The sequence below is a fragment of the Cervus elaphus genome, chromosome 20 (assembly GCF_910594005.1).
Source record: "Cervus elaphus chromosome 20, mCerEla1.1, whole genome shotgun sequence".
Taxonomy (NCBI): Eukaryota; Metazoa; Chordata; class Mammalia; order Artiodactyla; family Cervidae; genus Cervus; species Cervus elaphus.
The window spans coordinates 71,121,617-71,263,418 of NC_057834.1; the positions used below are offsets into that span (position 1 = coordinate 71,121,617).

Sequence of the window (141,802 nt, forward strand, 5' to 3'; positions counted from 1 at the left end):
GCACAAATTAGTCCAGCCAAAAGAATGCAATTATTCAGACTCTTCAATCTTATGGCCTTACTAGATGACCCCTGGGTTGGCAGCGTGAGCCTTCCTGGGCTACCTTCTACCAGAAGCGCAATCCTACCAATGTTAACCTGATTTCAGGGGCAACAAAGAGAAGCTTATTTGAGGGGAAGGCCAGGAAGGAATTGATGGTATTCAGAATGTTCTGGTGTTAAGCTTATATCCTCCAATCCAAGCTGACAGTGACCACGAGAGTGGTAGCCAGCAGCCCACTGGATGTTTACTGTGGTCTATTATAAAGAAGTTCTTACTTACCCTTAATTCCCCCTTGTGAACATCAAACATTCCTATTTCAACCACTGAATTGTTTTATTCTCCAATGAACCTTTCAGCAACAAAATGTCCTAAGTTGTTACACTGAATTCTTTTATAATTCAATTACTTACTGATGCCAGAACACTGAATTAAATTAATTAGGAGGCATGGCTTGAAGTCATGCTCAATTTAACAGCAGATAAAGGGTCCACAGTGTTCTTTGTATCAAAAAATTGCTCCCTTTCTTTCTCTGCTTACTTTTTTTGGTCTTCTCTGAACCCTCAGCAGTGTCATATGCTCAACCATGTACTGAGGACAGAGACCACCATCAATTCATCCTCTTTCAGGTGTAATGGTAAATCATAAGTTCATTTTCCCAGGATATTCCCAGTTGAGCCATAATAAAGGAATTAAAGAAAACTAATGATATCCTCAAATGGCCTGCCTCAAGTAGAAGTAATGAAGTAATTATCAATAAAGAGAGTAGTAAAGACACCAAGATGATAAAGAAATAACAAATGCTATCCAATCAGAAGATAGGTGGCAAAAAAAAAAAAAAACTAAAAGTGAGTAAATCTTCTCATGAGGATTTTAAACGTTGTTTCAGAAAGCTGCAAGACAGGCTAGGCATTGAAAAGCAAGCAGCTTCACCACATAAATAAATTGGTTCACAGTACCCAGAACACGTCAGTGCTAAATGAACGTGTACAGACTGGTGATCAAGAGAAAAAAAGGAAAAGGAGGCCATCCCTGCTCCGCAGGTGAATAACACATCACATGGACACGAGGAATAGACCCTAACCCTTGATAGCTTTCTCCCAACACCCAGACATTTTAGACTACCTTCTTAAAGGTCAATCTATGGTCAGAAAGACAATTTTAATAACAGCTGAAACATGACAGAAGTTTAAATCTCCTGCCAAAAAATTTACATAATGTATTTGAAAGCTAAGTGAAAATTGAAAATCATCTGCATCACTGCACTTTTTTCATAAACTGAAGTTTTGTTTTTTACTTAACAGAAGCTACAGACAGGTACAGAGAGTAAGTTTTCGCTGTCATGAAAATAAAGCCAGAATAACCGTTCTAGACTGTAAGTTCCGGGGGACAGTGTCTTTGAAACCTTGCGTTTTCAGGGACTCAAATGTGAGCGCAACAATTAATGCGCCCCAAGAGCCTGTAATTGATAACCACCTTTAAGCGAACTAGAAAAAGCTGAAGAAAAACAATCTAACTGAGAGAGTTCTGACTGAGCGCTGGTTGAATTCAAAAATTCATTCAACAATAATTTACTATGAATACCTACCATGTGCCTGGCACTGACCTAGGTGCCTGCAGTTTTGTGGTTACAAGACAGACAGGGTCCTGCCTTCTTGCAACTTGAGACAACCAAATACCCATTTAGTTTAACTTCAGCGGGTGCCCTGATGGGGAAGTTGGGTTTAAACTAGGGGTGTCGGGAGAGACCTCTTTTTAAGATGAGATCTGAAGAATAAGTTCAGGACACCCAGGGAAAGCCTGGGGGGACGCTGTCCAGGAAGGCGCAGCTGATAGCCCTCAGCGAGTTGAGGAGTGATCAGGCTAGGGGGTGCAACGGGGCGGGGAGTATGTTTGAGGGGGTGTAGAGGCGAGTGGGGGAGGGACGGGAGAATGGAGGGAAATCAAGGAATTGGGGGCAGGGGCGAATGGAGGTGGGAACGGGCGAGTGGGGGTGAGACGCGAGAGTAGAAGGTGAGACGGCCCAGTGGATGAAGGGGCGCGGGAAGCAGGGACCGGCCGACGGGCTGCACGAGCCTGCGCGTTATGTTCTCGGCTGACTGCAGAGCAGCGGAAGGGGCGCTACGCTATTCACGTTTTAAGGGTCGCCGCACTCTCCCGCCTGCTCCCACACACGCCCAGTCCCGGCGCCTGTCATTCCATCATTCAACTACCCCGGCCCCCAAGTGTGGGCTCGAGGAGGTGAGCCCAGTCGGGGTGGGTGGGGAGCCCGGGTCCCTCTGGCGCGGAAGTAGTCACCTGAGAGACTCAGCACTTCCCACTCGTCCGGCCCGCAGAAAATCGCTGCCAGGGCCGAGAGCTCCTCCCGCACCGGCTCCGCCATGGCCGCGCCGCCCCGCACGCTCAGCACCGCCCCTTCCGCCGCCGCTGCCGCCCCGGTCGTCCCGGAACAGTGCGGCCGGGCGGCCACCAGGGGGCGCTCCGCGTCTCCGCTGCGCTCCGCGGGCTGGAGGCCACTAGACGCCCCGCCCACAAGCTCCGGCTCTGTAACTGCAGCGGGAAGACTCACGCCGTTTGGGGGGCTTTTCTCCGAGGGTGAAGGCCCTGTGGTCCAGGGCAGGGTGTCTGCCAGAGGCCACCCTGCAGCTCACCCGCTGCTTTTCTAACAGAGGGAAGCCGCCTAGCAAAGCCGGAAATTCTCTAACTTTATCCCGGGCTTTGTACACTAGCCATTCCCTCCCAGACTTGTCCTTGAAGGGAACTTGGAGGTTAGGGGGGGGGGAAAAAAAAGGCAGGGAAGTGACCAGAAGAAGTTAGCCCCTGTCTGGCTCAGAATTGAACTAGGTGTTAGAAACACTGCAGTTAACAGATCAGAGGAGATTCTCCGCCCTCATGGAGGTACTAGAGACCCAGGCAATATGGGACACCCGGAAAACCTCCCGGGCAGTAACAACCTCCAGATGCTGAGAGGTAACTGGAGCTCAGACTCTAGACCAAGACCGGATTCCTCTTTCTCTTTCTCCTAACGATGGTTCAGAAGGGGAGAGTTGGACCTGCCACCTCTGGCATTCTAAGGATGTTACTGGGGTGGCCTGGACCCTTGCTGGGGACCTGTGTACCCAGGTGCTGGGAGCAATGTCATAACGTTCCTATTTGTCTCTGCCTTCACAGGGTTCCCTGGTGGCTCAGTGGTAAAGAACCCCCGCTGCCAACGCAGGAGACCCAGGTTCAGTCCCTGGGTGGGTAAGATCCCCTGGAGAAGGAAAGGGCCACCCACCCCATATTCTTGCCTGGGAAATCCCATGGACAAAGGATGCCTAGCCGCTACAGTCCATGGGGTCTCAAAAGAGTTAGACACGACTTAGCATATAAACAATAACAAACAAACAAATCACAGGGGACAGCCCTGCTGAAATTGGCAAGTGGAACTCCTGGGCCTTGGAGGGTACAGTCAGGTATGTAAATATGGCAAATGCTAGCTTTTCAACATTACTCATTTTGTGATCTTCAGTTGATACAAAGCAATGTGATTCTTGAAGCTTAATAATGAAATGATCATCCTTGAACTCCACTCAATTCTAAGAATGTTCACGTACCAGTAAGGTAACAGAATTATCAATCCATTCTGTTCCAACGTTGGTTTTGTGAACAAGATTACAATGATTCTGTGTGATAGTTTTTTCAGTATGTTTGACTTGTCCTTTTGTTTGTCAAGTAGCAGTTTAAAATTTTGCAGACCCAAAAAGTAGCTGGTCTAGTTAACCGAGGTCCCATGATTTTTGTTTGTATCAGAAATAACATTTTGTGAGATAAATCAGGGAATTTAGATGACTACACAGTGACTCCTGTCATTGACCATGGATGTCAGGGAAACAGGGTTGATTTAAAGACTGAGTTCATATTACCATCATTAACATCCTTCCCACTCCAACTAAGAAGGGGTCTTAAAAAGGAAAAGATACTGACTTCTGAGAACAGAAAGGAAGTTTAACAAGATAAACTGCAGGGGAAATGCCTTTCAGAGGATGCAGTGGGGTTTTAGTGACCCCAAGTAATTAAGAGCACTGCTGTGTACATAACTGGAAAGACAAAGGTTTATTTAAATGCATAATTATCTCTGATGTGGCCAATTTGTTTAATAATAACTCCTTCGAGTTATTTCCAAAGTAGCAGCAGGTCAGTAGGTTCAGTAGCTGCTAAAGAGTTTGGTGAGCAAAAGAATAAATTTTTAATTTAAAACATCATTAAATTATTTTTAATTTTAGCTTGAAATCCAATGTTAGTATTAAAAGTGGTAGGAAAATATTAATTTATTTAACTTACTTATTAAAGATGATCAACCAAAAATCAAGTAGTTCATATCTTATTTTTAATATGAGTCAAATAATATTAACAGCAAGACTACAGCTGTCAGAAATGTTAGGAGGCATCCCTGAAGCCTGTTGTCACAAGGTGTCCGTGAAATTGATGTAAGAGTGCATCAATCTATGTAAAATTTTCTTGTCAATAGGTTTCTTCTTTGCTTTTCCTTTCTTCCTTGATTTCTTAACCTGCTTCTCATACTCCATTTAGCATGTTTAAATAAAACAGAAGTCGATGTGCATGTCTTTTAAATTGACAGTATCCTCAGGCCCTGAAGTCCTATGAATAAGTTTCTACTCTCTGACATTTGGAAGTTATCATCACAGAGAAAGCATAATGTCAGCTTGATATTTCTCACACTATGAAAATACCAGCTACATGTCAAATATCTGAAGCCTACCTTAATGCAGTAAATTTTCTTGGATTCATATGCTACTGAAAATTCTAAATATTTAAATGTGCAATGATATCTAGACATGTGGATAAATGTCTAGTTAGAGCATGATCTCTTTCTCTCCTTCACTACTCCTCTGCCCCCAACAATGTTTGTTTTCCTAGAACAATATTGTTTATATATGCGACTTTCCTAAATAGTTGCTTTCCCAAGACCAAAGGAGAAGCTGTAAATCTCTCACCTCCAGTTAAAACCACTAGCCCAAGAGAAAGAGTTCTTTAACTTTTCTGGGAAAACCTTTCTATTCACTTTATCATGTGTAGTATGTGGACTGGAATATTCAACTCTGTGTCTGTAATTTTAAGTCAAATTAAGGTAGGAGACAGATGGGCCCCTGGGCTGCACAGCTGGTGTTTGTCAATTGGAGTAAAATTGAAGCTTTGTTCTCATCCAGATTCTCGGGGGACAACGCTAGTGGCAAAAGCTATGAAGTAAGAGATAAGGTACCTACTCCTAAGGTCAAGGAAGACTTCCCTGTCTGCACATGCGCAAGAAGGCTTCTGGGGGGTCAAAAAGGGAGGGAGTCCAACCACATATTAAGTGTGAACATGCACCCACAGGCCTCTATGGTGGGGAATCCATCTTAACAAAAAGTTGCACATGCATACCGGGGAGGGTCCTAGGACCTCAGGTGTAAAGAAAGAAACAAGATAATTGGCCAAAGGTAAACAAAAACCTGGAAGGACTGTCCTACTTAAATGACTTAAGTCACTTCCTTACTGCTCTCCTCCTCATTCAGTACACCCGCCCGCATTCGTCCCCAGGTGTGTATTTCTGTCTTGCTTCTAACTTACTGTGCTCCTCCTCATTAGGGAGGCCACCCATACTGTTTCTGTCTGTCTGTGTCTTTCTGCCCTGCTTCCATCTTAAACCTTTTCTCTGTGTGCTGTCCCACATGTTGTGCTGTGTCTCTGATAATAAACTCTGTACCTGTTTTTACAGTTTTTGCCTCCTTGAAACATTCTTGCTTTCAAATGGGGGAAAGAGCCAGAACCACTGTGCTTCTAGCCTCTGGCCCCTGGTGGTCTAGTAGCTAGGATTCCTGGTTTTCATCCAGGCTACCCAGGTTCAATCCCTGGATAGGGAGCTAAGATTTCTCTTCAGAACCGCTGATTGCTCTCCCTCCAAGATCAAAATCTTATAGAATTGAGCATAGAAATGAGAATACATAACAAAGAATATTAAGAGAGGTTAAGTATTAGTATCATGTCAAAAAAACTGAGACTCCTAAATCTGAAGTGAATGGGAGTATGATAAGGAAAATGATCATATTAAGACTATGAGGCAAGTAAAAATGCTTTCAAGAACCACTAAAAGTAAAGAACAAAAGAAGCATTAAATGCCAGCTTGCTAAGTGAACCTGAACTCCAGTAAGTTGTGCTACTGGTTTTGCCTAAAGGCTTTCTGTGTTTACTTACTTCATAAGTACTCATAAGTTACTTCATGGTTCTTGGGCACCACTGGTCTGACTCGACAAGCTGAGTATTCAAACACAGAGATGAAGGCAGCAAGCCTTTGCTCTCTTCAGTTTTGAGTCTAGACAGGTAAACCCTGTGTACAACAATTACACGTTCTTTCATCATATCATGCTGAGGTAGCAAGAATTGCCACATTCCCTGCTTCGTGTGAGGTTTGCTGTCATGGTTTGGTGACCGTGAAGGCCTGCTGTGGAGCACGTACCTCCTACAATTTCCCAGAGGACAGATATGTCTGTAATGCTCAGGAACATAGTAGGTTTCCAAAAGTACATCAAGTCAGTGGTGTTGATTGGCCATAGTTCTTTTTGTTCTGTTACCATGTATGAGTCACAAACTTATTTTTCACCCAGAAAACAAAAGCAAATAGAATGTGTAAGAATTTGATATTGACACTGTAATCATACCCTTCTGTGGAAAGATCTGCCTCCACCTTGTCCAAATAATCGGTCCTCCCTCCAAAAAATTGGTTACATTCTGCCTGTAAGAAATCGCTTGATTCTCACACAGGAGCAATATCAAACGTTTCAGCTTGCCTTGTAAGAAAACATCCCTATGACCCAGGTCCATTGACATAAAAGTTCAATGCCTTATCAATGTTTTAAAAAGAAGTCTTCAGTTTCATTAGTGTTTTAGACTTTATCTAACACCCAAGAGTTAATTTTGGTTACTACTGTAAGTGGACTTTTTTATTCATTATATATTTTGTCAGTGTGTGTTACTAGTCTAATCAGTTTTTATTATCTGGATTGGAGTGGGGGGGGGGGCGGTGCTTGAGAATATGTGAATTTTTTAAAACTCCTTTTCTCCAAACTTGTAAAGGAATTATAAATGAGTCAATGCTGCCATCTTGCAAAATAGATTCTCGGTGGTTGCAAGTTGAAAGAAAGAGTATATCAAAGAATCAAAACTGTGACTGGGAAACTTACATCTGAATTTCCTTATAAGAAAAAATGTGGGGGCTCCACAGGCAGAAAATGTATTAGGCACAGAGAGAGGCGAAAGGGAGGAAAAAAGGAAGGGGGAGGGGCAAAGAGGCACCCTAGGAAGATCAACACTTCAGAACGCTATGTGAAAGGATGATTTTCATGAAGTGAAGGAAGTCATAGGTTAGAAGTTTGGCTTTATTTCTAGATTTATTTACCAGCTTTTTATGCACAGAGAGTCCTGAAACTTTATTTATTAATAATATGAGGTCTAGGTTTGCTTCAAAATAATGTAGGAAGGGGGAAGAAGCTGGGGTATGGATGGGGCTGACATGACCATAGGTTAATAATTGATGAGATGGAGTTGTGGGTACAGAAGGATTTGGCACTGTTCTATTTTCATGTATTTTATATTCTTTATAACAAAAGTTCATTTTTATATTATTGGTAGATAATCTATCAAGATACTTGAAATTTGCATAATAAGAAAGAAAGAAAAGGGAAAATAGGAGGGAAGAGAAAAGAAGAAAAAAAAAAAAACAGGGCCAAGTAGAAAGACCTGAGTTGGTGAAGGCCATTAAGAAAGAAAAGAACAGGTTCTCTAGTGATAGGCTCAACAAATGCATGACGTACGATTTGTTCAGGTGAGAAAAGCACAGAACCTAACATTTCAGTGTCCCTCACAAGATGCAGGAGGTTTACTCTTAGACACTCAGGCAGAGGGAGACAGGCAGAGCGGTGGGCTCCTCAGCGTAAGCCTCCAAACTCCTTCTGTTCTGTGGCTGGGATCCCATCGGTCGTTCCATGGTCCAGGGTGGCCACCAGGGCCCCGGCCACCAAGTCCACACATAGTCAGGAGAGTGGGGCTCAGGCCACTGGCTGGAATGTAGTCCCATGACTGCTCCCAGCTAAAAGGCGGGGACCAGGAAATGTCATTTCTGGGAGGCCATGTACCCAACCAAAGGTAGAGGAAGACATGAAGTATTACTGTTATCATTTCTTTCTTATTATGGACAAAGGGAATCAGCCCTGGGAGACAGCTGGCAGTCCCCACATGAAGTTGAGTTCTGGCCCAAAGGTTAGGTGCTCACATACCATAACTCTGTGGAGCTCACCCTTCCCCACCCCTCAGCCCCCACTACACTTCACTGTTTGTCACACTGTCCCATTTTATTTTTCCCATGTCATTTACCATTACCTGAAATCTCATTTATTTGCTGACCTGCAACTTGTGATTGCCCCACAGAGAGCAGAGTCTGCCTCCCCCTGAGTACCACCAGGTGGGTTCATATGTCCAGAGTGTTGAGGACACGCAGGCCCCAAGAGGGTCTGATGGGGTTTGTGGCTCACCAGCTGAGACTTTCTGGGAGGAGCAAGGCAATTCAAAACGACCTGAATGAAGGCAGGGGCGAGCGGCTCTGCGGTTCCTATGGTTAAGGGGTGGGGCCGACTTGGAGTTCTCTGCACCATGCGGGTTTCTGGAGTCTCAACAAGGGAGGGAATGTCCACACTTTCCCAGAGGTGGAACAGAGGGAGTGGGGTGGGGGTGGGGGCAGGCCTTGAAAGCTGTAGGCAGTCACACATCAAAAACAGAGTCAGACGCATTTCCTGTCTGTCTCCACTAGAATTCTATAACTCCCAAAGACGCCAGGGCCCTATCAGTCTTGTTCACCTCAGTATCCTCCATGTCTAAGACAGTACCTGGCAAATTAGGAATTCAATAACATTTGCTAATAAAAATAAACTCACTGCAAAGTTTATAAACTCTTCATAACCATTGCTTAGTCAACAGAATTATAGAGCACCTACTATATGCTAGTGACTTGGTGAGGTCTCCGGCAATCCATGGCTAAGTAAGACATCACTACACTCCAGGAGCTCCAACTCCAGTCTGGGAGAGGCATCTGCTTTTCCTGGGATGGGGCAATGAGTGTCCTGCCAGGTGAAAAGAGGGTTATTAGAGGCAGGCCAGGAAAATGATGGTTTGGCCATGGTATCAGAGTTCTCCCATCACAGGGCAAGGGGAAGAGGAGGAAAACTGCAGGCAGAGATGGCTGGAGGTAGATCTCCGCTTTCATTCCTAACAAGCATTTATTGAACACCTTACTATGTGCCATGTATGACAACGGAGCCCAGGGAATCTGTGGTTGCAGTGAAATGAGGAAGACAGGTCTCGAAAGGTCACACTTTTGATAATGGGCAGTCTGTTGAAATCAAGGAAGTAGATACGACTGCCTGCCTACATTTCAAGAATTTCACAACGAAGGTGATGTACATCCCAGCAATTGAAACAGAGAAGCACTGGTTGGCCAGTGTCTAACACAATCTGCATCAGAACAAAAGTCACTTTGTGGTAGAGTCTCTGTATTTCCCTTTTGTTTTCACTTATTTGTTTTACTCTGTGTTTAGTGAGGAGAAAAATCAAGCTGAGAAAACTGAAAAAAAAAATTTGTGGCATTGTTACCACTTGGAAGGGTCTCTTTGTCTCTATCTCTCTTCTTAGGAATGTAAAAACTATCTGAGAATAAAAGACTAGGCTAGGATATGTTCTCTATGGTTGTTTCAGATAAAATCCTGCTATATTTATGTGATTCTTATTGCCCTTTGAAACAGGTTGGTCAGAAATTTCTTCACTATAACTTCATCAAAAGCTTTTAGAGGGAACATTATACTTCTAGTAGAAGCATAGCTAGGGTTCCTACTATTGGGATCATATTACCAAATACTTTGTTCTTAGTTCCTTGTCCTTTTTTAGAAAATACTTTCCCGCCTCTTTGCCTGATGAATTCTTATTCATTCTTCAGCTCTGAATCCCACCCATGCCTCCTCCTGAGGCTGAATTGAGGACTCCCTTCTATTTCTCCACCATCTACAATATTCACACACCTGTCAGGCTGTATTATGTCAATAGTTGCTCATGAGTCTGTGATCCTGGGAGAGTATGACTTTCTTTAGAGGAGGGGGTGTTTTATTCCATCTTTGAAAGTATCTCTGACTCTTAGCACAGTGACTGGAATACCAAAAGCACTCATATTTGTAGAATAAATCAGAAATGAATGAATATGGAACTTTCCTGTTGGCCCAGTGGTTAAAAATCTGCCTGCAGCCAAAAATACAAATAAATAAAGATTTTTTTTTAATGAATGAATGCATGGTTATGGTATCAAAGTAAATAGACTGTGCTTTTTTTTACTTGTTACCTCTACCCCAATTCCTACCAGTTTTTTTTCACCCTTGAGTATATTTGTATATATCAAAATCAAACAAGGAGATTACTACCCATGTCTTTACCTGTGAATCACAGTCAGAGGAATGAAGAAAGCACAAAAGGACAAAGGAAGCAGTGGATTACTCCTAATGAGGCCCCACAGTTTCATACAGACAGTAACTTTTAAAGTGAAATAGTAGTCCACAGTTATCATTTTACTATATACTATATCATGAACAAAGAAAAATGAATTTTAAAGTAATTATTATAGCTAATACTAAGTCAGTCATGTGGTAAGTAAATCTACATAGTGAAAAAGTCCCAAACTGAAATGAGACACCACGTGGTATCTGATCCAGTCTGGCTAGAAAGTGATCATATTTCCACTTGAATTTGTGACTACTGTATATATTTTATTTATCCTTCAGGTTAATATTAATCATTTTAAAAATAAAAAGGTCACTTGAAGATAGGGTATTATATAAAACAATGTAGCCGTAGCAATTAATTTGAAGTTTTGACACAAATTTTTGACTGTGTAACTCATTATCACTTATGAAGATTCTCTTCTTTTTTCTTTTTCTAACATTCCAAAATGTTATTAACCCATGATTTAAGTTAAAAGATAGGTTATGTTGAAAGGGACAGGAGGATTGATTGGAGAGAGGCCCAGAGAACTTTTTGTCAAGATAGAAATATTTGTTTTCTTGATTGGGGTGGTATTTACATGAGTTTATGCCATTTAACTATACCTTTAAGAACTGTGCATTTTATTTTATGTATAGTATGTCAATTTTTAAAAAAGAGTATTTGGAGGAAAGAAAGTAAGTTTATTAAATTTTATAAGATTTTTTTTTCTGAATTTGAGCTATGCTCTCAACTTGAAAATTGAAGGGAATTATTCTTTTAAAAAACCTTGAAACTTTGCTGTTGCTTGATTTTTAGGTATAACAAGAAATCTTGGCAAGAAAAAAGTTGCAGTTTTCAAATGTCTTCAAATGGCACTGACTTGTCTCTCTGTGAGTAGGTTGTTAATAAAAATGAAGAAAACCATCCCTTAATCCATGGCAACTTGTTTTTAGCCTAAAAGCTCAGCCTACCATTGTCTGTTGATGTAAAAAAAAAAAATGTGATTGGTACAAGTACACCTCATTTTATACAGTCTAAAGACTGGTTATTCAAAGATTTTAATGTACTCAATGAATTTATACAAATAATTTTAGGATGAGTTTTTTTGCTAAGTGAGGAACTTGTAATGATGTAGACCATCTACCATTTGTACAACTGTTCTGTGATGCCCTTATTTTTTACATTTTAATCATCTCTGAAATCAAAAAGCTTTATAGCATGGACAGCACCTTCTGTTGACCATTGGCCAGGCAGCAGATGAGACTACTGTGGCTTGCACATGCATAAATTTGGTTATTTTACTTGGTGACTTGATTTCTGGTGGAGCTATGAATGTAGCAGTATCAAAATTTGCAGAATGTCAGAAAAGGTATTAGCAACTTAGAAACTTCAAGTAATAAAAAAGTGAGCCATAGTAGATTGGCAGCATATTTCCTTTTGTAGCAGTACATAAAATAATGACTCATAATTAATGGCATCTTAGAATCTATTAAAGCTGATCTTTGCACTTTTTGCACGCTGGCTTTCAGCTAAGGGGATGATTGAAGAGCAGGCAAGAAAGACTTTCATCAGATAACATCTTAAATTTATAATAATAACGACACTATGTACTGAGTAGCTACTATAGGCCAGCTTCTATGCTAAGTGCCTTATATAACTCATTACACGTAACTCTCCCCCAAAAAGCCTGAGAGTTACTATTGAGCAGATCTTTATCCCTTCTGAGCTGTTAGATAACCTAAGTTAAGTTTGCAAAACTGAATCTGAACCTCGTTTTGACTGATCCCTCCTAAAAGTTCTTGATTTTTGTGTAACAGATTCTTCTTCTGCCTATCCTCCTACCCCCACCCCCACCCCCATCCCCACAAGTTCAAAGTGAAAGCTTATAGAAGGGGAAGAGAGAAAGGCAAGAATCCTAGCAGCATTCAATTTCTGTTCAGGTTGTTCTTAAAGACAGCTTCATCCTTGATCTGGTGATGCACTTCTTCATTCAGTCACATGCAATACCCCAGAATTCTAACATCATCCTCCTTTTGCCTTGGTTCTATTTGGGATTTTATCACTTGCAACAAAAAGCATACTACTATAATCATTCATAACTTTAATACATTTAAACATATTACTTGTAATAATAAAATATTACTTCTAACACAGCCAGCCAGTTTAAGTTCTGCTGGCTCATTTCATTAAACTGAACAAGGACTGAAGCTGGCTGTTTCAGTTACAACCAGCAGCCCTGGAGGCACTGGATTCTCTCTGGGATTAAACAGTATCCTGATCAGCACAGGTAGGAAGCTGTGGATACAGCACAGAGAACCTGGGACATTGAACCGGCTTGGTTTTCCTGGGAGCAGCTCTGTGGTTAAGCACAAGTTGCTTAACTCTGATGGAATTCCATTTCCTTGATTGTAATAAGATGCAAATTACAAGATGATTTTTTTAAACTTTTATTGAAATATAGTGGATTTACAATGTTGTGTTAGTTTCATGTGTATAAAAAAATGATTCAATTATACATATATAGATAAATTCTTTTTTAGATTCTTTTCTATTATAGGTACAAGATGATTTCTAAGAATGTTTCTGGTTTTAAAATTTTTGGCTCCTGCACAGATTAAAGACATCCAGATAATGCATTTGTTTGTAGTAGTGTAGTATTAGTCACTCAGTTATATTCAACTCTTTTCAATCTTATGTACTGTAGCCCATCAAGATGCTCTGTTCATGGAATTCTCTAGGCAATAATGTTGGAGTGGGTAGCCATCCCCTTCTCCAGGGGATCTTCCTGACCCAGGGATCAAACCCAGGTCTCCTGCATTGCAAGCAGATTCTTTACTGCCTGAGTCAGCATGGAAGCACCATTCAGTGGATTTCATGGCTAGCTTCAACTCCAGGTTTTTTTTCTTAATAAAATTAAAATTTGATATTATCAAGGGATACGCTTAAGAATTTTAAATGACACTTAAAGTTAAAAAAACTTAGTTATAATATAAACACATAAGTTGATAGTCCAAACATTATCCAGTAGCAACTTCAGAATAGTTTTAATACTATAAGACTTGTAATTCATGGGAGGAAAATCATCAGGTTCTGGAACGGTGAAATGAGTTTTTTATTCTTACCCCAAAATAGCAGCATCCATCCTTGAAAGGAAAGTCAAATTTTTAACATTAAGCAATAAGAAGGACATGGAAATGTTCTTGTTTTTCCTTTTGGACTATTGATTTCAAATTTTAATACCAAAATACAATATATAATGACTTTTTCCCCAAAGTGATAACCTTAAAAATAAACACATTAAGGAAATTCCCTGGCAATCCGCTGGTTAGGACTTGGTGCTTTCACTGCCAGAACCCACATTACATCTCTGGTCAGAGAACTAAGATTCTATGAGACACAAAGCGTGACAAAAAAATAATGACAACAACAACAACAAACCCACATGGATAAGTGATTTGCGATTGTTAAAAAATATTTGTGTGTTCAACCTCAGACAATTGATACAATTTTACAAATCAGAAACTAAACTCTTTTGCCAAAATGCTGACTTGGAAAAACAAAACATGAAATGTGATTGAAAATTATATTATTAAATATTTCTTCCAAAAACACTTAAGCAATTTTTTCCCAGCAAAAATGGAATTGATTCAATTAAGTGACTTCAAGTTATATGTAACATGTTTTAGGAGATACTCTTCAATGTTATTCTTATTTACCAGTGTCATGTAATTTCCTGGAGCAGCTATTTCCTAACTCAGGATTTTTATGTTCTGGTTTCTTTGGGCGAGAGGCATGTGGGATCTTAGCTTCCCAACCAGGGATCAAACCCACACCCCTGCACTGGAAGGTAAAGTCTTAACCACTGGACCACCAGGGAAGTCCCCTGGCTTGGAATTTTTGTTTGCTTTCTATGATATCTAACTTGCTTATACTTAAGAAATTATTCAGGGGCATAATTTCCCTCATGTGTACAGTACTTTGGGTAACATTTTAACAAAAGGAAACCAAGGAAATGAACAAAACTACCTTTGCCAAACACTAAATCTGCCCACTGCCTTAAATGTTCATACCAACAGATGGGGATCCACAGAGCCACAGCCAGAGAAGGGCTATACTGACTTGGCTTGCCGACTCAGCCATTTCAAATACATGTTCTGCAAGAGGAAAGATTACCTTTCAAAATCCCCACCCCCAGATCTCCAAGCAACACGACATCTTAATTATTCAAAGGCAGCGAGGTCCAGATACTGTGGTTGTCCCAACAGTACATAAGTAAATGACTGTGAGGGCCAGAAGGAAGCAGGATCTCTGTGCAGCTCACAAGCAGCTAGCAGCAGTGAGAGTCAAAATAATAAACACTACTGCAGCTTGTGGAGAAGGAAATGGCAACCCCCTCCAGTATTCTTGCCTAGAGAATCCCATGGACAGAGGAGCCTGGTGTGCTACTGTCCATAGGGTCGCACAGAGTCGGACACCACTGAAGCGACTTAGCATGCATGCATGCATTGGAGAAGGAAACGGCAGCCCACTCCAGTGTTCTTGCTGGAGAATCCCGGGGACAGAGGAGCCTGGTGGGCTGTCGTCCATGGAGTCTCACAGAGTCGGTCGGACATGACTGAAGCGACTTAGCAGCAGCAGTAGTGCAGCTTGGGTTCTGACCAAGCTAATAAACATTAGGTGTAAAAGTCTATACTGGCTGTAGCGGTGCACCATGGCTGGGTGTTAGCCCCCGGAATTAGTGGCCTGAGCAAACTAGTGCAGTTTTATAGGTCACAAATATATTTTGAAATATGTTATGTAACTTAAACCTCAAAAATTATGTAGGCATTACTATTTTTCTAATTTGTAGTTTAGAAAATTGAGGCTCACAGAGGTTAATCAATTTGCCATAGCTTACACAACTAGTAAGTGATAGAACCAGATAAACTACTACTGCTACTTAATACAACCAGTTTGTTTTATTCTGTGGTTTCTCTTTCATTCTCAGGGCTAATTATAAGGACTTGACACTAACCTTGATTTTTCAAACTGTTCTATTTAGACATTAGAAAATAAAAAGCACCAAAGATGTTGATTCAGTCCTTCAACTTCATGTTATTCAAATCACTGTTATCAGCAGTTCCTATTAAATGACTTTTTTCTTGGCCTATGGAAATGTTAATGATTAGTACAAGAAATATGTGCATAAGACACTTGCAATGTTATTTTTGTGAGGCTCTTCATTGCTCTCATCTTCTGCTGCTGTTAGCATGTTAATCTGTATTGAAAATTATGAACCAAATAGTTAACTTCCTGAATGAAATCTATCACACAGGTTTAATCTTAGAAAGCAAGGCATGAAATAATTGAGTCTTTTACAGGAAAATTAAAAATTCACTTACCCTGGAAAGAAAAGTCTGTGGTTCAGAAGATTTCTTCATAATCTGTGTAGATACTCTACTCACACAGAGATGGAGCCTGTTTCCTCATTCCTTGAGTGCAAGCTGTGCATAGTGATTTCCATCCAAATAGGTCTGTGTGAGGAGTGGGGTATACAGGCAGTAATGTTTAAAGGGGAGAAACCTGACAAATGATACTTCATTCAGGTGATCAAGGTCAATATCAACAGTAATAAGTCACTTTAATGGTACGTACCTTTGACATGATGTGATTAAAATGACATTCTGGGGTCTTCTCCAAAACTCACAACCCTAGTCTAATCATGAAAAGCATTGGATAAATCCAAGTTGATCTAGGCATTTTACAAAACATACCTGGCCAGTACTGCTCAAAACTGTTAAGTTCATCAAAATCTAGGGACATCCAAGACATTGTCAAAGCCAAGAAAAGGCTGAGAGACATGATGAAAGAAAGTTGTGTTTCTTGGATGGGAGCTTACAACACAAATTATTCTAAAAATTAAAGTTTATTTTATTTTAAAGAAATAACTCATTTTATCATTTTGACATTTCAATAGTTGATGACATAACACCAGGCCTTCGGTTAACTCAAAAGTATTACATAAAGTGAGGGTGGAATTCCTTGGATCCACCCTCACCGGCTCTCAGGAAATCTACCTCCTATATCACCACTACCCCTACTTTATCCTCTTTCACTTTGGTTTCACAACCAAGGTTCTTACTAAAAAAAAAGGTGTAACCAGTCAGGATGGCTGCTATCCAAAAGTCTGCAAGCAATAAATGCTGGAGAGGGTGTGGAGAAAAGGGAACCCTCTTACACTGTTGGTGGGAATGCAAACTAGTACAGCCACTATGGAAAACAGTGTGGAGATTCCTTAAAAAACTGGAAATAGAACTGCCATATGACCCAGCAATACCACTTCTGGGCATACACACTGAGGAAACCAGATCTGAAGGAGACATGTGCACCCCAATGTTCATCGCAGCACTGTTTATAATAGCCAGGACATGGAAGCAACCTAGATGCCCATCAGCAGATGAATGGATAAGGAAGCTGTGGTACATATACACCATGGAATATTACTCAGCCGTTAAAAAGAATTCATTTGAACCAGTCCTAATGAGATGGATGAAACTGGAGCCCCTTATACAGAGTGAAGTAAGCCAGAAAGATAAAGAACATTACAGCATACTAACACATATATATGGAATTTAGAAAGATGGTAACGATAACCCTATATGCAAAACAGAAAAAGAGACACAGAAATACAGAACAGACTTTTGAACTCTGTGGGAGAAGGTGAGGGTGGGATGTTTCAAAAGAACAGCATGTATACTATCTATGGTGAAACAGATCACCAGCCCAGGTGGGATGCATGAGACAAGTGCTCGGGCCTGGTACACTGGGAAGACCCAGAGGAATCGGGTGGAGAGGGAGGTGGGAGGGGGGATCGGGATGGGGAATAAGTGTAAATCTATGGCTGATTCATATCAATGTATGACAAAACCCAAAAAAAAAAAATTTAAAAAAAGGTGTAGACTTACTGTCTCTACTTTCATTCACTCTTCAAACCACTGCAGTCATGTGTCTACCCAACAATGATTCCAAGTCCAAATCCAATGGATTCTTCTCGGTCTTCACTTATTTAATCTGGCAAAGCTTGAAAATATTGATTATTCTCTTCCTTCAAACTCCCAATTTCCTTGCCACAGTCTGTCCTAGTCTCTTAACTTCTCTTCTCCACTGTTAATAAAGCAGGATATCTACCCTCCAGTGTTTTTTTTTAATTTTTACCTTTATACAATTTGATAGAATCTGGGTTTCTTGGTCTGGAAAAGGGTCACTTAGTTATGCAAATATAGGGCGAGTACATAAGCATCATTCTAGAACAAATACTTACTTTTTTGTCTTAGCAAAAACTGTCTCTCCCATTGATGTGCAGAGCTGGACACTGGGGAAGAAGTGACTCAGTCCCTTCTAGGAACTCAAGGCCTTCTTGAGGAAAAGACATCAGAGCACCAAAGTCCAATTTCCAAGACAGAAAAATCTGTAAGGATCCATCAAAGGGTTCTGATTAAAGACTGCTAGAGGAGTAGTGACCAAGGATTCTAAGAGTTGAATGTACCAGGAAAATAAGATACACTCATGCAAAGACTCCAGAATATATGGGCATAGAAGGTGGGTACACTGTCTTTAGCACAGGGTGGAAGAATTTTCTCTCCAGCCATCCTGCCACTGCTGTTGCACATTGGGGAAAATTAGTGAGTGTAAGTGGTAATTAAAAATAGCTAGGACCCTGATGGGGCTTCCCTTGTGACTCATTGATAAAGAATTTGCCTGCTAATGCAGGAGACTCAGGTTCCAACCTCGTGTCAGGAAGTTCCCCTGGAGAAGGAAATGGCAGCCCACTCCAGTATTCTTGCCTGGGAAATCCCATGGACAGAGGAGCCTGGAGAGCTAAGTCTATTGGGTTGCAAAAGAGTTGGATACAACTGAGCGACTAAACAACAACAAATGACCCTAATATACAACACAGTGGTTTTGTATAGTCATCTGACAGGTCAGCAAGGGCATCCTAACATCACCGATCAAACTTCAGGATTAGTCTTCAGTGGTAATACCCTGGGACTGAAGAAACAAAGGCAAAGAGCTTATCAGACTCCAATGCACTCTCCACTTGATGCTTAGAAGCAGACCAACCAACAAACCTCCTGATCCTTGGCTAAATCAGGACCTGACATTAATAGACATTTTTGAGGATGAAAATGATGGATTTTTTTCCTTGCTAATATGGACTCAGTCAATTTGTTAAGCAAAAGATGTGATCATATTTGTACCCTAAATTTTTGATGGTCACACCAGCTATACAAGTTTAACTCACTCTACCTAACCCTTTATATTGCTGTCATTTCATCCTGCCTGTAACTTTCTTATTACCTTTATCCAATGGCTCCCATACCTTTATTTAAAACAAAGCATTCTGAGCTATTACCTCCAGAGGCCTCCTTAACTTCGTCTAGGTGTTTCATAGGACTGTAAACACAGCCTGTGCAAAAATGATTGTATTCCCCCAAAGTATACCAACACACCCACAAAAAACTTATTCCCCAACCTTACCAGTGGCATTATCCCAAGCAGAAATATGGGAGTCTTCTCAGTTGCCCTATTTCCATCACCTCCCACATTTCATCTCTCCTTTTCTCAGCACCTTCTCTTGTTTACCATCTTCTTTGCACTAATCCAGACCCTCATCACTTCTTGCCTGGTTTGCAATTGTCTCCTAATGTCTTCAGTTCAGTTCAGTCGCTCAGTCTTGTCTGACTCTTTGCGACCCCATGAATCGCAGCACGCCAGGCCTCCCTGTCCATCACCAACTCCCAGAGTTTACTCAAACTCATGCCCATCGAGTCGGTGATGCCATCCAGCCATCTCATCGTCTGTCGTCCCCTTCTCCTCCTGCCCCCAACCCCTCCTAATGTCTTACACCTGCCCAAATAAGCTCCTTCCTCTTTTTGAAATATGCTTCCCATTTTCCCTCTCCTCACATCTGTCTTTTCCAACTCATAATTGGCTACTCCAGGAGGCGTCCTTCACTCCCAAATCTGGATTAGCAGCCTCTCCTGTGAGCTGCCCTATCACAGGGCTCTTCACGCTGTACCCCATTCTTGTTTCTCATCCTTGTGAAACTGAGGGCTCTTGAGGGAGGGACTATCTGATTCACCATGACAGTCCCAAAATCCAGCACAGTGCCTGGCACTCAGTAGGTATTTAACAATAATTTGATGAAGAAACGAGCTGCCCTGGTGGCTCAGACAGTAAATAATCTGCCTACAATGCAGGAAACCTGGGTCCAATCCCTGGGTCGGGAAGATCCCCTAGAAGGAAATGGCAACCCACTCCAGTACTCTTGCCTGGAGAATCCCCACGGACAGAGGAGCCTGGCGGGCTACAGTCCATGGGGTCACAAATAGTCGGATACAACTGAGTGACTAACGCTGATGAAGAAATAAATGAATATAAATGAACTTTTTCTCCTTCCTTTTAGTCTTCCTCCTCCAATCCATCCTTGGCAGTCCGTCCTCCACACATGATTCTAAAATAAGTCATGTTACTTTCTACAGTTTAAAACTCATCATTTATTTTCCTATTGTTCTCAGTAATATATCTCAAACAGTGTTCTGTGTTACACTTCTCTGAGGAAAAAAAAGCAAGGTTAATGATATTTTTCTTCTAAAATTCATAGAGAAAAGGAGAACCAGCCCTTAACCCCTAGGTGCTGGCCTGCTTCTATCAACTGTGCCTTGGGGCTCTACCATTGAGCACAGTTTCATAAAACATCAGCAAGAGACAAGGCTGTTCTTTGACTGTGCTGAGTCAGGATAAAAACAAGGCCACTGGATAACCATGTCTGCACAGAGACATAACATGAACAGTGTTCAAACCACATAAATGGCCTAACAACCTCCTACCCTGACTGATATGAGTGAATGCTGCTGCTTTACCCATTGCAGACTAGCCTCCAACTAGTCTTCTTTCCTTTGAGTTAAGATTTATTAATCCTACCCAATGATAGAATTACCTGTTTCCTGACAACATTCAATCTCAAGAAAGTCCCACTTCTTCAAACGCTCCTGAAATCAACCCAAACCCCAGTCCTACAATAAGCCCTTTCTAATACCATCTTACTGAGATGCACAGTTTCCCATTGTGAGCATCCTTCTTTTCTGTCATGAGTGATAAACCCAACCTGTTCAACCGCAAGTATGTTCCCAGTCTGATCAGATTCAGCTCAAATATCGGCTCCCTCCCTAACTTAGGAAGAATGAACTAACAGGTGGCCCTAAGAGCACGTAGAGCAGGATGAACACAGCACTTTGGGTAATAAAAGGGTCCAGACCTGGGACTAACCTGAAGAAATAGGAGCTCACATTTCCTTTCAGAGTGTTTGCACTAGTAATAGTTCAACTCCTCCTTTGTCTTCTCCTGTCTCTATAAACAGACAATGCCTGCAGAATGCTGTCTATAAGCTATGACATCTTTGTGGAAATTATAAAAGGAACAAGTTTCACCTCCAGGCTCATTCCATAAACTGTGGGAAAGTCTCTGGGTTTTCAGAGGTTATAGAACTGGGAATGTGTTTTGATCTAATTTTATCTAAAGCCTGAGAGGAGGAAGAAGCTCCTTGATGCCATCTGGGCTGTATATATAATATGAAAAATAGGCTGAAACGTTTTGAACTACAGTGGAGGACAGAAGTGGCTGTAAGTAGACTATGAATCCTTTAAGGATGGACTGGTCTTTCTGAATTTTACTACTCTAAGTGTGGTCCAAGGTGACCAGCATTGGCATCACTTAGAAGCTTATTAGAAGCACATATTCTAACCAACTCCAGGACCAACACTGAATCAACCCCAAACCTACTGAGAATCTGTATTTGAATAAAATCCATGATGTTTTGTATCCATATTGAGAAGAACCTGAGTCCAGTACTACACCTCACTCACTGTTGAAGGAGAGAAAAAATAGACAGAAGGAAGGCAATCTTATTTTGAAAGCTCTTAAACTGGAATATCTGAGTATTTTAGAACTTTAACAGTGAGGAGATGATAAGGAGAATATTTTTAAAATTAAAATGTATCAATTTTATGCAGTCCATGATGTTCTCCTCTGTTTCCTTTGTTCTCTCATATTGCATATCTTTGTCACAAAATTTCTCCTAATTTTTTAAGATAAGTACTAGTATGAATAAAGTAGTGCATGAAATAATTTTTTTTATTACTTAACTAATTTGACATAAAGTGCTGCCAGCTTTGACCTAAAATTGAGGGCATCATTGTTTTCTCTTTCTTAGCTATCAGTTAGCACTGTGTTTTTTAAATATTTGTTTAATGTTTTTAAGGTAATGTAGTTGTTGTTGTTCCTCTTGTTATTAATACTCTCTATCAGAGTTCAGCATAAACTTTCATTCTTTTTTTCCCTTTTGGTAGGAAGTAAGTTACCAAAAATAAACTGTGTTAAGTCAATATACAACTTTATGATTTCGGCTCCCTTAAAACTGTGACTTAAAATTACAAGCACCCTCCAAATTTCCTTTCAGGCCTAGGTAAAATTACAGAAATGCTGGAGGTCACAGTGGCATTAGATAATGAACCTAATTGTGCAGAAATAATCTTGTTGATATAAGTACTTTGAAAATTCTAAACACGATGCTGGCTCTCCTCCTCCTTAACAAAGATAAGATGACGTTGGAATACTCACACTGCAGTGACCTCAAGAACAGAATAAACAAGGAACAGTAGCCTGAAGGGGTAAAGAAGTATTTAAATTTAATTGCTGTTCTCCTCTGTGTTTGCTACAGAGCAAGAAGTTCCCCAAAGATATTTAACTATTCATATGACTTTTTGGTTTCTTACCAGGAAATCAAAAATTATGTCAGGATCCCACATCTTAGAAATCATATTTGTTACAGGAAATTAGCTTTTTCCATGGAACCTATAAGATATCTATTACTTAAATGTTTGTTATTTAAACCATTTAATCTACAGATGGTTTAGTATTTAAGTTGTTCACTATTCTATAAAGGAACTAAACAGCCTTGTAAGAATTCTCTTTCCAGAATATTTAGTGTGTAGGGTCTTGTTAGTCAGATCTCTAGTCTTAGCGTTCTACCTGTAGCCCTCTCAGAATAAGGGGTGCCCCAAGTAGACACAATTGCAAGCACATCAGAAGGCTTTGTTCTTCCATAGAAAGAATCATAATTAGGCAATTCTTAATTATCATTAATTTATTAAAGACTCTCCTTCCAGCCTAGATTACCTACCAATAATTGAACAATATTTTTAAACCCTAGCTTGGAAATAATGTATTCTAGGGGAAGTGGAGGAGAGAGGTTAATAAGTATAGCACAAAGCAAGTGTTTCAGATGCATTAGGGCCAATTATTAAATGAAATATTCTAAAGCCAGGGTGGGTTGTAGGCTTTGCTTTGGGGTAATGGATCCAAGAAGAGACCAACGAGGTGGGTGGGGGGATGCTCATTATTTTCCTGCTAAAAGCTCTTAGTATTTAAATCAAACTGTGGTTAAAAACAACCCTTGGGACCATACATTCATACAGTTTTATTTTAAGTAAGCTTTTCACTGACGTACAGCATACAGAAGTTTGTCCAAACCACATGAGTTTCACAATGCAAACTCACCCATTTGACCAGCACTGAAATCAAGAAACAGAGCAAGGCCAGCTCCACAGAAGCCTCCATCCTGCCCTTCCTAGGTGTTACTCTCAGTCCTCTGCAAGGCAACTTTTAACATCATAGATTAGTTTTACCTGTTTTTGAACTTCAGGTAAATAGAATCAGGTAGTATTGACTTTTTTGTATTGGACTTTCTTTTGCTCAAAAATAAGTTCATGGCATTAATCCATATTTACTTATAATTGTGATTCAAACATTCTCATTGCTATGTAGTATTCCATTGTGGGATTATATTGCAGTTCTCCATTCTATCATTAATTACATTTGGGTTATTTTCAGTTTGAGGCTATTATGAATCCTGCTTCTGCATTATAGCTTCTAATCAAAAGTTCCAATAATCAGTTTGAATAAGGAAAAGCTTGGCAATACTTTTTTTCATCAGTATTTTCCTTTTAAAAAAATGAGGTTATTGGATTAGATAAAGCAGAAATAAACCTTAGAGTCTAGCAGTCTATAATCATACAATCTTAACAACCTTTCTGCTTATAAATAATCTTTTTAAAATAAAAAATAGTCTCTACATAGCCAATTTAGCAACTTTATTAGTTTCTATTGCTGCTGTAACAAACTACCTTAAATTCATTGGCTTAAAGCAACACAATTTGTTCTCTTATAGTCCTGAGGTCAGTCCAGAACGTGTCTTAAAGAGCTAAAATGAAAGCACTGGCATGCCCACCTTCCTTCTGGAGGCTCCCAGGGGATCTGTGTCCTGCCTTTTCCAGGCTCTAGAGGTTGCCTACATTCCTTATCTCCTGGCCTCCAGTCTGTGATCCCATCACTGACAGCTATATCTCTTGTCCTTTCTCCTCTGATTCTCATGCCTCCCTCTCCCTCCATTATAAGGACTTCTCTGATTACCCTGGGTCCAGCTGAATAATCACATCTGCAAAGTCCCTTTTGCTATGTAAGGCAACACATTCACAGATTCTGGCAATTAGGATGTGGACATCTTTAGGGGACCATTATTCGGCCTACCACACCAACCCTCTGAAATTATGTTCGGCTTCCATTCCCCACTACACCTTGCCCTCATCACTTCACTGAAGTAAAGGAGATACTCAATGTCCTTTTACCCTATGATCTCAATTGGAAGACATTTACAGCATCAGCTCATGGAGGGTAGAGTTTGAGCAACTCTCTTGCCTCTTCCCCATCTCCTGAATAATCTCTGGCACTCAGCAGGCTCTCAGTGACTTAGATGAATGAATGCATGAAGCATTCCCTACATCCTCATGTCTTCTCCCTACTAGGTAAGGAGCAGCCACGTGACACTGGAGGCCCTGCAGCTATTGTTTTACTTGATACTCTTGGTTGCTTAGTCGCTAAGTTGTGTCTGACTCTTTGGCACCTCAGAGACTGTAGCCCACCAGGCTCCTCTGTCTATTAGATTTCCCAAGCAGGAATACTGGAGTGGGTTGCCATTTCCTCCTCCAGGGGATCTTCCAAACCTAAGGATTAAACCCACTTCTCCTGCTTACCAGGTAGATTCTTTACCACTAAGCCACCTGGGAAGCCTGCCATCCAGGATACCACATATTTACTTGTCATGTCTCCTTAGCCTATGACAGATTTATGGTTTTAGAAAAGGCAGAGGAACCAGAGATCCAGCTGCCAACATCGGCTGGATCATTCTAAAAGCAAGAGAGTTCCAGAAAAGTATCTATTTCTGCTTTATTGACTGTGCCAAAGCCTTTGATTGTGTGGATCACAATAAACTGTGGAAAATTCTTCAAGAGATGGGAATACCAGACCACCTGACCTGCCTCTTGAGAAACCTGTATGCAGGTCAGGAAGCAACAGTTAGAACTGGACATGGAACAACAGACTGGTTCCAAATAGGAAAAGGAGTACATCAAGGCTGATTATTGTCACCCTGCTTATTTAACTTATATGCAGAGTACATCATGAGAAACTCTGGGCTGGATGAAGCATAAGCTGGAATCAAGATTACTGGGAGAAATATCAATAATCTCAGATATGCAGATGACACCTTCCTTATGGCAGAAAGTGAAGAGGAACTAAAGAGCCTCTTGATGAAAGTGAAAGAGGAGAGTGAAAAAGTTGGCTTAAAACTCAACATTCAGAAAACTAAGATCATGGCAACCAGTCCCATCACTTCATGGCAAATAGATGGAGAAACAGTGAAAACAGTGGGCTGACTTTATTTTTTGGGACTCCAAAATCACTACAGATGTTGACTGCAGCCATGAAATTAAAAGATGCTTACTCCTTGGAAGGAAAGCTGTGACCAACCTAGACAGCATATTAAAAAGCAGAGACATTACTTTGCCAACAAGGGTCTGTTAGTCAAAGCTACAGTTTTTTTCAGTAATCACGTATGGATGTGAGAGTTGGACTATCAAGAAAGCTGAGCGCCGAAGAATTGATGCTTTTGAACTGTGGTGTCGGAGAAGACTCTTGAGAGTCCCTTGGACAGCAAGGAGATCCAACCAGTCCATCCTAAAGGAGATCAGTCCTGGGTGTTCATTGGAAGGACTGATGTTGAAGGTGAAACTCCAATACTTTGGCCACCTGATGTGAAGAACTGACTCATTTGAAAAGACCCTGATGCTGGGAAAGATTGAGGGCAGGAGGAGAAGGGGATGACAGAGGATGAGATGGTTGGATGGCATCACCAACTCAATGGACATGAGTTTGGGTAAACTCTGGGAACTGGTGATGGATAGGGAGGCCTGGCGTGCTGCAGCTCATGGGGTCACAAAGAGTTGGACATGACTGAGCAACTGAACTGAACTGAAAATAAAAATTCAGTCTTTTTATTGTCTGAGATAAATTGGTTAAGAATTTCTGTCTCTTGTAACTCACAAGATTCCTAGCTGACACAGCTTTCTAGTATAGATTATTTTATAATGAGAAAAATGAGACCCATAGTGTCCAAATGATTACCCAGTGTCACACAACTAGTACTAAAAGCTAGGATTCTAGCCCAGTGGTTTTATTCTTTTAATTTTATGCTTTATGGTAATATGCCAATTGTTGCTGGGATACACTGCAATCAAATTACCCCAGAAAGTTACCTTCATTATATCCTTAATTTTGGAGCTCTTATAAATAGCTACACTAAGATATAGATCACTGACAAGGTCTTGATGAACTCTGAAGGTCTTCTGAGGAAATAATAAAAACAAATCTTGGTAGTGAAACTTCTGTATCTACAAATTAAAGAGAGAGAATTTTCACTCACTGACTTGTACGTCAGCAGCTTCTCTAACAAGGTACCGAATATAGGACTTCAGAATAAAGATCTACTCATCCATCCAGTAATGTGTCCATCCACCTCTGAAAGTGTAGTGTGGGCTTTGCTGCTGGGTCAGATGGTAAGAAATCCGCCTGCAAAGTAGGAGACCTGGGTTCAATCCCTGGGTTGGGAAGATGCCCTGGAGAAAGGAATGGCTAGCCACTTCAGTATTCTGCCTGGAGAATTCCTTGGGGCCCATGGGGTTACATCCAATAATGAAACCATACACCTACTGAAACAAACAAACAAAAACAAACAAAAGGGACTTCCTTGGAAGTTCAGTGGTGAAGACTCTGAGCCTTCACTGCAGGTGCATGGTTTTGATCCCTTATTGGGGAACTAAGACCCCACATGCCACCAGGCCAAAATTGACCAAACAAAAAAACCTACTCATACATACATACATGTAAGTATTTATTCAACAAACATTTATTGACTAACTGCTATTGCTCAGACAATACTACTGGCAGTGCAAAGCAGCTCTTGTCAATCTCTTTTATCTCCTATAGTGGGACAGTCATGCATCTCCAGCAATTTTTGGATTCAAACCAAATGGTATCAAGGTATTAAGTTCATGAATCCTTTTTTCTTTCTTGTGGGTTCAAAGTTAGCAAAAACACATAGTGCCTCTCTGTGTCTCCAATTCATTATCTAATAAAGGAGGTGGCTGGCACAGGTAATATCCAGAGTATCTGGCCAGCGTTTATGTTTGTTTTAAATAGAAACAATGCTTGACAGTGTGAAAGTGTTAGTAGCGCAGTTGTGTCTGACTCTTTGTGACCCCGTGGACTGTAGCCCGCCAGGCTCCTCTGTCCATGGGATCCTCCAAGAAAAAGTGAATAAAGTGAAAAGGTCAGAATTCAACATTTTATCAATGGTATGATTCAAGTTGACTGTAAAATTATGCACCATACTGTTAGGTAGTTAGAACAGGGAAAAGGAGTCCAGAATGACGGTGGCTAAAAGACAAGGAAGAGAAAAGCCCGTGAAAATAGAACAAAGGAAGGTCCGAGGACCAGAGTGAGGACCTCAGGCAGAACAAGCAGCGCTCCTGGCAGGGAAGGGAGAAAAAACTTATAAAAAGAGGGGCCAAAGGGCCGGGTCTCTCTCTCTCTCTTTCTCTTCAAGTCTTTTGGGTCAGTATGCCCTCATGCCTCGAGGATGTATTTTCCTTTATTTTCTAAATATAACAGCTGTAACACAGAGCTGTAACACTGATCTGTCCGAGAGCTGTGACATGCTGAGGGCTTTAACTTCCGTTGCTTCAAATTTTTGTTGTGACAAGACAGAACCGAGGAAATTGCAGACTCCCCCAACAATACTAATATAAAAGTTAATACTGGAAGAAACAGTTTGGGGTATACTGGGACTCTGTACTATCTTTAGACTTTTAAAGTAGATTTTAAACTGCTTTAAACTAAAAAGGATTTTTTCTTTCAAGTTGCTTGGCAATGAGATAGATTATAAACTTCTTGAGGGCAGAGACCATGCTCTCCCTCATATTTGTTTACATAAAGCCTAGGACAATGCTTCAGAGTGATTAATGTGTTGAGTGTAAAAGAAAATATTTTTCTGGATTTCAGATTAACACAGGGTATCTAACAGTCTTATCAGAAGTGTGAAATAAGCTTTGTTGTATGAAAGCCCAGCTGGACTTGATGAAATCACTTGTCATAGAGGAATGAAGTCTTGGAGGAGGCTGAGAAATGTGTGGCTTTTTAAGGATGAAAAATGGTGTTTCAGTGGTAAAGAATCTGCCTGCTAATGCAGGAGATCTGGGTTTGATCCCTGGGCAGGGAAAATCCCCTGGAGAAGGAAATGGCTAACCACTCCAGTATTCTTGCTTGGAGAACCTCAAGGACAGAGGGGCCTGGCAAGTTATAGTCCATGGGATTGCAAAAGAGTTACATATGACTTAGCAACTAAACAACATCAGATGGGAAGTGAAGGAGGCCAGAAAGAGCACACGTAATTCAGACAAGCATATTTAATTACTTTATAATTGAAAATTCTTAAAGTCTGTGTATCTAGAATTCTCAGTGGGGACAAAGATGGATGTTGTAGAGTGTGTGAAGTACAGTTGACCCACCATACCCACGGGTGCCATATCTGTGGATTCAACCAACTGCAGCCTGAAAATATTTAAGAAAAAAAAATTCCAGAAAGTCCCCAAAATCGAAACGAATTTGCCTGTGGGCCAGCAACTATTTGCATAGAATTTACATTGTATTAGGTATTAGGAGTAACAGACAATTTTAAGTATATGGGAGGGTGTCTGTAGGTTATATGAAAATACTATGCCATTTTAAAGAAGGGACTTGAGCATCCTCAAATTTTGGTATACAAAGGAGATCCTGGAATTTATCCTCTGCAGATACCGAAGGATGAATGTAGATGTGCAAATATCAGCCCATATCCAAAGCTGGTTATAAATTATGATGTGATCATACACATGGGTTTTTAAAGTTTGAACAACATTGGACTGAATAATTGGGTTTCTCATTAAAATTATTTTATTACAAAAGTGAAACTACTTGTTAAGCATTAATGATCATAAACTTCTCAGCCTCTAAAACCACTGATTATCTCTAAACTGCTTATGTAATTTCAACTCTAAACAACTATCTTCATAAAAGTTTAGACAATGGCCAAAAAATATGCATGGAAAAATTACATTAAAGAAACATTAAAAAATTAACCATTGTCATTTGAGGGCAGGATGAGCCCATGGACCACATTTCTTTTCTTTTTGGTTTAGTAAGCAGGTTTTATTTCTATGGTAAAAATAAAATTATTTTTTAAGTGTTTTTAATTTGAAGAGTTTACATAAAAACACTGTTTTAGTGTCAGCTTTTAATTTGAGCAGGGCTTCCCATGTGGCTCAGGGGTGAAGTATCCGCCTGCCAATGCAGGAGACATGGGAGATGGGTTTGATCCCTGGATGGGGAAGATCCCCTGGAAAAAGAAATAGCAACCCACTCCAGTATTCTTTCCTGGAAGATGCCATGACAGAGGAGCCTGGCAGGCTATAGTCCGTGGGGTAGCAAAGGTTGTACATGACTGAGTAACTGAGCATACACACACTAGGTTTTGAGCAATTAATATTACAAATCCCTATGCATATGAACATCTATGATCAAAGATTTCTGAAGTATTTAAAAGAAGATTGCTCAATTTCCCCTCCACCTCTCAAAAACAACCTTCTATTTTCTTCCCCATCTTATGATGTAGGACCAACATGTGCCCATTTGTTCAAACCAAAATTGTAGAAAGTTATCATTCGCTAGGCTTTTCTCCTTACTTTCCTTCAAGTCCATCAACAATCACGGTCAATTCTTCCAAAATACACCCTGAATCTGTTCATTCTTCTCCATCTCTTATGTCAGCACTTTAGTTTGAACCAACATTTTTTCAACTGTGAATTGCACTCTTTGGTGAGTTAAGAAATCACTTTAGTCAGTGACAATCAGTATTTCTTCTTTTACAATGAAATCGAATAAAAAATCTCAGGGTGCATCCCTCATGGTAAGAGTATTGTCTCAGGAAATTTTTGTTTATGAGTATGTGTTAACGCCCTGAGTCACCATGAAAAAAATGTGTTTCTTCTTGTGGACTTAAGCCCCCATCATTTCTCACCTGGACTGCTTAAAACTGGAATGTTTATTCTAAGCATGATGAGAAGCCAAACACTTCACAATGGCCTAAAGGCCCAATGTTGTCTGGCACCTACTTACCTCTCAACAAGTCTTATCTCTCTTCTCCTCCTCACTAACATGTGCTGCCAAACCCCACCCCCTATCACATTGGCTGCCTTTTGACTGTACACACCAAAGCATCCTCATCTCAGAAAATTTATACCTGCTATTTTCCCCTGCCTAGAACACTCTTCACAATCTTTGCAGATTCTGCTTGCCCTTAGTGTAAGGATTACCTCCAGAGTGGACTTTCTAAAACACATCCACCCAGTATCCCCTGTCTTTTATTTCGTTCTTAGCACTTATGGCAGCATCTGATCACATCACATCAGGACAAATGAAAGGGGAAACAATGGAAACAGTGATAGACTATTTTCTTGGGCTCCAAAATCACTGTGGATAGTGACTGCAGCCATAAAAATAAAAGATGCTTACTCCTTGGAAGACAAGCTGTGACAAACCTAGACACATGTTAGAAAGCAGAGACATTCCTTTGCCAACAAAATTGTGTATAGTCAAAGCTATGGTTTTTCCAATAGTTCTATATGGATGTGAGAATTGGGCCAAAGAGAAAGCTGAGGACCAAAGAATTTATGCTTTCAAACTGTGGTGCTGAAGAAGAATCTTGAGAGTCCTTTGGATAGCAAGGAGATCAAACCAGTCAATCCTAAAGGAAATCAATGATGAATATTCATTGGGAATGATGCTGAAACTGAAGCTTCAATACTTTGGCCAGCTGATGCAAAGAACTGACTCATTGGAAAAGACCTTGAAGCTGGGAAAAACTGAATCAGTTCAGTCAGTTCAGTCGCTCAGTCGTGTCCGACTCTTTGCAACCCCATGAACTGCAGCATGCCAGGCTCCCTGTCCATCAGCAACTCCCGGAGCTTTTTCAAACTTATGTTCATTGAGTTGGTGATGCCATCCAACCATCTCATCCTCTGTCGTCCCCTTCTCCTCCTGCCCTTAATCTTTCCCAGCATCAGGGTCTTTTCAAATGAATCAATTCTTCATATCAGGTGGCCAAAGTATTGGAGTTTCAGCTTCAGCATCAATCCTTACAATAAATATTCAGGACTGATTTCTATTAGGATGGACTGGTTGGATCTTCTTGCAGTCCAAGGGATTCTCAAGAGTCTTCTCCAACACCGTAGTTCAAAAGTATCAATTCTTTAGCGCTCAGCTTTCTTTATAGTCAGACTCTCACATCCATACATGACTACTGAAAAAACTGTAGTTTGACTAGACCGAGACCCTTGTTGGCAAAGTAATGTCTCTGCTTTTCAATATGCTGTCTAGGTTGGTCACAGCTTTCCTTCCAAGGAGCATCTTTTAATTTAATGGCTGCAGTAAGCATCTGCAGTGATTTTGGAGTCCCAAAAAATAAAGTCTGTCACTGTTTTCATTGTTTTCCCATCTATTTGCCTGATGGGACCAGATGCCATGATCTTAGTTTTCTGAATGTTGAGTTTTAAGCCAACTTTTTCACTTTCTTCTTTCACTTTCATCAAGAGGCTCTTTAGTTCTTCACTTTCTGCCGTAAGGGTGGTGTCATTGGCATATCTGAGGTTATTGATATTTCTCCTGGCAATCTTGATTCCAGCTTATGCTTCATCTACCCTGGTATTTCACATGATGTACTCTGCATATAAGTTAAATAAGCAGGGTGACAATAATGAGCCTTGATGTACTCGTTTTCCTATTTGGAACCAGTCTGTTGTTCCATGTCCAGTTCTAACTGTTGCTTCCTGACCTGCATATAGATTTCTCAAGAGGCAGGTCAGGTGGTCTGGTATTCCCATCTCTTGAAGAATTTTTCAGTTTGTTGTTATCCACACAGTCAAAGGCTTTGGTGTAGACAATAAGGCAGAAATAGATGTTTTTCTGGAACTCTTTTGCTTTTTTGATGATCCAATGGATGTTGGCAACTGGATCTCTGGTTCCTCTGTCTTTTCTAAATCCAGCTTGAACATCTGGAAGTCACAGTTCATGTACTGTTGAAGCATGGCTTGGAGAATTTGGGGCATTACTTTGCTAGCATGTGATATGAGTGCAATTGTGCGGTAGTTTGAACATTCTTTGGCATTGTGTTTCTTTGGGAATTAAATGAAAAGTGGCCTTTTCCAGTCCTGTGGCCACTGCTGAGTTTTTGCAGTTACTGGCATATTGAGTGCAGCACTTTCACAGCATCATCTTTTAGGATTTGAAATAACTCAACTGGAATCCCATCACCTCCACTAGCTTTGTTTGTAGTCATGCTTCCTAAGACCCACTTGACTTCGCATTCCAGGATGTCTGGCTCTAGGTGAGTGATCACACCATCATGGTTATCTGGGCATGAAGATATTTTTATATAGTTATTCTGTGTATTCTTGCCACCTCTGCTTAATATCTTCTGCTTCTATTGGGTCCATACCACTTCTGTCCTTTATTGAGCCCATCTTTGCATGAAATGTTCCCTTGGTAACTCTAATTTCCTTGAAGAGATCTCTAGTCTTTCCCATCCTATTGTCTTCCTCTATTTCTTTGCATTGATCACTGAGGAAGGCTTTCTTATCTCTCCTTGCTATTCTTTGGAACTCTGCATTCAAATATATCTTTGAATATATCAAGTATATCAAATATATCAAATATATCAAGTATATCTTTCCTTTTCTCCTTTGCCTATGGCGTCTTTTCTTTTCTCAGCTATTTGTAAGGCCTCCTCAGACAACCATTTTGCCTTTATGCATTTCTTTTTCTTGGGGATGGTCTTGATCACTGCCTCCTATAAAATATCACAAACTTCTGTCAATAGTTCTTCAGGCACTCTATCAGATCTAATCCCCTGAATCTGTTTGTCACTTCCAGTATATAATAATAAGGGATTTGACTTACATCATACCTTAATGGTCTAGTGGTTTTCCCTACTTTCTTCAATTTAAGTCTGAATTTGGCAATAAGGAGTTCAATAAGCCATAGTCAGCTCTTGTTTTTGGTGACTGTAAAGAGCTTCTCAATCATTGGCTGCAAAGAATATAATCAATCTGACTTCAGTATTGACCATCTGGTGATGTCCATGTGTAGAGTCTTCTCTTGTGTTGCTGGAAGAAGGTGTTTGCTATGACCAGCGTGTTCTCTTGGCAGAACTCTATTAGCCTTTGCCCTGCTTCATTCTGTACTCCAAGGCCAAATTTGCCTATTACTGCAAGTATTTCTTGACTTCCTACTTTTGCATGTTCACTCTTGTCATCTTCTGTTTGACCACTTCCAATTTGTCTTGATTTATGGACATAACATTCCAGGTTCCTATGCAATATTGCTCTTTACAGCATATTGGACTTCCATCACTAGTCATATCCACCACTGGTTGTTGTTTTTGCTTTGGCTCTGTCTCTTCATTCTTTCTGGAGTTATTTCTCCACTGATCTCCAGAAGCATGTTGGGCACCTACCAGCCTGGGGAGTTCATCTTTCAGTGTCCTATTTATTTGCCTTTTCATACTGTTCATGGAGTACAGGAAAAGGAGTATGTCAAGGCTGTATATTGTCACCCTGCTTATTTAACTTATATGCAAAGTACATCATGAGAAACGCTGGGCTGGAGGAAGTACAAGGTGGAATCAAGATTGCTGGGAGAAATATAAATAACTTCAGATATGCAGACAACACCACCCTTATAGCAGAAAGTGAAGAGGAACTAAAGAGCCTCTTGATGAAAGTGAAAGAGGAGAGTAAAAATGTTGCCTTAAAGTTCAACATTCAGAAAACTAAGATCATGGTATCTGGTCCCATCACTTCATGGCAAATAGATGGGGAAACAGTGGAAACAGTGACAGATTTTATTTTGGGGGGCTCCAAAATCACCATAGATGGTGATTGCAGCCATGAAATTAAAAGACACTTACTTCTTGGAAGGAAAGTTATGACTAACCTAGACAGCATATTAAAAAGCAGAGAGACATTACTTTGCTGACAAAGGTCCATCTAGTCAAGGCTATGGTTTTTCCAGTAGTCATGTGTGGATGTGAGAGTTGGACTATAAAGAAAGCTGAGCACAGAAGAATTGATGCTTTTGAACTATGGTGTTGGAGAAGACTCTTGAGAGTCCCTTGGATTGCAAGGAGATCCAACCAGTCCATCCTAAAGGAGATCAGTCCTGGGTGTTCATTGGAAGGACTGATGAAGGTGAAACTCCAATACATTGGCCACCTGATGTGAAGAGCTTACTCATTTGAAAAGACCCTGATGCTGGGAAAGATTGAGGGCAGGAGGAGAAGGGGACGACAGAGGATGAGATGGTTGGATGTTATCACCAACTCAATGGACATGAGTCCGGGTGTGCTCCGGGAGTTGGTGTTGGACAGGGAAGCCTGGCGTGCTGCAGCTCATGAGGTTGCAAAGAGTCGGACATGACTGAGCGACTGAACCACTGTTCATGGGGTTCTCAAGAACACTGAAATTGTATGCCATTGCTTTCTCCAGTGGACCATGTTTCATCAGAACTTCCACCATGACCCATCTGTCCTGGGTGGTCCCACATGGCATGGCTTATAGTTTCATTTAGTTAGATATGTCTGTGGTCCATGTGATCACTTTGGTTAGTTTTCTGTGATTGAGGAAGTTTGGGAAAGATTGAGTGGAGTAGGAGAAGAGGATGAGATGGTTGGATCGACTCAAGGGACATGAGTTTGAGTGAACTGCAGGAGATAGTGAAGGACAGGGAAGTCTGGTGTGCTGCAGTTCATGAGGTCACAAATAGTCAGATATGACTGAGTGACTGAACAACAAGCATTTATGACTAGCTGAAATTACCTTGTATATTTATTTCTTTTCTTCAGACTTATTTTCTAACTGCCATTTTCTAATTGCTAGAATGTATGATGGGGTGCTCGGATGGTAAAGAATCTGCCAGGAATGTGGGAGACCTAGGTTTGATGCCTGGGTCAGGGAAGAAACCCTGGAGAAGGGAATGGCTACCCACTCCAGTATTCTTGCCTGGAGAATTCCATCGACAGCGGAGCCTGGCGGGCTACAGTCCATGGGGTCACAGAGTCAGAGACAACTTGAGTGACTAACACTTTCACTTTCAAGGGAGCAGAGGCTTTCAGGTCTGCCTTTTTCACCAAAGTATCTCCAGAGCCTAAAATAAATCCTGGTACACAGTGAGTGCTGATGAAATGTTTTTTGATTGAGTGAGTCAGTGTGTATGAAACACTCTGCTAGATCTGGGATCAAACAGAAGAGGCATGCTTGAGTCGCTAGACATACCATATACTTTCCTGTTCCTTACCTTTCTATTACCATTCCGTTCCCTGGGGGCAAGGCTCCCAACAGTGTTGTTCACCTTCTGCCTTGCATGGTGCCTGGTACCTAGAGAATAAGTTTTTATAAGTGAATGACCAAGATCCTGAATTTGTAGTGGCTCCAATTACATGGGGTTAAATGATTTTCCAGGTCTCTGTTACCCTGGTTAAGCACAGAAAATGTGTGTATTTGGTTAGATCCAGGACAAAGGTACTTAAAGAGTTGAAACTAACAACTGGAGAGTCATGAGAGGGATAGACAATGGAGTGTAGACACCTTCATTCTGGTTTCACATTTTTCGTTAAAAGCTTAGATTCCTGTCTAAAAAAGAATGGTTCCAAGTTATAAAAGCTTTCCTTTCAGTCATTTTTAAAGGAAAAAACTAACATATTGTCACATCCATTTTCTTTTCAGTTCTTTAGAATATAAATCCTAATTAGTGTTTATTTTTGCTCATTACAATGCTAAGGAATCATTCAGACTTTCCCCTAAAGCAATACCAATTGTGGAAATTTGGAGTGAATTTTTACTATAGATAATTCTATCACCATTCAGGTAAGTCCAATCAAGTTGCGGGAAACAAGTATACCACACAACCAAGTCACAGGCAGGAAGTACTGTCAGCATAATTGCCTTACCCCATTTCATCCTGGCCTGTGCACAAAGCCCACCAAACCACCCCAGCAGTCCATATTTAGGGTCACTAAGAAAACAGAAATCTTGTGGAAAGTCTGATTATTCAATACTTAGTGAAGCAAGGTAAATGATCCATTAATGGTAAATGGCTTCTCAAAATAATTGAAGGATTCAGATTCTCAGATGTTTTTGTTTTGGAGAAAGAGGAATAAATAACTGCTATTTATATTTTCATTAGTCACCTATTGTCCTTTCTGATGATATTTTATTGTGGGAAACAATTAAAAAATGGATTCCGTATTTGGATACCGTGATCAAGATACTTACATCTTCCAAAGGTTAACATTAGGAAGAGCATTAAAAAATCAAATTGGCTTCAAATCTAGTAGAAAAGAATATCATTAAAACTTTATCTCTTTCCCCTAAATATGTTGAAGCACTCAGCAAATATTTTTACTCGGCTTTTTTGGCTAGGTTCATCGATTGCAAGTGATACCATCTCTGCAAGTGAGGAAGATGGAGTCATAAACAAGGGGCCTCACTCAAGGGCATGCAATCACAATTAAAATTGGAATTTAAGCCACCTCCCAAAACATACACAACTTAAACCAATATACTAGAATTGTAATCTGCTAGTCTGCTGCACCCAGGGCTAAACCCTAACCCTGATTCTAATTACCATTATCACAGAATGATGAAATCTGAATTTTAAATTTGAAAAGGGGCCTTCAATTCACCCAGTTAAACTCCTCACTTGATGAAAAAACAAACACCAGCAAGGTGAATGCACTTGTCTGAGATGGTTTGGTTTGGTGGCCCTTATACATGCACAGAGTAAGTGATGACGGCAGGTTTGCAATTTTTGCCCCTGTGAGTAACTGATCATCTGACAGATGTTCCTGGATGCTCCCCCCAAATTAGAGTTTTTGTCTCCAGCCTGTGCACCCCCTTCTGCCTGAGGAGCCCATGGCTGCTTCTGGCACAGTGTTCCTAGGTACTCCTCATCCCAGCCAAAGAGTCCCTTCCTCTTTTCATCTATCTCCAGCCAAATTTTACTGCCACATCTCATCTTATCATTTTACCACATATTCGGTTATACCACTCCCGAAATTACCTTTGCAGAATTTTCAAAGAAGGGGACTTGTAGGGAGAAAGGAAAAGTCATAGGAATGATGGGCTGCATTTCTACTGAGGATAAAAGTTCGAGGACAGATGAAAATGCGAAAAGAATGACACAGACAAGGAAGGAGAAAGGATTTCAGAGAATAAAAAGAAAAAAGAAAATGCTATGTATGTGTCCATTGTATAGGGTGACACGAATATTATCAAGAAAAATTAATATAGTGAAGTTCCTATACATGGTGTAAGAATTTTTACATCTTTTCTGTATTTAAAAGTAATGTAAACATTATTCATTTTAGATGCCTGTGTGTGTGTATACGTAGGGATACTGTGTGTGTGTGTGTGTGCATTTATGTATACATACATGAGAACATATCTTAGCAGTGTTTCACCCACTGCCAACAATCAGATGCCTCACTGTGGAGCCAGGAATGAGGGGGTGGCCTTTGTGGAGCAGTGGCCCTCGTAGGCTGCCTGAGCCTGCAAGAGACCCCATGTCCTGACCTGTCATTACCAAAAGCCATCATCATTCCTATGACTCCACACTCTCCCTGCTCATCCATTGCATCTGCTATGGACCAACTGTCAGATGATCAGTTACTCAGAGGGGCAAAAGTTGCAAACCTGCCATCATCACTTAGTCTGTGCATGTGTAACGGCCACCAAAAGGAAGGGAAAGTAGTAAAGAGGCTTTGATGAAGACCAGAAAATAGGAGAGTAAAGGGTGACTCATCTCTGAGATGGCCTGAGGAATGGGAGAGCAAGTCCATTTACATTCGTTTAGAGAACATCTGAATCCTTGGAATTTTACCTGTGGCCTGCCTCCACTGACAGCTGAGCCTGCTATTTTAATTTTGAAATTCAGCTGTTCCTTTGCCAGTCTTGACACAACATTTTAGGCATGTTCTGAAGCATGACTCATGCTACTCTCCAAAGGCCAAGCCACTTCAGTATTCTATTCAATTAGTGCTCTGCTTCCTGATCTACTGGATATTCTTGGAGTAAGATGCAAGATTAAGACCACGGGCAATTTGAGAAGGTAGGAATTCCAGCCAAGACATTTGGCAAAAAAAAAAAAAAAAAAAAAAACCACTAAAGACCACATGAGAGGCCTCAGGGACAAAGAAAAGGAGATGAAAAAAATAACTGCCAAAGTTTTACTTAATCTAAAAAAGCCTGTTGATTAGATAGCACCATCCTTTTCCATTAGCAAGCAGGACTGAAATGTTTGCTGCATCTTCTCATGTACTGGGACTATGGGGAGAGATGGGAAGGAACAAGATCTACAAGCATCTTAGAGAAGACGGCATGTGAAAAAAGTCATTTTATCATCCATTAATTATTGTTCAAGTGTACACCTTGCAGAGTCAAACTTTTCCACTAAATAACTGTGATTTTATTTTTTTCACAAAATACAAAGCTTTGCACCACATTATATTAGTGTTCTACCACAAGAAAATCCCAATTTTTTTTATTGGGGGAGAGGAGTGATTTATATATAAATATTGATAAGGATATTGATTTTATACAGTCTTAAAATAATAAAATTGCCATGACAAAGAAATGCCAACCCTATATAACATGCAGATTATTGCTTAGAACTTGCATATATTAACTTTAAACTGGCACACTTACTAAGTATACAAATATTTCAAATTTTTAAGGGAAATACACAAAGACATCCAGAAACCCCTCTAAAGCACAACCAGAAACAAAAAAAGAACACTAAATCGCTATTTTAATTGCTGATAAATCTGAGTAACATTGATTTGTAAATTACCAAATCTTACATTCTGTAAATAAAAGTTCTTCGACCTTATGGAAATACATTAGAAGGTGTGTTCTCAAAATGTTAACAAATGTATTTTGAAAGACTTCTAAAATCTTTGACAATTAAATATTAATGTGATATATTCTCAGAGAAAAATTGTATATCACAATAGCTGTCACATCTACTGAAGTTTTCAAGTAACTTCTTCAAATTAAATCCATGTCTAAAAGTTATTATTACAAAATCAAATAATTATCAAAATATTCTCATAACTCACCCCAGTTACAAGTTAGTAAGAGAGTATTATCTGTGCAAAAAGTCCTGAAGTAAAAAGTAGACATAATCATACTAGAAGCAAACCAAGCAAGAAACAGAAAAATATACAGCACATTTTATTTAGTTATATTTTTTATGCTTCATTAACCAACAAGTAGCAAATACCTTAATGCATACTTAATTACAGCAAGAATTACATAAATATATAAAAGAAAAAACATGCAAATGACAATTAACGAGTTTTCAGCCAGAGGTATTTATATCTTTAAGATTTTTAAAACTGTCTACTCCTTGGAGGGAATCAGTGTAAACACCTTCTATGCAAACAAAGCAATCTTTAGTTTCACTGCCAAAATATCTTCCAAGAAAGGTATGACCATACAAAGCTAACAGCGGTAGTTTGAGGTCTGGGATAAAAAGAGACAGGGCTCAAATCCTTGGGTGTTGTACTTCGGAAAACACCCTGAGTAATTCACTCGCAGTGAACTCACTTTTGAAAGAAACAGGACTGTGACTACATTTGCTTGATTAAAGAGCAAGACTCAATAATGCTGCGACTTATCAGCACACCCTCCTCATAACATCCTCATAACACAGAACCACCTCAGTTCCTCCCTCGCCTATCAGAGGGTCTAAGGAAGAACATTTAGATAATTTACATGCCTGCAATGAATCCCTAGCTGAAACAAGCTATAAAGCTCTTATTGCTAAACCAGTTTAAGGAAAAGACACCTAAAGATGTTTCTCAATAAAACCATAACATTATAAGCTTTGCTTGGTGTTATAAATAAGTATTATTAAACGTTAAATGGCTTCCTGTAGCCTCTTAATAAATTATGGTTTGTCTGTTCATTACTGAAACTTACAGCAATGCTTTTTCTTCCCCTCAATGAAAGAACATACTAATGAACTTCTAAATTTCCCACAAGGGGCTGGGAAGCTTACACATTTGCACACATGCTAATTCACTTCAGTAATGTCTGACTCTTTGAGACCCTATGCACTGTAACCCTCCAGGCTTCTCCGTCCATGGGATTCTCCAGGCAAGAATACTGGAGTGGACTGCCATGCCCTTCTCCAGGGGATCTTCCCCACCAAGCTAAGGAACCCTTGTCTCCTGCATCTCCTGCGTTGGCAGGCAGGTTCTTCACTTCTGGTGCCACCTGGTGAGGCCTCAAAAGTTGACATAGAAAGATGGCATAAAGGAGGGAGGTGCTGATGAGATGGAAGGGCTCAAAAGATCTGGAGAGAAAACTTCTGGATTGGGGGAGGAACATCATGGTTTTTAAGGGCAAAGCAGTCATACTATCTCCTCCAACCTTAGATCCTGCTGGCTTTTCCTTGTCCTCACTCATATCACACATTTTATGTCAGAATTTGCTTTCAGTACCTCTAGTGTGTCTGTCATTAACCAGCTGTAGTTAAGGCTAGGAAGGTGTGTGTGCGCCCAGGGCCTCTCATCACAGGAGGATCTCTGGGCTATGCTGGTTTGCACCTTTTGAGATACACTCTGTCACACTTGTGATAAAATTATACCAGTTTGCTTCTTGTAGAATCCAAAACATATAAATACATAATTTTCTATGAAGTATAATTGATGATGTCAACAATGACATGGACTTTCAAATTTCATTCGACAGATTAAACCATTTAAAGCCAATTGAAATGTATATTTACATATTTGGAGTGAAGAGAAACCTAGAAACTGAAATTTATTCAAACACTTATTTTAATAGTGTCTTTTGGAACATGTTTATTTTCCTTAAAAATGAAGCAGAACAAACATGAATATTACAACATGCTTTCCCTCTATATATCTCCATGAGAAGAATATTTCTAAACACATGATTACAATGTTGGTATACCCAACAATAAAGGGAAGAACCACTCCTTAAATGCCTAGTGCACCTCAGAGAAAATATATAATTTAAAAACTGATACTTTCAGCAAAATTTTGAATTCAGTCTAATAGGTCATTAAAATTTAGAAAAGAATTTGATTCAAATACCTATAAACTAGGCAGTTTTTAAAACTAGATCTTTACAACAGTACTGGGTCATCCACAGTATATGAGCCACCCTTAGGAATGATAAAAACATCATTATTTCTCTGAACAAAGACTAATCCATAAAATAACAAAACTGAACAGTTAGAATAAATATTGCATTTCAACTTACTATAATATATCAAGACACAGTTTAAGCAGGAGTTCATTTCTCTGCACTCAGATTCATACTGAGATTTAAATAAATGCAAATGATACTCATTCAAAAGATTTTAGACACAATAATATAGACTCTATAAACTCAAGCTCATAGTTTCTAAATTCTCCCAAATAAAATATCTAATGCAGAGTCTATGATCTTGCATGATATTTAGTTGATTTTCATTCATTTTCAAAATTTTGTATGAATTTTTTATTCTCTAGAATACTACATGTTCAGAGAACATTTATATAGTTACAGGTTGTCACTAACCTTTTTCTACAAAAATAGAGTTGCTTAAAAATTTATACCAATTTGCTTTCATTTTCTATAAATATTTTAACAGTTGTTTAATATCAGAATGCATAATATCAATAGAATCATTTAAATTAATCCATGTAGTCAAAATATTTAATATGTAAAATGTCTAGCAAAAGTTTGTCATTTAACAAATGAAAAATTCATTATTTAATAAATGAAATGTTCTGTCTTTAACTACTTGTATCTCAGGCAGGTGGATAAAATCACAGAACAGCAAAGTATAGCTCCTGTAAAGATCTGACTTAAAGTAGCATGGCAGCTTATAGTGTCTTTTCCATTTCATATCTATTGTATGAGGAAGTACGTAGAATCCATTTTGGATACTTAATCTGGATGTTAAATTATCTGTCATGCAGCCAGCATAAAATAAGAATTGCTGACTAAGGGAATAACAAACTTTAGTTTCGACACATTGATATTTTAATTATACTTACTTAGTGGGGGCTATACTACTGAAAGGTGTTGTTAGTGAAAGTAAAAATAAAGTTTTAAGCATGAAATAACAACTATAAAAACTGAAACTGCTATATGGAAACTCACTCATATTATATAGAATTATATTTTCTTCATATTGATGGTGGGTTTTTAAAATCTGTGTTCAGAAACTATAGAAATATCTGAATAGTCCAAATTATTTATTTCACATTTTGCTTCTTTCTAAAGGAATGAATTTCCAAAATAGTTTTCTAATGTAAGTGTTTTCCTTTTTGAAAGCCATTTTTCTTGCAAAAGAGCAAGAAAGGAATAAGATTAAACCACATGCTTTCATACTCCCTCTAAACAACCAATACATGTCTAAGTGCCTATGTGTAAAAGGGACTAAATTTAGCAACAAATTATCAATGTAATATTAGTAAATCTGAAAACAAATACTTACATTTTACATTACTTAAAGCCTTTCAAAAATAAGTGTACTGGTATAAGCCAATCAATTTCAATTTATCATTCAGTTACTGACTGAGATTTCAATTACCTTCTTTAAATGTTCTATAACTTATCAGACCCTATCTGCATCAGACAGCTGAGGTCAAATCAAATTACATTAAATCAAAAGTCCTGAAATATCCAGCTAGCCTTCCTTCATCACTGTAACATGGACAGTGAGAGTGAGTCGCACATTCTCATTCAAACTGAGAAACTGAATGGATTAGATCTTTTGGTTTGGGTTCAATTAAATTCAAGTATTTTCCACTGATTAATTTTTTTCCATAGGTAAGAATGATCATTAAAGTAAAGTACTTGAGAAAAATAAAGACAATAATAGCTAACTATGTTATTTTATATTTGGGTTGTAAGGACCAAAACAAAAGCAAACATATACCCACATACACAAACAGAAAAAAAGTCACCATTCACATCTTCACATAAAATAATATTGATAATCAGAATGCTTAGATTAAATTATCTATCTTTTGCCTGTCTTTTAAGAAAGACAGAAATTCAAAGCACTCAAAATGCTAGCAAGCATGGGTATAAATTGTGAGTAAAAGATGAATACTGACTTATTTAGTTTTTGCAGTTTTGGTCTCATCAAGAAGAAGCCTACTTTAGGAACATGATAAATATATATTGCACAAGACTGTGGTGCTAAAAAATGTTGGGTTCAGAACTCATGGGAGGTTTTGCAAATAGAAATAATATAGTTTTCAAAGAAAAAATGCAAAGGAAGCAGATAGAGACAGCAGTGTTAAAGCCTTTTTCTTAATGAATCCTCATATTAGTCTAACTAGTCATCTAGAACATGCATGTTTAGAAGGAAGAATTCATCTCTTAAGGAGCTCTATTAGATTGGTCTTAAGCTTTACTACTGAAGAAAAAAGCAATAATTTGATAAAATGTTAAAAACAGATATAATGAAGTGATGTCAGAAAAGTCTAAAATTGTAGGAAGTATTTCCCATGAAAACTAATTAAAGGTTTCCAAAGCAAGCAAAATACTTCATTATTAGTAGATGATAGCAAATTGAAATGAAAAAGACATCACTTCTAATAGTCTAAGAAAAAGAACATTTCAATAATTTGGAAATCAAACTCTACTCCAGGAATTGACAGCCATAGTAAGAAACAAGCACGGTGCATCAGAATGTGGAGAGCCATTTACAGATTTAAAAGCAGTTCCCATTCTTTCAGCAAAATCAGTGACATAAAACCAAGTGTACCAAATTAGCATAGTCATCTTTTCACAGAGAAAAGTACCAATGCCAGTGAACAGATTTCCAAAAAGATTCATGACCATATTTATACATTTTTATTTAAATCTTTAAGATTTTATCCATGCTTATAATGCAAAAGAAAATTAGAAATTAAATCCTGAGGGGAAAAAAAAAGTGTTTTAGTTTCTCTTTTCTAATGGTTAAGAAAAAAAGACACTGAAAGTATGAATACCAAGTATAATTAATAAAGAAGCACAAGAACATGCCAAGAGTTTATCCTATCGGAAGATACAATGTAGGTAGCAATGAAGTATGCTTATCAATAGCCCACTTTTAGTCAAGTTTTCCATTCTGAAGACTCTTTCTGGCTTTCTCTTGTCTTAAGAGAGAGATGACTTTGATGCACCCCTTTGAAATTTTGATCATCCACATGACATTCATCACATCCAAAACCACACAAGTGGCAACCCAGGAAAACTGAATTAAAAATCCAAGCCTCACGTAGGCTTCCGTTCCAAACACAGAGTACATGTAGCCGTAGAAAGGAGGTATCGAGGCAATCCTCACTATGAAGAACACCACCGTCATAAGTATTCCATTGATGACATTAGCCTTGGAAAACTTAGGATACTTCAGAGCCTCAAAGAACCACCTGGGAAAAAAATTAAAGAAACATCTCATTTATTCTGCATCTTTGAGGATTAATGGTTTCTGGTTTACAGTTTTTAAAATTCAGAACACCCCCCTCCCCAGCAAGATTTATTGGGTTGGCCAAAAAGTTTGTTCAGGCTTTTCCTAAGCTGGTATAGAAAAACTCAAATAAACTTTTTGCCCAACCCAATCTATGGCAAGACGAAGGGCCTAGAATAGTCAACATAATACTGAAAAAGAACAAAGTTGACAGATTCACTTTCAAGAACTACAATAAAGCTGTGATAATTAAGACAGCATGGCATTGATAAAAGAACAAATAGAACAGTGGAATAGAACAGAGAGTACATCGATAAACCCGCACAAATATACTGAACTTGCTTTTGACAATGGTGTAAAGGTAATTCAATGGAGAAAAAGCAGTCTTTTAAACAAACAGTACTGGAACAATTGGATAGCCACGTGCAGAAAAATAAACCTAGGCAGAGACCTCACAACTTACACAAAAATTAACTTGAAACAGACCACAGACTTGAAAGTAAAATGCAAAATTATAAAACTTCTAGGAAAAAAACAGGAAAAAATCTGCATGGTTTGGGTTGGGTTTGATGATAGTATTTTAGATGTAATACCAAAAGCACAATCCATAAAAAAAACATCAATAAGCTAGACTTTGCTAAAATTAGAAATGGGCTCTGTGAAAGGCACTATTAAAAGAAAATGAAGAGACATCCAAACACTGGGAGATTGTTTACTAAATACATATATGATAAAATACTTGTATCTAAAATATGTATATAACTCTTAAAGCTCAGAAATAAGGAAACAACTCAATTAAAATATGGGCAAAAGATCTTAAATACATCATCAGAGAAGATAAACAAAAGGAAAAAAAGTATATAAAAAAGATGTTAAACATCATTTGTCCTTAGAAAAATGTAAATTAAAACAATGACATACTACTACACATGTATTAGAATGACTAAAATCCAAAAATCTGACAATATGCATTGTCAGCAAGAATATGGAACAATAGGAATACTCATTCATTGTTGGTAGGAATGCAAAATGGAAGCCACTTTGGAAGACAGCATTGCAGTTAAAATGTTAATCATATTCATAGTGCACAATCTAACTATCACACTTCTAGGTACTTTTTTCAATTGATTTCAAAATATATATCCACACAAAAACCTGCATACAAGTGTTTACACCAATTATATTCATAATTGCCAAAAACTGGAAGTAATCAAATGTCACAGGTTGGTTCACAATGTTATTCACAACATAGTATGTGAATGAATAAGCAAACTGCGGTACATACATACAATAAAATACTATTTAGCGATACAAAGGAACAAACTATCAATTCATGTAACACAATAGGTGAATCTTAAATGCATATTGCTAAATCAAAAAAGTCAGAATGGAAATTGTATGATTCCATTTATATGACATTCTGGAAAAAGCAAAACTGTAAAGACAAAACAGAACAGTGATTGCCAGAGGTTCAGAGAGAGAAGGAGAGTGTAGAACAGGTGAAGCATGGGCAATATTTTAGAGCAGTGAAATAATTCTGTATGATACTGTAGTAGTGGATATGACAATATGCATCTGTCAAAACTCACAGAACAGCATGAAGAATGTATGCAAGTTTAAAAAAAAAATTAATAAATAAAATCTCCCAGGGGACCCCAGGTAACTCTGAAAATAAGACTGTAAGACTAAAAAAACTATACAAAGGCACTGTACTCTAGCCAGTAAAAGTATTATCTCCAGGGGGAACAGGTTAATAATTCTGAAACCATTATGCATGTATATTAGGATTTAACAAATAAATTTGTCTGATGGTGCATGCAGTAGGGACCAGATTTCTCATTGTTGGAGTGAAAATTACAGACAATTGAGTGTAAAAGGCTAGATTGATCCATATGATCCTGGATTAGAGCTGCAAACTTCAGTATAAACTCACACTTAGTTTAACACAGATATAGATGGATATATAGAGAGAACTAGTTATAGATATGTGCGTATATACAGGTTAGTATATTTCCGAGTTGCCAGCTGGGAGGACATAGGAACAATGATGACCCAGGAGCAGTGAGCACACCCAGGGCCCACATTTTGGTTTCTAATACCAGTCTCCAGTAAAAGAAAACAAGGCTCCTTAAGAAAAGGCAGATTCTAGGGTTGGGACACAATATACAATAAAAATCCAGAATGCTGTTTTTAGTATCAGAAACTAAATAAGTGCTCAAAGAACAAAATGATGAATTTATGTCAAAGGGACTAAGAAACCAACTGAAAGAGCTCCCAATGGCAAGTTATAACAATTTGAACAAAATAAATATAGGTAGCATTGGTTTTAAACTCCAAGTAAAAAGTAAATATCCATGAAGTCATGGTAACACAAATGAATGACTGAGTGAATGAAAAGGGAAGAAAAGATAAATACTCTGTACAGAATGATTGCAAACAAAATATGTAGATGCATCCTCAAAAAGTTCATGAAGCCTAACTCCACTGTTCAAGAGGGGACTATGTGTAACGACTTTGTTCCAGGGAGTTCAGTGTAGAAGGCAAGTGGGGTAGAAATAGTAACTTTAAAAACTGAGAAATCCTACAAACTACCTCAGCCAGGTAAACAGGTAAACATCAACACTGATAAACCATGTTTGTGCATGTAGTCCTGACATAATGGGATGAGAATGGCACATTACTTCTGTGGTCTTCCTCCAAAAACCCCATTGTTGTTGTTTAGTTGCAAAGTCGTGGCCAACTCTTATGACACCATGGACTATAGCCTGCCAGGCTCCTCTGTCCATGGGATTTCCCAGGCAAGAATACTGGAGTGGGTTGCCATTTCCTTCTCCAGGGGATCTTTCCGACCCAGGGATGGAACCCGCGTCTCCTGCACTGGCAGAAGAGTTCTTTACCAATGAGCCACCAGGGAAGCCTCCAGAAAACCCCATAACCTGAATCTAATCACCCAAGAGAAACATCAGACTAATCCAAATTGAGAAATATTCTACAAAACACCTGACCAGGACTTCTCAAAACTGACAAGGTCATCAAAAACAATGGAAGGCTGAGAAACTGTCACAACCAGGAGTCTAAAGAGAAGTGACAACTAAATGTAATGTAGTATCTCAGACAGAATCCTGGGACAGAAAAATGACATTCGGTAAAAACTAAGGAACTCTGAACTACTACAGCCATTAGTTAATAATAATGCACCAATATTTCACTAATTATGGCAAATGTACCATATGAATGTAAATATTAACACTAGGAGAATTTGAGTGTGGGGTATATAGGAACCTTTTGAACCATCCTTGAAACTTTTCTGAAAGTCTAAAATTATTCTCAAGTAAAAAGCATATTTTTGAAAAATTCAGTTATTTGCTCTATTCTACTTTTTCCTCCTTAAAGAAATGACATTGCCTAATGTTGCTTCATTACATTTTAGAGGTTGAATTATAAAATGGAGTGAAATATATCCATGTATCTTAATATTAAATTTGACTGCATTAGTCATGACTAAACTAGAAACTGCTCAACCTCAGAAACTAAAAATTAAGCTGTTGAAAAAGACCTTAAAATATTTTACTATGAAATTAAATTATGAAACGGAAATGATTTGTAGGATAAGAGAGATATTACAATTTATAACTATGTTGGGTGAAAAAAGAAGGAAGTTAAGGTAGCAATTTAGGTAGCAATGCTCAAATTAATAAAATAGCATCACAAATAGGAAAAATGTCACTGTAGCAGTGAAGTCAAGATTTTTTGCTCTATCCAGATCTCCTGTCTTCCAGCCTTCCCTACCCCCCAAATTTTCCCTATCTGATCTTCAGGTATTCATTTTTGTGACTATATAGCCTTGATTTTAATGAAAAATGGTATACCTTAAATAACCCACCCCCTTCTTTTTTAAAACATTAAAAAAAAATATTTATTTATGTGACTGTACCAGGTCTTAGTTGCAACAGGTGGGACCTTTGATCTTCATTGAGGTATGCAGGCTCTTAGCAGCAGCATGCGGGATCTAGTTTTCTGACCAGGGATTGAACCCAGGCCCTGTGCATTGGGAATACAGAGTCTTAACCACTGGATCACCAGGGAAGTCCCAAGCCATTCCCTTCTAAGCATATTCGTAATACCTGATATTTCATTTTATCCAATTCCATCTAAATCTCTTCATTGACTTCCACTCCCAAACTTGTCACTATTAGCCTCTGATTCACTTCTTTTCCTACCTACCTCAGTTACCTTCAGGACACACATCGGTACCCTCAGCACTCTTGCCACTTCATCCATCATACTCCACCTGCCTATCGCCAACTTCTCATCAAGCCAGCTTTCCTTGGGCAGAAAACAGAGGGAAGGCAGGTACTATACTCTGCAGTCAGAAAGGCTGGGCTCAAATCTCCTTCCTCTGTGGCTGCTGTGTGGTCTGACCTCTCTCAGTTTGATCTACAAAGATCATGGTGGATAATGATAGCAACCCCCCCCCCCTTATACAATGAAGTTGTTATGATACGTAGTAAGAACTCCCTCGAACTACAGAGCTCAATCAATAGCTATCATTACTCACCAATATTGACATTAGATAAATAGCACAAATATAGAGAGATCTGAACTGCCCAGTGTATCCTCAGATTTGCTTCATGTTCCTTTCATTTAACTCGACATTCTCCATAGAATTGCCTCCAAACCTCTGTATCACCAATGAAGTCACTTTCCTTCCTCATTTAACTTTACCTCTCAATCCCAGAGGAACTGGCTTCCTCTACTATTAAGATATTAGTCCACCAACCATGGATTCCTCAAATTCTGACCTCAAGACCTCAAATCTTTTCAGGTACATCTTCCTCTACATTCAATAGAAGTGGTTTCTCTTGCCCTCTCCAAGGCCAACTGCTCTGCACCTATGCTCTGCAACCTTAGGCCATCAATTATCCCCTTTCTCTTGCTCCATCCAGCTCTCCATCTATAGGTTGATTCCTTCTTTTTTACCAACATGTCCAATTCTTCCTAATCCAAAAATCTCTCCTCCTCTGCTCGTCTTCCCTATTAAACTTTTAAAAAGAGACATCAACAGTGTATTCACAGACATTCTTGCTATAACTTCACAAACCAGTACATATGATTTCATTCCCCTACAAAAGAATGCAGTGGTCACCAGTGGCATCTCTATAACAAGACAGTGGATTCATCTCAGTCTTCATCCCAGATGACCTTTCTGTAGCATATGACACTGTCGATCATCACATTTCCTTTCTCCTCTCCTGGTTTCCATGATACTATTTCCTCTTGATTCCGGAGCTACAGTTTTTCAGTTTCTATTTCCTCTGCCTTTCCCTTAAATTTCTGTGCTTCCCAAGTACACTTCTTCCATATGCTGTGCCAAGGCCATTTAATCTATTCCCAGGAGCCTAAAGGGGTTCAGAACAAGTTTCCCAAAATGTGCCACCGCTATGGCACGCACAATATTTTGTGTGCGCATGTGTGTTAAGTTGCTTCAGTCGTGTCTGGCTCTCTGCAACCCTACGGACTGCAGCCCACCAGGCTTCTGTGTCCATGGAATTTTCCTGGCAAAAACAGAGCTGAAAGAAATTAAGACCCAGCAGATTCAAGAAAAACTCCTACCTCTCCCTTAACTACCTGAGAGAATTCAGACAGGTAACCCAGCCACACAGAGAGCTATTACCAAGAGATAACTTTTTATCTGAATGACCTATCTGTATGGCAGGACAAACATCTAATTACCAAATATCTGCTCTTCTTATCATCCTGTGAATATCCTCCTCCACAGATCCCTACACCATTCGTTAGTTCAAGACGGCTTTATAAGTCTTTATTGCCCAGTTCGAACTTGGATCTCATTGTCCTGTGGGACTCCCACATATATGTAATTAAATCTGTTTTTTCTCCTGTTAATCTGCCTTATGTCAATTTGATTATTAGATCCACCAAAGAACCAAAACTAGTAGAGGAAAACATTTTCCTCCTCAAAGGCTCAAACACCCTGACACAAATCTCTGGTTTCAAGTTCTCTCTTATATTCTACTTGTAGTTCCATAATTCTAAGTTATTGCTGAGCATCCTTACCTGACAAATCACACATTCTCAAATATGCCTCAAACCCAACACGCCTAAAACCAATACCCTACTCTTTACCTAATCTCCCTTTCTTCCATGACCACCACCACAGAAATCTCCCAATATTAATCAATGGGATCATCATCAACTTAGCCAAGTCAGAAACCTGAAGTCACCCTAGACAGTTCCTAGTCTGGAACCAAGCTCTATTCATCTTGTCTCCTAAGATTCTTCCTAATCCTTTCCCAACTTATCCCATTACACCTGTTGCCATTATAATTTTTGGTCATTGGTATCTCTTAGACACCTAGATGAATGCAATAACCCAACTGGTCTCCTGTAACTGTATATTTCTAGCCTTTTCTCTTCAATCTCATAACTCCTAGATTGTATTTAGCCTAGACTGTTTCCTGTTCTCCAGCACTTTACACATTTTCCAAATTTTTGGTTGTCTGGAAAGGTGATTATCTACAAATCTGGACTTTAAGAACTTGAGCTTTGGCTTTACTGTACAATCATCACATTTATCTTCGGCCAGTTTCTCCATGTGACTGGTGCCTGACCTTTAAGCAAGTCTCCTTCAAAGGAAAGAACGCATGTACTAATTTTTAGGATAAAATAATATTTACATAATTGTTTTTCTCTTCCTCACGTCAGAAGAACCCCTTATGTTTTTGGAATGTACCTCTTTTTACCTAATTAGAACACTCCTTCATTCCAACAAATACAGGCTAACAGTTTTTGAATATATGTACTGATGCTAAGAGGGAGAGGAACAGGAGCAAGCAAGAAAACATGCTTGTGGGAAGGAAGGAGAGTGGGAACACACTCTCTTTCCCCACCATCCACAGTTATTACTCAGATGGGTATAGGAGAAAAGATGGTAGATTGTATGTGTTTGCAACCCTCCCCAACCCCATATAGAAAAATCTATCTTTGGTCATTTAGCACTTCCTCCTCCCTCTGTTCTTCTAAATGCATGTGGACTTTTCAATCAAGTGTCCTAGGAATGAACTGTGCACTGTGTGGTATTAAACACACTCAGTGTAAACACAAGGCATCAGCGGGTGTAATTCACATTTGGGAAGATGCGCCAGATAGAGAAAGACAGGAAAAAAGAGGATGGGAACCAAGAATCTATCCACCAACAAGGTACTGGTTTGGTGAATTTTAGGAGTTGAGAGTCACAAGTGTGAGCTTTGGGAAACCTACAGGGTCCAGGAGATACTGTGAGTTCAGGAGGAATGAAGAGAACAAAAATATCACAAACCAAAGAAAACAAACTATGGAAAATTTCATTATAACCTCCTTGCTGCTCCATTATACCATTTCTTGCTCATATTCCAATCCCATTTCTCAATTCTTAATTTCTTCAAGACTCAAAGATTTTAAATAAAGGTAGAGCATAGCTTTTTACTATAAAATTACAGAATAAGTTAAATTATCTCTAATATTATGATTTCTCAAAAAGAGTTTCAAACAAAAACACATTAAAGTTCCTGTAAGTGTCAAAGATAAGTTCCTCCTGCTTTAAAATCTCAAATCTGAATCACCTTCAAGATACAGACACTGCTAAAGCTAAACTGATCACCTCTTGGGAACCACTAATTCAAAAAACAATTAAATGGCTACTAAGTACCAGACAACAGGTGGACACTGGACGATGCAAAATTCAACAAAGTTTGGCTGCTGACCTAACAAAACACAGAGATAAGTAAAGAACAGGAAAAAAAGAAAAGCTTACTTTACAATAATTTATTAATCATAATGCTGTAACTGTGTGTTGCTATTGCGCGACACAGGTGAGGGACCCAGAACCCAGCCTGGAAGACATGGGGTTGCTTGTTGTGCTCAGGACAACAACTCTTGGGCTGACTTGTGAAGAATGAGCAAGGATCCAGGAGACCTTTCCAGCACAGGGACAGTGGGGAGAGAGGACGGTTTGAGGGGAATATGGCACAAAGAGAGAAAACAGCTCTACTTACAGAGCTTTCTATGTCACATTACAGAGCCCGTAGTTTATCCTGGAAGCAGATGGAATCACTCAGAGGATCTAACCAGGGGGGTGTGTGCTCATTTTTTGTGTGGAGATCACTGTGGAAGGTAACAATACAGCAGAGGAGGAAAGGGGAACAGGACTGGAGACAGGCAGACTGCCTAGAGCAGAAATCAGTAAACTTCTTCCCTAAAAAGCCAGGGAGTGAACAGAAAGCAAGGGGCTCTGGAAGCCATACCACATCTGTCACGACTAACCAACTTGGCCACGGTCATGTGAAAGCAGCCACAGTAAACAGCACACAGGGCTGGGCCCCAGTGAAGCTTTATCTGCAGAAACAGGCAGCAGGTTTGGCCTTCAAGTCTTAGTTTGCCGACTCCAGTCTAAAATAATCCCACTTCTGGGCACACACACTGAGGAAACCAGATCTGAAAGAGACACGTGCACCCGTGTTCATCGCAGAACTGTTTATAATAGCCAGGACATGGAGGCAACCTAGATGCCCATCAGCAGATGGATGGATAAGGAAGCTGTGGTACATATACACCATGGAATATTACTCAGCCATTAAAAAGAATTCATTTGAATCAGTTAATGAGATGGATGAAACTGGAGCCCATTATACAGAGTGAAGTAAGCCAGAAAGATAAAGACCAATACAGTATACTAACGCATATATATGGAATTTAGAAAGATGGTAACGATAACCCTATAAGCAAAATAGAAAAAGAGACACAGATGTACAGAACAGACTTTTGGACTCTGTGGGAGAAGGCGAGGGTGGGATGTTTTGAGAGAACAGCATCGAAACATGTATATTATCAAGTGTGAAACAGATCACCAGCCCAGGTGGGATGCATGAGACAAGTGCTCGGGGCTGGTGCACTGGGAAGACCCAGAGGGATGGGGTGGGGAGGGAGGTGGGAGGAGGGATTGGGATGGGGAACACATGTAAATCCATAGCTGATTCATGTCAATGTATTGCAAAAACCACTACAATATTGTAAAGTAATCAGCCTCCAACTAATAAAAATAAATGGAAAAGAAATAACATATGGCAATAGAGAAAAAAAAAAGATTCAATAAAGACTCGTTGTGACAATAAAAAAAAATAGCACTGTTCAAAAGAGCTTTCTGCAGTCATGAAATGGTCCACAGATGTTCTACCCAGTTCTGTAGACTCACAGGCCTATGAAGCACTGGAAATGTTACAAGTCACGCTGAAGAACTGAATTTTTAATTTCATTTCAATTAAATATAAATAGTCACATGTGTGGCTTGTGGCTACTCTACTGGACAGTACAGGTATAACAGCTAGTTCAGGAGCCCAGGCAAGAGATGATGAGCTAGGGCACAGACAGCAGAGATGGAGAGGAGGCGGCCAAGGCAAGAGCAGTTTAGGAGGCGATGTGGCAGGACCTGGGATGTACCAAATACAGGTGAGGGGGAAACAGTCAAAGATGAGTCCCAAGTGCTGAGCAGAGATAACGGAGAGAAAGGCCAGGTCACAAGCTGAACAGGAGCGTGTATGAGAACACAGAGGGAAACGTGCTGCGTTCTATTTCAGACACGTGGATTCTGACGTGCCACCTGGGAGAAGAAAACACTTGACTACAATGCAGAGAAGTAAGTAATATTAAATATGCTTTTCTATAGATAAAGCCACTGCAGTACAGGAATGTTACATAACTTAGCCAAGGTCAGAGCAAGTAAGTGGCAAGGTTAAATTGCAACTGAAGTTGCTATGATTCTAAAATTCTGGCATAGTTCATTACACCACATTGAGAAAATGGGTAATAGCTGAAACCTTGAAAGCACAATTCACTCAGGGGAAAGCACAGAGAAGGTCAGAGGGTCCAGAGGAGAGCCCTGGGGAACACCAGCATTTAAGGAACTGTCTATTACTTGAAAGACTGAGACAGGATGGTCAGAGCACTCCGAGAACCAGTGCAGTGTCCTGAAGGAGAAGGGGCGCTGTGGCATTACAAGCAGATGGCCAACAGCATCAAGTCCACAGGGAGATGCAATGAGACAGGCACCAAAGAGTGTTCACTGGATTTTACACATGCAAGTCACTGGTACCACTAATGAAATCATTCTAACAAAATGACAGAAGAGGAAGCCTAGTTTTAATGCATTAAAGAACAAAAAAAGATACAACCAAGTAGAGAAGGCAAACACAAACTATGCACTTCTAGTGTTGACTAGATTTTAGCATATTGAATATACACTACATTTAGCACTTTTTGCATATGTAGTGAATGAAAAGCACTAGGTCAGGTACTTGACACACGTAAGTAAATGTACAACCAAACATATAACGACATAGAATCTTCACAATAAGCTGTGAGGCCTGTCAGTCAGTTCAGTTCACTTGCTCAGTCGTGTCCGACTCTGCGACCCCATGAATCGCAGCACGCCAGGCCTCCCTGTCCATCACAAACTCCCGGAGTTTACTCAAACTCATGTCCATCGAGTCAGTGATGCCATCCAACCATCTCATCCTCTGTCATCCCCTTCTCCTCCTGCCCCCAATCCCTCCCAGCATCACAGTCTTTTCCAATGAGTCAACTCTTCGCATGAGGTGGCCAAAGTATTGGAGTTTCAGCTCAGCATCAGTCCTTCCAATGAACACCCAGGACTGATCTCCTTTAGGATGGACTGGTTGGATCTCCTTGCAGTCCAAGGGACTCTCAAGAGTCGCCTCCAACACCATAGTTCAAAAGCATCAATTCTTCGCCGCTCAGCTTTCTTCACAATCCAACTCTCACATCTATACATGACCACTGGAAAAACCATAGCCTTGACTAGACGGACTTTGTTGGCAAAGTAATGTCTCTACTTTTTAATATGCTATCTAGGTTGGTCATAGCTTTCCTTCCAAGGAGTAAGTGTCTTTTAATTTCTTGGCTGCAATCACCATCTGCAGTGATTTTGGAGCCCAAAAAAATAAAGTCTGACACTGTTTCCACTGTTTCCCCATCTATTTCCCATTAAGTGATGGGACCAGATGCCATGTTTTCTGAATGTTGAGCTTTAAGCCAACTTTTTCACTCTCCTCTTTCATTTTCATCAAGAGGCTCTTTAGTTCCTCTTCACTTTCTGCCATAAGGGTGGTGTCATCTGCATATCTGAGGTTATTGATATTTCTCCCAGCAATCTTGATTCCAGCTTGTGCTTCTTCCAGCCCAGCGTTTCTCATGATGTACTCTGCATATGAGTTAAATAAGCAGGGTGACAATATACAGACTTGACATACTCCTTTTCCTATTTGGAACCAGTCTGTTGTTCCATGTCCAGTTCTCACTGTTGCTTCCTGAGCTGCATATAGATTTCTCAAGAAGCAGGTCAGGTGGTCTGGTATGCCCATCTCTTTAAGAATTTTCCACAGTTTATTGTGATCCACATAGTCAAAGGCTTTGGCACAGTCAATAAAGTAGAAATAGACGTTTTTTTGGAACTCTCTTCCTTTTTCGATGATCCAGCAGATGTTGGCAATTTGATCTCTGGTTCCTCTCCCGTTTCTAAAACCAGTTTGAACATCTGGAAGTTCTCGGTTCACGTATTGCTGAAGCCTGGCTTGGAGAATTTTGAGCATTACTTTACCAGCGTGTGAGATGAGTGCAATTGTGCGGTAGTTTGAGCCTTCTTTGGGATTGCCTTTCTTTGGGATAGGAATGAAAACTGACCTTTTCCAGTCCTGTGGCCACTGCTGAGTGAGGCCTATAGGGATCATTATCCCTGGTTAAAAAGAAAAAAAAAAAAAAAACACAGGCCCAGAAAGATGAGATAATCTTCCACTCACATACAGTGGGAAGCGGGGCAGCTTGGATTTGAATCCAGGTCTCCTGCCTTCAAAGAACATGTTGTTTGCTCTCTACACTTTCACATCATCAGAGTCTTTAAAAATTGCAGAAAAACTCTTATTTTTAAAATTTCAAATGGCCAAGGCTAAAGAACTTAGTGTCTTCTCGAAGAAATAAAGATTAAAACATATGAAACGCTGGCAAACAAAATAAGATAGTACATAAGTACCTGGGAAAGAAAGTTTAAGCAGCAGATATGTAATCTAATTTCTCCTGTTTGGGTTGGAAGGACCATGGTTCCCACCTTTGGTAAGAAAAACAAGTGATGAGGCTAATTGCTTGGTAAGCATAACGATGCATTTGCAGCAGAAGAGTCTTCATCTTTGGAATGCTTTTAGGATACATGTAGGCTAGGGTTGCTTATAATAAATGAATCTAGAGTGTACAGATGTATGGGGTCTGACCTCCTTGGGGAACGTTAAGTAATCTATGTAACTATCTGAATATTAAATGGAGATATTTCATAACCAAGACAGCTACTTTATGTCAGCAATATGAACTATACATATCACTTAGAGACCTCATAGGTAACCTCATTCCAGAACGTGCCCAATGCAAAAAAAACTTCAGGAGCCTTGCTGATGGTCCTGAATATCACCATGCTTTGCCAGTGTCTCATGATTACTTGTATCCTTGGGATTATTAGTAAGGTTTTGATACAGGGTAAGCTCCCTAATGCACATGAGTCTGATTAGACTCCCAATTCTCTGAGCTATCTCTGTAATAAGATACAAAAAGCTACATGTAATTGTGGGAGCTTTCCCTGGGTTTGGGACTTTGACCTAAAACTTGAAAGACAGGCAAATTTTTCAAAGATGGAGGGAAAATGGAGGATACGAATAAAGGAGGAAAAGTGAGAAAAATCCACAGGTGCATGAGATAGTTTAAAGGTATAAAACTAACTCTAATGAGTGGTAAGAAATTAGGCTGGAGACATGGAGCACATCACAGAAAGCTTCAAAAGTTCAGAGAGGACTCTAAAGAAGGCACAGCATTACTCTAAAGTAAGGCACTGAAAGTGGGACAAAAGAAAGATGACTTGGAGGCACTATGAGGAAAGGACTGAAGAGTGGGTGAATGGAGAATCAGGAAGTCAGTTAGAAAGCTATCAGTCACCCATGAGATCCTAAAGGCCCTAAACTAGGACCATGGGTACGGAATGAAAGGAGCAGCTAAACATTACACAGAAAAAATTACAGCAGACCCTGTTAAATGACAAGATAATGGTAATAAATTATAATAATAAAGCCATTATCAAAATGAGCAACTACCTCTCTCCAGGAGGTGGAGCTTAATTTCTCCCCAGAATGGGTTACATACTTCATGCCTTGCTTTCAAAGAAGAGAATAAGGAAAAGGAAAAACTTCACAGCAGAGAAACTTGTCAAACACCACCTCAACCACACAGTGGATGTTCACACCCCCTGTGATGTCACATGGACATCATACAGCTCCTGATATGTGACAAGGGCAGTTCAGTTCAGTCACTCAGTCATGTCTGACTCTGCGACCCCATGGACTGCAGCACACCAGGCTTCCCTGTCCATCACCAACTCTCGGAGCTTGCTCAAACTCGTGTCCATCAAGTCAGTGATGCCATCCAACCATCTCATCCCCTATCATCCCCTTCTCCTTCTGCCCTCAATCTTTCCCAGCATCAGGGTCTTTTCCAGTGAGTCAGTTCTTCGCATCAGGTGGCTAAAGTATTGGAGTTTCAGCTTCAGCATCAGTCCTTCCAATGAATATTCAGGACTGATTTCCCTTAGGATGGACTGGTTGGATCTCCCTGTAGTCCAACGGACTCTCAAGAGTCTTCTCCAACTCCACAGTTCAAAAGCATCAATTCTTCAGCACACAGCTTTCTTTATAGTCTCTCACATCCACACGTGACTACTGGAAAAACCATAACTTTGACTAGATGGACCCTGGTTGGCAAAGTAATATGCTTTCTAATATGCTGTCAAGGTTTGCCATAACTTTCCTTCCAAGGAGTAAGTGTCTTTTAATTTCATGGCTGCAGTCACCATCTGCAGTGATTTTGGAGTCCCAAAAAATAAAGTCTGTCACTGTTTCCATTGTTTCCCCATCTATTTGCTATGAAGTGATGGGACCGGATGCCATGATCTTCATTTTTTAAATGCTGAGTTTTAAGCCAGCTTTTTCAAATGTTGAGTTTTAAGCCAGCTTTTAAGTGACAAGAAGGGCACTTCACCTCTATAGGGTTTGGTCCAAAAACCTATAACCTTTGCCTAGTCATGAGAAAAACCGGTAAATCTAGACTGCATGATTCTACAAAATAACTGGAGAGTATCCTTTAACAATGTTAAGGTCATGAAAAACAAGGAAAGGCTAAAGACTAAGAATCTGTTACAGACCAGGGTGGATCGGGGAGGAAGACTGACAACTAAATGTAACGTGGCAGCCTGGATTGAATCATAGAAAAGACACTAATAGAAAAACTCGGGGAATCCAACACAGTCTGGAGTTTACTTAGTAATAATGAGTCAGTGCTGGCTTAGTTTTGACAAATGTTCCGTGATAATGTAAGATATTAACAAAAGGGGAAACTAGGTGAAGGGTATGTGGGAGTTTTTGTGTAATTTTTGTGCCTTTTCTGTAAATCTAAAATTAAAAGATTCTTTTAAAAGAGGGACAACATAATGTTGATATCAAAATTTGGGAACAGGAGGAAGTTGGTGTCAGGGATATTAACTGGACCCAAGATAAATCCAGTACAACAAAGTATTGTCATACCACAAAGGAAGCTGGGTTCAAGAGCCAGGGTCACCACCAATCTTGGCTAAGTTTCCTTCACCTTTCCAAGGCTCAATTTCCTCATTTGTACAATGGTGATAGTTCATATCACATATTCTCATTTTTATAGCTAGGATCTTGAGGAAAATATTTCCCCAAACTAAACAACCCAAGTATAAAATAATTAATGATATCAGTAACCTACCGCTGATTCACAAAAGGGCTGGAAAGTTCTGCAAGCAGGCGGAAATTCCCAATGTACACCAGCACACCATCCTTCTGGGTGATAAATATAAAACATCATGTCAGGGTTAACATTCTTATCAAAATCTCCAATCACATTCAATAGCTTCTTGGCATAAAACAATGATCAATATAAACACAAAACAAGTCTGCTAAAGTGATCTTCTTTATGAAAACTTAGAAATGTCATTAGAATTCTACAGTATTTTTTAAAGACAACATATTGCATACTTATGTTCATTTACGTACATAATGTTCACTCAGAAAGACAGATTTCAAGCAGCAGTCTCATGCTGAACTAATGAATTCTGCAAATAGCGATGAGTAACAGCATTCTCAAATTACCATAGAAATAGTGATCATGGTAGTGTGAATTTCAAAAGTTGAGTAATTTTATGGCAATTAAATACCTAATAGGAATGTAGTTTTATATCCATTAGACACACCTTAAAAATCTCCAGAGTGTGCTTCACTTCCTAAATAACAATATAAGCCTATAAGCAGACACACACTTGCCAAATATAACGATACATATTAAACCTTATCTATCATATTTGATCTGAAAAATATATTTGTCAATCAAAAGATCCTATAGCTAAAACACATACTTTGGGGACCTTTCTGAATTTAGAAACATAATGCTTAGTACATTCCACTAATTTAATAACAAGAAAAGTATAATAGTGTTAATAAGCATTAGAACTGAAACCAAAAGTATACATTCCAAAAATGTTATGTAATTTTAAAAATGTTACTAGGTAAATGGAATCATTCTAGCACTTCCAATTAAATCAGAATTATGATTATACACCAAAAGAAATAGTCCCATCTGCCCTCAAAACATTCCCAGATGGCGCTAGTGGTAAAGAACCTGCCTGTCAATGCAGGAGACATAAGGGACATGGGTTTATTCCAAAGTTGGGAAGATTCCCTAGAGGAGGGCATGGCAACCCACTCCATTATTCTTGCCTGGAGAATACCATGGACAGAGAAACCTGGCAGGCTGGAGTCCATAGGTTTGCAAAAGAGTCAGACACGACTGAAGTGATTTAGCATGCACACCCTCAAAACATTAGATACACAACTTCAGAAACATTTTTCCCACTGTTTATAGCACATTGCCTTCCAAATGGGAACAATATAAAGCAACATTTTAGAAAATGATAATGAATGGACTTTTTATTTGAAGAGTCTCAATTCTTTTCTATGTAAGTTATTTTAGGGGTTAAAAACTGAGAGCTGGATTGCAAGAATTAGTTTTTCCAAGATAAATCTAAAACTAAAACTTTTCATCATCTCAAACTCGCTGTCCTTAGCAAAACTGAAATGGGTTATGAGGAAGAGGAGAGGACAGCAGAGAGATGAAGACAATAGCCAAGATGAGCTCTGTGCATGTGGGGGGTGATGGGGAAGAAGGGGAAGATGATCAACATTTTAGAGGCAACTGGACAGTTCAAAAACACATGACAGTACATGGGAAATAACTATGCACATGTGTTGTTACTTTAACACAGAAATATGTGTGAATTCGAAATTCTATATTATTCTATACTATTTGCTTTTCTGTTACAGTAAATGCTTTTATTTAAATAATAGAACTAGTTAATATCAGTAACTAGTAATTAATAGTGGGACTAATCAAACAAATCAAATTGTGGAAAAATATAATATTTTAATATTATATCTTCTGATCTTTTATTTCTCTTTGATGTTGAAATTTGGTAGGTTATACTATGTTTTCAGAAGCATAAATGTAAGACTTTTTAAAAGAAGAATGCAAATACAATAGGACTAAACAGTTATTACCCATATTTAATAAAAAAATTATGATATCTTTTTACCCATGACATAGTAGGGCATTTTCACTCCTTATTTCCTTTTCCAATAGTACCTTTCTGAAATGTCTGCAGCCCTTAGGATATCCTTATTTTTTGCAGCATTAAAACAACTACAGTTAAATATAAAATTTACTTTGACTTGTAACTGTGCTCTTAGAGGTCCACATTACTGGCATCAGTCAAATATGATGATCTCAAGCTAAATATTTTCTCAGTAAAGTTGTTTAAGCATAAAATACGTAAAATTTTACTTACTAGCAATAGCAGGCTTTTTTTTTTCATTTATTTTATTAGTTGGAGGCTAATTACTTTACAATATTGTAGTGGTTTTTGCATAGCAGGCTTTTAGAGTTATAAGAATTAAGTTTCTAGCTCTCTAACAATATCCATTCACTTTGTAGCTACAGGCTTCTTCTGGTAGACCAGCAGTCTGCATGATCATTTGTATGTATAAATTCATTATATATGCTATCTATTTCTAAAATGTCTAAAATACATATTATTTTAAGATACCCTAGAGCATACTGAATGACTTCCAGTAAGTTATAGTTTTAGTATAAAAAAAGTTCTATTTAATGTAGCTACTCTTCTCTGGTAACATTCTTGAGTTCTGAGGCAGTCTTATTTCCAAATACCTGAGCCAGTATTTCACTGTATGAGTTTTCTCATTTCATTGTATGCAATTTCACAATCTGCACATAACATCAAGTGATGCAGGCACTGATAGTTCACTGTTTTCTAGCTCCTTATGGCCTCTTCAACTATCCTCAGTTTTGCAGAACCAGTACATAAATATCTGTTTCACTGCAACATTTTTCTGCATTCTCATCCTCAATCTATTTCCAAACTAAAGGACATTCCTCTTGCCTCACACTCTGAACATATGCTTGCAGAGCAGGCCAACATTTGCTGGCAGCAGTCATAGCTACTTGCAGGCTCTTGTCCACAAAGGTTATCTCCTTCCATCTCCATAAAGTCAAATATCTCATTAAGTGTTTCTTCAGGTTTTGAGTAAATGGAAGGTGAGCAAGAACTTTCATTATGAAAGCTTCAATGTCACAGGTAAGCAAATCACATTCCTTTTTAAGATGTAGAAGACATCTAGCAGGTAATATCTTTTCACTTTCCTTGGTAAGAAGTTTACAGACTGAATGAAATTTGCCAAAGTTGACAGTAGTACTGTCTGCTATAAAATGCAGACAGATGAGCAAAATCTAACTTGTTTTTGTATAGTAAATCAACAATTTTTATGTTTTATGTGGTTTCTTTATAATTGTCACAGAAATCAAAAGTTCAGTTTGAAACTCCATTTTTCAAATCAAAATACCAAAGATGGAGGGGGACATCTTTTTGTTGCTGCAATTCAATAAATCACTTGACATACTGCAGATAGAATGATCGTTGGTAAGGTCTGACAGAATCAACTCTATATAAGAAGCCATCACATCTGTTACCAAAATTTCCCCCTTCTCTCACCTACAGAATATTTTAGTTGCACCTTCTGAATCAGGAAATCCAGCTTTACTCAGTTTCACAGAGCAATCAAGGGGATAAAATGTGTACATTCATGTGGAATATCCAAGTTAAGTCAATGCCTGCTATTTTCATTTGAGCATTGGTGTCTTCTTGCAAGATGAGAAAAGCCCAGATTGAGATGTATCTGCCTGTATTGTTCCAGATCTGTGAGATTTGGTCTCTTCAGGTGCTTTTACACCCTCTTCTCCATCAGGCCTGTGTTGGAGGCTAGAGCCACTATAACAAAGTACTGCAAACTGAATGCCTTAAACAACAAAAATGTATTATTTAACAGTTAGAGGCTAGAAGTCCAAGACCAAGGATCAACAGGGCCATGCTCCTTCTGAATGTTTTAGGGAAGAAGTTATTTTAGACCTTTCTCCTAGATTCTAACCATTCCTTAGTTTCTGGCAGCTCAGCTCTAATCTTCATATGACGTTTTCCTTGTGTGCATGTCAGTGCCCAAATCCCCTTTTCATGAGAACACCAATCATATTGGATTAAGGACCAATACTACTCAAGTATGACCTGATTTTCACTTAACTAATTATCTCTATAATGACCCTATTTCCAAATTAGGCCATATTCTGAAGTACTGGGGCTTAGGACTTCAACATATACATTTGAGGTTAGGGTGGGGCAGGGGACACAATTCAATCCAAAATTCTTTTATGCACATTGTGCAGTATGTTCTGCTTTGATTATCCAACTTCCTAATTGTCTTTCTATCCATCTATGATAACATATCACTATACACAATAATATATACTATGTATATATATCCATATATAACTACTACTATAACCTTCTTTCTTGGTCATACTTGTGGCAGTCTGGTGGTATCATAACTGTTGTCATTTTCATTATCTGCTCTTAGAAAAAATGGTCACAATATGTACAGTACTAATAAATTAAGCTAACACTGTTTCAATAAAAATACAACATTAATCCAACGGGCAAAGTCAAGGATGACAACACACTTAAGTTGCATCATTCAGAGTGATGTGACAACAGATGACCCATTATTGAGAATTGCAAATCATGGTTGCCATGATTTTTTTGCATCACAGGGAGGGGTTTCATGGGATGTAGGTTTTTTGATGGTAAAATGGTAAAACCAGGATAGACAAAGGCAGCCCACTCCTAACTTTACTTTATTATGAATTTTATTATAATGAATTCCAAATGGCAGGTGAATGTTTTCATTTTAATATGTAATAGGAATCACATTCCCAGCTAGGAGATGTGGGAATGAATAAAGAACAAGCATCTTGTCTCTCTTAAGCCACCCAGCAGGAAAAAAAGCACTTTAAAGAGAAAATGAGAAAAAATGTTACTCATATCCCAGGTTCCTGGATAGTTTGTGGGCTTATTTTTAGTTTGAGTGATTTGTTTCAAGGTTAGGTGAGTTTTTCCAAAAGAAGTGGTCAGAACAGTTAAATTAAGAAAAGGCCAGAAGAACAAGAAATTGTAACCAATGACAAACCATTCAAAGAAAATTCTGAAGTTGAAATGCTCTTCTTTTCTCTCCTTCCATAGTTGAATTCTGTAGTGAATAGGTTAAGGGAGAAAAGCCTTGCAAACAGGATAAAACTACAAACAATATGACTGGGGCCACAGAGGACAGAAAATGAAAGGAAAAAAGTTATTTTAGTAAGATTGTTACTTGAACCAGAGGTAAAAATCTTGGATATATTTTTACTAGTATAATCTTTCATTATAACAGATTCAGATACATAATAAACATTTCCTATTTTTTCTTAAAGATAAATTCTCTCATTCATAACATTGCCTTTCCCCCCTCAGTTAAAGGCAGCTCCTCATTCGATCCATTATCAATCATTATTCTTAATGATTTTCTTCTTCTTTTGATTAGTTTTTTTAAGTCTATGCTATTCTAGAAAACTGTATCCAATGTTTAGAGAATATGATAGTCCACACTGCTGTACTGTGAGTTAATGTGTTCCTATGGTCAGTCAAAATCCTTGCTTAATTAGTGTCTTTCAAATAAACAGTTTTTCCAAAGATGAGATCCGACTCTAAAATTTATTTTTGTTTAATTTGCATTTTATGCAACTTCAAAAATATTTAAAAGACACCTCAAAGTCATGTAAAATACTGAAATGATATAGTAGCAATAGCCTTAGTCTTAAACTTTAAAAGAGAATTCTATGAATTATTCTCTAGTTAACTTTAAAAACAAAAAAATATGTTCATGAAATATACTATGTCTAAGACTTTTTTGAGAGTTTAAAAGATTTACTTCTTCCAACTCCTTTCGAATTAGAACAGAATTAAAAATACCTATTAATCAAATTAATATCAGATTAAACCTGACTTTATGATATTCTTTAAGTATTAAAAGTTACTAGTAAAAATAGTATATTTGGTACATTGTTTTTTTCTAAACATGGCCAAAATACAAATTTTTCACATTTTGAGAAAATTTCCTCTAGATTTTCTTTAAAAATAATGGGCATAACATCCTGACCTTTCTCTTAACTTCTCTTACCCCTTTCTAAAGAGAATCAGTTAGTTGTAAGCCAATGATTCTCAAAATGTGGTCCCCAGACTAGCAGCATTAGCATTTCCAGGGAACTTGCTAAATTTGCATAATTTATTTTTGGACCCCATCCCAGACCTACTGAATCAGTAGCCCTGGGGGTAACACCCGTAATCTAGTTTTAACAGGTCCTCTAAGTGATTCCCATATACACTAGTGTTAAAGAGCTACTGTGCTAACCTAGAGATCGAAGTCCTAAAGAAACTAGCTCCCTACTTCTCTGAAATCATAATTAGGGAAGATTTACAAAAGCCCTCATTAAAACCCACAAGTATTATCTAGGTGGACCTGATACATTCCACTAGAAAAGTTTCTTCTGACCCCTTCCTGTCTGTTATTGTACTTAAGTTAAGCCGCTCTGTTATTGTACTTAAGTTAAGCCGTAAAGTGTCCGACTCTTTACGACCCCGTGGACTGTAGCCCACCAGGCTCCTCTGTCCATGGGATTCTCCAGGCAAGAATACTGGAGTGGGATGCCATTTCCTTCTCCAGGGGATCTTCCCGACCTAGGGATCAAACCCAGGTCTCCCGCATTGCAGGCAGACGCTTTAACCTGTGAGCCACCAGGGAAGTCCCTGGTTATTGTACTTAGCCCCCTGCAAATACCTACACCCGCTGTGTCTCACTTACTGTTCTATCCATAAAGCTTAGTGCACGCCTGGCCCAGGTTTCCTGAGTTGAGCCTCGCCTGCTAACCAGTGTAAAGAATCACCTCCAAAATAAAAATCCTAAAAGAATCCTTCAGGCCTGTTTCTGGGCGGGTCGGTGCACCCTGATGAGAATGTTAGTATTCCGCCCAAAAATGAAAAGAGAAAAATATCTCAATTTCAATTTTTTTAAAGAGATCAGTAGAGTAGCATTAGAGGTGATCATAAACTTGCTACGAGAAAAAAAAAAATAGATGGCTGATCTCCAAACCTTGATACATTCAGGTTAGGGAAGGCAAGACAGGAAAAGTGGGCAGGCAACTAAAAGAGGTAGGGGAATTTGAGACCTATGTAATAGCTACCAATCAGAAGGAAAACAGCTAGAAGCAGGTTTTCAATGAGCACACAAGCAGAGTCCCTCGTCATCCCATGACCTCTTGTCTACTGATGAACTTCCCTAACCTCATTTCCAGATCTCTTTAAAATATGAGGAATACTTTGTACCAGAGCTGTTCTTAGGGGGGTATGGCTGTCACTGCCACCACCATGATCTTCATCAGATAAAACAGAATGAGAGATACAGTTAACTGATAGATGAGAGGTCTCTGGATGCCCTGACCTCTTTATCCCAATACTCATGATAGAATTTCCATGAAGACTTACAGGCTAACTGACTGCTTAGAAAGTCTGTAAAACATTATCCTCTTTGGGCAATTAATGATGATTATTAAGCAGTTAAGTTTAAGGAGGCAAGGATAGTTAATGAATGATTATGGGCCTGCAGTCTGAAAACCAGGATTTGAACCGTAGCTCTCCTGGGTGACCTTGGGCAAAGATGACCAAAACCTCAGTTTTTCCATGTGCAAAACAAGCAGAATACCATCCTTATGACAGAACTGATGTGAGAAGAAGACACAGTACATACTAACGGCAAACAGGAAAAATACTAAAACAGAAAAGCACTGCAAAAAAACACTTTTTTTTTTTAAGTTAAAAGTGAAATAGAACCAGGTATTTTTTCTTACCACACAAGTCCTGAAAGGATGTATTCTTTCCTGCCTAGGTACAAGCCTTCAACTCTAGTCATTGATCCCTGGATGACTACACAAGATTAAGGGCCATGCCTGAGGTGATGACAATGAACAGATGATAGGAAAGACAGATCATCATCACAATTAGGACTAAAATGTAGGTTCACTACTGCTATTTTACTATATATTAATAATCACTCCTCAAAAAGTAGTTGATGTTACTTTCTAATTGCTGCAGAAAAAATATCCACACTGGAAAGGAAAATAAATACTTCTAAGGGAAGACTCACCTGTTTTATTTGCCCAGTAGGTTGTATCAACTTTATACCTCACTTTACACAACTAAACTGCATCCAAGCTAAACTTACTTCTTCATGACAAGTTTATGCTTACGACCATCAAAATGTGGTGAGATTGAGATGGCTCTGAAGACTGCCTATTTCAATTACCCACAGATTTCTTAAATCCCTTCTACAAAAGTTCTTCCAGTTTGCCCCCCAGCATGGAAAACTCTGTGTTAAGAGGAGTAGCATCTTCTAAAGCAGCTTTCCAAAAGTTCCAGAACTATTCTGTTCCCTCTTTGACATCCATCTACTTGTCCTATTCCAGATTCTCGCTATCCAAAATCACTTTTTCATATGAAAGTGAAAGTGTGAGTCAGTTGTGTTCAAACTGGATTTGTTTGCAAACCCACTGACTATAGCTCGCCAGGCTCCTCTGTCCACAGAATTCTCCAGGCAAGAATACTGGAATGGGTTGCCATTCCATTCTCCAGGGGATCTTCTCAACCCAGGGATTGAACATGGGTCTCCTACAATGCAGGCAGATTCTTTACCATCTGAGCCACTAGGGAAGCCCCTCTTTTCATATCATAACCCTTCAAATATTGAATGATTGTCCAAGTGCCTGTCTATCTTCTTTATAGGTATCATTTCCACTCTGCACAGAAAATTTTGGCCTATCCTTCTCAGAGTTCCTTAGCCCTATGAACTGCCAGTATTCACAAGACAAAGACAAACAGATGCAACAACAAAACCAACCAATCTCTTGATGAAAAGAACCGTTTACACATAACACTCCCTACATGTTAGCCAATTCAATCACTTACGCACATACATCTTTGGAGGACACTGGGTAACCTTTCGAAAGAGAATTTTAGTAGAACATGTCACTAATCTTAAAAATGTAAATAGCATTTGCCCAGGAACCCCACAAAACTAACCTTTGAAATAACTACGTATAGGCACAAATATGAAGACATAAGAATGTTTATGCAAGTTATATACAATAGTGAAACTTAGAACAAACACATAAGGATAGAGAACAAACACATAAGGATAGGATAATGATGCAACTAGATGGCCTGAAAATAAAAACATTTTCAGAACTTGCTGAAGATTTCGAGAGTGTACCTCCTTTACCCTCTTTCTTGGAAAATATCTGAGGATATACTATAGCATGAGTGAATAAACCAAGACAGATACGGAGTAAGGGAAGCAGTGGCCTCAAACCAGAAGAGTCATGGCAGGAAGCCAGGACATTCAGAAGCACACCTAGAGGGCAGGAGAATGGAGAGCTCCGGGGCAGGTATCTGGGGAATTTGACTGAAGAGACGGGACAACGCAAGTATATGATAAAGGCATAAGTTACAAGGAAAAAAAAAAAAGAAGGCAAATAGTCTAAGCAAAAATTAGATAGGAAAAATAATCCTAGTTGTTCAGTGAACTATTTTAATACAATCATAAGAAACACTTCATTTTCTCTGTGTAGGATCAACTGAAAAGCAATATGATTATAGAATAAAAGGCAAATGTTGTTAAATCTTAGTGATACAAAAGTACACATACAAATGACAGAAACTGGGAAGCAGAGTGGGAGACGTGAACAGAAGGACAGAAGCATAAACATCTTCACCTCAAAGGATCAAGAGGTGCTACAAACCCAAAATAAAAATGTTTCAAGTTTTCAGAGAAACTGAGAGAGGAACTCAAATTACTTTATCTACATGGGAAGATAGAAGGGAAAGGAGATAGAGGTGAGAGAATTAAACTCTCACCCACCACAGCAAGAAGATAATACATGGTATCTAACACTGGCCAATTAAGACGTGACTGACAGTCACCTAATCACCATCCATTCTGTCCCTTCCTGCATGTGCACGGTGTTCCTCAGATCATGTGCTTGGGTCTCACTTTCCTCCCCTTGAATCTGGGCTGCCTCAGTGACTCATTTGACCACCAGAATATAGAGGAAATGAAGTTCTGGTCTTCTGCAGCTAGGTCACAAGGAGCCATGCAGCTTCCTCCTCGGTCTGTTAGAATATTTGCTCTTAAAATGCTCCCTCTTGGAACACAATAGCCAGGCTGTGAGACGCTCAAGACACATGGAGGGGCCACATACAGGAGCTCCAGGCAAAGAGCCTGCTGATGTTCCGGCAGGGAACCAGCATGAACTACCAGCTACTTGAATGAGCCCCTTTCAATCCAGTCAAGCCTTTAGATTATCCAGTCTCAACTGCTACCTAACAGCACCCACATGAGACCTCACGCAAGGACCACCCAGCTTTCTTTCTTCCTTCTTTTTTTAAAAATATAATTAAAAACTTGTGAATCAATGGGTTTCACTGGCCTAAGTCAGTATTCTAACTGATGATCAAATTGTCACATTTTTAACCAATAGGATAGCCATTGTGTTGGTTCCAGCATCCTTTTGAGAAAACCCTATTAGTCTTTGAGAAAACCCTATTAGGTTCCTTGCTTTCTGACAGATTACCTTATTTTGTTGTATGCAATGCTTCAATATGTAAAACAAATTTAAAATTTTGGGGTTTGATCCTATTTTTGTAATATATATTCATATACAGAAGAGTATCTTTTAATTATGCATATACACAGGACATATTCCTAAATGTAAATGGTGATTAAGTAAATATAAATAGTTATCTCTGGGCTGTGAGACTGAGCATTACCTTTTCTTTTTGCTTGTCAATATTTCCTAATCCTCAAATAAAAATGAGAGACCAAATTAACTTTTTCAAGTAGCTCTGCACTGACATTTCTTATCATAGCTTTTTAAATTACAGTGTTGCCTTAACCACTGTTTACCAAATGTATTCTTTTGTGGTTCTCTTTCTGCACTTCTGAAGTTCTCCTCTGCCTCTTTTAGAGGACTGACTTTCTTTGGGTCCCTGACTGATCACCCTGCACCAACAGGACACTTCTTATTTCTAATGGCATATGGGCCCTTTTCCCCTGGAATAACCATGTATCACCACAAACCTGAAATTTACAAGCACATTCCTGCCCAAATTGGTTCTCCCATTTCCTTTAGGGTCTCCATTCCTCTAGTGCCCTGGGTCACTTTGCCCTCTTGTTTCCCTTCCTTCTCTGAAATCTAAATTAGTCACCATGATCTACTGACTACAGTGTTGCTTTTAGATTAGTTTCTTCCTCATTATTTCTTCCTGCTTATTTAGTATTATGGATATTTCTTCCTGCTTATTAACTTACATGCAGAGTACATCACGTGAAATGCTGGGCTGGATGAAGCACAAGCTGGAATCAAGATTGCCAGGAGAAATATCAATAACCTCAGATATGTAAATGATACCACCCTTATGGAAGAAAGCAGAAAACTAAACAGCCTCTTGATGAAAGTGAAAGAGGAGAGTGAAAAGGTTGACTTAAAACTCAACATTCAGAAAACTAAGATCACGGCATCTGATCCCATCTCTTCATGGCAAACAGATGGGGAAAGAAAGGAAACAGTGAGAGATTTTATTTTTGGGGGCTCCAAAACAGGTGGTGACTGCAGCCATGAAATTAAAAGACACTTGCTCTTTGAAAGAAAAGCTATGACAAACCTAGACAGCACATTAAAAAGCAGAGACATTACTTTGTCAACAAAGGTCCATCTAGTCAAAGCTATGATTTTTCCAGTGGTCATGTATGGATGTGACAGCTGGACTGTAAAGAAAGCTGAGTGCTGAAGAATTGATGCTTTTGAACTGTGGTGTTGGAGAAGACTCTTGAGAGTCCCTTGGACTGCAAGGAGATCAAAAGAGTCAATCCTAAAGGAAATCAGTCCTGAATACTCATTGGAAGGACTGATGCTGAAGCTGAAACTCCAATACTTTAGCCACCTGATGCGAAGGACTGACTCATTTGAAAAGACCCTGATGCTGGGAACGATTGAAGGCAGGAGGAGAAGGGGATGACAGAGGATGAGATGGTTGGATGGCATCACTGAGTGATGGACATGAGTTTGAGCAAGCTCCAGGAGTTGGTGATGGACAGGGAAGCCTGGTGTGCTGCAGTCCATGGGGTCGCAAAGAGTCAGACACAACTGAGCGACTGAACTGAACTGAACTTCCTCATTAATAAAATCACCAAAGTTAAGTTCTTCACAATTTATCATCTACATTGCTCCAATAACCTCCTCAATGAGATCCTTCCACACAAAACTTTTCTCCCCTTACATATCACCTTCAGCTTTATTTTTCTAACATGTAAATTGCATCAAGCTATATTTTTGGCTAAAGGTCCTACAACAATTCTGTGAAAAGTAAAATACAAGGCTGATGAGGTCCAGGGAAGTCCCTTGAATTTTAAAAAATAGCTTCCTATATTTAAATCTTGTGACTTGTGATATTTAATTAGGTAGCTATCTTATTCTTATTCCTTACCCCCCAACTCCTTATTTCAAAACCACAGTGAGCCAGTGAGCTATGCTTCAGTAGCCTGGCTTCCATATTTTCTGATCCTGTACATCAGTAACTCTTAATCTGTTTAATACAATCCACCCGTGGGAGTGAGCATCACGTATGGCAGAGGCTTCCACAGGCATAGGTAGCCATTAGATAAGTTTCATGTTACGTACAATTCGTTGTTACCTTATCCCTACCCCATCAACAAAACTTTCTAAAATATAAGTCAGATAGATGCTATTAAGAGGACAGATTTAATTCAGATCAGATAAACTATATATTTTGATACTTTCCTGTAATAAATTACAGCAAACTCACAACTGAGTAAACTCTCTTTGCTATATAGGTCAATATGGTGTTTCCACTTCTGGCATCTACCTTTAAGGCGCTTTGTCTGTATTAGAATTCATACTGGCCATGACTCTGTGAGAGAAAACAAAGTAAGATTTGTCTGATCCCTCCCAGAGCTTAAAGAAAATTCTTTCAGCCAGTGATTACAAAAATCTGGATTTTCTTATCACGAGAAATTTAATTTTCCAATAGCCAAGAACTGCTAGGGTCGGGAATTCAGGAGGTGAGGGAGGAAGATAAATAAAATTATTATGCACCTATTACAGCTAGTATCATGTTAAATATTGTGCCAGTGTCAAGGGTGTGGAGTGGGATGGACACATTTTCCCACCACTAGGGCTGTATAACTGGTGTGAGGTCATTTATGGGCATCCCAACTAGGCTTTGTATAAAACTGACTATGTTCTACTGTAGCAATTAGGAGGTACTTTCTCTAGGCTATTTGAACTGACTCAGAATCTTAGGTCATTTCCATGATCTAAGAGAACCCTTTTAAGGCACCATCAATATAGAAATGAGATTTGGGAACAAATTCTACCATGTATTCAATTACTGTTTGCTTCACTTAAATCATAAGTTTTTCATGATTTACTTATAAGACAGAGTTGAAGGTTTGAGGCAACACACTGGACTAGTTTGCCAAATCAGGCTCATGGGAAACAGTGATCTTACCTAGAGTTGCTGCTGCTGCTAAGTCACTTCAGCTGTGTCCGACTCTGTGCGACCCCACAGACGGCAGCCCACCAGGCTCCACCGTCCCTGGAATTCTCTAGGCAAGAATACTGGAGTGGGTTGCCATTTCCTTCTCCAATGCGTGAAAGTGAAGTCGCTCAATCGTGTCCGACTCTTAGCAACCCCATGGACCACAGCCCACCAGGCTCCTCCATCCATGGGATTTTCCAGGCAGCTTTACTAATTGCTACAAGCAGAGAGGCTATCAGATTAATGCAGAGGAAGCAGAGATAGGTTTGGGATATGAAGGGAAGTTGGCAAGCCAGGTCCTTCCTGTGTTGAACAAGCAGTTCTGGCCCAAAGAAGTTAAGGCTCTACTAGGTGAGATTTACAAAGTTCCTCACACAACAATAGGAGTCTATCTTATAAAACGTCCTCATCTTATGCCTCTTAAAATATTGTAGAGCCTACATGACATTCTCCAAGGAGCCAGGCCTCACAGAGCCTGGCTTCTCTTTACTACAGGGAATCCTTGGCCAGGAAAAGGCTAAGGGCATTTCAGGGTTAAGATCGCCTTCTTCTAACAGTACATACCCTATTTACTCAAAGGTCCAGGTGACAGGAGATTAGACCTGGGTCGCTTGCCTTCTTTCTCCCCCTCCCTTTCTTCCCAGGAAGTGAATGGGTTTGCACACCGGCTGCTTGCGCCACTTCCTTACTTAAGAACTTGGTGACAAAATGTAGCTTCTTACTCGCCCAGTGCTTAGCTATCCGTATTAGGAGTAAGTCCAATAATTTCATCAAAACAACTGAATCACAGGATCTCAGATTAGAACAGAATTTTAAAGATAATTTAGTACAAGCTCCTACCTAAAGCTTCTGCTTATTAGATCCATTTTTATACCTATCTGATTGAAGATACCTTATGGAGAAGAATCACTTTAAAAGGCTGTTGTTAAAATCTTCTATTCATTGGGGATGTCTCTTTCGTAAAAGAGAAGTCTCCCCTACCTCTCATTACTATCCCCTTTGGTCCTAGTTCCAAGGTCTGAGTTAAACCAGAGTAAGTCTAATTCCTCTTCCATTGAACAGTCATTTCACATTTCTAAGGACATTTCAAAACCACATAGATGTCCTACAACTTATCTCTTCTATGCTGACCTCTCTGGGTCCTTCAGTTGTTTATTCTGGGACAATAGCTACCTAATCTAATCTCTCCTCTACAGCTATCTGGCAGCTCACCTCTGGACAAAGGCAATTTTAGAGACTTCAGAAGCTTTGGGTATGGTCTAACCAGGAAACTACAATTTGTTTGAACTGGATACCAAAACTCCCCTAATAGAGTACACATTTAAAAACAACTTTGTGTTTTAGCAATGGACATGTTATTGGTACACATGCAATTGTGGTCATCTGCTACTTCCAGGTCATTTCCCTCTTTTTATACACTGTCAAACTCAAATGCAAAACTTGACATTCACCACTATTCAGTTCAGTTCAGTTCAGTCGCTCACTGTTAAGTTCCATCTATTTGTTTCAGCTTATTATTCCTGTCTGAAACATTTAAATATAAAATATATCATCTGACACACTATTAGTTCCTCCTCCTAACTTTGCTTCAGTCATTTGATGTGCTTAGTCGCTCAGCTGTGTCCTACTCTTTGCTACCCCATGGACTGTAGCCCACCAGGCTCCTCTGCCCATGGAATTTTCCAGGCAAGAACACTGAGTGGGTAGCCATTTCCTTCTCCAGGGGGTCTTCCTGACCTAGGGATCAAACCCAGGACTCCCACAATGCAGGCTGCAGGCAGATTCTTTACCTTCTGAGCCACCCGGGAACTCCACAATTGAGAATGGCTTCCCTTGTGGCTCAGCTGGGAAAGGAAGAATTGAGAATAGGCAACATTATTAAAATAATCTTAAAAAACAATAGTTTTTTTAAAACACTGTTAATCATCAAATGTTAGTGAGTCATGGCATTTATTCCACAGCATTGTGGAAATTTTTCTTTAGACTAAATATAAGATCGGTATTTTTCTACTTCTTGTCTCCCGATGTAAATTACAACTTTATCTTATCTTAAACACTAAATCTCATTTTCCAAAACCACTTCATATGTAATTGCTGGCAATATGTTTTTAAAATACAGATACTGGGGTAAAATACTAAACAAAAACCAAAACTCCTCACTCTTGAAGCATGACACAACCATGAAATAAATGTAACAAATGGCATCTGAAACCAAATTTTCTTCCTAAATTGCAGTAGAATGGTTTAATGATTAGATCCTAAGGTAGTGGAATGACACAGAAGAGTTGGCAAAGTATGCACAGACTCAGTCATTTCGTATCAAGTTTGAAAGTTTTCCAAATATACTATAACTCATTGGTTTTTTTGAGGGGAGACAATGATTCACAAGGAACACAAGAAAAGTAAGGCTACCCAAGAAGTCAGAAATGGAGTGCAAAGAGGGTGTTTTACCCTTAAAAATAGGATATTGAAGCATAAATGTGTCACTTCCTTTATGATAAGAGATTAACCTGTCATATTTTCCCTGATTATGAGTATCCTGCCCAAGGGGTGAAAGTTGAATATCAGGGAAAAAAATTGTAGAATTTTTTTTACCTTCCTATGTAAGCAGAAGGGAGAAAACCTCTTAAACTCTAAACCTTTTTACAACCTACAAACACTAAATTCATGACTATCTGATTTGTGTTATATCAGATAAAGTAAAGTTGTTACTTACATAACTATTCAGCAGGGCATACATTTAAAACCTACAGGTAATTAGCCTCCATTCTTAACTTTTTATTTAGTTCCAATTAGAAAATCTTTGAAAAAAACAGCTTAAATAGCTACAGAAGTATCAAGTCAAAGTGCTTTCCAAGTACCAATTCTCACTGCATAAGGGGTAACAATTTCATAAAAGTTTATGTGAAATAAGAATAGTAGTCCTTGCTGTTGGTATTTTGTTAGCTTTACTTAAAATGTAAGCAAGTGATCTGAGAATTCACCACATGGAAAATTTTCCTTATACTCAAATAGTAAATGTAAGATCTATAAATGACATAGGATCTCTATAAACACGTATTAGTTCATCAATTTTGTTTCTATTTTCTTTCCCTGTGAATAGATTCACTTTAATTAAATTTATTTCATACCATTCATTTATTTCATACAATAGAACATAGGAAGACATGTCAAAAAAGCAACCATCTCTTGAAAAATATTGCTGTTGATCTTATCAACTTTACTAAAAAAGGCAATAGTTAATTTCTTTTTTAAAAATCCAGCATTTATGTCACTGACTTTTTTATAAAGGCATAAAAGTTCAAAGAGAACACAGCATTCATCCCACATAATGAAATATTCAACTTGCCAACCCATGTTCAGTCAGCCACTTGCCAAGCTTGTGACTTCTGGTCAAGAGAGAACAACAGTTCATACTAGTCACATTTACAAATGCATGTAAGCGACCTGTTATCCTTCACCAGCTTATATTCTTCTCATAGCACAATGATTATTTGTGACTTGTGTTCATAAACCATATTTCTAACCTGCAGCATATTAAACTCAAACAGATACCCACATAAATTCTTCCCTGAATTAACCAATATTAGGTTAGTCAGTTTTCATGTCTTTTTAGCAAAAGTGTTTAGGAAGCAAAGTGCATATATTCCAACTATCTAAGACCTGTAAAAAAGTAGAAGCCTATATGTTATAATTGCTTATAATCTATTAAAATCTAAAAAGGAAGATAAGGAAATAAACAGTAGGAAATGCCAGTAAAAAAAGCCTCTTCTTTCAGAAAATAAAGTGGTTGTGGATACCTACTGGGATATATAAGCATTATAAATAACATTAAAACCAGCATAGTTTTTAAAACATTTACATTAATTACTTAGACTCATGACTTCAAATGGGTGATATAAAGAGATGCTTTGCTATATCTTGTTCTTGCAGAATGATGAACTGATGTCTTCTTTACCAGCTATCTTTGTGTGGGGCAATATAAATAAAAATGGAACATAAATTTGTATGAGTTTTTTTAGAAAAGACCTCAAAACAGTTGCAAATGTCCACTAATATGCATATTTTAGTAACACCAAATTTTAAAAAAGCCAATGGTTACATTTATGTCTTAAAACAGAGAAAACATGGAAGTGTATACAACATGTATTACACAAAATTTATACTATTCTAGTTTACATATGTCTATTATTTCCTAATATCTCTTGGGTTTGGTGGTATATCTAGGCTAAAAAATAATTGACTGAGGAGATGCAAAGGATATAAAATTGCTAATTTACAAATGTATAATGTAGAAAAATAATGTTAGAAATAAAAATTAATGTACATTAGTGCTGGACATTACATTAGATTTGCTGGATCCTCTATTAGTTCAGTCTTGAAGTCCCTGAGCAAGACTCCCCCTCACTACCCGCCCCACTCTCTAGGCTACTTAAGTGCAATTATGCATTTACAGGGCTTCCCTGATAGCTCAGTTGGTAAAGAATCCACCTGCAATGCAGGAGACCCTGTTCAATTTCTGGGTCGATCCGCTGGAGGAGGGATAGGCTACCCACTCCAGTATTCTTGGGCTTCCCTTGTGGCTCAGCTGGTAAAGAATCCACCTGCAACACAGGAGACCGGGGCTCAATCCCTGGGTTGGGAAGATCCCCTGGAGAAGGGAAAGGCTACCCACTCCAGTGTTCTGGCCTGGAAAATTCCATGGACTGTATAGTCCATGGAGTCATAAAAAGTTGGACGTGACTGAGTGACTTTCACTTCACTTCATGCATTTACATGGAATTATACATGAGATTAAATAGAAAAGAAATATTTTAGCTGGCTATATAGGAATCTATACGTAGCTCTGGCTGTTAAAACATAAATACATCTAGAAAGACAGACAAACATCAAGAGCCACATGATCCTAAAGGTTTTTAAGTGAACATTCAAGAAATTGGGATCATTCGCCTTTCTCAAAGTTTATAAATCCAGAGATATACACACTAATACAAATATACAAGTGAAGGTATTATTTTTGTTAATATACAAAATAACATCACAAGAGTGATCCCTGAATGCATTTGGAGTTGACCTTTATAAATTAAGAATTACATGTTTAGATTTATGTTCACCCTTGAGTCACTACTCCCAGTGTTGTCTGTTTGTTAGACTGCTGGAAATCCTAGCACTCACCAGTATAAAGTGGTATGCATACAGCGCTGTACAATGGTGAATTACAAAATACTTATCACCAATCACTTTCCAATACCAAATGAGAATCAACAAATCTGTAAGAAGGAAAAGTAAGACATTACATAGGAAGAAAGCATCATCATTTTTCAAATGCATTTAACTCTTTCTCCTGACAGCTCACCACAGTCCATTCTGAGCCCACAGCACTTGTCTCATACATCAGGAGATCAACTACCCTCTTACCACAAAGCCGGTGCCTCCAGAGGCTATCTCCCTCACACTACTGTGACTCCTCTAGAATAAGCACCAAGTAGGGGCATCCATCACAGTGCCTGGCATATAGTTATATAATGTATTTGTTGAAAGTATAAATGAATAACTTGTTTCCAGAGTTAAACAAAATACTATTGAATAAAAATAATTGTAAAATAAGCTTAAATTACTGATTTTGTCAGTATGAAAACTCAGAAATTAAGATGGTCCCAGAAAAGGTATCAAATGACCAACTCATTTATAACACAAATTCAGCAAAAGAATTTAAAAATTAACAAAGAATGTGATTAAATATTAATTCAGAAGAGAAAAAAGAAAAGGACCAAGAACTGTAGCTATTAAAAAGAGATCTTAAAAGAGAGCTCAAGGCATTGATTTTCTTTTAATTCAAAATCAGCACCGTGATTCAGAAAATTATTTCCTTTAAGAAAACAGAAATGTCTCAAAATTTGAACACAACTATTTTCTTTACCAAATGGTTAAACATGAAATTTAAACATGGAAACAAATAGCTATCATGGATTGAAACCAGAGGAGAATTCAGGTTTTAAGGATTTGGAGCTTATAGCATGGGGAGTTTCTTTTATAAAAATTGCTAACACAAAACTAGATGTGACTATATACATAAAGATAAAAGAAATTATCAAATTATAAATTTTCAGGAGAGAAAAAAAGTACCATAAATGTGGAAACCAAGAAAATTTTAAAGTGTTAATAATTTCCTGCCCTTTATACTTCTCTAAATGCACTTTCCCTATATTTCAGCTGTATAATCTTTGATCACCAATTTATATTAAGATAATGATTTTATAATATTTTCTATAGAGAGAATGAAAGAATTCACTTTTCACCCAGTTTGATATAAAAATTTTGTTTCAGTTCATAATCCTTATTTTTAAGTGTTTTGAATTATTGCCTTATTTGAGTAAACCTTTCTCAAGTTCCTTTTGTACAAGATTTCCTAGGTTGTAACTACTCTCTGAATTGACAACAGTCATTAACCAGTGTATGAAGCATATTATAAATTTTGTGTTAACCTTGTCAATGACAGAATTTTGTGCCAAATGAGCAAATATTTTCCCAGTGTGTCCACATGATTCACTCTTCTTTTAATTGGGCCATCAAATAATCCAATAGCCTATTCATTATTTCTATCCCAAATATATCTTTTTCTTTTAATAAATTACTGTGTTTCAATTTAATCTAATTTTTTGGTTACAATTCACTTCTTGATGGCAGAACATTTTCTAAGACCATCTATATCACTTTTGATTCATATTCTATTATTTTTATTTGGGTTTTATTTCAGCTGTTATATTGAGTTCAAAAATTCCAAAACAGTGTTTCCTACATAAATGTCCAAGTCAGGGATCTGTTATTTCTTTCTTGTTTTATTGAGGCAGTTCAAAACGTCTTTTTAAAAAGCGGTTTAAATGGCATATTCTCAACCTAACTTCCACTCTGTCTCGTTGTGTAAAAGATGACTCCAATCTCATCCAACATGAGATGAAATATGACAGAGGGAAATGTGAAGTAGAAAGACTCCATGATCTTAACTGATTATAACTAAAATAGTTTACTTTTGCAGATTTTACCAAAACCATACAAAACCATGACCATGGAAGCACATCTCAAGTGCCTGTGAGATGAGGACTCTCCGGCTTAGACTTCATTAGCTTCAGGGTGATTGCACCTGAGCAACTTTAGTCCAAACAGGGACAATCACTGGTTAAAAAACAAAACAAAACAAAAAACCACTCCAGGTTTAACTGAGGCCTCACTCTACAGTTCTAATCTTTGAGAACTAGAGAGCCACCATGAAAAATGTTTCATATCCTACCATCAGAGCAGACATTTTTTCCCTCAGTATGGGTCCTAAAAGCTACTTCTCAAATACCCAAACCTAAAGCATTGACTCTGTATTCTTTGCATAATTCCATAAGCAGTTTAAAAAGAAACAGACAGATATGAACAACATATCACATACCAGAAACGAGATAGCCTGAAGCAATAGCAACATTCACTTTCCCGAGAGATGCATCACCCCTATAAATATTAAAAAAACAGGTTTCTTTTTTTAGCACATGGTTATAGATGACAGTTACTATTTTTTCTATCGAGATTTAAATATAAATGCTTTCTATAGGTAGCAAATAGTAACCTATCATTTGCATAAGGTATTAATGTTAGCTATGATAATACTTCTAATTGCAATAATCAGAATTTCTTATACTTATTAGCCAAAAGTTTTATGAAAATAAACAACGCTTTATAAGTATGTTCTCGTATGATTTGTTTTTGAAAGGACTAAAATGTAGTTCCAGATGCTGGTGGTTGTTTTGATTCCTATTTTGAATCAGAGGCTCAAACAGGCTCAAGAAATAATCTAGCCTGCCCCGATATAGAGGCAATATATTGAATGCTATTAGCATTCTCACTTTTCTGAGGACTGGAGGGACTTCCCTATTAGCACATATTAGAAGGGCTTCCCAGTGGTGCTACTGGCAGAGAATCCACCTGCCAATGCAGGATTCGTGGGGGTTCAATCCCTGGGGTGGGAAGATCCCTTGGAGGAGGAAATGGCAACCCTCTCCAATATTCTTGCCTGAAAAAATTTCACAAACAGAGGAGCCTGGCAGGCTACAGTCCATGGAGTCACAAAGAGTCGGACACGACTGAGCAACTGGGCATGCATACATTAGAATATGGTCAGAACAGGACAATTTAATCCTGCTGTTTCAACCCTTTTGCCCTAACCTTGGTTCCAAGGAACAAATACAAATTATCAGTCCTTTATCTGACTTTTAAGGTGACTTACTGGTAAAATGAACATTAAGTAAAACTGATAACAGCTAAAGTACAAGTGGAAATATTTAGTAGAAGTTATGTCTTCTTTACAAATTTTCATTTGTAAATATGATCCAGGAAAATTGGACCTGGAATAAACTACAGTACCAAAAAATGCTAAAATATCAAAACGTATAATAGGTAAAAATTTGTTCAGGACAAATTGGTCAATGAATCAAATCTGTGTTATAAAATTTACTTCCCAAAAGAACTGGTTCTATCGACAGTCGTGTTGGTAAAATATGGGAAAAAAGCAGCAATTGTTTAGGTAGATTGCATTAAAACCTGGTCAAAGAATTAAACTCACTAAATTAATTCACTTTGAAAAAGATCTTCTCAATGGAAATTAACCAAAACTGGTGTGATTCTGACTAGCATAACTTCATATTTATGAATAAAAAACAACATAACTTCAGTCAAATAGAAACAATCAAAAGACCTGGTTAAATCGCCCCACATCCCTCAGAGGCCATGACTATCACATCCTTGTACAGTGTTCTCTCAAAACATAGTCTCTTAAACTAAGCTGAACTAAAGCTTCTCATGTAGTGCCAGGAAGTACAGTTTGTGAAATTTCTGCCATAGGAAAGATATTTAAATTCTCCAAAAAGAAAACTTTACAAATAATCCTATTATGGCTGAACACAGTTACTATTGATGCTTTAAATCATCTCATGTGGTACTAAACTCCTTTCACAAGGACATCTATAATTCTCATTTTCCTATCTTTGAAATTGAAGGATGGATCAAACATAAATTTGAAGACAAAGTGTTGTTTATCCAAGTTGACTATTCTATCTCAATAACAACTCATTTTTGCTCAAAACAGTGGTTATAATAACTTGATTTCACTCACTAACACAGTATACACGTTTACATAATTATCATATTCTCTTTGTTTTGGATAGCAATTGCAATACTAATGCAAAATGGCCCTCATTATTTGTATTCAAATCTAAAATAAATCATTCTAATGCACCTTGCTGAAACAAGTCTGAACACAAGCATTTAAATAAACCATACACCATCAATATGCTTTCTGTTTTACAGCAAAGAGATGTTCTTATTAATAATTAATATCAAAACATAAATCAAATTGACGATATTAGAAAGAAACAGCTTACCAAAGTGGATCAGCAATACCAGCCTCATCAAACAAGAAAATGTACAAGCTAACAACCCCAACCAGCAAAGAATGACACGTAGATACCACCCTGAAACAAGAGGAAATACACACAAAGATTTTAGATTCTGTGCAATAAACTTTAACTAATTCTGGCAAGACATTTAACACTCTGAAGAAGTTAAATCTGGAAGCATTTAAATATAGGATTGCAGTACATCTGAGAGTATAATACAAAATGGCTATTTAGAAATCCAAGGGCCATAACTTTACTTTGGAATCGATAGCAAGAAAGATGCCTAGGTCTACAATTTCCTGCTAGACAACTGATGAACCACTTATTGGTTAAAGGGTCTGAAGGGGAAGAATAGCTAATGATCTGGTTGACAGTCTTATGCAAACAGGTGGCAACTGGTAAGCACACCACCCTGCACCCTGCTTCATCCCCAGCAACGTCACTGAGAGAGTAGTGTCCTGCTCCAATCAGACCTGAAGGACTTCCAAATCTACTACCCTTAATGAACTCTACATCCATGGATCAGAATTGGCATGGATTATGAAGTGAAAATGTATTCCCTTGGAGATTTCAGTTTTAATACACACATTATTGTACTTGATTCTTTTAAGAAATCTGTGAGATAGTTAGGGCAGCTATCGATTATTAGTGTCTCTTTATCATTGTTACGAAAACGAAAGGCTATGAATTCATCCAGAAGAATCTGTTTTTTAAAAGAAATGCCCAAGTGAAAACAAAATGTTCACAGGATCCAGATCAAATTTTCTTTATAGAAAGAATAACGTTTAGCTGAAAAACATCAGTTTCATTGAACATATCTTGTTAAACATTTAATGACTTAACCAAGCTCCAAGATATCCTACTTACAGAACTGTATACAGGACACTATACACTTATTTACAAAACAAAAACATTTATGAGTAGTGAAGTTTCTCTCCTTTTCATTAGAATAAAAGATGAGAGGAATAGTAAAGTTTTTAGAAATTAATTGCAGTGGTAAAAAATCCACCTGTCAATGCAGGAGACAGAAGAGATGTAGTTGGATCCCCAGGTAGGAAACAGTGATCCCCAGGAGTAGGAAACAGTGATCCACCCCAGTATGTTTGCCTGGAAAATCCCATTGACAGAGGAGCCTGGTGGGCTACAGTCCATGGGGTCACAAGGAGTTGGACGACTGAGTGTAGCATAGGAGTGAGGAGTAGAAATTAATGGTGTGCAATGAATCTCTCTAAGTATGACCCCAAATCTTTAAAAGTGAGTGAAATATATCAACCAATATAAAAGTTGATATGAAAAAATTTCACTGCAATTTGAAAAATCAATATAGTTGATCTAATAAATGATGTGATCCTTAGCAAGAATATCAAATTAATCAAATCATTTTAAATGCTCAAAGAGTCTAAGTTAAAGGTATTGAGTCCTTGGTAATACCAAAATATCATTTTGAAATGTGATAATTAACTCAATTAACCTGGTTTACAAGTCTGGAATTTTCACACCAAGTACATTTGTATTCCATTTGAACATAGCAAGATAAAAATATAAGTTCCTTGATGTCAAGTAAAGCACTCCATCTAAATAATCATACAACCAGTTTCCTGTTGACATTCAAAAATTCTACTAAAGGAAAAAGCATAACTTCTTACTAACCCATGGTAGTGCTTGGTAACCTTCTATCAAAAAGTTCCCTTTTGGAAAAAAAATCTAAATTTTTGTTCCTGATACTCAGGCCTCAAATTCCCTTCTCTGTTGAGATGTTTCATGGTAAAAGGGAAAAATTGCAAGCCCTCAACTGATGGAAGTGACATATAATTCATGAGAGAAAAGTTACATGGTACTTTGATCAAATAGCTCCCACTATAATGAACAGAAGAAACAAACACCCTTATATAAGCAAACATGCTTATATGCTATTCTGTATTAAAAGCCTATACATTCAGAAACTTCTACTAGTAAGAATTTCATATTTCATTCTTTAAAATCAGATTCCTGGCAAAGCAGAATGTAAATTCCTCAAGGTCTTTAAAAAAAAAAAAAAAAACCAAGATGCTACCCAAAATAAAATATTTAAATTTTTTCAAAGAAATTGAAAAAGAATGTTTGTGGGTTTTTTCCTTAAGGAAATAATGACCATTTTAGAATAGCAATTTAAAGTTACTGATGTAGTCACTTACAAGTAGTATGAGTATGACCAACAGAAATGATATAGCTCCATCAGACCAAAGAGTTACATTTTGAAGACAACGACTTAAAAATTAGGAATATTTCAGCATAACAGGACTTTCCATGTCATAGGAAAGCAAGTGGAAATAATGAATTCATTTAATTATATAACATAAATAATATAAGTATGCATCTTTGCAGAAAAAGCAACAATTATGTACAAGATTTTCTCACTTATAATTAATTAACTGTTATCTCTCAGGTGTGAACTTTATGGAGAGTTTTTCTGCCTAGATTGTACCCCGCCAGGCTCCTCTGTCCATGGGATTATCCAGGCAAGAGTACTAGAGTGTGTTACCATGCCCTCCTCCAGGGGATCTTCCCAACCCGGGGATCGAACCCGTGTCCCTTAAGTCTCCTGCACTGACAGGCAGGTTCTTTACTGCCAGTGCCACCTGGGAAGTTCAGACAGATTTAGATACACACGTATATACATACATGTACGCAAAAAGCAACCCACTGGTTTTCTTTCTTTGCGCTCTCCACCTTACAGCTTAAGTCCCATGTAAATCAAGGTGGAGTGGGAAACAGGAGTAAATGTGAAGAAAGAGAATGCTATTTGAATAGCATAATGCATCTTAGATAATTCCCGATTTTTTTTTCAAATAGGAACTCAGTTTCCCAAATTGTGATTCTATGTCTCATAGAGTGGCAGTGATAAGACTGAATAATGCTAAGTATTTTTCCATCTTATCATTTTATTTCATTTTTATCTTTGCTTCAATCTATCTGAAACCTCCCTATTTCTTTGGCTTGCAGCTCCCCAAGATTCAAATGCCTTTACTCACCCTAATCATGTTGAAGAGAAAATGAAAATAGTTCAAAATTCAATCACAGAAAATGTATGTCCTCCTGTATATCCCTTTCCTTTCCTTTCCCACTATCTTTTGTCCCCTCCCCACCATCTCTTATCCTTTTCTTTTCCATTCTATCTTCACGTTAGAAATGGTTTTACAAAATAACGGTGCCTTTTGTATCCTACATTTGAACAACATTTCCATGCTATTCTTTAGACAAAAGAATCATACCTCTTATTTTTCAAAAATATGTGGAGAAATAGTTCTAACCTTGGGGGAAAAGAGCCGTTACATGTATGAACCAGAGTAATCAGTGTAAGATGCAGAGAAAAACAACTAGCCTTATTCCCAGTCTGAGTTATAAAAGTGCATGCCTGCAAAACAATTTGGATAAAAGATGGGGCATTTCAGGTCTTGTAAGGCCACTCTCAAATAAATACTTTGGCAGAAGTTTTTAATTCTAAAAAGAAATTTCAATGAAAAATAATTATAGCAATGTTGGAGATCTGCTGGATTCATTTTCTAGTCAGCATTAACTTCAACTAAATAAGAACAATAAGAAGTATCCCATAGCTGCTCAAATTCCCTGAGGTTTGCAAATGCACAGAGGTCTTTGAGCATCTGAAATGCTCTAAAGCAAGTGAACCAGTCATCAAAGTTGTTTCACACTCGAAACTCTGTGAGAGATTAACAAGTTGTATATGCACAAACAATTTGCAAATCAACTAACTAAAACTGGTAGATTTCTACATCCTTAGATGTCTTACTCGTTTTTCTTTTACTTTTTTGTTAAAAAAATTGTTTTAAGCAAGTTTTACTTTAAAATTACATAACGAATAGATTCTGGAGGGCTCTGAATTATAATGAAAAGTTCATTAAAAGAGAGACACAGATGTTCTAACTGTACACCAGGTTCTTTGGTATGTAGTGTTTAATGCCCTAGGTTGGACTAAACCAGCCAATACTATATATAGGCTACTCACAGTCCCAACTACTATTACTTTCGTTACCGTTTCCAAAGAACATGTATTTGTTATCATAAATATTTCAGAGGAGAATGCAAAACAGTGCCTTCCACCACAGTTAGACACAGCCTACTTACCACTTCCCTAGTGAGTTAAACTTTCCCTAACATGTTTCAGAATAAGAATTTAAAACTGTTTCTTGTATAAGATCTATCCACTTTTCTTTCCTTTTACTTCTAATGTCAAGTAAAAAATTTGACCTAAGATTTTGTTAAATACTAAGTGAAAAAGAATTTTTGGAAATATTTTAAATGTGTAATTTTGTTTCATAAGACTAGGTTTTTTAAATCAATTACATTTTCATATATGCTTTACCTTGAGTTCCATTCAATCTTCTTTTTGAAGTTGAGATTATTAAAACCTGGAGAAATCTTTGCTGAAAACCAATAACTTACAACGTGGAAAATAACTTGAAAGGTGAAAAAGCTGGCAAAACAAGTGCTGATGAGCAGTATGGTGTTGGTATCCATATTTCTTCAACCTGTTAAAAGAAATGATGGCTATAAATTCCTTTAAATTGCCTGTAATACACCCAAATTAATATTTTAATTTTAAAAGAGTATGTGGTTGTATTTTTTTGCAATTTAATTTAGCACAAACCTAAGAGTACAAGGAAATTATATGAATTCAAACCTTTACCAGCTATCTGTCCTGGTATCTCATATTTATACCTAAAAGAGGGAAAAATCTATTGTCATAAAGATCTCAATATTATAAACGTCAGGAGACAAATTTAACACCATTATACTTAAATGCTCTAAGTCTAAAGTTTAACATTATAAGGGAGTTTCAAATACTGTAATTGAAGATATTTTAGTAATTATTTTTAATTAAACCAAGAACAAATCACCTGATTTCTCCATGCCTCAGTTACCTCATCTATAAAATGAGAAAGTTGGTTAGATAATTTCTAAGAAAAAAATTATACCAAAAATAAGAATAGAACATTATCTGCAATAGTGAAACAAAATACAATCATCTAATAAAAAATAACTGTACCATGAGACAAACATTTAAAGTCTTAAGAAGAATAATACCACCTTGGAAAATAATCATACCATTGTTTTTGCTTAAATTAGTATTTAACCTAAAAGAAAAAATATTTTTCAACTACACATATCCTTGAACCAAAAATCCTCTATGACTTTTTATCTCTAAAATAAAACATTTTTATAAAAACACTCCAGGTTTTAGGGACAGAATTACTGAAAGAATAGTAATACGCATATATACGCATTCAAAGTATATTTTCTATCTCATTGAGTTCAACTTTATTTGGCTCCTAAAAATCTTAGGAACATTCAGACCAAAAAAAGACACTAAATCATTCGTTCATTTTCAGCAAATACAGCATTTCTATGACTCCATCTTTGATAGAGCTGACCCTCAAATGAAAAGGAAATGAATCAATACGCATTTCCAGCTGCATAATGTAAAGAAATAAAATCACCTATGAAAGCCAATTCACAAGAGAAAAATCAAGTCATTGACTACACTGGCAATAACCCTACTTAATTCCCTTCCAACCAGGATATCATAATAAGAATTGGTCTCCCACAGGGCCCCTTCAGACTGAACTCATGTGTCTGTAATGAATTCCTTCCTCATTCTTTTTTTCTGGCCTGTGTGCACAGTAAAAATATTGATATCACAATTCTTCTCTGTGAAATTCCATTAATTTCACTCCTCATTTTTTTTTTCAATAAATGTTTTTTGGGTATTAAAATTTTTAATTTTAATTTATCTTGGTCTTTTAGCCTCAGTTTAATATTAATCAAATAATACATAAAAGTAAGTTGCCTACATAAATTAATGTCATCATAATTTGCTAAGTGAGATATGAAAAGGAAAATGTTTTTATAAGATTCAAGCAAATAAGGATATGGATCCCATGTGGGCATATCAGTTCAGTCACTCAGTTGCATCTGACTCTTTGCAACCCTAATGGACTGCAGCACGCCAGGCTTCCCTGTCCATCACCAACTCCCAGAGCTTGCTCAAACTCAAGTCCATCGAGTCAGTGATGCCATCCAACCATCTCATCTTCTGTCATCCCCTTCTTCAATCTTGCCCAGCATCAGGGTCTTTTCCAATGAGTCAATTCTTCGCATCAGGAGGCCAAAGTATTGGAGTTTCAGATTCAGCATCAGTCCTTCCAATGAATATTCAGGACTAATTTCCTTTAGGATTGACTGGTTTGATCTCCTTGCAGTCCAAGGGACTCTCAAGGGTCTTCTCCAACAACACAATTCAAAAGCATCAATTCTCCAGCGCTCAGCTTTCTTTATAGGCCAACTCTCACATCCATACATGACTATTGGAAAAACCATAGCTTTGACTAGATGGACCTTTGTCAGCAAAGTAATGTCTCTGCCTTTTAATATGCTGTCTAGGAAGGTCATAGCTTTTCTTCTATGTGGTGGTCAGATAAACAAAGACAATGAAACCAGGAACAAGAAGCTAGCAGAAACTCTAATCTTAAACGTGAAGATTTGTCCTGAAGGGCTTTGTGTGTTCCCTGGAGGTTCTGGAGGGTGGCTAGGCAAGGGCTGCTTACTTCAGTTAAAATTTAATGTATACAATGAGCATTTATTTCACGAGTGTTTGCTAAAAGTTATAAAACATAGAAGGTGTCATGTAACATCATCCATTTTATGAATTGTTAATTTAAGTAACATTTAAAAAATCACTCAATTCACCATTAAAAAAATTCCTCATTCTTTAAAAAAAGCTACTTTTTATTAATTTTTCACTATTTTGCTATACTGGATATTTTATATTTTCAACAGACTTTTGTTTAACTAGGGTTTTTAGGGAACATATTGAGACTCTCCCTTTGCAAAAATGTCCCACTTTTAAAACTAAAAAGCTCCACATAGTCAAGTTATGGCTTCCATTAAAGGCGCAAAGACAGAAGCTAATTAAATTGTCCAACTCCCAGCTTTGCTTCTTATTAAGCAGTTGCTTGCTTCATCAGTCATGCCAAGTCAAGGACTAATTTAAGGAATTAAAAAAAAAAATTCCCCAAGAAACCAAGGTTTCCAGTAGGAAGCAACTGCCTCTGTTCATTCACTGAATCTGGCACGAAAATGGTAAAAATGGATAAAACCAAATAATGCTAATCACTGACACAGATTAAAGACCTTTTAGAGTTTAGTGGTTATTTGGTAAAGGAACACACAGTAAAAGCAGAAAAGTATTAGACGTGGTTCCTACACCTCCACATGTGGCAAGCAGCTGGTAGAACAGAGCTATCCTAGAACAGAGCAACAAGGACAGAAGTGGGAAATACTTCTGTGGCAATTTACAAGAGGCGAGTCTAGACATGAACTTTAATTAGCCCATCTTGATTCACAGGAATTATGGACACGAAAGAAACTCTTCGAGAGGCTTCCTGGATTCAAAGGATCTTTGTACTTTTCCCCCTAAGATAGTTCCATAAATTTTAACTCAAGTTGGTTTCTTGGTAGAGAAAACCATGAAAAGGTTTGGAGAAGGCCTCTCAACCATCAGCCTGCGAGAACTCCAGGAAGAGGACGCCCAGAGGCAGGACCACTAGAAACATCTCGGCCAGGCTGATTCAGTCCTCGGCCAACAGTTCACCCAACACCTGTCGTGAGTCCACTCTGCGCCAGGCACTGTGATGCAACTCCAAATACAAAATGGGAGACATGCTCATGGGCCAGCAGGTAAGCAACAGACTGATCACCCCTACACAGAGTGGCAAATTCATGGTGCTAAGGGGGCACTCTCTGCTTTCCAGGGAATAAATACCCAGCAGTGTAAACAGTGAGAAGATATCCAAAGGTACTCAGGGTAAACCAAGAGAATACCTTCTCTTCTACTAAAATCCCAACAAGACACTTTAAGGCTGAAGCCCATAAGGATTCAGTTACACCAGCTGACTCTAGAACTACCACCCTGGGAATGCAACTGCTCCTCTCAATTCCCCATGTTCGTTATCCCATTGTAACACAAAGAATTCCTTAGGGAGTATGTTGGAATCACCAATGTCACCTCCAATCACTAATACACATACATACCACACTCCTTCATTCTCTGATACAACTTCCAGATAAAACCACTGCTGTACTAATTAGCAGTAAAAATCCTTAAAACCAGGGGGAAAGGCCTTGTGAGGTTGTCTTTAAGGGCAGCAAGGAAGGAGGAAGCTGGGAAGAACATTCTACACATGCTTAGCAGTCCTTTTCCCATTTCTAGTAAGTTCCCTTTCCTGTTTCCACACTGATTCCAAACACCGATTGCTCTCAAACCTCCTGTTCTCCCTGTCTTACAATAGATAAGGTTTCTTCTCTATTCACCAAAAAACGTAGGCTCTCAAGTGTGAACTTCTGATGATGGCAATGTTTACCACCTCCCCTCACCCCAACCAAGAAGCTCTTCTCTGCACACTATGGATTCTGCAGGGGTATATGTCCCACACTTTCAACATGGCTTATACTGAGTACAACCAAACCCCACTATTTCCAAAGGTACCAGTCTTGGACGGTCAGCTACCCTCTCAATGGCTCCATAGGAGCATCCTGAAGACCCCCAGATTCTACATGGCCCGAGCGGAATTTAAACCCATTCCAGTCCTTCCCCCAGGGTTCCAGATCTCAGAGAAGGACATTATCAACTACGACACCTCCCCACCTTCAATCTAGAGCAGCTCTGTCATCCCGGTCCCCCTGTTATCTCTTATTCCCACAGTTAACTGACTGCCAAGTCCTGGTAGATTGAAGAATACCAAATAAATAGCAACGTGATTCCAGGGAAGTTCTGAAAGTTTCTCTTGAGTGCCTTATGAACAACACAAAAATTGTGGCTGGTTAACCAAATTAAGTAATTCCAGAGTTAGTTGCAAAACTAGAACCAGCATGAAGATCAGTGATCTGAAGGAGATTTGAGAAATATCTCCTGCTATCACATAAGGTTCTCTCTTTTTTATCTCTTTCAGGAATATTTTTATAAATATTTATATGTGTACTCACTCTGCTTATAACACAGAGCTTGGAAAGATAGCTAATATAATTAGTTAACAGATTCAGGTTTCAAAATTGTCTTCAGAAGCTGAAATAATAATCCCAATCAGAAAAACAGGAATAAATTTTTAAAAAGTAATACCCAAGTATAGGACTTAGCATAATAGTGACATAACACACACAAATACCCATGGAGGAAATCTTACCATTTTAATTTGCACAAACCAATGAGAAATGATAATGTAATGAAGACACTAATAACAAAAACAAACTTTAGAACCATTTATAATCAGAGAGTTAGATTAAGACATATCAGCCCTCTTTTACTCTGAATTAACCACATATCAAAGTACCTTTAGAGCAGTGTAACTAAGATGTAATTTTTAGAAAACATATCATATCATAAAGAGTTGAAGGGCTGAGAGATGTCAGCTTAGGAACAAGATTACTTAGAGAGGACTAAAGGGCATTCTGCAACATCTAAAGAAGTGTCACATAGAAAAGTAAAAGAGAGAACTTACTCTGCGCTACTCCAGATGATCCAAATGTACAAAAATTACAGAAAGGGAAGAGCTGACCTTAACTGAAGGAAGCATCTTCTAACAATTTAGAAGTACCCAAGCATCCATCAGGTGGCATAGTGGTAAGTGCAGTGCAGGAGACGCAAGAGACGTGGGTTCAGTCCCTGGGTTGGGAAGGTCCACTGGAGAAGGAAATGGCAACCCACTCCAGTATTTTTTCCTGGAAAATTTCATGGACAGAGGAGCCTGGCAGGCTGTAGTCCATGGGGTCACAAGGAGTCAGACATGACCAAACACACACGCAAATATCATGGAAGTGGTAAAATGACCACGAGGTTGGTTCGCAAACCTAAATTTTAGAGAACTTAAAAGTAAGATTCTGGAATTCTAGGACTGAATAGGCATCTAAAAGGTTTATTTTGTATTAGCTTTTCAATAGTCTATCACTTATGTTTTACAAAATCAAAATTACATACATAAGAAAATATCAATTATGTACTACCCGGTGGGAAGTACACAGGTTCTGCCACAGGCTTGAGTCTGAGCCTCACTTCCACCAATTGTTAGCTGTGTGACCTGGGACAAGTTCCTTGCCTTGCCTTACCTGCGTCTCAGTGTCTTCGTCTAGAAAGTGGAGATAAGGACAGCATTACTCTGACACGGGGAGTAAACCACAGAACGCCCAGCACTCGGAACAGTACTTGGCATGTGGCGCACACTAGAGAACTATTTATGCTTCCACTTGTCCGTCTCCTGGGTCTGTCATCACTGCAGCCAAGGAAAGCAAGACCAGTCTCTGACCACTGGGCTCCTTTCTCTAACTCATCCCCTTTACATTAGTCAACACTCAAAACGCAGGTGGCCCCACGGTAGAAATCAAGTCTCCACCATTGGACTACCCACTGTCATGCTCCAATGTTCCGTCCAGTCACCTGACCTAGCCCACCACCCTTCCACCTCCCACATGCTTCCACTAGCCCCCTGAAAGTGAAGGCCCACCCCCAGAAAACAGTGCTCTCTCCTTGGCCTCTCCTCTGCCTGCTCTGAAGACATGCTCTTCTTCTGCATCCTTTCAGAGAGCCCAGGCCCTCATCCATCAGGGTCAGGAGTGGCCCCACATCCTCTTTGCTCCTCATGGTTCACTTCAAGCCTCTTTCCTCCCTTCCCTCACCTCCCACAGACAACCAGGGTGTTAGGTCCTTCTATTCACACCCTCTTCCACTCCACAATGATATCATATTCCAACCTCCTGAACATGTCCCCCCATTCAAAAACTTTGGTCCTGGTTCACTTACGTCCTCAAGCCCTGCCATCATCCTGCGTGCATGCATGCTCGGTCATTCAGTCTGACTTTTTGCAACCCTACAGACTGCAGCCTGCCAGGCTCCTCTGTCCATGGGATTTTACAGGCAAGAACACTGGAGTGAGTTGCCATTTCCTGCTCCAGGGGATCTTCCCGACCCAGGGATCGAGCCCATGTTTCTTGAGTCTCCTGCATTGGCAGGTGGGTTCTTTACCACTCAGCCACCTGGGAAACCCTGCCATCATCCTGAGTGATTTCCTACATAGAAGACCCAGTTTCCTCAACAACTCAATCCCTTAATCTTTTCTTTCAACCTCTCATTTTGTACTGGAGTACAGCTGATTGACAATGTGATAGTTTCAGGTGCACAATAGCGACTCAGCCATATGTATACATGTATCCATTCTCCCCCAACTCCCCTTCAATCCAGGCTGCCACATAACATTGAGCAGAGTTCCCAGTGATATACAGTAGGTCTCTTAATCTTCATTTGGAATGGGACTTCAATCATTTGTTTGTCATCTCTTATCCATCACTTTTCTGCCTCCAAAATAATATTTCAAGAATTCTTCGTTGAACTTTCCTTCAAGTGTGCTTAGTATGACAACATTCTCAAGGTCGTTGACCTCCCAGCTTTTCCTCAATCCACTAGCCCTTTCCTCTTTTTATGTCCCTCTTTAATCGGCTTAGATCCTAGAGCCCATCATTTCAATAAGGCTTTCTAACATCCCACATTCCCTTTCTATTGCCAAGAGCCAGCAAAACATACAACGGGGGATATGTCCAACAATTTACACAGTGACAAGCCCCAAACAATCAGAGCACTGTTGGAAAAAGTAACATAAGAGAGAAGACTGAGGCTGGTGAGTGTGAACCTACAGAGAGATCAAACAGCTCTCAACCCTGCTCTGCACTTCCAATGCACTGCCCTTGCCAACCAATCCTTTTACGCTCCACAATTAATCTTCCAAATTGCCCCTCCTCTCTTCAAACCTCCAGCCATACAGCCCCATTTTCAACAAATACCCATCCTACTTCACAGAAGAATAGAAGACAACATATAAAAAGTATGTTGTCACACTGGGTTGGCCAAAAACTTCATTCAGGTTTTCCCATAGCATCTTATGGAAAAACCTGAATGAACTTGTTGGCCAAACATCAACCATTCAAACTACCCATCTGTCCTCCCTTCTCAAGACCACCTCTTTAACCTGTGCAAGTGGGGCCATCCTCTCTGGTATTCTTGGGAAATTTTATTTCCCATTATTCTCTACTCTCTCTTCAACTATTGGCTTTTTAAAAAAGATTTTATTTTATTTAGCTAGTTATTTCTGGCTGCACTGGGTCTTCATTGCTGCACAGGGGCTTTCTCTAGTTGTGGTGAGCATGGACTACTCTAGCTGTGGTGTGCGGGCTTCTCACTGCAGTGGCTTCCTGTTGTAGAATATAGGGTCTAGGTGCATGGGGCTCAACAGCTGCAGCACATGGGTTTCACTGCTCCACAGCATGTGGCATCTTCCTGGACCAAGGATTGAACTCGTGTCCCCTGCATTGGCAGGCAGAGGCTTAATACCTGGCTTAACACCGGGGGAAAAAAGCCCCCACTATTGGTTTTTAAACAGGCTCAAGTTCCCAGAAAAAACAAAAATCAATAAACCCACCACCTCTTCTTCATTTTCCTCTTTTCCACTGTAATCTCTTAACCTTTCTCCTTCCCTCTTCCTTAAGGACAAAGTTCTAGAGAGGTTTGTAAATATCTTCATCATTTCTCAACTCTCTTACTCTTCATTCTTGTTCCCACCCTCGTTACTCCCCTGAAATAGTTCTTGCTAACATCAGTGACAACTTCCACGTGTGACCTTTCTGTCCCCTGACATCTCTGCAACATTAGACACTATGGACCACTTTCTCCTTGAAACACTTTTTTCTTCCTATGTTTTTACGACACCACACTTCTTCTGCCCAGAAACTAAGTGATAGAATCCCCTAAGTTTCAGTCCCTGACTCCCTTCTACTTGATTTCACCTATACCTGTGGCTTTGGTTACCACTTATATGCAGAAAAATCTCAAGGTCGCCCTCTGCGCTCCTGAGGTGCATAACCGACTGCCTGGCTGTTAGCACCACAGAGCATTTCAAACCCCGCTTAGGACCTGATCTCCAAACTTGGGTCCTCCTCTAGGTTCTTCATTTCTTCTGTGAATGGTACCACCATACACTCTCATTTGACAGCCAGAAACCTAGGAATCACCCCTGATAACTTGCTTTCCACACCATCCTACTAAGCCACCATGTCCTTTCCCTTCCTAAATAACTTTCAAAAACACCCATTTTTCTCAACCTGCCATCACCATTTTTCTGGACTGTCTCCAAATTGGTCTCCTTAGCGTGGAAGACAGATTGGAGGACCCCAGGGGAATCGGTTTTAAAAGCTGTCTCTGCTCATGTCACTTCTTCACCTACCCCCAACCTAAAACATTCACTGGGTACCCAGTCCTCTGATGAGGGCCCTGTTCTCCCCAGCTTCAGGAGGCACTTACCCTCACTTGCTTCCCTCCTCAGCCAATGTGGCCTTCTTTCTGTCCCTTAAAGATGCCACATTCCCTCCATCCTCAAGGCCTCTGCATAACCTATCTCCCCACTCCTGCCCTAGCCCTTCACCACCACAATAATGCTCAAGTCAATCCTCACTTCCTCAGGGAAGTCTTGTTGGAGCAATCCCCCCTCGTCTGCTTGCATGGCATCACATCCCTCTGTTTTACAGATGCAATTTAAATGAACATCTCTCCCAGTGGAATATAAGCCCTATGAGGGTGAGAAACATGAACATTTCCCCCCCACCATGGTGTCTTATCTAACACAGTGCCTTGCCACCCAGGTTGCACTCAACAAATGTCTATGAAATATAATAATGATAACAACAGACATTCATATTCTTACATGTGCTTTGCATTCTGCTAGTACCTGATCAGTTACAAGTCCCTCGTTTTGCCAGTACAGTCAGAACACTGGAAATAAGAATTTTCTAAATTGACAACCTTAGTATTATAGCATGAACACATACTGACTACAAAAGGATCCTCACCCCCAAACATCCAAAATAAGAGTACCAATGCTATAAAACAAACTAATATTGAGCATGTGCCTTAGTCTATTTGTGCTGCTATCACAAAACACTACAGACTGAATGACTTTTAAATACCATATGTTTATTGCCCACAGTTCTGGGGGCTAGAAGTGTGATATCAGGGTACCAGCATGATTGGAGAAGGGCCCTCTTCTAGGTCACAGAGTTCACATGATGGAAGGGATGAGGAAGCTCTGTGGTATCTCTTTTACAAGAGCACTAATCCCATTCATGAGGGATCCACCCTCATGACCTAATTACACCCAAAGACTCCACTTACTATTACCACCACTTTGATGGTTAGGACTTCAACACAAGAATTTTGGTGGGGGGGGGGGGGGGGGGGAGGGGACCACAAACATTCAGACCACAACAGTATATTTGGTTTGTCTATTCCAACCAACGTGTGACACATGTTCTCAAGTTTTCAAGAGTATATTTAACTGTAATCTGCACTGTGTTTTCATATTCTTTCCAATTACAGAAGTACTTATTTATCAATTTATCTACCAGTAGCCCTAACATGTAAAAGTATTTTAAAAGTCTCTATTAACAAACTGTAAATCATTTGTAAATGAACACATGACTATAAAAAATGAGATATTCACCAGACCAAACAAATAAAAATCCTACCAAAAAAACACCTGCCCCCCACCCATTCTGGCTTGATTTGCATTTTCATATGGCTGGTACATAGCAATCACCTTTCTCAGTGCTCACTGCGGCTGCTGCTGCTGCTGCTAAGTCGCTTCAGTCGTGTCCGACTCTGTGCGACCCCATAGACGGCAGCCCACCAGGCTCCCCCATCCCTGGGATTCTCCAAGCAAGAACACTGGAGTGGGTTGCCATTTCCTTCTCTGCAGTGCTCACTAAATGTCAATAATTAACCAGAGACATTAAAACCACCCAGTAAAGAATAACTTATCTACCACCCACTAACCACTTTTGACTTTTCATTCATGTAAAAATCTGAGCATCTAATCAAATGTGTACATAGCTTTTGGCTAACTGCAGTGACTGCTTTTGTTATTGTTTTGTTATTATTGCTAATTCTGCATTAAGAGCTATATGAAAAAAAAGAGCTAGGAGAATCCATCTCTTTTTTTCCCCTGAGCATCAGGTTTAAGAACCATTAGCACTGGAAAAGTCTAAAACCCCAGTTGCATAAATGTCAACCTAATTTCTATAAACCCTCCAATATTCATGGTACCCCTTTTTAAACTGAAGCAAGTGAAAAGAAATGAAGACTAAACCAGAAAAGGCTAAAGAACCCTATAAGTTACACTCCTTTTCTTGAGGATATGACATTACTTAAGATTTAAGAAGGAATTGCTCATTACTACAGAAAAGATTACTCCATACTTCTTCCTTGTCAGTTAAGACCCTAAACTTTGAATAAGGGTATCCTTTACATTTTTCCTATACTTTCAACCCTTTCTTTTCCTAGAACATATAATAGAATTCAAGTTAAAGACAAACTGTTTGATTCTGCTGTTACAGAGCTTGGCTATGATTAATCCCCTGAAACAGGTTTTTGTTTTGCTTTTTTTTTTTTTTTAAATATAGATTGTTTAATGAAAACAAAGAATGAAATATGTAAGGCTAAATATTCACACATTTCTAACTGACCTTTATTACCCCCACGATTCTATGTAATAATTACAATCACAGTGTTAGGGCCGGAAGAAGGCTAAATTGTTCCCCCAAACTGGCCATAAGAGTCACCCACTCCGAGGCAAAAACATCCTCATTCAGGGTAATCTATGTCATGGCAACTTTTCTGTTGTTCTTATTTAAACATTTTTATTTCATTTTACATTGACTCCTGGCTTGGGATTTGTTTTTATAATGCCTAACAAGAATTGAGACTGTAACGCAAAAAAAAGGCCTTCTTTTTCAGCTCCCCACCCACTGAAGAATACTTCCCTTGAGAAATTCAAGAGTTCATTTTCCAGGGTCTTAAGGCTCAGAGCATAGGTGGCACATTTTATTTATTTGATAGATGTTGCTTCCTAGCATCTTACTCCAACAAAAACTTTCATAAAGAAGTCTGCCTTTTAAACTTATAAGCTCCAACCACAGCCACTAGATTTTAGATAAACCAGAATGTGTTAAGCCAGAAGACAGAAACAATTAGATCACCCTAATACAGTATCTGACACAAGTGAAAAGTAAGGGGTTGGAATTTGAGGACCCATCTTTAAGGAACTCAGCATTTCAAGCACAATGCCCTCCCTGAGCCGTAGCTGAAGCAGGGACCAGGTGGGACCACACAGCCTGGGGGCTCCGGGAGAGGGGGCGGCTCGTGTCCCACCTCCCCCAGCCTCTGATGCGCTCATTTTCAGATTTCCGCCCTTTCCTGGAGGGATCACAGCAGGAGCCTCTTGGCTTGGGACATCTATTGGCTTCCTGACAACACTAGAAAATCCAGGAAAAGCTGGACAGAGCAAGTTTTCCAACTGTGTTTTGTTCTTTAAAAAAAAAAAAAAAAAAAGAAATCACTGGGAAACCTGCCAAGCAACCTAGGACTTCAGAATCTAAGGAGACAGGGAGGGCCTTCTCATCTCCAAATTGCCTACCTGATTACCCGCAAGGAAGGGCTCAGGATGCAAGAAAGGGACTGTGGCAGGACTTCGCCTGCCTGCCTGTCTTCTATTTCTCTCTTGCCTGCTCTCCACAGGGAAAAAGGCGATTGTATTAAATGGGTTTGAGAGGTTGAAGAACAACTGGGCAAATTTCTCCCACCTGTTGAGTTCTTAAGCCAAATGAAAGAGATGGGAATACCAGATCACCCCACCTGCCTCCTAAGAAATCTGCATACAGGTTAAGAAGCAACAGTTACAACTGGACATGCAACAACAGACTGGTTCCAAATCGGGAAAGGAGTATGTCAAGGCTGTATATTGTTGCCCTGCTTATTTAACGTATATGCAGAGTACATCATGCAAAATGCTGGGTTGGATGAAGTACAAGCTGGAATCAAGACTGCTGGGAGAAATGTCAATAACCTCAGATATGCAGATGACACCACCCTTATGGCAGACACTGAAGAGGAACTGAAGCGCCTCTTGATAAAAGTGAAAGAGGAGAGTGAAAAAGTTGGCTTAAAGCTCAACATTCAGAAAACTAAGACGATGGCATCCGGTCCCATCACTTCATGGCAAATAGATGGGGAGACAACAGAAACAGTGACAGACTTTATTTTCTTGGGCTTCAAAATCACTGCAGATGGTGACTGCAGCCACAAAATTAAAAGACGGGTGCTCCTTGGAAGGAAAGCTATGACTAACCTAGACAGCATATTAAAAAGCATAGACATTACTTTGCCAACAAAGGTCCATATAGTCAAAGCTATGGTTTCTCCAGTAGTCATGTATGGATGTGAGAGTTGGACCATAACGAAGGCTGAGTGCCAAAGAATTGATGCTTTTGAACTGTGGTGTTGGAGAAGACTCTTGAGAGTCCCCTGGACAGCAAGGAGATCCAACCAGTCAATCCTAAAGGAAATCAGTCCTGAATATTCATTGGAAGGACTGATGCTGAAGCTGAAACTGCAATACGTTGGCCACCTGATGGGAAGAGCCGACTCATCTGAAAAGACCCTGATGCTGGGAAAGATTGAAGGCAGGAAGAGAAGGTGATGACAGAGGATGAGATGGCTGGATGGCATAACCGACTTGATGGACATGAATTTGGGCAAGCTCCTGGAGTTGGTGATGGACAGGGAAGCCTGGCATGCTGCAGTCCATGGGGTTGCAAAGAGTCAGACACAACTGAGCGACTGAACTGAACTGAGAGAAAGAGAGCTACAATCAAATCCTAGTCCTGGTATTCATCAAGTGGTCTTGGTCAAGAAGACTATGACGTGCAAGGTCTATAAAATGGAGATAAGAGTGCCAAAAGTGCAAGACAGTTATGTGGCGTAAATGAAATGAGTCAAACACACCTAGCACAGTGCTTGGCACATGCAGCCACTTGCAGCAAGTCATTTAATGATCATAAATACCTTTGTAATGTAGCATTACCATCCTACCATTCACAGGTGTCGTCCATGTCTCTGTCCCCTGTGAATGTGAGTTGGCCTTGCCACCTGATGACAGATACAGTAGAGGAGAGGGCTTCAGAGTCTAGGGAGGCCTCCAAAGACCTTGTAGCATCTACTTTTCACTGACTTGGAGAGTTGCCCAGAGACTGCCGTGGAAAGAAACCTGTCTGGCTTATTGGAGGATGAGAGGCCACATGGAGAACTGAGGCTGCCCAGCTGACAGTCAACATGCAATACCAATTACCAGCCGTGCTGGTAGGTCCACCCTGGACCTTCCAGCCCAACTGACCCTCCAGCTGAATGCAGACACACTAGTGAACCTATAACCCACAGAGTAACTGCTCAAACACCAACCGGAATCAGAAGAAAGAAACTGTCTTAGGTTTGGGAGTGGCTTGCTATTTAGCAATTGATCAAAATACCACTCAATAAAGGATATCATTTATTACTACCACTCTTTCCTAATTGGAAATTGTTACATCTCTCTCTCTGATGGCACCAAGTCACACAGGGATAGGATATTCTGTATCATAAGCAATGTGAGCATCTCCCCCTTCCCTTAACCTGGGGACCCTGAAGTTTGTCTACACCTATGACCTGATTAGGGAATTTGGGGGCTTCAATGAGAAGACAGCCAAGGAGTTACTAAATTCTCTAAGTAGCCCCTTATCCTGTTACCTAAGAGCCACTTAAATCCCTACCCAAGGTACTTTGAGAGTGGTTTCTCTTCTTACCTCCTTCCATAACACTGCCATTGCCTCAAATTGCTTCCAACTGCACTTTTTTCCAATAAACATGGTACTTATCTGACTCAGTTTCTGATCTGACACTCTCAGGTAGCCAAAAAATCTAAATGTGTTGACCTGTTTCTTTGAACCATTTCACAGATCAGAGAGTTGATGATGTGCAAAACAAATCTGATGTGGCTTCAGGCGAATTCAAGTTTAACATTTATTACAAACCTCATGTTTAAATTCAGAGTTAAGTCCTATAAAATACCTAAGCTTGGCCCAGAGACTTGGTAACAAAGAACTGTTCTGGGTCAATGTTCATGAGACCAGGCTTAAGTGAATGAGGTTATGAAAGCTCAGATCCAGGTGGTTCAGGAAAGTTAAACTTTCCCCAGTTTAACAAAACAGGATCAGGCTATCCCAGGTTGTAGTTTTCTACTGCCAGAAACACTCATTCTACAACCTATCAACAATGTTAAGCTTGGTGATGCTCTCAAGGGTCCTTGGAACTGTAGCTCTGACCTTTCTAATTTGTGGAGCTTATCAGTGACCACATTACCATCCTTCCTGCATGGACCAAGTGCAGAGTTTTGCTCTTTTTGTTTTAAAGAAAAACTTTTTCTTCAGTCTTTGTTATGGTTCAAATACATTCATGTCATCAAAAACATCTCACTTCTTGCTTTGTAACTTGCAAGCCTAGTATTCTTGGGTAAATGAATTCTACTAAAATTTCACTAAATTTAGAAATTCCGCTAAGATTATATATCCTCTACTACTTTTCAGGAAAAAAAAATGTCCAAGAACAATATTGGATGGCTGTTTCCATTGGTCATGTATCCTCTTAAAGCTATTTCTGGATTGAACCCATGAACTTACACCTCACCCTAATGACCTTTCATTGGCAGGGCCAAGGCATAACACCCCTGGCCAGAACTGAGGAACATGATATGAAATACATCATAGAGCAAGGTCACTAGGTTTTATTGTAAGACACCAGGAATGTGGTTAAGCAGGCTGGCCACTGCAAGTGCAGCATTTTCTTAATGCAAATCCAAAGGAGAAATTTCTTTTACATCCTCGAATCAGGAATAGATGGGCTTCTCCAATCTGGTTTCTCTTCTGGACACTTTAAGCTTATTCTGGATTCTTGGCCTCTTCTCTTTGGCTGCTGGAAATCTGATGGCCAGAACTTTCAGGAAGAATAGAACAGCACTTCAAAGTACACTTGTCAGCCTCACTCATACCTCCATCTTATTTTCCTTTCACTTATTTTTCTTACTTATCCTAAGTTTACTTTATCTTGTCATATTGTGTGCATCTTTGTAAACCTTCCCTAATCATTTTTGGACAGGGTGGGATATAAAGACATAATAGTCTATGTCTAATATGCCTAATCCCCCTACTCTAGAGAGAGGGAGCTCTTGTAAGCAAGCGCTATGCATTGTCCCACTTTAAAATCTCTATAGTGTCTAGTGTTGTGCTTTTACTGTTAAATAAATATTTGGGGAATTAAATGGCAGAATATGTACATTTTGATAGCATTATGTTACCTGAATTATGAAATAAGCAGTATACTGACGATTTTATCTTTTATCCTCAGAACAAATTCACATGAGTGTGAAGGGATGCACATACAAGAGTTTACTTTAGCATTAGTTACCAGAAGCAACCTCAAGGTCTAACGATAGGGACATGGTTAAATATATATGCACAGACACACTATCCCAAGTTAGACCGACACTGAAATGAACAAGTGGATGAAGAAGAATGTCTGTCACATGCTACAAAGTGGAAAAGAATGGTAAGCTGCTGCGAAATGATACATTTTCATAAATACACAGCTGGGCACATTCTGGTATTTGTACAGAAAGAAGGCCTGAAGAGCTATACCCTGCAAACTGGGGGTGAAAGGGCGGTGGGGTAGGGGCTGGGGGCGGGGGGGGGGGGGGAAGAAATGAAGTTTCATTCTCTGGAACACCGATTGCAATTTTTTTATAATGTGCAAGTATCACTCTTGTGATTTAAAAATTAAAAACACGGAAGAAAACATTTAGAGACTTGAGGCTACAATGCCCTCTCAAATTCTCAAAATGCCTAATGTCTTAAGGGTTTGTTGGGAGATACTAAACTGGGATACTCCCAAAACACTCCCTTTGCTGCAAGCAGCCAGGCCTCCCCTTCTGGCAATGTGGCCTTCCTCCCTGTAGAATTTATCTTGCCCTGGATTTCTCCACAAAGTATATGTTGATCCGTTCAGTAACAACCCATACAGGTTGTCAAAATACAAAAAGGCAAGGGATCTTTCTCCATGAGAACAGAGCTGCAGAATTTTAAGTCCTTTACACAGCATGTGGGCTCCCCAGGTGGCTCAGTGGTAAAGAATCGCCCGCCAATGCAGGAGACAGGGGGTTCAATCCCTGGGTGGGGAAGATCCCCTGGAGAAGGAAGTGACAATCCACTCCAGTATTCTTCCTGGGAAATCCCATGGACAGAGGAGCCTGGTGGGCTACAGTCCATGGGGTTGAAAAAGAGTCAGACGTGACTTGGCCACTAAACAACAACAACAAAATAGCATGTAACAAATTATAGAGCATTTAAATTCACAATTGGTTCAGTATTTTCACATGTATTAGGGAAAAACATGTTAACTGAGTAACATGAGTATGGGGAAATATGCCCCTAAAAATGAAACACTTTGTAAAGAGGGGTTTCTAATTTGTTCTAAATTTTTTATCAAATGAAAATTCCTTCTTCCTCCTCTTCCACTAAATAAATACCTGCCAAACAAGAGATTTTCTATACCTTCAAACTGTACTTTTTAAAGGTTTTTTTAAAGCCTATTTGGAGAAAGTGAAATAAATTAACTTGACAAAGATAGTTTCTCTATGTCCCCCAAATTTTAAAGTTAAATCAAAGCCAAGTATAAATCTACCAATGTACCAGTTACTTCTAAGGTGGCCATGGCAAGATACAGGGAACACTAACATAGCCCAGGCCTGGATCCAATGTAAACCCCAAGCCTGGGCTCCGTGGGAACAGTGAGGTGGAGACTATATGTCTGGACCTTACAGATGATGTCAGAGAAACCAAGGTTGAAAGCATTAGACAGATAGCAGAAAGCTGAGGAGAGCTGAAGTCAGACACTGGAAACATCAACTAAGGCAGGAAAGGGGCTTCCCTGGAGGCTCAGTGGTAGAGAACCCGCCGGCCAATGCAGGAGATCAATGGGTTTGATCCTTGGGTCAGGAAGAATCCCCTGGAGAAGCAACCGGCAACCCAACCAGTATTCTTGCCTGGGAAATCCCACAGACAGAGGAGCCTGGTGGGCTACAGTCCATGGGGTAGCAAAAAATCAAACACAACTTAGCAACTAAACGACAAGGTAGGAAAATCAGACAAGGCAGAGACGGGTCAAAGGAAGGATCCAACTAGGTCAGAGTGTGGATGATAAAAGCAAGCAGTAAGCAAGCAACTCGGCTGATCTCTGATACCTGTGTACGTCTTCCTCCTGGCTTTGTATTTGTCCACTGGTGATGGTGTTAGGTGTTGGAGTCAGATGTTAATTATTATAAAAAGGAAATCAAAGGCATGCAGATCACATCTGCCCTTGATTAAACAGCACAGCTAGTGGAAATAGTTCCAGGGTGCCAGCTCACCTATTTCTCCAAAAGCTTTTTTGGCAATCCCAAAGACTGTGAAGATGATCCCAGTTTGATTGTAGATCTTGAAATAGATGTCAAAGGAAGTCTTACAATCTAACCCTTTTATAAAATGCAATGAGAATACTTTCCCAATTCACTGTGAGGCAAGCAGCCAACTTCCTAAGGACTTTGATCAGCAAATGGGGTTTTGAAACAACACATCTATCCGCTGCTTCTGTAAGAACTTCCCAAAGCCACCTAACCACCCACCCACTTCACACTGGGAGGCCCTTTGCTCCCTATTCAGCTGATGAAAGTGACCTAGTCCATCAGCCAACTTGTTCTGAGTCCATTTGCCTTCTCATTTAACCTAAGGAGAGAAACATACTGATCTAAAGACACTACTTTCAAATCCAAGTTTACTCCTTCCACACTTCCTTTTCCCTTAAAACCCGCTGTTTTGCTTTGAAGCAGACAGAACTGGTATGATGTTCTACTTTTGCACCTTCCCATCCAGGTGCCCTCCATTAACATGAGTCTGGTGCCTATCAGACAGAGATGAGCTCCCATATTCCCCCTGTATCCTCCTGGTCCAGAGATCTCCCAACCACATCTATACATCCCTACCTCCTCCAGTATCTCCAAGTTCAATGTCCTGCCCGCTCCACTGCAACCTACTTTCCCACCCATTAGACAAATGGTTTCCAAATAGTGGACCGTGATCCATTAATAGTTGATGAGTTTTTCAGAACACAGAATAGAAACAGAAATAGAGTAGAAATAGAAACGAAAATAGAAGCAATACAGAGTAAGGGTACATATTGTTTCATGAAACCTGTTTCACATACACATATATTTACTCATGTCCTAAGTCAATGTGAAAACTGTACTGCTCATTTTGTACTGTGTTGTAATCCAAAAATGCCTGAAACAAGCCTTTGTCCATCTCGTCAGACCCCGCCCCCCTTGCTGCAGGGCCCGCTGCGACTGCTTTCTCCATGCCGGCCCCAAGCTCTGAACAGACTGCCAGCTGCCTTCTTCATCGGCTGTTTGCACAAACCTTGGCCTTTCACAGTGACTCACAAGCTCCTCTCCTGTAGCCAGGGACTGCCTCCTCCTTGATCAGACCAGTGTTCACACACACACACCTTTGGTATTCCAGGCCCTCTTTTCAGGTCTGGGATCTGCTAGCAGTATCTCCAACTGTTTCACTATGAATAACAACCCAGAGCAGCAGGACTCCGTTTCTTTGTATGCTACTTTTCATCTCCAATGAGGAAAAAAACATCACCAAAGTCACTCTTGAAATAACCTTAGACTTTCTTACAAAAGTAACCTCACTTTCCTGATGTAATATGTTCCCTGGTGTAACACATACAGCGTCCGATACCAATGCCAGGTGACCACAGCTCACCCCTCCTGTTGAATTAACGTCTGTCTCCCATCCTTGAGAACAGATGGCTAACCCACCTCCATGTTGCTATCTTCTTCCTCTCACAAAGCAAATGGGAGGAGAGAAGGCATCACCAGGTGACCGTGGGAGCGTGGGCCTCCTTTCCTCTCTCAAGGGCGAGGGCACAAGCTGTCCAGCACAACGCCACCCTGGTCCTGCCCTCCCCTGTCCAAGTGCCCAAGTTCTCACAGAGACAATTCACACATTATCTTCCTCGATAGAAAAACTCATTCTCTGTAATCCTCTTGTAGATCATTCATTTTACTTTTCTCAATCAATCTAGGCATCCCACTTTTTAGCCTTCCAAGAGATAACAAAGCCACATGAGTCCTTCATCTGTAAGATGTGGCGCATTCGTTTGAGAAGAAGGGTGTGGGGAGACACTGAGGTCTGAAGGTTTCTTGTGAAGCAAAGTGCTCGGTTTCATTTCCCACATGGAAGGCCAGCTTTGAGGGAGGATCATACACGTGGGACGTCAGTTTGAGCACCAACAGAGGGGGTGAACAGGTCTGAGAACTGCAGGACAGCTGGGCTAGGCTTGAAAGGGCAAGAAACACTCGCAAAGTGAAAGGGAGGAAGGGTAAGTCACATCTAGGGCACATTCCAGAATTCTCCTTGTTGCCCCACAACCCCCTCTCTGTGACCTGGCCCTCTTCCCATTTCTCAGTCAGGAATCCAGAGCTCCCTTACCATCTCTCTGGTCACCTGGCTTTTGGGAGGGTGGGCCCTCCAGCCCCTCGCAAGTCATCTCTTCCTCCTCCCCTAGTCCTAGCTGAAGAAGCTCTGAATCAATCTAGTCCTGAATTAGATTTCTGAAGGCTCCCTGCCCCTGAGGCCTCTGTTTATCTTGCTCATCAAATGAATCTCTCTTGGATGGAGATTTTAGAAAAGCAAGGAAAAGACAGGCCAAATTCTTGAATCCACATTCTAGGGTCTACGTGGAAGACTTGCTTTTTAGGAATTTACTATAAAGTTTCAGCCCCTTGATCCCTGCCATTCCTAGGGACCTCTAAGCATACAGCTTGAGTTGCAGAGTCATTTTTCTTTCCATCAAGATAAAGAAGGCTAAGGGTGAAAGGAACAGGAACAGAAAGTTAACAGTGTGAAAAATCACTACTGATTGAGCAGCTTGGTATGTGGCATCTGCCCTTAGGTGAAACTCATGCAAGATCACACAATAAGGATTCAAACTCTGGAGGGAGGCAATGTGGCAAAAAGGAGTTGCAGGGATAAGGAGAAAAAAAGTACCCTCAAAATATACTAACCTCAGGATCATCCAATAGCACAGGAGGGAGGATGCAAATAAACTAAAATCCATGCTTCCTCAAAAGGAATCTTTCAAATTTTCCAGTGTTGCAAGAGTCTGCTTTTCTAATACAGTTTCACCAATTTAAGGACAGATAAACAAGGAGAAAATTCTCTACTTCACACAGCTCAGTTAAAAAGGGACTGGAATTCTGTAATATATTCTCTTAACTGGCTACATAAAGATGAGGCTGCATTCCAAACTATACCCTGCTGGGCTCACACAGCAGTATCTCACTTAAAACACACACTCTAAGATCCATTTTTCTCAGCTCCATTTATGACTGGGTGAAGATTTTATTAAAGTGAGGGTTTTGGGTTTTTTTTCCCTACTTCACACACGGACTCATAACATCCTCACAGACTCTTCCAACTTGTCCCCAAATTGGAATCAGATTCATTTAAACATTATCAAAGATCACTCTTTAAGGATAATTTTGTAATTTCGTATAAAAATGTGCACCACATTCACACTTAGATGTGTACAACTAAGAAAACACTGGCCAGCAACAGCGACCCTTTCATGAACACAGACAACTTAAAGTGCCTTCACGAAGGGCCATAGGAAAATGCTAGCATTACAGGTCCCATTTCATAGCTGGGTAAACCGAGGCACTTAGTTTAATAAACTTGCTCTGGGATATAATGGTAGAGCTGGAAATAGAAACCAATTTCTCCCTCTGACTTTGAGCCCAGTCACTCTCCCACTAGACTCTTCAGCACTCGCTAGCTAAAAATGGGACCCACTTGAGAACTGCAAGGGTAAGTGCTTCTTGTTTTATTTAGTAGCGGGGAGGTGAGAGACGGGGGAGACTTACCTACTTGATGCACCTGATCGTGTACTGGCTTCTAACAAGAAAGCTTTCCATGGATGCCCAAACACCCGTCCCTTTGAGCTGAGACCCCAAGGCACCGCCAGGCAGCCCCAAGCAACCCAAATCACATCGCCCGGGAAACGCGACTGGAACGCGGGGCGTCCGGGCGACGCGGGGGCCGCGGGCCCGGGGACACCATCTGTGCCCAGAGCGGCGTGGGAGCCCGCCGCGCCGGGATGCTGCTGCGCCGGTCGCACACACCTGCTGGAGCCCTCCCCGGAACCCCCCGGCCGCCTCCCGCGCGGGGGACGCCCACCTAGGCTCCGGGTGCCTGAGCCCTCGGCCTCACTAGGCCGGGGGCGGGAAGCCGCGGAGCCCCTCCCGCGGGCTGCGCTCGGCGACGCGGAGAGCCGCTGGGCAAAGTGAGCCCGCCCTCCTTCCGAACCCTCTCCAAACCGCGTCACCTGTGCCGGGTCCCGGGGCGACTCGCGGGCGGGCGGCAGTGAGCCGGGCCCGGAGAGGGCGGCGGGTGGTTACAGGAGCCTGGTCATCCGGCCCGGCCCGAGGGCTGACGCCTGCCAGAACCGTCCCGCGAGATGCTCGGCGGGAGCCAGGAGAGCCTCGGGCTCCGGGCCGCTGGAACAGCAGCGGACGCTACTGCTGCCGCCGCGGCCGCCCGGACTGCGGGCTCGGGTTACCGCAGAGCGTCTCCTTAAAGGGGCCGCGGCGCTTGGGCTACGGCTGCCGCTCCCCGCGGCTCCGACCCCCGGCCAAAGTGGGCGGGGCCCCGAGGCGGGCGATGGGGCCGACCTTTGGGTGCTGGAAGTTGGGTCCCGGAAAGAGCTCAAAAACAGGAGCACGCGAGGCGGGCTGGAAGCACGCGAGGCGGGATTCTGGAAGAGCACACCTCGCTTGGAACAGTGTTCGGTTCCGCGTTTTTCCGAAGCAAGGAACAGAACTAGCAAGTGAGGCTACGGTCTGAGTCCGTTCTCGCAGCGGTCAGTACCTGGGCTCGCCACGTAACCAAAATTCTTTTCAGATTATAAATTTACGTTCTGCCTTAGTTGTCCAGATTCTGCGTGAATGAAGCGCATGGTTTGACGATCAGAAAGGAGGTGAAAGGGCAATTGCTGGTTTTCCTGCCACGTCGCGGTCCTCGCCGTTTCCGTTTGGGGCTGCAGGTGCGTTCCAAACTGGGTAGGGGGCGTTTGTGGAAAAGGCCAGTGCTTTGGAAGCCGCCGCCTCTGGAATCCAAGAAAAACACCACCTCCACGCGGAGTCCCTCTGCTGTCAGGGCAGGGAAGTAGGATTTGGAATTCTGATGGGAGTTGGCTGAGAATTCCAAGTTGCCCAGTGAATGAAGTTTGCTAATAAACAGTAGCTCTTCTGATCTGCTAAATATGGCCTCAGAAACTTCCAAGTGTCCTGGGTCAACACGATAGAATTGTTTTGAATAAAACAAAATAATAAAGAAATACGTTCTGGTTGTTATAATTTGCACACCAAAAAAAATCACAAATACTTTTTTTTTTTTAGAAAGAGCCTCACTGCTCAATTTTCTCATCTGTATAATGGGGATAATAATTCATAGACACCTCTGAAGTGTCTTGCTAAACGGACTTCAGACTGACTTAGAAAAGACAGAAACCTGCCCTGTCGTCAAACAGGGAAGATCTCGCAGGCCCCCAGTACACATTCCCCCGTTTCTCTCTAAGACTCTCGGGACGTACCCGGGCACCAATGCCCTTTGAGTACAATGTGTCCCATCACAGGTGTTTCACAATGTGCATAGTCCTTGATGACTTTTTTTACCCCATACTCACATGGGTATTTCATAACTATCCACAGGGTAGGATGGTTGTGCACACCTGTGCCATCAGCCCTGCCAGTACAGAGGACACCTATCATCTCAGGAATCTGCATTAAGACTACTCCTCCAGACTTCATCCTGTGCTTGTCTGCAGTGACATGACAGTTGCTCTGCCCTTTCCTGATAAACACACCATGATTATCTTTGATATGCATATTCTCTAACACCCACAGCAGGAGCCAAGGTCATCTAAACCGCAGAAATCCAGTATCCTCTAGTCCCCCCATACTCCTTCATGTTAGGCCTCTACTGATGCATCATCAAATCTGCAGAATCGTTTATAGAGAGCATGTAAGTGAATACATCAATGACAAGGCCTGAGATATGAAAGGAATTCAGTAAATACTAGTTCAATTTTGAAGCTTTTAAACTAATTAAAACTCAATGACTTTCAGGAGGTAGAAGAATACATCAACTAGTTTTCCTCAAAGTTTTAATGCAGCTTAATTTCCTCAAAAATATCCATTTCACTATTTACATTTAGATTTTTAATTACTATTCTTAACTTTGTTTTACCAATACTCTTTTTCCAAGGACAGTTCCCCCAAATTCTGTCTTTACTACCCTGAAGTTTTTCTGCATTTTGAATATGAGGTTGCAAAACTGGATTGCACTTTTTATATTTTTGTTCACTGAAACAGTTCCAAGAAACAGTTCTGAGAAATGAAATTATCCATCCACACTGAAAAAAAAGAAAAATAAATACGGAAATTCTTTTCAGACAAATTTTCCTGATAAATTTCTGTTTCCAAAAATTCCTAAACTTCTAATTAGAGCCAACTATTTGGAAAACTGAGACCAAAGGCTGTTTCTTCCTGAAATAACAAGATAATTAAAGCAAAAGTATTTTGGGGAGACTGCCTCAATTCTCCATTCTGCTCTGTTAGTGAAGATAAAACCAAAATGGCACCAAACATTTTGATAAGGAAAGTTGAGTTAGTCAGTGATGACTATGCCCAGGTACAGGTTTTCCCTTAATTGGTAGTTTTAGTGTATGAAGACTTTTGTGTAAGGTTTTTTGTACTTTCCTTTCTTTTTCAGAATTTTTCAAGAAACTATTTCAGGTTATTAAGAGTGGTTATCTCTGGGTGGATGAGATTCTATGTCTTGTATTCTTTTTGTTTCTCTTATTTTATGAAATTTTCTTCCTATTATCTATATATGTCTTACTTTGTTTGAATTTTTATTTTTAATGAAAGTAATACATTTAAGTGAAAATTCAAGTGGTTCTTAAAGGCTTTAAACAAAAAATACCCAGGAGTTCTATCAGTCCCCTAACCAGCTTCTCCATCACCTAGCTTCACCCCTCTAGAACACCTAGCTTCACCCCCCAGAATACCTAGCTTCACCCTCTTAGAACACCTAGCTTCACCCCCCTAGAACACCTAGCTTCACCCCATTTCCACACAACCTCCTAGGTGTTCTACATTTCCTAAATGATAAACTTATACCAAGGTTTCTTGATTTTCAGTTTTAGACTTTAGTTATTGACTTCTTGTCATATATTTGAGGATTTAGCTCCTTATCCACACCACCACCCACTTTGCGCCCAACTTTCCTTCTAACATAGACACATCACAATTCTCATTCGAGTCAGCAATTAAGGTTTATATCATCTTGAAAATATACTGATCAATACAGGCTATTGCTGAATCAAGTAAGGCACCAGGATAACGCTTTTCTTGAAAATCTCTTGCTTTTTCTGGAGTTAAATGCTTTGTTTTATCACATTTTAAAAATGTATCTAATCTAACCTGAATTTTACCCATGTGCTTCTACACATCTATCAAATGCCATCAACATTATCTTCTAATGCCCAAACACATGACTTTTTGTTTATTCTCTTACATTGCTAAAGCACAGACTCCAGTCACTTACTCAGAAGGGGCGCGTGGAAGATAAATTTGTAGAGGACTTGATTGTCTGGAAATGTCTCTTTTCTATTCTCATCCTTGACTGATCATTTGGATAAGTTGCAGATCATTTTCCCTTTGCTTTTTAAGATAATCGTTCCATTGTCTTTTAACTCCAGCATTGCCATTGAAATATCTAATACCTTTCTAGTTCCCATTCGTCTGTATCTGACCTATTTTTCCTTCTAGAATCTTCCCATTGTCTCTAACAGTCTGAAAGTTCACAGTGGTGTGCCTTAGAATGCTTCTATTTTCATTGATTGTGCTGGATACTCAAGGGTTCTTTTGACTGATAATATCTGTACTTTTTTCCTTTCATTATTTCTTTGCTAATTTCCTCCCTCCCCATTTTCTCTGTTCTCCCTTTGTGAATTATTGTTAGTAGGATATTGGGACTTCAATTTGTTGTTATTCACTCACTCAGTCGTGTCTGACTCTTTGCGGCACCATGGACTGCAGCACACCAGGCTTCCCTGTCCTTCACCAACTCCTGGAGCTTGCTCAAACTCAGGTTCATAGAGTTGGTGATGCCATCCAACCACCTCATCTTCTGTCATCCCCTTCTCCTCCAGCCTTCAATCTTTCCCAGCATCATGGTCTTTCCTAATGAGTCGGCTCTTCATATCAGATAGCCAAAGTACTGGAGCTTTAGCTTCGGCATCAGTCCTTCTAATTAAGATTCAGGATTGATTTCCTTTAGGACTGACTGGTTTGATCTCCTTGCAGTCCAAGGGACTCTCAAGAGTCTTCTCCAAACCACAGTTCAAAAGCATCAGTTCTTCGGCACTCAGCTTTCTTTATTAAAGTCTGTCACTGTTTACACTGTTTCCCCATCTATTTGCCATTAAGTGATGGGACCAGATGCCATGATCTTCATTTGTTGAATGTTGAGTTTTAAGCCAACTTTTTCACTCTCCTCTTTCACTTTCATCAAGAGGCTCTTTAGTTCCTCTTCGCTTTCTGCCATAAGGATGGTATCATCTGCATATCTTAGGTTACTGATATTTCTCCTGACAATCTTGATTCCAGCTTGTACTTCATCCAGCCTGGCATCTCGCATGATGTACTCTTCATATAAGCTAAATAAGCAGGGTGACAATATACAGCCTTGACGTACTCCTTTCCCAATTTGGAACCAGTCCGTTGTTCCATGTTTGGTTCTAACTATTGCTTCTTGACCTGCATACAGGTTTGTCAGGAGGCAGGTCCAGTGGTCTGGTGTTCCCATCTCTTGAAGCATTTTTCACACTTTGTTGTGATCCACACAGTCAAAGGCTTTAGTACTGTCAATGAAGCAGATATTTTTTCTGGAATTCCCTTGCTTTTTCTATGATCCAACAGATGTTGGCAATTTGATCTCTGGTTCCTCTGTCTTTTCTAAATCCAGCTTGAACATCTGGAAGTTCTCAGTTCACATACTGTTGGGAGCCTAGCTTGGAGAATTTTGAGCATTACTTTGCTTGCATGGGAAATGAGTGCAATTGTGCAGTAGTTTGACCATTCTTTGCCATTGCCCTTCTTTGGGATTGGAATGAAAACTGACCTTGTCCAGTCCTGTGGCCACTGCTGAGTTTACCATATAATGGGACTTCAGTATTATTCTCTAAATTTTTGTCCTTTTATCTTATTGATCATCTGTGCATCTTTCTTTTCTACTGTCTAAGACAGGGGTTCTAAATTGGGAAGAGGGAGAGTTGGTTCTCCCCACCTCACCCCAGCCATTTGGCAATGTCTGGTGATATTTTTGGCGGTCACCACAGGGTAAGGGGCATGCACTGGCATCTAGTGAGTAGAGGCTAGGGAGGCTGCTAACCATGTTGGAATGCACAGGAGAGCTTCCCACAACAAATAATTTCCTGCCCACATGTCAGTCATGCTAAGATTGAGAAATTCTGGACTAGGAGAATTACTTAAACCTTCTGAAGTTTCTAGTTCAAACATATTTTTCTTTCCCATTCTCTGATTAGCTCTTTCGTTACGTGAACTCTCCATCAAAAAAAAAAAAAACAAAACACAACAAAACAAAACAAAACAAAATATATATATATATATATTCCCATTTCACAGAAGGATTGTGTTGGTAGTGGTACAATGGTAGAATGCAGGCTGGCTGTATGAAGTAGGGAAGAGATCTACTGGTTCAAGAGCTTTGTTAACAACTTTCGGCAATCTCCCTTTTTCAGGTTTTTGCCTCACCCCTACCCTCTGTGTTACACTGTACCTCCAAATTGTAAGCACTGAGGTTAACCCCTATCCCACTTTGCCAAGTCAATTACAGTTGGCCTGCCATTTCTGTGGATGTACAACCCAGATGTAGGGAGGGCAGACTGCTGACTGTTTTGTTGTTGTTCATGCCCAACTCTTTGAACCCCATGGACTGTGTACGACAAACTTCCCTGTTCTCCACTATCTCCAGGCATTTGCTCAAATTCATATCCCTTGAGTTGGTGATGCTATTTAACAATCTCATCCTCTGTTGCCCTCTTCTCTTTTTGCCCTCGGTCTTTCCCAGCATCAGGGTCTTCTCCAGTGAGTTAGCTCTTTGCATCAGGTGGCCAAAGTACTGGAGCTTCAGCTATAGCATCAGTCCTTCCAATGAATATTCAGGGTCTATTTCCTTTAGGTTGACTGGTTTGATCTCCTTGCAGTCCAAGAGACTTTTAAGAATCTTCTCCCAGCACCACAATTTGAAAGCATCAATTCTTTAGTGTTCAGCCTTCTTTATGGTCCAACTCTCACATCCGTAAGTGACTACTGGAAAAACCATAGCTTTGACTATACAGACCTTTGTTGGCAAAGTGATGTCTCTGCTTCTTAATATGCTGTATAGGTTTGTCACAGCTCTGTTTGAAAGGAGCAAGTATCTTTTAATTTCATGGCTGCAGTCACTGTCTGCAGTGATTTTAGAGCCCAAGAATAAAATCTGTCACTGCTTCCACTTTTCCCCTTCTATTTGCCATGAAGTGAGGGACTGGATGCCATGACCTTGTTTTTGAATGTTGAGTTTTAAGCCAGCTTTTTCATTCTCCTTTCCCACCCTCATCAAGAGGTTCTTTAGTTCTTTTTCATTTTTTGCCATTAGCATGGTATCATCTGCATATCTGAGGTTGTTGATATTTCTCCCAGCAAGCTGGATTCCAGCTTATGACTCATCCAACTGAGCCTTTCAGATGATGTACTCCACATAGAAGTTAAATAGGCAAGTCAGCCTTGTCATACTCTTTTCCCAATTTTGAACCAATCGGTTGTTCCGTCTGGTTATAACTGCTGCTTCCTGACCCACATACAGGCTTCTCAGAGTCGTGTGGTCTGGTATTTCTATCTCTTTAAGAAATTTCCACAGTTTGTTCTGATCCACACAGTCAAAAGTTTTAGCATAGTCAATGAAACAGAAGTAGATGTTTTTCTGGAATTCCCTCACTTTCTCTATGATCCGATGGGTGTCAGCAATTTGATCTGTGGTTCCTCTGTCCTTTCTAAACCCCGCTTGTACATCTGGAAGTTCTCAGTTCATATACTGCTGAAAACTAGCCTGAAGGATTTTGAGCATAACTTTACCAGCATATGAAATGATTGCAACTTTACAACAATTTTAACATTCTTTTACATTGCCCTTCTTTGGGATTAGAATGAAAACTGACCTTGTCCAGTCCTGTGGCCACTGCTGAGTTTCCCAAATTTGCTGGTATATTGAGTGCAGCACTTTAACAGCATTATCTTTTAGGATCTGAAATAGCTCAGCTGAAATTACATCACCCCACTAGCTTTGTTTGTACCAATGCTTCCTAAGGCCCACTTGATTTCACATTCCAGGATGTCTGGCTCTAGATGAGTGACCACCCCTCATGGTTATCCAGGTCATTAAGACGTTTTTTGTATAGTTCTTCTCTGTATTCTTGCCATCTCTTCTTAATCTCTTCTGCTTCTATTAAGTCCTTGCTGTTTCTGTCATTTATCATGCCCATCCTTGTATGAAATGTTCCCTTGATATCTCCAATTTTCTTGAAGAGATGGCTAGTCTTTCCCATCTTATTATTTTCCTCTATTTCTTTGCATTGTTCATTTAAGAAGGCCTTCTTATCTCTCCTTGTTATTCTTTGGAACACTGCATTCAGATGGGTATATCTTTCCCTTGCTCCCTTGCGTTTTGCTTCTCTTCTTTCCTCAGCTATTTTAAAGCCTTCTCAGACAACCACTTTGCCTTCTTGCGTTTTTTTTTCTTGGAGATAATTTTGGTCACTACTTCCTATCAGGCACTCTGTCATCACATCTAATCCCTTGAATCTATTTGTCACTTCCACTGTAAAGTCGTAAGGGATTTGATTTGGGTCATACCTGAATGGCCTAGTGGTTTTCCCTACTTTCTTCAATTTAAGCCTGAATTTTGCAATAAGGAGCTCATGACCTGAACCATAGTCAGCTCCAGGTCTTGTTTTTGCTGACTGTATAGAGCTTCTCCATCTTTGGCTACAAAGAATATAACCAATTTGATTTCAGTATTTACCATGTGGTGATGTTCATGCAGAGAGTCTTCTCTTGTGTTGTTGGAAGAGGGTGTTTGCTATGACCAGTGTGTTCTTTTGCCCTGCTTCATTTTGTACTTCAAGGCCAAATTTGCCTATTACACCAGATATCTCTTGACTTCCTTCTTTTGCATTCCAGACCCCTATGATGAAAAGGACATCTTTTTTGGTGTTCATTCTAGAAGGTCTTGTAGGTCTTCATAGAACCAGTCAACTTCAGTTTCTTTGGCATTAGTGTTTGGGGCATAGGTTTGAATTACTGTGATACTGAATGGTTTGACCTGGAAACAAACTGAGATCATTCTGTCATTTTTGAGACTGCACCCAAGTACTGCATTTCAGACTTTTGTTGACTATGAGGGCTACTCCATTTCTTCTAAGGGATTCTTGCCCACAGTAGTAGATATAATAGCCATCTGATTTAAATTCACCCATTCCTGTCCAATTTAGTTCACTCATTCCTTAGATGTCAATGTTCAATCTTGCCATCTCCTGCTTGACCAGGCCCAATTTATCTTGATTCATGTACCAAACATTCCAGGTTCCAAGGTAATATTGTTCTTTACAGCATTGGACTTCACTTTCACCACCAGACACATCCACAACTGAGCATCGATTCAGCTTTGGCCCAGCCATTTTATTCTTACTGGAGCTATTAACAACTGCCCTCTGTTCTTCCCCAATGGCATACTGGACACCTTTCAACCTGGGAGGCTCACCTTCCAGTGTTGTATCTTTTTGTCTCTTCATACTGTTCATGGTGCTCTTGAGGCAGCAGTACTGGAGTGGTTAGCCTTTTCCTCCTCCAGTGAACCACGTTTTGTCATAACTCTTCACTATGATCCTCTTTGGATAGCCCTGCACGGCATGGCTCATAGCTTCATTGAGTCATGCAAGCCCCTTCACCACGACAAGGCTGTGATCCATGAAGGGGATCTCTCCCAATTTGTCAAGTCAGATATAGTTGGCCTGTAATTTCTGTGGATGTAGAACCCAGACCTAGGAAGGGCAGACTGTACTTTAGCAATTTATGTAAGGAACTCAAGCATTTGAAGATTTTGATATCCAAGGGAGGTTCTGGAAAGACACCAAGGGATGACTGTATCTCTATTCCACCCAACTTGTGCTTTCCACGTTTTCCTGAGATCTCTCAGCTGCTGTGTACTTTGCTCCTGTCCTCTTTTTTCTGTGACTTATATCTTGCAAACCTCTTTGTACACTATTGTTTTAGTGCTACTTTGCATAAGAATAAGTGATTAAAAAAAATTAACAGAAAGGGATCCAAAACAGAGGGAGGGGAAGAACATGGATTTATTCTTCTTAAATTTGTAACTTTTTGTTTTATTGTGCCAAAATATTATATTTTCATAAATTTGTAAAAAATGTTACAAATTCAATAGACATTACCAATCACTGGTTCACATATATGTTTATAACTTTTAGATCAGTTTGTTGACTGTCCTTCCAGATACTTTTCCATGCATGCTTACATATACTTTAGGAGTTTTTAAACAGCAAGAAGAATTAAAACAGTACATATTACTTTGTAATTGCTCAGACTATCCCATTCAATGGATATATCGTAATATATTTAACCGATCTCTTACTGTTGGACATTTATAGACCTTACTAATGGACCAAATTTTCAGTTTTCCAGATAGAGTAAAGTGGTAACATATGACTAGAAATTTATAAATATTCAAAGCTAGTTTCAACTTTAATGGGAAACACTGGAGGATTCCTGCTCAGGTAAAAAGGAAGACAAGAGGGGTGGCGACTCTTCCTCTGCTAATAGAGTGGTACTAGAGCTATCAGTCAAAGGTACTAGAGAAAGAGAGAAAGTAAAGACAGTAACTATTGGGAGAAAAAAGTTATTAAATTGTAATTATTTGTATATTATGATTATGTAATTAGAAAACTCCAAGAAGATCAAATGAAAAATACAAACAACAGAAAATTAAGTATGGGAGGAGGATATAAAATTAATTTGTGAAAATCTGTGCTATATATAGATATGTGTATACACACACAATACACTCTTATAAAATAAAAGCCTCCACTTGTAACTGGAGCAAAAAACATCAAATGCCTAGGAATAAATTTAATGAGGAACATGAAAAACTTATATGAGAAAACCTTTGAAACATTTCTATAGGACCCAACGTAGACTCAAACAATGAAACAATAGACCATGTTCTTAAGTAGGAAAAGTCAGTGTATGTCAATTCTCCAAAAGTTTTAATCTTTAAATTTATTGCAATGTCAATGAAAATCCAGAAACTATTTTCCGGAATAGGACAAGCTGATTCTAAAGTTCATATGGAAAAATAAGTAAGCAAGAATCACCCAAAAAACTCTTTTGAAAAGGAAAAAAATCTCCCAATATATATTAAAAAATACTAGAAGACCTCAATAATGAAATATTTTGGGATAAGCCATAGGAATAGAGATACTAATGGAACTAAATAGAAAGTCCAGAAACAGACCCAAATATATGTCATCAAATCAGTAGTATAAAATGGACTTTTTAATAAATAGATAACATGTGGAAAAAATAAATTTAAATCTGTATTTCATATTGTATACTAAGATAAATTCAAATGGGTCAAATATATAAACTATGAACACAAATGAATCTACTCTAAGAAAATATATGTGAATTTTTTTCTTACCTTGGAATTGGAAGGCCTCTCAAAATCTAGAAATCATAAAATATTAATAAATCTGACTAAAAATCAAAAACTACTATAAGGCAGAAACTAATAACAATAACATGAGCAAAGCTGAAATACAAATTACAAACCAGGGAAAAAATATCTAGTACTCAAATCACAGATAAAGAGCTAATCTCCTTAATATATATGAAGCTTCTAGAAGTTAAGAAGAAAAAAGACCTGCAACCATGCCCTGTGAAAAGAGGATGTTAACAGACAAGAGATATGTAAAGAAATATAAAAATGACCCTTACACATTATAAATGGCCCTCATTCATTAAAGATAAGCAAATTACAACTGACCAACCTCATCCCATCCATACACAGACTGTTATATTACCTTCTCAGTATTTTCTCACTACACTCTTTAGAGTGGCTCTATCTAGCATCATTTTGAGTGAAAAAATGGGAAATTTATGAAGTTGTGTCTTTCTTTAAGTTCTATATCCCATACATTTTGTTAACAAGGCATGCAGATCTTAAGAAGATAACATGGGAGTATTACTGCTTATCAACATACTAAAATTCATGCTTGCTGTTTTGAAATATGAATAACCCATATATTGGTATGATAAAAATCAGTATGTTCTTCACCCTTATGCTATGAACAATCATGTTTTTTAAAAAATAAGTTGATAAATTATTCATAAGTAGTTTTCATAGTCCTTATAGTCAAATATAATTTTAGAATTTAGAAATATTCCTTAGTATAAACATCTCCTACCCTAGCTCCATCCTCTGCCAAATATACTCAGTTCCAAAAGAATCAAATTTTGTAGTGATATAATTCAACTACTTCATTGGTCATATGTTCATATGCACTGGTCATATAAACTATCCTAAAAGTCTTATTTTTTAATTTTAATTTAACTAAAATTAAAAAATAAGAGCAATTTTCATGACAGTATTTTTTAATATACAAATGTAATATCTCCCTTATATGTCCCAATCAAATTGATCTCCTAATGTCATTATGATTTTTGTTCATCTGATTGTTGTTGTTGTTTAGCCGCTAAGTCATGTCCGACTCTTTGAGACCCTATAAATTGTAACCTGTCAGGCTCCTCTGTCCATGGAATTTCCCAGGCAAGAATACTGGAGTGGGTTGTTACTTTCTTCTCCAAGTGATCTTCCTAACCCAGGGATCAAACCTTCATCTCCTGGGTTGGCAGCAATTCTTGACCACTGAGCCACCAGGAAAGCCTATTCATGTGATAGTATTACTATAATCAACCCACAATTTAAACTGTGTTCATCACTAACTGAAGTTACTGTTTTAGGCACTCTGTATAAGAAGTTAGAAGCATTAAGAATGACAGTTATAATTATTATTTTTATAGAAAATAATATTCTGAAAACATTACATTCTACAAAAACAGAAAGCATTCTGATCTGCCACTTAATCTTGAGGCCTGTGTTCTTTGCCTTTTAGTACAAACAAAACATTTTTGACCTCCAGTAAGTAACAGTTTCAAAAAATTATCATCTCTTTTCAATATACTGCTGTTATACTTTGTAATATACTAGGAAGCCAATCTAGCTTTAATAAAAAAAGAAATCATCCATTGGAAATTTTTTTTCCACCAGAAAATGTGTGGTTCTAGTCACAGATTTTTAAACTCTGCTTGCCAGAAAATATGAGGTAAGAAATAATTTTTGAAAGACTGTTAAATTAAGTGTCTTCAAACTTTTTGAAATATGTCCCATAATAAAATGTGGAGTGTCTCAAAATGCTAACATAATGTTTAACAGCCAAAAAGTAGGTAGAAATGAATTGTGGGGTAAGGAAAATTTTAACTATTAATACTATTTACTCACAGCATGTTAGAAACTATAATATCGATGATGAAAAAGATCATCAGGATAAGGAAATTTAAGTTAATCTATGAATTCTTCCTCCAGTCAAATACAAACCAAGGGTTTCACAAAAATCATATATATACCAAGTTAAAATGAAATGTCAAAATTTTTTAGCATAGAAACTATTTCTTTCAATGTAGATATGAAATTCACTTTTCCTCTAAACATTTATAGATATAAGGTGAGGTCATAGGAATTTGGATATTTGGCAATAACCAGTTGGCAGAGGGAGTATTATCTGCAGTAGTTCTCTCTCTCTCTGCATGGCCAACATGATCCACCAGCAACTGAAAGACACCTTGGACTCCTTTCCAGCCCCACAGAAGCTTTAGGATCTGCATTACCGCAACTGTCTCCTCTGCTCCAGGCTTGTTCCCACATCTTCTAATTGAACTCAATTGCCACCATTGGTTACAATGAGGTAGGAGATAGATGGGCCCCTGGGCTGGACAGCGGATGTCTGTCAAGTAGAGTAAAACTGAAGCTTTGTTCTCACTCAGACACTTTGAGGACAAAGCTAGTGGCAAAAGCTGAACTCTGCTAAAGTGATAAGGTGCCCACTCCTGAGATCAAGGAAGACTTTACAGTCTGCACATGTGCAGAAAGGCTTCTTGGGGGTCAAAAAGGTAAGGAGCCCAACCCCATAATAAATGTGAACATGCACCCACAGGCCTTTACAGGAGGATCCATTGTAACAAAAAGTTGCACATGTATGTTGGGGTGGGTCCTAGGACCAGTCAGGTGTGAAGAAAGAAATAAGATAATAGCCAAAGGTAAATAAAGACCCAGAAGGACTGTCCTATTAAAGTGACTTAAATCACCTCTTTACTACACTCCTCATTCTGGACACCCACACTCCTCTCTGGGTGTGTACCTCTGTTTAGCTTTGGACTTACTGAGCTCCTCCTCATTAGAAAGCGCGCTCACACTCCTTGCTCCAGGTGTGTATTTCTGCCCTACATCTGCCTTAAATAAACAAACAAACCATTTCTCTGTGTGCATAAATTTGGGACTTCCATGGTGATGCAGTAACTAGCCCTCCAAACTTCCAATGCAGGGGGCCTGGCTTTGATCCCTAGTCAGGGAACTGGATCCCACATGCCACAACTAAAGACTCCACATGCTGCAACTTTAAAAAAATCCTGCATGCTACATTTAACCAAATTTAAAATATTTCTGAATACCACACTTAAAAAAAAAAAATCCCACGTGTCGCAACTAAGGCCCAGTGCAGCCAACTAAATGAATAAATATTTTTAATTGCATAAATTCTGATGCAAGCCATACAAGAAATTCATAGAAAAAACTAACTACAACCAACAGCTAAAAACAACTGTCTACATTCAACATATTCATCTGGAAGGGAGAGAGGACAAACAAATAGAGCTAACGTTTAAAACCACATGTCTCCTCAATAATTTAGATGTGTTTTATGGTAGATCCACCCTTCTTTGGTTTGTAATAACCATTACAACAGTAAAAAACCAATCATTCTTTGAATTTGGATATCAACATAAAAACACAAAGAATTAATTCACTGACATTCCTGCTGCCCTGCAACACCCTGTACCCAGAGTTCAACCCTCCCTCTAGCTTTAATAGTAAATTATCTCTAAGAATTTCATGGTTTTCCCCAACTCAATATATAATTGAGGAGATTCCTGAGGAGTCGAATGATCTGTGAAACAGCTCTGTGTTCCTCTCCCTTTTTCCTCACATGAGAATTGAGTGGGCATCTTAAGTCTCTTAAAATCCCTGGAGTTTCACTGCTTACCTAAAGTAGTTCTTCCAAACAAATACAGCATTAATCCTAAAATAAGTCCTAGGGAAAACACTCTTTAACTTAATTCATCTACCTTGCTTTTATTTCTCAGTAAACTCTTGTACTCTCTTGGCCCCTTGACTTTTTCATCTCCAAGTTTAGACAACTTCCTGCATAGCCTGACAACATATGGGCTTTCCTGCTTTAATTCTGAGCTCTGATTTTTGCAGTCAACCTTTTGCTTAGTTCATTTCCACCCACTCCAAGTGACAGCCTCATTCAATTTAGACCTGATCTCATCTTTGGCTTAACTCTTCTCCCTATTTCCCCAATTCACCAAGGTACATCTGTTATCAACTCTGTTTACATAATAGCTATCTAAAGCTCTCTTTCTTGAGCTCCTACATCCCTTGATTTCTTGACCTACATTTCTTGACCTACATCCCCAATATCCTACTATATGTTCTCAGGTTCTTCAAATGCAATAAAGCATAACTCATTATCCCCTCTTCTTCCCCATGCTCTTTTTTTCTCAGTTTATGGAGTCATTATGTGCCTAATTACCCAACCCAGAAACTTCTATTTTCCTAGACTCTCCCCTCTTATTTAGCCCTCTGTATCCAAGTAGACACCAAATTCTACCAATTCTACTCTCTAATCATTCATATGTTTACGTCTTGCACCCTTTCCTCTTTCGCTCACCAAAGTTTAGGCCCATATACCTTCTTTAACCTCTGACGTCTTTCTGACATCTTCCCTCTTTGAGCCTTTACACACAAACTACCAGGACAACAGCTTCCTTCCCACTGCTTAATAACACATATTTCACATGTGACAGACCATCATAAATATTCATTAATTACAGAAGAGACCTCAAATCCTTGTGATCTCTCATCGTTCTTTTCCTGGCCATTCATTAGATTGCCTCTCTCTCTTCATCTAACCTCATGCTTCTTCAGGATTCTGTTAACATGCTGTTGATTATCTTATCCTTTTATGTCCAATCAAAGCTTTTTATTACTCTTTATGACCTTTCAAGTAAATGCATGGCATCAAAATCCTCCATTCTAGTTCAAAGTTACCTTTCTAGTCTTATTGTTCATACCACCCCTCAAAATTTTTACTCAGTTTAGTCAAATCCAACCACTAGTCATTCTCCCAAAAGTGTTGTGCATTTTCCTCCCTCCTTGACTTTGCTCATACTGCTTTCAAAACAAGATGTCTTGTCTTCATATCTTTCTGTCAAAAGCTTCCCTAGTTTAAGGTCCAGATCAAACACCACTTTCTTCACAAAACTTAGTGTTTCTTTCAGACAAAGTTTCTCTTTTCCTCTTCTCTCTTTCTTTGAAACTTAGTTTGTAGCTTGCTTTGTATAAGCATTTTTACTCATCTGCTTTAAAAAAAAAAAAACCTGCAGGTGGCTAGATGGTAAAGAGTCTTCTTGCAATGTGGGAGACCTGGGTTCAATCCCTGGGTTGGGAAGATCCTCTGGAGAAGGGAATGACTACCCACTCCAGTATTTTTGCCTGGAGAATCCCACGGACAGAGGAGCCCAGTAGGCTACAGTCTTGGGGATTGCAAAGAGTTGAACAAGACTGAACGATTAACACTTTCACTTTAAAAAAAAAAACAGTATTATATAGTTTTTCAAAGCAGTGCTTTTCAGACCACCTGCAACAGCATAACTGGAGTCTTCCGTTAAAAACAAAATGCCACAGAATCAGACTCTCTTGAGGTGGAACTCAGAATTCTGCAACTTGAAAACAGGCTCCCTGGTAAAGTGCACAGAGAAGTTGGAGGCCTGTGAGGTACAGAAATGGGCTTTGACGTCATTGCGAGTGGGAGTTGCATTCCAGTTGTATCTCTGTTAAAAGATGATTTTCAGAAAAAAACTAAAATCATGACTGATTCAGACAGAAAAGCAAAAAAGTTAAAGATGTTATTTAAGTCGTTCAGTGAAGGAACCAAGCAGATGTTACAACCTGTTCAAAAGATAATCTTAAAAAAAAAAGACACATTTATTCAAAGTTGTAAAATGAAGCAAAGATGATAAGCAGCTACAATCAGCTGGTTCAGAAGGATGTGCAATAGTTCCAAGACAATGAAAAGCAAGAGCGAGGTGACCTGGAAGATTTCTTGTAGGCAATACCAAGTTTTCTACTGAAACATGACATTTTTTTCTATACCTCTTACTGTTTGATTTCATCTTACCTCCTAGCTGTTTGATTTTGAGTATATTACTTACTGGTGATGGTGATGGTTTAGTCACTAAGCTGTGTCTGACTCTGCAACCTCATGGATTGTAGCCAGCCCGTCTCCCTTGTCTGTGGGATTTCCCAGGCAAGAATACTGGAGTGGGTTGCCATTTTGTTCTCCAGGGGATCTTCCCAGCCCAAGGATCGAACCCACGTCTTCTACATTACAGGCAGTCTACTGCATTGCAGGTGGATTCTTTACCACCAAGCCACCAGGGAAACCCCATGTTACTTATTAGCTGTTTGATTTTGACTACGTTCTCTGATCCTCAGTTACTTTATCTATAAAATGGCAATAAGGTTTCATTGTTTTCGCAAAGTTTTAATGGGGACAATAATTACCTAACAGAGCTATTGTTAGAGTTAAATGAGCTAATGAGTTCCAAGAGCTTAGGACAGTACTGAGCAAGTGACACTTGATAAACATTACACAGTGATAGTAGTACTAGTGGTAGTATTACTACCAACAGTAAGTTCTTTGAGACTCATTTTTGTTTATTAATGTATGTAGTAATTCATTCAATCAACTGATGTACATAAAACATCTATTCATGCTATGTTTGGCTGGATTATAAAATGGTCTTTGTCTTCAAGGAGTCCAGACTGGCAAAGATAAGAGGTTAAACAAATAATTACATGGGATATAAAAAGTAAAATTCAAGATTTGTGAGAACAATTAAGAAAATGGCTAACCATGTAAGGAATGTACAGAATGATTCCAGAAAAGCATTATAAAGGTGAATTTGAGCTGAATTTTGAAGGGTGACATGGAAGTCACTAAAAGAAGCACAGTATGCTAACAATTATTGTGTTAGAATGTTATGTATGTTAATTTTATTTAATTCACACAAGAGTGATAAAATAATAGTACTTACTTTGTGTCAGGCCCTGTTTCTGATAAACTTCATTATTCTATTTTATGAAGAAAAGAACCTGAGGTTTAGAGAAGTCAAGCAACTTTCCCAAGATGATACAGCTAGTGAGTGTCAAAGCCACAATTCATCCCTGATAACCTCTTTCCAAAATGTAGGAAACATAGTCTCAATTTACTAATAGAAGACTCAAAACCCAGAGTGACTATGAAATCTTCCAGGAAAGTGATTAGCAATTGTGTTCCTGATTTTAAAGCCCAGGCAAGTTGAGGAAGAGCTCTCTAGAAAGAGTGAAAACGTGCAAAATCTTGGAAGCATGGAGGAACTTGGGATGTCCCCAGGAACTAGAAACGCTCGGAACTCAATGTACGTATATGGAAATAGCAATAAGGGTCACTTCAGAGATTGTGAAAAATAAACTATGCCACACTAAATATTGCAGACTCTGCTCAGGAGCAAATGAGGAAAGGATGAATGTTTTTAAGCAAGGGATGTAAAGAACTCAAAGGCTTAACCTGGAGGCAGAGCAATGAGTCAGGAAAAAACAGAGGCTAGTATTACTGAGGTCAACAGTTTTGAAGCCAGACCCCATGCCACTTATCGTGACCTAAGGAAAGAGAACTTCTCTGAGCAACAGGCTCCTCATCTACACAATGAACATACTAGGCAATACCAAGTTTTCTATATGAGGTATACAGGAAAGAACGTGGGTAAATACCTGACTGCACTTTAGATCCAGTAGGCATTTGACAAATGATGGTGGTTGCATTAACAGCTGCTTATTGCCATTTTTGTCGTGATACAAACTAGCAATACTGTAGCTCTATTTGAAGACAGAACATGTGAAATAAACTGCAGTTCAGTCACTCAGTTGTGTCCGACTCTTTGTAACCCCACGGACTGCAGCACCCCAGGCTTCCTCTTCCTGTGCCAGCTCCTGGAGCTTGCTCAAACTCCTGTCCATCGAGTTGATGATGCCATCCAACCACCTCATCCTCTGTTATCCCCTTCTCCTCCCGCCTTCAATCTTTCTCAGCATCAGGGGCTTTTCCAGTGAGTCAGTTCTTTGCATCAGATGGCCAAAGTATTAAGTTACAGCTTCAGCATCAGTCCTTCCACTGAATACTCAGGACTGATCTCCTTTAGGATGGACTGGTTTGATCTCCTTGCAGTCCAGGGGACTCTCAAGAGTCTTCTCCAACACCACAGCTCAAATTCTTCAGTGCTTAGCTTTCTTTATGGTCCAACTCTCATATCCATACATGACTACTGGGAAAACCATAACTTTGACTAGATGGACCTTTGTCAGCAAAGTAATGTCTCTGTTTTTTAATATGCTGTCTAGGTTGGTCATAGCTTTTCTTCCAAGAAGCAAGAGTCTTTTAATTTCACAGCTGCAGTCACCATCTGCAGTGATTTTGGAACCCCCAAAATTAAAGTCTCTCGCTGTTTCCATTGTTTCCCCCATCTATTTGCCATGAAGGGATGGGACCAGATGCCATGATCTTAGTTTTCTGAATGTTGAGTTTTAAGCCAACATTTTCACTCTCCTCTTTCACTTTCATCAAGAGGCTCTTTAGTTCTTCTTCACTTTCTGCCATAAGGGTGGTGTCATCTGCATATCTGAGGTTATTGATATTTCTCCCAGCAATCTTGATTCCAGCTTGTGCTTCATCCAACCCAGCATTTCTCATGATGTACTCTGCACAGAAGTTAAATAAGCAGAGTGACAATATACGTCAAAGGAGCCCTGATGTACTCCTTTCCCTATTTGGAACCAGTCTGTTGTTTCATGTCTGGTTCTAACTGTTGCTTCTTGATCTGCATACAGATTTCTCAAGAGGCCGGTTAGGTGGTCTGGTATTCCCATCTCTTTCAGAATTTTCCACAGTGTGTTGTGACCCAAATAGTTAAAGGCTTTGGCATAGTCAATAAAGCAGATATAGATGTTTTTCTGGAATTCTCTTGCTTTCTCGATGATCCAATGGATGTTGGCAATTTGATCTCTGGTTCCTCGGCCTTTTCTAAATCCAGGTTGAATGTCTGGAAGTTCATGGTTCACATACTGTTGAAGCCTGGCTTGGAGAATTTTGAGCATTACTTTGCTAGCATGTGAGATGAGTGCAATTGTGCAGTAGTTTGAGGATTCTTTGGCATTGCCTTTCTGCGGGATTGAAATGAAAACTGACCTTTTCCAGTCCTGTAGCCACTGCTGAGTTTTCCCAATTTGCTGGCATATTGAGTGCAGCACTTTCACAGCATCATATTTTAGGATTTGAAATAGCTCAACTGGAATTTCATCACCTCCACTATCTCTGTTTGTAGTGATGCTTCTTAAGGCCCACTTGACTTTGCATTCCAGGATGTCTAGCTCTAGATGGGTGATCACACCATCATGGTTATTTGCATCATGAAGGTCTTTTTTGAATATCTTCTTCTGTGTATCCTTATGACCTGACCTCTCCTTAGTATCTTCTGCTTCTGTTAGGTCCATACCATTTTTGTCCTTTATTGTCCCCATCTTTGCATGAAATGTTCCCTTGGTATCTCTAACTTTCTTGAGGAGATCTCTAGTCTTCTACCTGGGTTGTTTAGAAATAAAGGCAATACTGCTTGATTTGTTCAGACATAGTAGATGGATCTGTATCAGAAGAGCAAAGTCCCAGGAACACAAAGCGAATCAGATTTCAGAAATGGCATGAGGTTGAGGGTTCAGTTCGTCAAACATTCCTTGTGTTCAACACTGTATTAAGTGGTGCATACATAAAAACAGTTATGACATAATCTCTCTTCACAAGAAATCAAGTGTCTACAATACAGTTCTTTGGGTTGATTTTCTTTATTCTAGATCTCTGACCTCCTCTTTTAATTACAACCTTCCACTCACCACTTAGGTCTGCTATTTACACTACTCTTTGGAAGTAATCTTGGTTTCTCTATTTCATTTTCCTCCTCCCTCAGCTTTGGACTCCTTCCTTTCCTGAGTGAGTCAGATTACACCTCATCTGATCCAAGCCTATCCTCGAACCCCACCCTGGTTCCAAGATGCCTTGCTACCATAGTAAAGTTAAACCAATTTCTCAACAGCAGGCACTAGAATTCTTCTCAGAGGGAAATACTTTGATGAGTTGTTATGAATAGACACGTTGTTACGGAATAGTGCTTGAGAGCTTGGATTAGCAAGAGGCAGTATAAACAAAGATTGTTCTACATTAGAAATTCACTTAGGGGTTTGGAAAAAGTTGGGGAGAAAAGAGAAGACAGAAGAGAAAGAAAAGAGACAGAAGGCAGAGTAACTTCATAATGCCTAAAATACTTTTTTTCATGTGCAATATTCTGTTACTTGCATTTCTTTTAACTCCCCTCATGTCTCTCAAATCTTCAGTAAGTCTTCCACTACCCCTACACCACCCCACCTCCCCATAGCATACACACTGTAAGTGGAGATGATGGTTGGATAAGTGAAGAAATCATGGGGCCAAGTTCCACTGCTGGATCAAACAGGAGCAGAACAAAGACAGCACAGCCAGAACAGCGAGACAGTCCATAAACTGAACTCATTGGTAGGACTAGGCTCCATGGTAATGCTAAAACCACAAGCGTCTAGAAAACTGCAGAACACTTCAGGAGATATTGTACTTTGTTTAAAAGTTGTGTAATAGGGGCTTGAACCAGTCTCAACATGATAGAAAATCCTAAAGATGCCACGAGAGAACAGTTAGAGGTCATCAGTGAATTCAGTAAAGTTGGAGGATACAAAATTAACACAGTAAGTCTTCTACATATGAACCATCAAATTGAAAACTTTCAAAAATGCAAACATGTGCTCCATCAATGTCAGGGATGAGTGACTGCAGTGTGCCCTCCATCCTAACAGTCCTTCTACTCTTATCATCTCCCTCGTCCTCTCCTTCCTCCAGTCAGTAACTCTTCCTGCCTGTTCACTTGATGCTAGCCCCTGTATGCCAACTGTTGTACTGTACTACCATACTTTTCAAGGTACTGTACTATAAGATTAAAAACATTTTATTTTTTGTATTTATTTTTATGTATTATATGTGTGAAAAGTATTATAAACCTATTACAGCACAGTACTATATAGTCAAATTGTTAGGGGAAGCACACTGACAAACCGCCCACCATGGCCAGGCACCATAGTAACCATTTGCATGAGTTGTTTTATGACAGGAGGTCCTGGTAAGGAACATGGAACTAATAAGCCACCAGCAACCAGAAGAGTTTGGAAAAGGTCAAAAGGAGACACCACCAGTCTGACCACCTCCCAGAACCCTTCTCGCTGGCATCCATCTTGACTGGACATGGTGTACAGCACCAGGAAGGGCTCTGAGTCAGAATGATTGGCTAAAGACAACCTGGAAACTACTCCCAACACCATAAAACCAGAGACCGCAAGCCACTAGGCAGAGCAGTTCTCCTGGGTTCCCTAAACCTACGGCTCTCCCACCAGGCACCCTTTCCCAGTAAAATCTCTTGCTTTGTCAGCACATGTGTCTCCTCAGACAATTCATTCGAGTGTTAGACAAGAGCCCACTTTTGGGCCCTGGAAGGGGTCCCCCTTCCTGCAACAAAATGTGTTAGTTGGGTACCTAGGTTAACTTTGTTGTACTTATAAACAAATTTGACTTACAAATGTGCTCTCAGAATAGAACTAATTTTTATGTAGAGGACTTACTATACACAAAAATCCCTTGCATTTCTATACACTAACAACTAAAGATTGGAAAGAGAAGTTAAGGAAATAGTCCCATTTACCATCTCATCAAAAAGAATAAAACACCTGGGAAAAAAACCTACCTAAAGAGACAAAAGTCCTGTACTCGAAAAACTTTAAAACACTGATGAAAGAAATCAAAGATAACATAAACAAATGGAAAGATATACCATGTTCATAGATTGTAAGAAGCAATACTGTCAAAATGACTGTACTTTCCAAGGCAGTCTACAGATTCAGTGCAACCCCTATCAAATTACCAATGGCATTTCTCACAAAAATAGAACAGAAAATTTCTAAATTTATATGGAAACACAAAAGAGCCTAAATAGTCAAAGCAATCCTGAGAAAGAAAAACAGACCTAGAGGAATCAGCTTTTGATGCTGGCACAAAAATAGAAATATAAACCAATGGAACAGAAATCCAGAAATAAACCCACATACCTATATCAATTAAACTCTGACAAAGGAGGGAAGAATATACAATGAAGACAAGACATTCTCTTCAATAAGTGTTGCTGGAAAAACAGGACAGCTACATATAAAAGAATGAAGTTAGAACATTCTCTAACACCATACACAAAAATAAACTCAAAATGAACTAAAGACCTAAATGAAAGACTGGATACTATAAAACCCTTAGAGGAAACAGATTATGACAACTGATATCGAGGTCATGATTTCTTCAGCTATTGACAATGACTGCCTTTTTAAGATTCCTTTCTTCCCCAGTGTTGGGAAGACAGGAATATTGTCTTACCCAGGTTACTACAATAATCTCCCTGGGTTTCTTAAGGAGCTAGATTATAAATATTTCAGGCTTTGTGGGCCAAATGGTCAGTCAGTCAGCTCTGCACTTATGGCCTGGAAGCAGCAATAGACAATATGGAAATGAATGCATATGGTTGTGTTCCAATAAAATTTTATTACAAACTCAGGTAGTAGGCTTTCTATCCTGCATCTTCTGTTCTCCACATTATAATCAGGGTAGTCTTTCTAAATGTCACTTCTCTGCTTAGAAACTAGAATAGATTCCCACTGCCTTTAGGATAAAGTCCAGATTCCTTAACAGAGGAGATTTCATCTCATTATCCCTCTCTCTAGTATTTTCTAGCTTCTAGCTCAATTTGTCAGCCCAACTGAACTACTTTAAATTCCCCCAAGCTCCTGATTGTCTTCCTTCTATGCATCTGTATATGCTGTTATTTTGACCTGGAATACTCCCTTCTCCCTAAGCCAACAGCCACACTCTTCCCCCATTCACCAGCTTAGTTGATGCCTTGTTATTATTTGGTCACTAAGTCATGCCCAACTCTTTTCGACCCCATGGACTGTAGCCTACCAGGCTCCTCTGTCCATGGAATTTCTCAGGCAAGAATACTGGAGGGAATTGCCATTTCGTCCTCCGGGGATCCTCCAAACCCAGGTATCAGACCCATGTCTCCTGCATTGGCAAGAGCCACCTGGGAAGCCCTAGTTGATGCCTACTTATCTATATTTTAAGTTTCACATTAAATGTAACTGCTTCTAGGAGGTTTTCTCTGATTCCTAAGTTCTCACAAAGTATTGAGATTGCTGGTTTCATTATCTGACTCTCCTGTTAGTCTGAGGCTCTGGGAGTACAGTACAATTGGAAATTGTTGTATTCCAAGGTACTCAATAAATAATTTGTGGATAAATGGGTTCTTGACTGTCGAGGAAGGAAAAGACAAGAACCACCCTAAAAATGGGCTTTCGTGGTGGCTCAGACTGTAAAGAATCTGCCTGTAATGCGGGAGACCCAAGTTCGATCCCTGGGTCAAGAAGATCCCCTGGAGAAAGGGATGGCAACCCACTCCAGTATTATTGCCTGGAGAATTCCATGGACAGAGAAGCCTAGCAGGCGACAGTCCATGGGGTTGCAAAGAGTTGGTCACGACTGAGTGACTAACACTTTCACTTTTTCACCTTAAAACTAGAGAGAGCCCTCAAAGGCTAGTTGATGGAGAATGAGCTAAAGATTTGTTTGAGCTATTCCCTCTAATCCAAAATCTGCTTCTGAAGCATTTTCTGCTTCGCCATGGTACTTTGCAGTGGGGATAAGGAAACATGCAATGTATCTTCCAGAGTTACTGATGCAGCAACCAAAGTCTTGAATGGTTTCACTTCTGCCTTGATCTCCAAACTTAATCTGTTCATCTTCTCTTTGGCTCCTAATCTCTTACCTCATATCCAGTTTATAGGCTTATATATAGTGTGCTTCATATTTGGTAATTCTCCTCTCAACATGATCTTGGCTTGCCTTTCTGACCATTACTCACATTTTAAGTATCATGTGATGCATATATTCTACATGCCAAGCTCACAGGACTTCTCTAAATCGGGCTTATAGGACTTAATTATTTAGTCCTCACTCAAGCCTCACAATAATGGTATAACAGATTTCCTTTCATTGGTCCCACTTCACAGTTGATAAAATGAAGACTTACAGAGGTTAAGTAATTTGACAAAGAAACAGAACAAATGGCAAAGCTGAGATGTGAGAGAAGAAAGTCTGACATCAGAAGTCAAGTTTCTAACTGCATACTACTTTATAGTTTCTCCAGACTATGTCTTATTTTTGCTGTTTTTTTTTAACCTCTCTGAATCTGTTTCCATATAACCCTGGAAGTCTTCTGCAGTACTCCTGCGAGTTTCATCCTGAATCTCACAGATAGTGTGTTGAATCCAAGGTCATAATACTAACATTTACTGAGCACGGTCACTGTGTTACTCAATCAACCTTCACAGATCCTAATAAAAAAGATAAGATCAGTTCTGTTTTACAGATAAGGAAATAGAAGCACAAGGGGTAAAGATAATGTGTCCAAGGTCACACGATTAGAAATGGTAGGATCTAGAATTTAAGCCTCGGTAGTCCAACTCTACATATATTTCTGGGTAAGAAGGAATATATCCAGAAACAGGTAGCATAAAGATTCCTCAGGCCTCACAGAATGAGATGGAAAGTGTGGGTGAGCTGGACTGACTCAGGCTGTAATCATTCAGGATAAGAGATTAGAAGGATAACTTAATTATTTATTGCCACCCAAACAAACTCTCATCAAAGTTCATGCCTTAAAATAATAATTGTTCATTAGCTAACAGTTCTATGGGTCAACAATTTGGGCTGAACTTGGCTGGGAAGTTCTTCAGCTGGTTTTGTCTGAGCTCACTCACAGGGTGACAGTCAGCTATGACAGCCTGACAAGGGCTTGATGCTCTGAAGTGTTGTCTCCATCTGTCAAGGCCAGCAGCATGCACATATGACTTGTGCTGGCTCATCGTTCTGCTATTGCTACCTTGAAATTCTTAATAATTATGAAATAAGAGGCCCTTATGGGCCTTGAACATTATGTTGCCAGTCATGTTGGTGTTTGGTGCTGAATGTCAGCTTGGCATCTTTCTCCACGTAGCTTCTCATCCTTAAAGAGACTAGCCCAAGTTTCTTCACATAATGGTAGAAGCTTTCCAAGAGACTGATAGCAAAGCTTGCAAGGCTCTTGAGGTCTAGGCTCGTAATTGCCACATCATGACTTCTGCATTTTTTATTTATTTATTGGCTGCATGGGTTTCTCTAGTTGCTGTGAGCTGGCTTCTCATTGTGGTGGCTTCTCTTGCTGTGGAGCATGGGTTCTAGGGCACCAGCTCAGTAGTTGCAAAGGGATGTGTGTGGAGGGACAGGATGAGTTTGTGACCATTTATTGCAATCTATCACTGATAGGGTACATGTTTAAGGAAAAATGAAATCATTTCAGTCCTGGACATCTGGTGATTAAGGTTTTTCCAGTGACAAATCCATGCAAAGCTGTCTACTATTCATATAATACAGGTTTAGAATACAAAAGAGAATCCTGGTTGGACATACAAATTTGAAAGCTGTCAGTATGCAGGCGACAGGTGTCTGAATAAAGAAATCAGAACCTCAAGCAAGACTGTATTAGTTCAGGTAAAGGTAAACAAAGAGATTCAGTCAATCCCTCACACCACCGAGATGTCTAAGTGCACCCTTCTTCCCATACATCTCAACCTCTCTCTAAGAGGAGCCATCTGTGGGCCTATTCATTTCCATAGCCAGCTCAAAGTCTACTACCTCTGGGTAAAGTATAGCCTTCTCTGTCTTGTCCAGATGTGGCTACATGTAGTCCAGTGACTTATAAACCAAAAATATTAACTTGTTCCCCACTTTCAACCCAATCTGCAATGGTGGATCAGGAATAGAATACAAACTTCCATGTGAAAAATGAAAGAATGGGAAACACGTAGCAACCTGTAATCCTTAGTTTTCTTTCCAGACAGAAACTTTTGCCCTAACCATGGAAGACGTTGCCTGATGAACCCATCTGGATGCCTCTGGTTATGCCTGCAGACCCCTGGGTTCACCCTCTGGGAGGTTCTTCCATGTCCACCATTCACCAGGATCAAGACTGAAGAGGATGTTGAAGACTAGCATTCCTGGAAACTCCTTGAGGACACAGTGAATGGCTTTTGCAGGTCAGATTTATGGTTTCTTTAGTAATGCAACTTCCTAAAAAAAAAAAAAAAAAAAAAAACTTTTAGGCTTTTGTTCTAATCATATCCAGTTATGTGTCAAAAATGATGCCAAAGTTCTTTTATGAACCTAGCTCTTAAATTAGCTTATTCTGTAGTTTCTATGGTCTACTCATTCCTCTTTTCATTGTTTTAATGGTGCTACTTTGAGGTAATCTTAAAAAATAAGTGAGTATAACACCCTTAATCTGATCTTTGCTGAAAGGCTAGATTTCTTTCTTTGTCTGAAGAATCTTAATTTGTTGTTGCTGTTCAGTTGCTAAGTCGTGCCTGACTCTTTGTGAGCCCATGGACTGCAGCATGCCAGGCTCCCCTATTATTCACTATCTCCCAGAATTTGCTCAAATTCATGTTCACTGAGTCTGTGATGCTATCTAACCATCTTATCCTTTGCCGCCCTCTTCTCCTTTTGCCTTCAATCTTTCCCAGCAGCAGGGTCTTTCCAATAAGTTGGCTCTGAATAGCAGGTGGCCAAAATACTGGAACTTCAGCTTCAGCATCCGTCCTTCCAATGAATATTCAGGGTTGATTTCTTTTAGGACTGACTGGTTTGATCCAGGCAGTCCAAGGGACTCTCAAAAGTCTTTTCCAAAACCACAATTTGAAAGCATCAATTCTTCAGCATTCAGCCTTCTTTATAGTCCAGCTCTCACATCTGTACAAGACTACTGAAAAAACCATAGCTTTAGACTATATAAAACCTTCCTCAGCAAAGTGATATCTCTGCTGCTTAATACGCTGTCTAGGTGCATCATAACTTTTCTTCCAAGGAGCAGATATCTTTTAATTCCATGGCTGCGGTCACTGGCCACAGTGATTTTGAAGCCCAAGAAAATAAAATTTGTCACTGCTTCCAATTTTTCCCCTTCTGTTTGCTATGAAGTGGTGGGACTGGCTGCCATATTAATTTTTTGAATGTTGAGTTTTAAGCCAGCTTTTTCACTCTCCTCTAGCACCCTCATCAAGAGGCTCTTTAGTTTCTCTTCACTTTCTGCCTTTAGAGTGGTGTCATCTGCATATCTGAGGTTGTTGATATTTCTCCCTGCAATCTGGATTCCAGCTTGTGACTCATCCAGCCTGGCATTTCACATGAGGTACTCTGCATATAAGTTAAATAAACAAGGTGACAAAAGACAGCCTTGTTGTTCTCCTTTCCCAATTTGGAGCCAGTCTGGTGTTTGAGGTCTAGTTATAACTGTTGCTTCTTGACCTGCATACAGGCTTCTCAGGAGATAGATAAGGTGGTCTGGTATTCCTATCACTTTAAGAATTTTCCACAGTTTGTTGTGATCCACACAGTCAAAGGCTTTAGCATAGTCAATGAAGCAGTAGATGTTTTTCTGGAATTCCTTTGCTTTCTCTATGATCCAACGAATGTTGACAATTTAATCTCTGGTTCCTCTGCCTTTTCTAAACCCAGCTTACACATCTGAAAGTTCTTGGTTCATGTACTTCTGAAGCCTAGCTTGAAGGATTTTGAGCATAACCTCACTAGTATGTGAAAATAAGCACAGTTGTACAGTAGTAAATGGAAGTGGTTCTCCAGTATTATTGTCTGGACAATCCGATGGTCAAAGATGTCTGTTGGGCTATTGTCGACGTGGTTGCAGAGAGTCACACACAACTGAGCATGAGGAATTTTAATGCAAGGACTTTAAAATATATATATATCTGAAAAACAGTCTTTATTCTCCTGTTTGGGCTACAAAAATAGTTGGATTTTCTAATCCTGTGAGGCCCAAATTTTCTATACACTCTATTTCCTTTCATCTCTGTTTACAAAACCCTCGTTTCTGATATGAGCTCATCTCTTTCTCAAAAAATCTTGCTAAAGTCAGCAAGGAGCAACCATCACACATTTATATTCTGGTTCTTCCCAAACGCTTCCTCTAAAACTCGTCCATAGAAAGAAGATGGTCAGGCTTCCAAGTTGACTACGTAAAATTTCTACCAAACATTTTGCAATGGTATTACAAGTATCACTGGTTTTCCAGCCTGCAAGATCTATTCCTTCACTGTCAATTGTCTGACTGTTTATGTAATGCCATGTTTTAAGATTCTGTTAGAAGTTCCCCATTTCCAGGTATCAATTTTCATATTAGAGTAAATGCGTCCAATGTGTTCATTGGAAGGACTGATGTTGAAGCTGAAAACTCCAATACTTTGGCCACCTGATGCGAGGAGCTGACTCATTGGAAAAGACCGTGATGCTGGGAAAGATTGAGTGTAGGAAAAGGGGACAACAGAGGATGAGATGGTTGGATGGCATCACCGACTCAATGGATGAGTGTGGGTAAACTCCGGGAATTGGTGATGGACAGGGAGGCCTAGTGTGCTGTGGTTCATGGGGTCGCAAAGAGTGGGACACAACTGAGCGGCTGAACTGAACTGATGGGACCAGACGCCATGATTTTAGTTTTCTGAATGTTGAGTTTTAAGCCAACTTTTTCACTCTCCTCTTTCACTTTCATCAAGAGGCTCTTTAGTTCTTCCTCGCTTTCTGCCATAAGGGTGGTGTCATCTGCATATCTGAGGTTATTGATATTTCTCCCAGTAACCTTGATTCCAGCTTGTGCTTCACCCAGCCCAGCATTTCTCATGATGTACTCTGCATATAAGATAAATAAGCAGGGTGACAATATACAGCCTTGACGTATTCCTTTCCTATTTGGAACCAGTCTGTTTTTCCTTGTCCAGTTCTAACTGTTGCTTCTTGAACTGCATGCAGATTTCTCAAGGGGCAGGTCAGGTGGTCTGGTATTCCCATCTCTTTCAGAATTTTCCACAGTTTATTGTGATCCACCCAGACAAAGGCTTTGGCATAGTCAATAAGCAGAAACATGTTTTTCTGGAACTCTCTTGCTTTTTCGATGATCCAACGGATGTTGGCAATTTGATCTCTGGTTCCTCTGCCGTTTCTAAAACCAGCTTGAACATCTGGAAGTTCACAGATCACATATTGCTGAAGCCTGACTTGGAGAATTTTGAGCATTACTTTACTAGCGTGTGAGATGAGTGCAATTGTGTGGTAGTTTAAGCATTCTTTGGCATTGCCTTTCTTTGGGATTGGAATGAAAACTGACCTTTTCCAGTCCTGTGGCCCCTGCTGAGTTTTCCAAATTTGCTGACATATTGAGTGCAGCACTTTCACAGCATCATCTTTCAGGATTTGAAACAGTTCAACTGGAATTCCATCACCTCCACTAGCTTTGTTCGTAGTGATGCTTCCTAAGGCCCACTTGACTTCACATTCCTGATGTCTGGCTCTAGGCGAGTGATCACACCATCATGATTATCTGGGTCATGAAGATCTTTTTTGAACAGCTCTTCTGTGTATTCTTGCCACCTCTTCTTAATATCTTCTGCTTCTGTTACATCCACACCACTTCTGTCCTTTATTGTCCCCATTTTTGCATGAAACGTTCCCTTAGTATCTCTAATTTTCTTGACGAGATCTCTAGTCTTTCCCATTCTATTGTTTTCCTCTATTTCTTTACACTGATCACTGAAGAAGGCTTTTCTATCTCTCCTTGCTATTCTTTGGAACTCTGCACTCAAATGGGTATATCTTTCCTTTTCTCCTTTGCTTTTCACTTCTCTTCTTTTCACAGTTATTTGTAAGGCCTCCTCAGACAGTCATTTTGGTTTTTTTGCATTTCTTTTTCTTGGGGATGGTCTTGATATCTGTCTCCTGTACAATGTCATGAACCTCCATCAATAGTTCATCAGGCAGTTTGTCTAACAGGTATGGTCCCTTAAATCTGTTTCTCACTTCCACTGTATAATCATAAGGGATTTGATTTAGGTCACACCTGAATGATCAAGGGGTTTTCCCTACTTTCTTCAATTTAAGTCTGAATTTGGCAGTAAGGAATTCATGATCTGAGCCACAGTCAGCTCCCAGTCTTGTTTTTGTTGACTGTATAGAGCTTCTCCATCTTTGGCTGCAAAGAATATAATCAGATTTTGGTGTTGTCCATCTGGTGATGTCCAGGTGCACAGTCTTCTCTTGTGTTGTTGGAAGAGGGTGTTCACTATAACCAGTGTGTTTTCTTGACAAAATTCTATTAACCTTCGCCCTGCTTCATTCTGTACTCTAAAGCCAAATTTGCCAGTTACTCCATGTATTTCTTGACTTCCTACTTTGGCATTCCAGTCCCCTATAATGAAAAGGACATCTTTTTGGGTGTTAGTTCTAAAAGGTCTCGTAGATCTTCATAGTACCGTTCAACTTCAGCTTCTTCAGCGTTACTGGTCAGGGCATAGACTTGTATTACCATAATATTGAATGGTTTGCCTTGGAAACGAACAGAGATCATTCTGTCATTTTTGAGACTGCACCCAAGTACTGCATTTCAGGCTCTCTTGTTGACTATGACAGCTATTCCATTTCTTCTAAGGGATTCTTGCCCACAGTAGTAGATATAATGGTCATCTGAGTTAAATTCACCCATTCCAGTCCATTTTAGTTCACTGATTCCTAAAATGTCCATGTTCACTCTTGCCATCTCCTGTTTGACCACTTCCAATTTGCCTTGATTCGTGGACCTAACATTCCAGGTTCCTATGCACTATTGCTCTTTACAGCATTAGACCTTGCTTCTATCACCACTCACATCCACAACTGGGTGTTGTTTTTGCTTTGGCTCCATCTCTTCATTCTTTCTGGAGTTATTATTTGGATAACTGATCTCCAGTAGCATATTGGGCACCTACCGACCTGGGGAGTTCATCTTTCAGTGTCCTATCTTTTTGCCTTTTCTTACTGTTCATGGGGTTCTCAAGGCAAGAATACTGACGTGGTATGCCACTGCTTTCTCCCATGGACCATGTGTCAGAGCTCTCCACCATGCCGCATCCATCTTGGGTGGCCCTACACGGCATGGCTTAGTTTCACTGAGTTAGACAAGGCTGCAATCAGAAATTAGAAGGAAGAGTAGTATGAGGAGCAGTATGACTAGTATGAGGAGAGTAGGAAGGAGAAAATGGAGTCATGGAAGTCAATGAGAGAAAAAAGTTCAACTGCCTGATTGAAGACAAAAAAAATTAGAAAAAGAAAATGGCAGAAGCTAGATTTCAGTGAATTAAGAAAAAACAAACAAAAACTAGACAGCAAATACGCAGTAGTCTTTAACAACACTGATCTTATAGGAAAGAAGGGATATGATGGTAACTAATTATGACTAGTTCCACTAGCATGTGGACTAAGATAAGAACCAGTCTCCAAGGCTGAGTCGGGATATTGGGTCCTAGAGACTAGGGTGGTTCACAGTTCTAGCTGTCCAGCATATACATAATGTACATCGAAATAGCAGTAACTCAACCAAGCTCTCTGATCCTTGGAAAAGATTATGGAGGTCACTAGTATGCACAGGGCACTGTCACTCTAGGACAAGCCCTATGTCAATCAATACCTGACTTCCGTAGTGCTGGGAGGACCAAGTTTCTTCCATATGCTGAGAGGAGCCTCCATATGCTTGGAGTCCACCAAAAACAGGCTGCCTAGCTACATGTTCAGGATGACCGCCTTTCAACATCTGAAAAATAATTCTGTTCTATGCACACCAGAAGTCTTCAGTTCTATGAAAATAGTCCAATTGCTTAAAAATAGACTGGGAGTGGAAAAACACTCTGGCAAAGGGATAGAAGGTGTGGTTGAGCTGTGCAGAACTGGTAGTTTAAAGGAGTTCTGTTGAGCCAGGCCGACTGAGGGAGGGTTTTATTTGATTGCGCTTTTATTTTTTAATAGGAGAGACTTCAGCTTTAGAGACTAAGGACAAAGATACAATGAGAGTCCATAGTTAAAGATTCAGGAGAAAAGGCATAATTGATGGAGGAAATTGACCATAAAAGGTTTTGTTTCAGTTATAGCACCATTTTAGAAAGGAAAATTGAGTTGTTTTTTTTTTAATTTCTAAGTTAAGACACAGACATTCCACAGTTCCCAGGAAAAGATTAATGAAGTATTACAGAGTGTTAAGAATTTCTCAGGTTCATTTAAGTTATCTTTTAACTTGTGTGTGTGATTAGTCGTGTCCGATTCTTTGTGACCCCATGGTCTGTAGCCTGCCAGGTTCCTCTGTCCATGGAATATTCCAGGCAAGAATAGTGAAGTGGGTTGCTACTTCCTACACCAGGGCATCTTCTCAAACCAGGGATCAAACCCAAGTCTCTTGAGTCTTCTGCACTGGCAGACAGATTCTTTTACCAATGTGCCACCTTACTCCAAAACAAATATAACCAGCAAGGATCCCACTGGAGCACTGGTGTAAAGAAAGGAATCTTAAGTTTGGGAAACAGCCAAGTCATCTGAGATTTCTATCTAAAAAAAGTTTTCCTGTAAATTGTCAAGCCTGTTTGTAACAAATTGAGAAGCAGTTCATAGTGAATAGGGCAC

At 39.4% G+C, this 141,802-nt stretch overlaps 2 protein-coding genes across 8 annotated transcripts in view; both read right to left on the minus strand.

Annotated features, from left to right (window-relative positions):
• Positions 1–2,468, minus strand: part of RWDD3 (RWD domain containing 3) — a 12,188-nt gene extending 9,720 nt beyond the window's left edge. For both annotated transcript variants that reach the window (XR_006335813.1, XM_043877603.1), the window contains exon 1: positions 2,338–2,468. Coding sequence is in view for 1 of the 2 variants with exons in the window: in XM_043877603.1 (XP_043733538.1) it covers positions 2,338–2,422 (85 nt within the window). In the remaining variant the exon portion in view is untranslated. The remainder of the gene's footprint in view (positions 1–2,337) is intronic.
• A 36,146-nt stretch (positions 2,469–38,614) lies between these two features.
• Positions 38,615–109,723, minus strand: LOC122676974 (TLC domain-containing protein 4-like). Of its 6 annotated transcripts, none has more exons than XM_043876625.1 (7): positions 109,342–109,723; positions 86,726–86,891; positions 82,351–82,440; positions 80,367–80,425; positions 78,107–78,201; positions 59,542–59,615; positions 38,615–44,617 (listed from the first exon to the last, which is right to left on the minus strand). In XM_043876625.1, the coding sequence occupies exons 2-7, from the start codon at positions 86,878–86,880 to the stop codon at positions 44,299–44,301; spliced, it is 792 nt and encodes a 263-aa protein (XP_043732560.1). In that variant the 5' UTR covers positions 86,881–86,891; positions 109,342–109,723; the 3' UTR covers positions 38,615–44,298. The 6 variants fall into 6 exon arrangements, with proteins under 6 accessions (XP_043732560.1, XP_043732561.1, XP_043732557.1 ...); XM_043876626.1 differs by lacking the exon at positions 109,342–109,723 and adding an exon at positions 109,146–109,312; XM_043876622.1 differs by lacking the exon at positions 109,342–109,723 and adding an exon at positions 108,800–109,115.
• Between the last annotated feature and the right edge of the window lie 32,079 nt (positions 109,724–141,802).

What these genes read in the sequence shown, in the direction of transcription:
- LOC122676974 (XM_043876625.1), bottom strand. Translation starts at nt 86,880, where the DNA reads ATGGATACCAACACCATACTGCTCATCAGCACTTGTTTTGCCAGCTTT. An exon ending in TTCAGGCTATCTCGTTTCTG is followed by an intron (nt 78,202 to 80,366) that starts GTATGTGATATG and finishes TCCTTCTTACAG; the next exon opens with ATTTGTTGATTCTCATTTGG. An exon ending in ATGCATACCACTTTATACTG is followed by an intron (nt 59,616 to 78,106) that starts GTGAGTGCTAGG and finishes TTTATCACCCAG; the next exon opens with AAGGATGGTGTGCTGGTGTA.